Source organism: Poeciliopsis prolifica, unplaced genomic scaffold, assembly GCF_027474105.1.
Source record: "Poeciliopsis prolifica strain line A6 unplaced genomic scaffold, Auburn_PproV2 SCAFFOLD038, whole genome shotgun sequence".
NCBI classification, from domain to species: Eukaryota; Metazoa; Chordata; class Actinopteri; order Cyprinodontiformes; family Poeciliidae; genus Poeciliopsis; species Poeciliopsis prolifica.
In genome coordinates, this window is record NW_026562413.1 from 1,250,459 (window position 1) to 1,394,637 (window position 144,179).

General features: G+C 38.6%; 1 protein-coding gene across 1 annotated transcript; it reads right to left on the reverse strand.

The window, feature by feature from the left end:
* Positions 1-8,675: 8,675 nt before the first annotated feature.
* On the reverse strand, positions 8,676-101,216 carry efna3a (ephrin-A3a). The gene is made up of 5 exons (XM_055053907.1): positions 100,632-101,216; positions 23,941-24,242; positions 23,067-23,132; positions 20,277-20,354; positions 8,676-12,109 (listed from the first exon to the last, which is right to left on the reverse strand). The coding sequence occupies exons 1-5, from the start codon at positions 100,739-100,741 to the stop codon at positions 11,991-11,993; spliced, it is 675 nt and encodes a 224-aa protein (XP_054909882.1). The 5' UTR covers positions 100,742-101,216; the 3' UTR covers positions 8,676-11,990.
* Positions 101,217-144,179: the final 42,963 nt, after the last annotated feature.

Here is a 144,179-nt window from a genome sequence, read left to right on the forward strand (position 1 = left end):
TGAAGGGTTTAAAATCTACAATATGCAGCTTATGCAACCTTTCACCCTACATCTCCATTTTGTTTTGTCTTCCCTTTGAAATGTATTAATTTATTTGACATCAGCAAAGCACAAAAATAAACAGTTCTGCAAATGCATCCAAATTAGCTAAATTTTTCATCTGTTGTTTCTGGTTAATACTAAATCATCAACTGGCCTTTTCAGGTTCAAAGTTCAGTCCTTGGTAAATAGTGCATAAGTGCTTCTGAATGGCCAAATAATTAAAAACTAAATTAGTAAAACTCCCCCGCGTCACGCAGTGAAATTATTCAACATGTTATGGTGAGTGAATATTCACCAGTGCAGATAGAGCGTCCGCATAGCAGGATAACAAATTACATAGATTTCATTGTATTTGTTTCTATGAGCATTCCTCTAACTTTTGACGCTCTTGTCCAAAAATGTTGTGGCACAATTAGAAACCATTATTTCAATAGCAGCATTAAAAAAACAGAGTGACAAAGACCTGAAGATGTGATCTGAGGTCCAACAAAACTAAAAATGAGCTGTTTGGTCTTGGTGAAATGAAAAAGGTGAAACTTGTAAACCTGCAAACGCCAACACAACTGTAAAGTACCGGAGAAGCAGCAGCATCATGCTGTGTAGGAGTTTTCCTGCCGCAGGGAGGACGAAATGACGAAAACCTGATGATGTGGAAATACTGCAGCTGCGTCGCAAAACATCTGCCAGGAAATAAAAAGGTTGGGCATTAGAGGGTTCTCCCAGTGAACACAACAGACCAAGGGCAGCAACATCAAACAAAGACAGCAGAGATATTACAAAAGAGCTAAGTTACAGTAACTCTGTATGGGTGTATTGTATTTTGAGGGTGTGCTCATGCATGTGCTCACCTGTTTCCAAAATTAAAAATGAGTCACTTGGATAGAAGATATAGAAAGTGGTGACAGAGAATTAAAATGCAATTAGTCCATATAGTGACACTGTAAAGCACAATCAAGTAAATGTGTTGCCTGCAGTCGTTAGAAAAGTTTTATATTTATCAAACATGACTCAAAGGAAATTTGACATTATAATTTAGCACCTATTTTTGGACCTCTGTGTCTTTAAAAACTGCCTTCAGAAAGTCATTACAGCATCACTCCTCTATTAAAAATTTAACATTTCTACCAGAGTTACACTCAGAAGAATCAAGGCAACTCTCCAGGTATGTTTTTGATGAGGGAATAACACTATAGCATGATAAAGTTCAAAAAAGCTGATTATACATAATAGTGCCCCTTTAAAAAAAAAAAAAAAAGACATGCAATTATGATAATAAAACTTTTGGTCAAATACTCTTGTCAAAAGTAATTAAGAGCAATACTTGTGGTGGTGAGATAATAAGATTAAACAGAGTAATTACAAAAAAAAAACTGTTAGTAAATAATGGCTTCATTTACTAAAAGGAAAAAGCTATTACAGCCAGACCAAATCAAATTATTCCTTAAAACAAACCTGGTGGCCAGATCCTAGAGCAGCACACCATGTCCCCTATAAGAAGTAATTCAAGAGCAGATGAGAAACCAAGTCATTGACAGCTATTAATGTGGAAAGGGTGACAAAGCTTTGGGACTGGAGTGAACCACAGTTAGAACCATAATCCAGAAATAAAGAGAGCATGGAGCATTGGTGAACTTTCCCAGGAGCGGACGGCCTACCAGCGTTACTCCTAGAGAGGATCAGTGAGACAAACAATGAGAAAGAAACCAAGACCGCAGGTGACTAGAGGGAACACAAAGGCCTGTCGCAACTTTTAGGGAAATATTCTGTGGACTCAGAAGAAAAGGAGAAACATTGAGGAAGATGTTCATCCTGGTAAATCTGGTAAAACAGCTTTATGTGTTCAGGATCTGGAAAATTAGGAACCATTAATTATTATCCAGAAATGATGAAATCTTGAATATTCCATCATTCTTTTCGGACTTAAAGCCAAGACGCCGTTAGATTAAGGATCAGGAAAATGATCCAAATTCTTGCAGAAAGTCTATGTGTAATGAGGCCTTAAAGTTTTAAACCCCCTAAAGTTGCTAAATCAACACAATTCTGCAAAGTAGAGTTGGTCATAATTAAACCACAGTGATGTGACCACAGTGATGTGAAAGTACCTATTTCTAGTTATTATTTTAACCCTATGCTGCATAGTGGTGACTGCATTGCTATCTAGAAGCCATTTGCTTTTGTTTCTTGTAGATTTTTATTATCATATTTTGCAAAGGAAGGGACATTTCTTCTTAAACTTAAGTTGTGGGCAGATGCTCATAGTGTGACAACACAAACATCCACGCAACATAAACACACACACACGATCTATGGCTGTTTGCGTGTGTGTGCCATGTGTGTGTTGGTCCCCAGCTGTTGAGAGCTGAGCAGATGTAATGACCAGAAATGACAGATTACAGCTAAATCCAGAGGGCAAGAGGAAGGGGAAGAAGAAGTGGGAGGGTGGTGATTAGGGAGCAGTGTGGAAATGCAAATGAAAGTGATGTCTAAAATTAAAACAAGGGGGACTGTGACATAGGCAAGAGGAAATACAGCTGGATTACAGAGAGATTGTAAGAAGATCACTGTCAGAATGAAGGAAGGGATTTTGTAAAAGTGATGAATAAACTCATGATTTGGGTCAAAGATGAGATAGATAGAAAGAGAACGCTGGAAAACATTCAATTTAAGCAACTCCTAAGAATTTACCATGCGATAAAATATAATATAACATACTAAATAAATCAAACTATGCAGTCAGAATAATTGCCAAATGTTCATACATATTTTTTAATAGTTTGCATTATTTGTAAATTACATTGACAGTAAAAAGTTTTAATAGTAAAAAAAATTAAAAACTAGACATTTTATTAATCCCAAAGGAAAATTAAATGTTGTAACTCATTAATTTAGATTCTTCAAAGAGTTTCTGAAGATCATGATGGTTTCTACAACAGTCTGTATTGCACTGACCAGAAGACGCCTCTGACTGAAGACGCTCCGTCTTCCCAAGGCAGTCCCATAAAGATGAGGGTCAGAATAATTTTCTTGATCCTGTGAAGAATCCGGTTTTGCATCATCATTTCCATAAAAATTCCAGCTTAGCTATAGTAAGAACTGCTATTGAAGTCGTTCTGACCCGTCACATGTTGGACCTGAGAATATGGGAAATATTTCTCCATCTGGATGGAGAGGGTGAAGAGTTTGCACTTGTGCAAAAAAAAAATCAAAATAAGACAGAAAAATTCAGAAAATGAATCAATTACAGCTTGATAAAAATACGTTCAATTTCATCTTAAAGAGTGAGAACTTATTTTGCATCGTCACGTTTCGTCTAGCCCAGAGTCCCACCCTCAGTATTTAAACCAACTCAAATCACACACAGCCAGTCAACAGACTTGCAGACATCACTGCAGACAGCAATGTGGTCTGTTTGGGCCCATTTTTCTCTTCTTGTCACAGTTATCATCTGGCATGATGAAGATCGGAGAAAGCCCAAATTAATGTGCGCAAAAGCAAAGCTCTTTAGGAAGCAGAACGTTGTTCTAATTAAGATGCATGCTCACATTTTCCTCCCATGTGCGAGGAAAGTCTGTTCCTGAACACTATAAATTAGTGGGGTGTCGCACGAATTAAGAAGCTAACACTTTACGTAAAAGCGTTTCTGATATCTCAATCAGCCTACATGGGTCTTTCTTTAAGATATTTCACATTTTCTTCAGAAAAATCCACTGGAAAAAGTGATCTCCAAACCCTGCATACACGTCTCACCCTGAGAGCTGCTTGAGTCACATCAGCAACTGTTGAATATATTGAAGTGAACACTGACACATCTAGCTGTTAAACTGCCCTGATAGCTTTCTGACGTCAAAGATGGACCGTCACATCATCCTCCCTTATTCTGCCCGTGTCTTTGTTTCCACAGCTGACACCATTTTTCCAAGGGTATTAAATGATGCCATTTTGAATCCCAAAACATCTCATCACCTTTCCTCACATCTACCAGGGTTAGTTTCCGTATGCGGAGGAGGAAAGTTGACACGGGTTGACCTGAAGCTGGAGGAATGTCAGATCAAATCCACAACGTTGAGGAGATTTGATGCGGTTCCAGCTGCATAAAACAGGAGACACAGATCAGTCCTATCAAGTGAACTGAAGCCATATAAGTCAAATTTTGAAAGTTTCATTCAAAGACTCACGAAGGACAATGTCTGTTTTTCTTCAACTGATGTGTGAAAAAAAGTAAGGGCTGGATAAGTATGGAGGAAGAAAACTGAATATTATTTGGACATGCTTTACCATTTGGTTGTACAAATCCCACCTGGAAATAGCCATCGGTGTTTCTCACCCTGAACAGCTGAGTGTGTTCAACAAGGTTTTGTGTACCGAAATGGATGTTAAGCATTAAATAAAATCTACTTAAATTTAACAGTGTCAGAGGACTAACTCATCATATTTATGTTTTTAAATCTTGCAGGGAACTGATTGCACATACCATAGGTTCCTCTAATTCGCCTGGATGAAAAGTAAATTGAAAATACTTTAACAGGATGAAAAACAAAAGTTAGTAAATCATGGCATGGTGATAATTCACATTCAAGAATGACTCTACTTAGCATTTGAATCAAACGACACCACGTTATGAAAAAGCTGAGACTGACGATTAATGTTGATTAACACATTCATTTTTAACTTTCTGTCTTTTGTGTTATGATTTTACTTTCATATTGAAGTTTAAAGCATTTTATAAATCAATAATTAAAAATAAACTGGATATAAGGCTAACATCAAGCTTTTAAAGGCATCAACTAAGCCTAAGCTCATCCTTTTAAGGGTGCATAATGTAACATATTCTGTGATTCACATAGTTCTCTGGGTGGATTTTCAGTGGCCTAGTTAAAGTCTGGTTAATATTTACTACCTTATCTGATTCTGTAGGTTATTGACTCAAGTGTATGTACTTTCTACTGTACTTTAAAAGCATAACGAATGAAAATTTGCTTTAATAAAAACACAAACTCTAATCAAAACAAAGATTACATCATACATAAACCCGAGTTTATCACCATTTGTCTTATAATGTTCTTCTATGGGGACATATTTTAAAGTCTGGTGCCTTTGGTGTGGTAGACTATCTGGATGAAGTGAAGGAAAGGTTTGCTGACACCTATGGGTGGAAAGCTGCTAAGCTGCTTGTTTAACTGGGTGCAGATCTGCACAGATCAAACACGTTTCCAAAAGGAGAAGTCGCGTTTGTCTAAGTCGATTAAATCACCTTTCTGACTTCAACTGGAGGTCTAAAGGAATGACGTTGAGGTTTTATAATTTGCTGATTTGCTATTTGTGTTTATGAATAGTTGAACAAATCTAACTGATTAAAATGCTGAGTGTATATTTCTCATCAGTTGTGTGTTGACTTTGCTTTGAATTGCTTTAAAATGATCCATGAACCAAAAAGTGGACAACGGAGCATGTTGATTTAATCAAAATTACCAAACAATGACTTACGGAAGTTAGATATGATATTTGAAGTGCCATTTCCTGGAATTGATTACCATTAAAATGTTGATGTTGGACCTGAAGGTGACAGCTGATGCAGGACATGTCCTGAGTTTACTCTGCTTATCAGTTAATGGAGTCAGATTAGCCCTTTTATTGGATATTTGACTGATGTACCGGAGGGCTTCAAATAGGGGACTGAGTCATTTGTTTACTTCCATTAACCGAGTGCAGAAAAGACAAAATTCAGAGGGTGAGTGAGTAGGAATAAAACAGTCTTTTGCCAGTGACATCTGTTTCTTGAATGAGCTACTATCCAGTTTTACAGCTCCTATCTTTGAAACGAGAGCTTGCAACCAGTCCTTGAATGTGACGCTATTTTCAGTGATTGTCTCGGTGACGTCCTGAGTTATAACGCGCTCTCTGAGGAGGAGGCATCTGTTTTGCTGCTGGAGCCAGACGGCGAAGCTTGTCGAGGGAATTTCTCCTTAACGGCGCGGACCTGCCTGAGCCGCAGATGGCTTATCTCACAATAAATGATTCAGAAAATGATAATGTGTCTTCAAACAGGAGAGAGGTCATCTTCTCATGCTAATGGAATGTCTTCCTTTGTAAGTCTGGACCGAAGACTCGTTAGATAACCACAGTACCTGGGAACGTCACTTTCAACCCTGGAGCATTTTTTGCTACGTTTTCTGAAGATTTAATGGACTTTATTAGGATTATGTCTGATAGATTAACACAGATATTATATATAGTTATAGACAGAAAAGAAAATATGTGCTATTTATTATTTTTTACTCGTTAAAAAGTTGAAAAGTGTGGAGAGAACTTTTGCTCGGCCTCCCTGATTCAAACATTCCTCTCCAGATTCCGTTTCACTGATTCCAGAGTAAATACTTGTGATAAAAGGCGATTATGTTTCACTTACATTATTTGTAATATGGCTTTTTAAACTCACTCTCTACACCCATTTGTTAGATATGTTCTTCGAAATGATAGCTTTCGTCTTCAGGGCTCTTATTTAGTTCAGGCAAAAGTTAACTGTACGGTTTTCCAGGCTGGAATTAAGGCTGTTTATGACGACCCTATAAGCTCCTTGCAGCCAACAAAAAATAAAGCAAACGCTCTCCTAAATTATTGTATCCACAGTATGCACAGACTTCACCATACAATATGCTGTCAGCTCATGCACAGGAACAGCAGCTAAAACACTTATACTGTTTCATGATGTCGATTTACGCGCAAATCCAGACTTTTTAAAACGTTCAGGGACTGTAAGCTGAACTCACCTATAATTATCATCTTCTCTGTCAGAGAAGATGAACAAACATCAGAGTGAATAGAAAGTTGTAATATAGCTTATTGTAACTGGCATACTATATATATATATATATATATATATGTATATATATATATATATATATATATATATATATATATATATATATATATATATATATATATATATATATATATATATATATATATTAGGAACCCAAAAATTGAAACACTCCTCTGAATCTGTTCCACTTCCTGATTTTGGATCTTGTGTGCAACATCAAAGTAAAAATCTCCTCTGGCCTCCTTAGTCCCTTTTTGACATGGACATTAGTGCATCTGAGACGTGTCCCTCACTTTGTCACCTCCTTTCTGTGGCGTGTAGAAGATCAGAAAGAAGCCGACACGGGTGAGGGGGAGAAAGGAGAGCGATGTGGAGTGGCAAATCTGCAGAGACATGAATGGCTTGCAGGTGTTTTTTTTTTTTTTTTTCTCAGAGTGGAGAAATGTGGAGCGCTGCTTCTGCCTCCACTCCATGCTGTGATTATGTTTCATGGCAGGCTGTTCGTTAAACTGAAGTGAGAGCCTCTAAAGACGGACTAGTAGAAAAAACTGATCATTCGTGCCCAACATAAGTGATTTTACCTTGTGTCTAAAAACAGAGTTTATGAGAAAAAGAAAGAGATCTGAGATCAGAACCATGGGAAAATCTAACTTCTTGTTTTTAAATAGTTGTATTTCAGCTGCACTCTAAAAAGCGTATTTGGGCTTAGTTCATATTGTGGATTATTCACATTAACCTCTCTTTATTCTTTAGGGATATTAATGACAACTTTCTTGTTTGTTTTGGATCAACAAAAAAGTCGCCCATTTTACTTTGACTTCACTTGAAACAATTAAGTTCAGTGCCGCATTCGTAGACCTTATTCCCTGACTCCCGGCCTGATGACCTTTGCTGCACTTGTCTCACTACTCTCAAATAAAGGCCATCTAAAATCTTAAAAAGATTTGAAGTAAATCATTTAGTTTCCTTCTTTATTTGAAGTAAACTAAATGATTCGAGGAGGACTGACTTACTTTTTAATCACACTTGATGAATTCAGTTGGATAAACTTAATTGAAATATTTGTTACCAATTGAAGCAATTCAATTAAGTTGGTTCAACTATTTTCTTTTTTCAGTGTACAGGATCTTTGTAAAATTAAAATAACATGTTAAAACATATTTAAAAGAATTTAAATTCCAGCTGTATTTTAAGTACAATGTGAGTCATAATGTAATTGAATGTTTGGAAAAACTTAAGGTTTGAGTCGACCTTCTGTAGAATTAAGTCAAAGAGATTTTAATTATTTATTATGAAGAAAACAAATGATTTGAGTAAGAGTGACTTAAATTTGTCGTGCTAAACACTCTTGCATTAAGTTATAGAAACTTAGTTGAGTTGGAAGATCACAATATACTGAGTTGGTCAGACAAACGATACGAATGCAGCCTTGACCTTTTCAAAGGTTCCTTCAAGTTAAAGATTTGTAACTTTTAAGTTAATTGAGAACAAAAAAGTAAGTTGTCATCACTAAATCAAAAGTATGAAGTGTGATTAATGTAAATAAATCCATAAAAATAGCTACAACCCAAATGATCTTCCTACAGTCTATTCTATTGTATTCTATTTTATTCTACACTGTTGCTAACTTCAACAGCACAATATAGTTTGATGCAAACAGAAGAATAAAACCTCTAAAACAAGTTTGCAAAAAGATTTTAATTGGCATCATTTTGATCATTCTTGGTTTAATTTACAGTTTATTCATTCTTGTCAAACGTAAACACATCTTGTGGCTGTCTTCAGTGAAAGTAAATGCTTTTTGCCGGCATCTCGACCCGCTTCCCTCCCTCCCGCCCTACAAACATAAACTAACGTGACTGAAAAGCACATTCTCCCTCATACACTCTTGCATATTCAGATCCTACAAATGACTCCGCTAACAGGTACGAAATTTTCTAAATGCCACGTACTTTAAAAGCGCGGACAAACACGTTCCACCAACATACATCCTCTCTTTCGCTCCCACGCACCCAGACATACACACATACAAAAAAAAAAAAAAAAAAAAAAAAAAAACACACTCACACCCGCTAAAACACTCGTACACATTCTGGAACCCTGCATGTATTTATAAATTTACATTACAGTGCAGGCTCAAACGACACCAGTTCTGTCTGTGCATTCCCAGTTGGTTTATGACATGCTCCTCAGCAATATTATCATCTGCATCTTTTTACACAAGACTCAGCTAACCGAGTGAATGCTTGCACTGAATAATTAACCAAGAACTGTCTCTGACCGGCTGAATTACATCTATTTGTCTAAACAAGCAAAATACTGCAGTACAAATCCAATAGTTTTGAGAAAAATGCTAAAAAATGGTACGATAGCTTATTGAGCAAAGGCCTAAGAATGCACATTAATAAATTATGTAGATAAATACACTTTAATGTCAAAATAAGAGCATTTTAAAAGTAAATAAATAAAAACGCACAACATTGTAATTTGATTAAGGTTTGCCTACGCAGTATAAAAGAACTTCTCATAAGTTTCACATTCACACATTTTATTTATTTTTTGATTTTTTTTTTATTTTTATCAAGAGCTTCAGACACCAAAGAGTCGACGCTGCATTGGCCTCGATCTGTTGCCACATCCACCATATTGTGAGTTCTCCTTGGAAAGCAACAAAAGTTTGAGTTCTGAATGAAACTCTAAAGCTTAGAATTAAATCATTTTTGCATTTTTTCTTTTTTATTAGAAATAATGTTAATAAAGTGGAATCTGATAGAGAGTTTGTCTAGGAAAAATTCATGGGAAGGAGGTTTTCCAAACTTAAAGACTTGGAGCTCATAACCCATTTGACAAAATACCATTGGAGGAAAGAAGGTTAACAATTTTAACATTGGTTTGTAGTTGCAGCAGGAGCAGTAGTCGCAGGCTGCATGGTGGCAAAGCTGATTTAACTGTTGCCTTAAAGCAAAAAGGTCCCGGGTTCAAATCCTGGTCTTTCTGCATGGATTTTGCATGTTCTCTTGTTTATGATAGAGATCAAAATCGCAAAATTGTGTTTTCTGTTTTTTGTCATTAGTGAAATACTGACAAAGTTTTGCAGTTTTAGTGCCAACATTAAGACCATTTCCCACCCAGTGGTGGTTACTCCCTCATCACAGGTGACCATATCCATATCCATCCATTTCTGATAGGCAAGCATCAGAAACTAAGCGACCAACTATTTTTCTAGATAACGTTTTCTTTAAAGAGAAAAAGCATGAGACACAGGAGACCATCGTAGATATGCTAGTCACAAGCCTCTTCAAAGCTAACTTAAGTGATAAGTCTCCTTCTCTACTGGCACTAGCCGCTCAGATTCTACCTAGAATCAGATCAGTAGTTGGCTTTGGGATAGAGATAACCTCCTGCAATAAGGATATATCACCACTGGGTGTCTAATAGTCTTAATTATGGCACTACAGTCATGCCATAGTGATGGACTGGTGTACCCTGCCGCTCGCCCAATTCCTCCTGGAGATGGCAGCAGCCGCCCTTCGCCCAACAACTGTATAAAAAGGCGCACTTAAAAACCTTTACATTTATTTTAAAAATTGACAGATCATCTTGTAATCCGGAGGGTCTTGTATATGTTAGTTTTACTTCCAGTCAGAGGAAACATGTTGGTAATAATTATTAGCACTAAATCTGTCAGGGATGTGAATCATTCTGGAGATAACAATACCATCTTTATATAATTTAGGTTAGAATATTTCTTCTTTTAAGAGTTTTGTGATGCTAGCACCATTTTTCGTACAACGTTACCTGAAAAACTTTGCAGCAAAACTTTGTTGTTTCCATAAAAGCGACTCTCACAATACGGCGAATGATCCGGATGCTCATACTGGGTCTATTCCTCCATGACTACAGATTGAGATTCTAAGCATAATTTCTCCTCAGGCACCTGCCGCACTTTGGCGACTGTATGGGGTCGTCTCCGTGGTAACTGGGACTGCTGCAGTGGCTATCAGCCCTGATTGGCTGCGAGCCCCTGAAGTGGAGGGGAAGAAAAACCCAAAAAAAAACAGGTAATCTGGGAGTGAAAGGAGGGCAAGTTGCTGCTGACAGTTTCTGAACAATTGCAAATTAGAGGCGTTTCTGAACAACGGTGCTGATTGCTGCAAGGAGACCCGAATCCCAACCCCCATTTTTTTCTTGTATTTTTATTTTTATTTTATTTTTTTTAAGATTTGACATCTGGAACTTTTCTAAGCCCATTGCTGGAGGTAAATCTGTCAGAACAAAACACACGTCTATGCCACATCTTGTGCGTCTAAGTGCCGTCAAATTACTAGTCCAGGGTCTGTATTTTTCTGGGTTGTTACAGTGGGAAGGCAGGAAATGCAGACAAAAGACTAATACTGAGGGGCACTCGGTACCCTTCGAAGAAAAGCCGGCTTTGAATCCGTGCCTATCACAAAGCCAGAGAATATTTGATGTCTGGAGAAAATGGATTACTGAAAGGCCCTTGGATATTCTTATAAATTCTCACCCTTTTCGCTGGGCTTTTATCACCAGCAGCTACCACACACCAGTATGAAAACATTCTACAATGTCCAGGACAATGACAGTCGTTTTGATTACTCACTAATCATATAAAGAAGGCCTTGTTACAGTTTCCAAAGTCCATCTTGCCTTTTTTTTTTAACCACATCAAAGTTCGTTTTGATGCAGCAAAGCCTTAAAAAAAATCCACTCTAGAATCTAAAGTTGTCATCTTTTTCAAAGCCAACACAAAAACCTTCCTTTCATCATCCGATGAGAGTTACGCTTCAAATTTTCTGTTCTCTATCATGCTACAAAAAAATCTCTCATCTGCATCCATTGAGAGCAGCACAGGAAAAAACTGGATTCTTAATATTGGTAGTAATCTCCATGTGGTCACCACACCTGCATGAAATATTGTAGTTTTCATGTGATACAGGTGTAAATATGACAGCAAAAAGGCCTCGCTTCTTTTTTTTTTTTTTTTTTTGTCTTTGACTTTTCTTTGTTTGCTTCGTTTAGCTATCACATGTTCAAAAAAAGAAAAAAAAAATGTAGGGATACAAAGCCCTTTGGACAAGACGGTCCAGCAAGCTCCCTGTGACGGTCGCTAGGACAGCAGGACGGCCAGCACGAGCATCATTGCCACGGTGAGGAGAAGGCGGTCACGTGACGGGCTGCTGCCGCTCACGCTCTTCTCCAGCTTGGGAACTTCAGGGTTAAATTCATCTGGAAAACAAAAAGCAGAGAGAAAAAATAAACAAGCAAACCCAGAGGGGGAAAAAAAAACCTGGACAAAATATTGCTGTTTTATAAATTAATCAATTTAAAATCGCAGAGCGATGCATGCAAATTGGGCTTTCACATACGTGGAGAAAGAGGCATGAAGCGATTATCAACAAACTACCAATTATCATCAGCTACATATGGTCTTTCCCTGTGGGAGAGAAAATTAAAAAAAACAAAGTCGTATTTGATGTGCTTTTTTATGTGATACTTTTTTCAGGCTAATGATGTTTTTGTCCTCGAGGGATTTCAATCAAATCAAATTACTATGGCCTTAGCATTGATTTGACACAACAGAACATTAGCTCGAGGGGAAAGACGGAGAAAAAGCTCGGGGAACGTGTTTAGGAATATTCAGTAAAAGTGGATTACAGGCTCATCATGTTCATTTCCTAACTAATGCTTTCCATTATCTCTACAATACAAGGCAAACAACAAGACAGAGCTGAATAAACCATCACAGGTCGCTATATAAACCTGAGATAAATGTTGCTCAATTATTGAACACAACACAATGTACAAAAACAAACCACTTATTGAACATAAAATTACTTAAGATGATTACTTATGTTTTTGATTTTTGTCACATTTAACAGTTTCACATTAGGTTGCATTTCACATCAAAAATAATCTGCAATGCTTGAATCAGATTGAGAAGCTGCAGCGTGACCTTGAAAAACAACTTTTTATTGAAAATCATCCAATGTAGCTGAACTGAAACAATTCAGCAAAAATGAGTGGGTCAAAATAAGATACAAAACATTGAGACCGCTGCAAAATAACCAGTTTCTCTGATTTAAATTTTTATAGGTTTATGTTTGAGTAAAATGAACATTGTTATTTTATTCTATGAACGACTGACATCATGTCTCTGAAACACCAAGCAAATACATATTTAGCATCTATTTGCAGAAAATGAGAAATGGTCAAAATAACAAAACAGATGCAGCACTTTCAGACCTCAAATAATGCAAAGAAAACAAGTTTATATTCATTTAGAAACAACAATATTAATGTTGTAACTGAGGAAGAGTTAAGAGATCAATATTTGGTGGAATAACCAGGAGGTTTTCAATGGGGTTCAGTGCAGTGGGCTCTTAATTATTTCCAGAGCTGTACATTACTTGATGGTAGTTGCTGTAACCAAATGTAAAGTTCAGAGGGCAATTACTTATTTACATTGGTCCAGGTTGGTTTGGATAGATTTTAAATGAATAATCAATGCTTGAAGCTGAAAGAAAAATCAAGCGATAGCAAAAAGAGGGCAATATATTTTTTCCTTAGCACTGTTAAAGGAAAGAAAGTATGTTTTAATTTAAAAATCAAACAGATAGATTGATGATGTCAGCTTTAATGGAGCGCGTCAAAACAGATTTAATTTGTTGGGTTTACTTACAAACTAGTATTTATAGGAAACAAAGTTTGCTTATGCAGACCACAACTCGAATTATTAAGGTTATCTTTAACACATTCCTATCTGCGCTCTAATCTAAACCAGTGTAATTGTTATTCTCAGAAATTGTAACCCAGGTAACCATAGATTACAACATAAATTGTTGAACAGCTTCCAAACGCTGTCAGATCAAATGTTGTACATGCAACCTGTGATAAAATTGACGGACCTGTCTCAAAGATAAATCCTGTGTTCAGAGATTAGAACAAGTTGTACAGACAGCTTGCATTATAATCCCATTATCACCTTTAATATAATCCAACTGTTATGAAAAATCACCATTACAGTACGTGAGGTAAGATTATTCAATCAATGTTTATGTAATACTCTGTGATGTAAGAAAATGTTTTAAATTGTAAAAAAAAAAAAAAAAGCATTGTATTTTACCCAGTGTTCTAGTTTTTATTCTTGGGAAAATGCAAGGATAAATCTGCTGATCGGATCAACTCAAAATAACAAAAAAAATCCGACATCTGCTGATCTAAACCAAAACAAAATGATTCATTTCGCCACATTGATGTTATCAAAGCTCAAACAATCAAACAAACAATTTTTCAGCGTCTGTCAGTCTCCAAGTAAAAACATGCAATATAATGAGCGATAAGGAGAACAACAACCAGACTGCCTGGAAAACTGAGATAAATGGGTTTGACGTAGGCTTCTTTTTTGTTCCTAAAGAACAACATACAACTGTCTTTACGTCCAAAGCTGACATTTACTTGGAAGTTACATCAACAAATAGAGGACGTTATGTGAAAGCTGGACATGGAACCGAAAGCAACACAGCCTAGGGTGAAGACTACAGGTCATATCGGGGATGCACCGGAGGCGTGACGTAGATCTGTGGAGCTAGAAGAACATTTGGTCCCTGCAGAAGATGAAGAAGCCTGACATGCAACGCCCTCTGGTCAAAATGTAATCTTCAAAATAAATATATCTGATGATTTTGCTCTTTCTTTATGCTTTACTGTTTGAGTTAATCAGCGTCTAAATGTTTATTCAATACTGTGTTCATGTTTCCTGGGTTTCATTAAATGATGCAGAAGCCAGCTTCTCTTAGCCATTCTTTAAAACAGAAAGATAGTAGTCAACATCACCAAGAAAGGCTTTAGTCTTGCAAATTGAGCCAAAGTTAAGGGAGCTTTCTGCAAAACCTGCAGCAAGAAGTGGCAGCTTGGAGTTTCCCGATTGCCAAGGAACCATTTGATCCTATGTAGATACTTTTCTGTGCTAGCAACATGAAAGGTTTTCTGAACTCTACTCTGTTTAGATGAGATGAAGTCTGAGCTCTTAAACAGAAAATATACCAGAGGGGTTTGTGATAAATAGGATAAGCATTAGGAAAAACATGTCAAATTTACTGTCTGGTGCGGTGAGCCTCTTTCCAAAGATCCTGGAAACCCTGACATGGTATCAGGTACTTTATCTGGAATAATGGGCAGTTTAGATATTTGATTACTACCTCTGTCAGAAAACTAAATATTTCTGCAAGACAATAATCTAAAAACATTTGGCCAAATCAGTCCAACAGAAAACTTCGTCTGCAAGTCCAAAGAAGGCAAAGATTCATTCAAAATAGTTGTTACTGTGTGGCTGCAAAGCGCAAAATATTTAATAAAATGTTGTGTTATTGTAAAAGACAAGTCCCAACATCATGACTTAAAAGTACAAGGCACCACTAAAAACAAGTCTCATTGTGTTCAAAAAACTCAAGTCCTTTGCAGTCCGAATGGGATCTGATTTCAAAATATAATGACCCAAATATGTTATGAATTATTACAGCATGTTCGTACAAAACATCCAAACCAGCTCTTAGAGGCTTGTTCACAGGCTACAGTAACTTGGACGCACTGCAGAGTAAACATCTCATCTAAAACCCTCGTTTTTCAAGAAATCTTGCAACTGAAGACAACTGCGGGGGATGCTAGACGCCTCAGGGCTGCTGCAACTTATCAAAGGTCTCCAGTATGGCACCTGTCTCCACGGTCCAAATTTAGGATCCAGGAATCAATTTCCGGCTGCATTTTCGCCTCCAAGAGGCCCAGCAGCACAACGGGAGGCTGGCAGAACGGCTCCTGTGTCCACAGAAAAAACCCCCGAGGCGTTTCCAGTGAGATGAGAAACATCAACTCTGGACAGTCGATAGGTGGGAAAGGTTGTCTGGGTGGATAAATCTTCCTGCCAACGACGCTGCAGTAATGGTGGATTTACAGCGAGCCATAAACAGCATGAAGAAACGCTCAACTAATCTGGATGGGAATAAAATACACATCATCCCTGAGTGTTAACTACTGTACTTTATTTATTCTGGATTTTTTTCATTTTTTTAAAAAAATAGCACCCACATTCAATACGTTCAGCCAAAAGCTTATTGTCTCATTTCAGAATGACTTTGATTAAGCTGTTGATTTTAAACAGGCTTTCAGAATGACTGAATGCTTGGTCAGTGCATTGCTCAGACCGCACTCTATTTATTTTATTGTTATTGCAACCTGTGACACTTAGACACTTGGTTTATTCAGCTCAGAGACCACATGTCTATTATTTGGCTGTTTCGACACCAGAGGCGGAGAGCCACTGCTACAGCTGCTCTGTTTGCAGGGTTCACCGAGTTTAGAGATAAAGATGGATTCAATCCTTTTTTTACACTTTTTATCAGGGCTAAATTGCAAATTTTCATCAAACCACAAGCCACTTGTTGCTTGTATAAAGTTTGTAGCAGATGAACAGCTATATGAAGAGACAAGGTGCTTTAGGAAAGCAAGAACATGATCTGTGAAAGTGTTACTTCTTTTTTGCTTGTTTTGTCACACTTAAATGATCCTCGAATATAATTTAATATCAAACATAACCCGAGTAGCTACTTCAGTTGTTATACTCCTACTATTTAGGTGATTTAATGATACTAAATGTGATAAATACGGCCTGAGTTTGGGGAATAAAACTGAACTACTTTAAATTATCAATTTCATTGATTTTATTTTTTATAGGTTTATGTTTGAGTAAAATGAACATTGTTATTTTATTCTATGAACTACTGACAACATGTCTCCGAAATTCCAAGCAAAATTTTTGTATTTATTTGCAGAAAATGAGAAATGGTCAAAATTACAAAAAAAAGATGCAGTGCTTCCAGAGCTCAAATAAACAAGACCTCAAAGAAAACAAGTTTGTATTCATTTTGAAACAACAATATTAATGTTTTAACTCAGAAAGAGTTCAGAAATCAATATTTGGTGGAATAACCAGGAGGTTTTCAATGGGGTTCAAATGCAGTTTTTCCAGAGCTGTATGTTTCCTTTCAAAATTTAACACATTTGGTTAAATTGGTTTTCCCTTAATAAACTACATCAAACATTGAAATCATTTTTCACACAGGGTGTCTTTGTCTGATGTAAAAGTAGATAATTAAATCATCAATAAAGAATCACTGCTGCTTTCTCGTCTCTAAGATGGTCAGCAATAACACACTGCTGCTATTCATAAATAGCATCGTAAACAAGCCAAAAGAATTGAGTTGCAGAGAGTAAAATAGCAAATCCAATTATTTCATAGTTCATCAATCATTTCTGCGGGTTGCGTTGTGCACTGGACCAAGCAACATTAATTGCAGAGATGTGGAAATTATTTTTTAATAGGGCAACAGCAAGCAAATTAGACAAGATGACAGACTGCAAACAAATAGTGGCCTTGTTCCTGAAAGTGATTTGTAAGTGCTGCTCTCATGCAGACTGCAAATGGCCCTAGTTTCTGGAGAAATTACTGATTAAGTGTGATGAATGTTTACAGCGGACCGTCTGAGTAGTATTTAATTGTTTCCCCTTACTTTTCCCGCCCAGGTTAGTTGGGCTGACTGTGAAATTTCTCTACAGAGGATACATTTAACCGGTTTGATTTGTTATCCCTAACATAATTTCCTGCATGTAGAAACCTGCAAGCTAAGCTAACTAAAACTTTTTAATCTATTAAATCTACTAAATCATGATACCAGTGTTAAAATGTAACCACCACATACTCCACTACATCCTGAGTCTTCTCCATTTGGAGTGATGTTTGAAACTCATCAAAATAGTTTAGCATAATTTGCTAAAAATAAGTCTTGAATCATCATCATACAAGCAAAACGCAGAAACCGTACCCTGGTAACAGAGCAGTGTTGTCCTTGAAACATCGAGTTAAATAAGAAAAATGTGACGCAGAAGGTTATGTAATAATTTAAGAAAAAAAAAAGATGGCAGAAGGGCAAACATATGCGATGGAGAAACGTTGACGCTGAGCCAGTCTGTGGGCTGGTCTGGACCTGAGGCTGAATCAGAGAGTGGGAGTCCAGCGGTCAGTGGAGCCTCTGGGGGCTGTGTTGTAAAGCGCGTTCCTGTGAGTGAGAGTCTGTGCATGTGCATCAATGTGTATCCTCCTCCAAATGTATTCAACAGAATGCATCACAGCACTGGAGGCTGTCATATTTTATAATTTCCTGCCAGAGAGTGCGTGTGTGTGTGTGTGTGTGTGTGTGTGTGTGTGTGTGTGTGTGTGTGTGTGTGTGTGTGTGTGTGTGTGTGTGTGTGTGTGTGTGTGGGTGTGTGTGTGTGTGTGTGTGTGTGTGTCAAATTCTACGCAAGCTGGAGCCGGAGTTACCACTGAGCAAGTCGTCCACCACTGAATTTCTCTTTCACTACGTTCCTTCCCTCTACACTCTTTTTCTTCACCTCCCTTATCAGTTTTATTTTTTGTTCCTCGTCTGTCCGTTTTACTTTACTGCTGCATTTTTCTCTGTCGTCTTTTATCTCACTGACTTCCTCTTCTCCCTTTAACTGCGAATCCTCATATTCTCTCAGCTCGATTTTTTCTTTCTATTATTTTTTTTTTTCAGTTGGTCTCTGTTGGTCATGGTTTCCATCTCAGGCGGGTCACATTCTCTCAGACCTTGTCACAGACTGCCACAGTGACCAGAAAAAAGCGTAGTAAATGATTCCCAGCAAAAGGCTTTTGTTTGAGGTGGTGATGGGAAAAGACAAAGGAAAATACAGGGTTTACGTAACCGTTCGGCTGAACAACTGACTCTGACATTTGCTCTCCGAAGGTAAACACAAACCTTTAGTTTACTTGTAAGACCTCAATTTTCTTTGCGGATTTTTGTATGCAGGAAGAAAAAGCAGCTGAAACAGTTTTCAGGAATAACCTCAGTTGATCTTAATGCTTTTGGAGCTGTAGGATTCAAACAATGAAATTATCCTGACTTATTTTAATAGCTTTTTGGAGGCATTTGCATCACCGTGCAAAGATTTTCTTCCATAGAGTCCCTAAGTAATTGTTCTGTATGCCTCACTGTGCTGCTCATTAGGCTCATTCTCATGTAAGATGATGTGAGGTCATAAAATTTTGTGTCGCATTCTGACTGGATTAACGCAGCTGATGGAGGAAATAATTAATCTCACGATGACAATGATAAATGAACAATGTAATAAGGTCAAGCTATGAGGCTAATTCTGGTTTCAGAGGTTTGGCTCAGTCCACCCTCATCATTTATTGTAATTATTATGTTAACGTTACCAATATAAATGATTGCTGTCATAACTCCAGCCTTACTGTATGCTGCTATGTGACCTTGATTCAATAAATGGCTATTTACCCCAAATAATGAATGCTAAAACTTTGTCTAAGTTTCTAAAGCCAAAGTTTTCACCTTTCAGAAATTAACAAATACAATTAGACATGTAACAACACTCACAGCTAATGAAAAACAAACTATGACATTAATCTTGCTACTGAAAGATCCTATATGACCCTCTAATTTTTCTGCACCACTATACCTGAACTTGGTCACTAAATCTATATATAGTGCAAAAAAGATGGCTAAACATAGTCTGGTAGAATATTTTAGTTTAGGGTGAACTTAACTTGGCATTCTGATTTATTACATTCAGTAATTCAAAATTCAATTCAAAAACACATTATTGATCCCAAAGGGAAATTAAATGTTGTTGTAGCTTATTTAATTAAAGAGTTATTGTGGATGATGACTGTGGGCCTGAAGGCTCTCCTGCAGCAGTCTGTGATACAAAGAAGCCTCTGACTGAAGACATGGCAGTTTCATAAAGAAGATGCTAATAATTTCCTTCATTTGATGTAAAAATCTTTCATTTCTGTTGGTTTGTCTGTAGACGTCTTCACTGCTGTGTCTCCAGTCTTAAATGAGCTCCACATACCCGACTGACTGGACACGAGCAACGTAAAACTCAGTTAGTGCTCAGGTGCCCCCTGGCAGAATGGCGCCCTGAGAGGAGAGCCAATCTTCCATATCAAAAGCCTCTAATTAAAATGTGTGCAAATCAAAAGGCTTAAATAGCCCAAAAATCAAATTCAGAAATATGTTCTTCCATCTTTATTTGAATTAAAGCGTATTTTAAAGAGCCACCATTAAATAATAGGAGCCTCTTGAAGTATTTTAAATACCTGCAGGAATCTAATTCCAATTATTTTAGAGGCTTGATGGAAGATGAGTAAGGAGTTGCAGTCCAGATCTAAGCTCTGTTTTCATGGATTGTGTTCAGTAAATCACAAGTAGGAAAATAAACAAGAGCTCAATTCACAAATTGAGATGGGTATCGACCTGCCAGTATGGATTTTTTCTTGTTTTTATGTCGACTAGTCACTTACCAATGTTGTGTATTTTGATGTTCGGCCTGACTGTGTAGTCGGGAGAAGTTTGACTGGAGTCGTCATCTGCCTGAGAGGCTGAGGAACGCAACAGAGACAGACAGATGGAGAGAAAAGGGAAAAGAAAAACAGAGGAGAAAACAATTATGGGAGAGACACACACACACACACACACACACAGAAAGAGAAGGAGAAAAGTGAGATTTGCAGCATGATCAATCTGCGTACATTAATCGGTCAGCTTGGTGGAGTTAAAGTGGATTGGAGAAACAGTTAAGAAATTGTGGACAGTAAATCCAGACAGCGCCTGGAGGATTTAAAGAATTTATTTAGGCATTGCAGGACAAAAATCATTACTTTGACTGTTTGTCTAGACTTGGAATTAAATCCAGTTTGCTTTTTGGATGGGTGACATCTGGGTTTACTAATGTAGGCATGAATGGATTAAGAGTGAGCAGCAGTACAAGTATACTGGCGTACAACGGGACAAAAATACTGCTTTGCACAGCAATGTCTATAATTCTGACTAGAAACTAAAAATAAAGGAAGGACGTTTGTGATAATAAAGTTGTGACCAAGGCAGTGGGGTACACTAAGGCAAACTGAGAAGAAGCAGTGGTGACTGGAAATGATGGAAAGCCTTTAAAGCACAAAAATGATGGAAATGTAAGAATACTTCAGCTGGAATCTTTGCAGGTTACCGCAACTTGGCTCAGACCTAACCAAGCTTAAATGTATGCAGAGCTGATTCTCAGCTAAGAAAATCCCTGAAGGTGAAGACCTTCCCCACTGAGCTCCTCCAGACTAGCGGCAGCAGCAATCAGTAAACACTGGTGGATGGTTCATGTAAGTAATTTACTTCAAAGCTCCAGTAGTAAACAGCATCAGTGGCGGCATGGAGAAACATTGTAACTCAGTGTCAGAAGGAATAGGAGGTCCTTAAAGAGACAGAGCCCAATTTCAAGGTGTCAGATTTATTTCAAGATGTTTTTGATATGTACAGCATTTTCTGGAGGTCACATAGTTACTTGATTGTGGGATAAACGTACATCATATGCCTGGAAAATACACAATACCCCCTTTAGTGGGTGTTGATAGTTTAGTGTAGTTGAAGAAAGGCTCTTTTCTCTAAAAAGAAAACGTTGTGAACTCTTTTGAATATGACAGTCAAATGTGAGGACATCTGTCCAGCAGCTGAAGTCATAAAAACACAATGTTCAAAAAACACAGCAGCAAACCTACAACAAACTCTCCAAACACTGGACGTCCTTTCAATGAATTAATTATAACTTTAATCCCTTAATAAATACTGAATAATATTTCACCTGCTAAACATTATAAACAAAGTAAATAAAGCTTTGTCAAATTACGATTATGTTTTAAAACATCGGTAGTGTTTTAAGACCATTTTCTGCTTAGTTGTTAAGCCTCGTAATTTGCTGCTGCTGATGAGGTTTAGTCAACATATCAACATTGTTAAACATTAACTATGCCACAACAAAAGAGCTGAGTGTGACTTATGTACCCAGAACATTTGAGTTTCTTTTCTTGAACACTCAAAACCCAGTTTCAGAAGCTGAGAAAAAGATGAATGAAGCAGTAATTTAGCAAACACACAAATTTAAGACCTAACTAACTCTATTTAAGATGAAATGTAGAAAAGCTGCATACATTTAGGACTCTACAAGACACCGCATCAACTCTGAAAAAAATATGTCAATTAGATTTTATATTTTTTAGCTGTCAAAATCAAACCTAAACATAATTTATAATTATTGTTGTCTTGTTATGCCATTTGCTAAACAACATCAATGATTTTTGGTGTCAGAAAAATGAGCCGAGCCTGTGACTTGTTTCCTGTTGATGATGCACAGACAGAAGCAGTGCTTTGCATTAGCTAAGTCATCATTATTCTCCCCTCTGTCTCATCTTGAAGCCTTGTTCTGTCAGGGTTAAAGCAGGCAACGAAAGAGAACGAAGGGCAGCTGAAGTCAATAACACTTCTGAGCACGAGCTGTAAAAATGACAGGATGTCATGAACCCTTCAACGCATGTGCACACATCAGACAAATTGATGGCAGAAATGTGCAGACAGACATGAAACGCCCTCAAACGCTTTAGCACAACAACACAGATGCAAATGGAGGTGCATCAACAGATTGGCAGCGACACTGGGGTGTGTTAAGGTGATCTGTACATGGGGAATGACACTGGCCTCAGAGTGGGATGTATTAGTGCTGACAAGGTTAGAAGAGAGGGGGAGGGAAGGCTTTCTGTACCACGCTGCCTGATCAAAGGCCTGCAGGGGAGAGCGCAGACTACCAGGGTAAAAATAACACACACACTATACAGAGCAGCAGGGATCAGAGAGAAAGAAAGAGAGACGGCGAGATAGCTGAAGGGGGTGGTCAAGAAGAAAGCTGAGGAAGGGGAGTGACAGATGGAGGGGAGGGCAGAGAGATCAGAATCTCACAGTTGAATGTATTTTTTTCTTCTCTCTACATCTTTTGTAGATCTTCTTGAGAACATGTCAGTCACAGAACGAGATGGAGCATTACTGTAATAGCGCAGAGACGGAGAGTAACATCAGGCTGCCATCAAAACTGCATCATCAAAAACTTGTCAAGGCAGCTTGAGGCAGAGGAGCCTCCCTCTCTCTCTCTTCCTGACACACAACTCTTAGATCTTTATTTCTTTCTCCGTCTGCAGCTTTCTGTCTCTTTGTTTCTCTGTTTGTGGGACGAAAAACAGACATGAGCAGACCGGCGAGTGGAAGCAGAGTCGTCTCACCAGTGGAGCAGCAGACGAAGACCCTCAGTCTCAGGCAGCTGTGGCCGTGGTGGTGGATGGGTGTGGCTAAAACAGAGAACAAGCAAACATAAAATGTCAACATTGTGCCCTCTGCAGGCCACATCATTCTTACTGCCTTGTCATCATTCTTATGCAGAGTTACCGCCATCATATTGACGGGTTCCCTGGTAAATCCTTGTTCCACCTTTCAACTTAGCTGGACGGTCATGCCTTGCTAGATTTGAAGTTGTGCCTTACTCTTCATCTTCAAATGATTCACTGAATATTGCCCTTCAGAGCTTTTCTTTTCTTTCAGAATGTAATCCCGCAATCAACTTCTCCACAACTTTATCCTCGGGATGTCTGGAAAGTTTTTTTTGTTTTCACGATACAGTTTTTTCCCCCACTAATGTTCTTTATCAAATCCCGAAGGCCTTACAAAAGCAACTGTAATTATACTGATATTAAATTACACACAACTGCACTCTATTTACTGACTACAACTTCTAAAGGAAATGTAGACATTGTATAGTCATTCACCCATTCATGCACACACTCACACGCAAGTGGTGGCAAGTTATACTCAACATAAATTCCCACTGACATAAATTACAGTTATGGTTTTAAAGAGACGAAATCTGAAAAAGTTCAAGAGGTGTGATCATTTGTGCAAGTTTCAGTACACAAACGATACAAACTGCAGCACCAGAAAACTCTTTGTCCTCAGCTAAACTTTGACAAACTATTATCAAAACCCACACAGCATCAATACACGTGGGCGAAGAGACGCTCTAAATTACGGCCTCGGATCACAATATTGGATGTGCAGCACCCTCCGGCCTTTTCCATCTATCACAATGAGCTGGTGACTCACAGATGTAGTAGTACTCCTGGCCCACGGTGAACTCGTAGCCCAGCGAGAAGGCGCTGTACCGCTGGAACTTCTCAGAGAACTTGATGGGCGTATGCGGTGCGTGGGGCCGGTTGCACTCCCAGCGTTTGACACCCATCTGAGGGTTGCAGGTGTAGTAGCCCCGGTAGTTCACCATGTAGAGGATGTACTGCTCAGCCACCACGCGCTCCAGAGTCCCACGCTGGCTGGTATTGTAGTGCGGGCAGTAGATGTCCAGGTAGTCGTTGACGCTGACTTGCACGGTGTATCCCTCTCTCCGAAGCCTGAAAATTAAAACACAGATCAGGATGAGAAGCTGCAGCTAATAAAAATTTATTATGCATTTCAGAATGTTTGGCTGTTTAGTCTGCTTTAATCAAACTCCAGTTCGTTTGAGGAGGCGTGAATGTGGAATCGACAAAGGTTTTGCAGCACTGATGGTGCTGCGAGGAGGGTGAATGATAATTTCATCACACTAGCTCCATTTCCAGGACAAATGTGTGCAAAACTTTTATTGATATTCCACTGATGCAATTTCACAACTGTGGTCTTTCCATTAATTAAGATTATGAATCTTATCTCATGATAAGTGATTTAAAACATACAGGCCAATCATGCTCCTACCATTTTTCATTATCTTTTTCATCTTTTGGTAATAACATCTGGTTGCTGATCTCATAACTCATGTGATGCAAAAAGTGTTTCCATTGCAGTTGCTCATCCAAAGCATCAGCTTTCTATTAGAAAACCTGATTTTTATTTTTCAGAATTGGTGTGTTTCCGTCAAGCAAATTTATTCTTGTAATTCTAATTTGCACAATTTTATCATCAATGGACACACAGTTACAGTGCAGTGTGAAAGCAAACGACAGTGGCTGAAAATGCAACAAGTTTGCATTTTTGGTCCCCAATCAAGTGTTAAAACATCCCAACTTAATGATTCCACTTTTAGGAAAAAAAAAACTAGTAAATAGATACAATGATTACACAAAAAGATTTTTTAAAAATATCCCTTTTTCAAATGTATATAGCAGTAAAGCAGGAATACTGTCTTCACATCAGCATCCGTAAACAGGAGAGGCCAATAACATGGTGCACGACTGCAGTTTGGACCCTCCACGTGTGAAAACACGTTTCCTCACTTAATGCATCCTGGCGAGGGCCGAGGATCATGCCGGGAATGATAATCTGCCCTCCTGAGTGTTAACATCTGCCCTGGGAACGTTTGTGTCATTGAGGTAGAAGGAGATCCTGTCAGGGGCGACGTATGTTCTGGATGCAGGGAAACCAGTCTGCACGTTGTACCCATCATGGAGCTCGCTCCTCAGGGAGCCGTTACGAACGGATGAGCTTCTGTTCGCAGGCAGGCGCAGCCTCTCTCTGGTCAAGCAGATGTGATGGTGACATGACCCTCTCAGCTGACTTTAAGCCCCTCACTAAACAGCTGCGAGGGTGATGTGACTGCTGTTACCTACACTGTGTGTAAAACTGAGTACACCTATTATGTATATTACACAGTCTGTAATTAGATAAAGTAGAAATCATTACAAAGACTCCTGCAGGTGAGCTGATGAGATGGGAATTGTCCTCGGCTGCAGTGATGTGTAACCTGCTCTAACTAACTGTAATGACTCCTTTCTACCATGAGGGGGCGATATTGTGCTGAACATGAGGTCCAACGTGTCCATGCTTCCCTCTGCAACAATATTTATCTCTTGGTTGTCTTCTCCTCCTTATGCATCATCTGTTCTGTTCCTATTGCAGCACTTACACAGTCATAACTATCCATCATTCTTACAACGGTGTCAGACTCATTACACGTTTAGGCCTCCACAGTTTTGATTGTTGAATTTAAAAAAAAACAATGGCAGGAATGGCATAAACCTCTCCTTTTCTCTCTTCATGTCTCACTATCGAGCATGCTACAACTGCACCTTTTGTTTCTAGATTTTTATCCTTTTAGTCATTTACCCACATGCTGAGGCAAATGTTTATCTACTTCTTAATGGCTCCTTTTCTGTTTCTCGACCATCAATCTTATCTGTACTTTCTGTCCCTGTTGCTGCAGACGTGAGATGACAGACTTTTGTCTCGCAGCGATGCAGGAAGAGACGACGCAGCCACGCTTTGCCGGGACTATATTTAGTGAGACTGGGCTGGGGGGAATATGGTGGAGGAGATGGGGATGAGCGATGAGACGTGTATAAAAAGTTAGAGCGAGTCAAGTGTTGTGTAAAAAGTAAGGGAGAATTATTATCCTTGAGGATGGTAGTGTGTTCGACTAACGTTGAAACTACCTGAGAAGGGTTTATGGCTGACTACTTCTGAAAGATAGAAATGCTTATTTCTGTGAGACCTATTAGTGCCAGTTAAGTACTAAAAGGCAGTCCACCTTGAGATTTGCAAGTAAAGACACCAGAAAAATGCTAGTTGTACAGGAGAGACTACCAAAGTGGCTAATTTGCACATTTTAATGAGGTTAAAACCACATTAGCTTATATTATCTTTATAAATCAATCAGTCTCACAACTAATTAAAAAGAACTTTGAAGAGAGGATAGTTTTCCCTCCCACAGAGCTCCATAAAAGAATGTATGCAGACATTTCAGCATGTTATGTTTCAGCATGAAATTATGTAAAACCAATTCACAAAAAAATGTAAAGTATCTGAGAACCAATAGATTCAAATGTATAATTAACTGAACAGCTAAGACAAACTATGAGGACTAGAGGACACCACTGTTAACGCCACCCATCACTGTCATTATGACAATACTATGAGTCATTTTTATCAGCTGTATAGAGACAGATAGATACCATAATATAAAAATGACAAAGGGGCAAACTGAGGTTTAGTAAATTTTAGTCCAACTTTTAAAAATAACTTATTGGAAATGTTATCACATGTAGGATACGAATACACTTTGGCATGTAAGACGTATTTTCCTCAAAGATTTTTAAAAGTATTTATTTGCATCATTTCTGGGACACATATCTACAGTTCAGAACATAAAAATACAACTAAATATTTTAGATTTACAGAGTTATCTTTTATTGAACCTTATAATTAACTCTAGAGGGAACAGACCAACTAATAAACAGAACATAAAGGCTGCAAAGCCAAAAGCTTTCTGGTATATTTGTGCAGAAAGTGTCCTTATGTTGAAAATTCATCTCAAGGGAAAAAAGTGTAATAACATTGTCCACCATGTTTTCAACTTACACAGCTGACTGACAGCTTGCAGCAACATGTGGGGGAGGGGCATCGATACTCTGTGCTCATTAAAACTACATAGAAGTTTTCACTGTCTTTGGAATTCGAATAAGAAGAAACTTATTCGAATTTCAAAATTTTTCAAAATTGTGATGCAACTAAAGCCGACCCAAACTTGCTTTAACTCATTGACCAAACCTCACCTGCAGAAGAGACATTTGTCTGAAGCATAATAAACACCAGAGTGAAACGAGTAGACTGAGAAACAGGAGGCGAGCCATACGAGAGAAGAAAGCAAGAGCTAAGGATGGAGAGAAATGATGTAGAGTGTGTGGGTGAGAGGAAGAGAGGAGTCCCCCCTCAGGTGTTTTCCGTTATATAAGCCTACCACTTAGTGGCACAAGACAAAAAGGTTCCCGGGTAGAAAGAAATGAAGAGCAGACAGGAGAAGAAAAGTGGAGAGAGGGAGGGGTGAGCTAGACTTAACAAGTTAAGATAGGATGAAGAGAAAAGAAGGGAACGGTGAGGAGAAAAATGCACTGAATGACAATGACAATAAAGCGCCAAGAAAAGGACAGGAAGGTCCAGAAAGAGACATAATTCTTCCCTGGAATGAACATACATGGTAAAAGAGCCTTAAAGAGACCGATGGCTCTATTTCTTACATTTTTTTTCCCGCAGCTCTTTCACTTTCCTCCACTTTCTGCCCTGCATTGTCTCTGCCGAGATATTGCTGTCTCATCAGCATTTCTCTACAAGTGGGAGTGCACAGCTAGTTAGTAAAGGCTGCACAAGCAGGTGAAGACTGCCAGGGGAGGCAGCTTGCAGGGGGTGGAGTGAAAGAGCAGGGGGAGAGGCGGAGTAAGTGAAGAGGACAAGAGGATGAGACAAAGATAGCACCACTATACCTTACACATCTGCACAGAAGGGAGTCTTTGGAGAATTCAGACAGCAATAAATAACAGCGGTGAGGTCGGGATACAGTCGGAGACATTTGTACTGCTAACAGAATATTTGGAGCGACTGCATTAAAGAAATGTAACAAATAAAATCATCATTCTGAAGACGCAACAAAGTCTAAACACAATTGATTGTTGGAGCGATAAATGTCTCTCCTGTTCCACACTTTTGTGCTAAAAGACTGCCATAGAAATATTATATCTGTCTGTGTAAATAATTAAGAGCCCACTGCACTGAACCCCATTGAAAGCCTCCTGGTTATTCCACTAAATATTGATCTCTGAACTCTTCCTGAGTTCAAACATTAACATTGTTGTTTCTAAATGAATATAAACGTGTTTTATTTGCATTATTTTAGGTCTGAAAGGAATGCATTGACCATTTCTCCTCATCTGCAAATAAATTCAAAATTTTTGCTTGGAATTTCAGAGACATGTTGTCAGTAGTTCATAGAATAAAAGAACAATGTTAATTTTGCTCAAACATACTTCTATACAAAGTAAAATCAGAGAAACTGATCATTTTAAATAGAATATTAAGTTTTTCCAGGGATGTATACATGTATATATATTCACCTTCTTATGGATGCCAATAGTAAGCAGTACTGGAAGTGTAAATAAATTGCAAGTGGCACTGATCGTGATAATTTCTTATTTTTAAAAGAAATATTTTTCCCCACTTTGTTCATTTCTAGATTATAATAGAGATATTAAAAGTAACATATCATGCAAAATCTGCTATTTTGCATGATATGTCTTAGTTTCATTTAAAATGACCAAATCAAAACAAGTTGCTCTCAGATGCACCTCAGAACAAGAGTAAAAGAGAGGCCTGTGCAGCTACAATAACATGAATCTGAAAGCAAAGCTTTGCAGTTCCACTTTATATAGACCAAGGCTGAATTATTTAAATGTGAAAAGGAAGAATTTAAAAGCATATGTTCATGTTAAACATCAATTATGTTATCAAAAGCATAATCAAATAGAAATAGATCTCAAAAAGCAAAAAATGATATGCTGATTAAAAGAAATTTAGACACATGAGTAAAAAAGCTGTTAATATCATTTGTAAAGGTTTGGGAATCCAGCAAACCACAATGGAGAAAACATAAAACAATGCTGAAGTTTCCAGAGAGTGAATGGAAGACCAGAAGTATCAAAGATTCACCCAGCAGGTTACAAAAGAACCCAGAACAATATCTAACAACAGGGCAACAATAAGGTCAGAATGCAATAGTGGAAAACCTGGAGCATCTTGATCATCCCCAAGACTTTTGGAAAAATATTCTGTTGACTGATGAGACAATAGATGCATGTCCTGTTATATCTGATGTAAAATTGACGTCATGCCAGAACATAGCGCTGGCAGTGTGTCACTTTGAGCCATTTGTTTTGCAGCTTCATTACCAGGTTGGCTTCATGCAGTTGATAAAATCATTATTTCTGCTCTCTACCATAAAAAAGCCTAAAGGACAGTTTGCAACCATCAGTTTGTGACCATAAAACAATGTCTAAAAACATCACAAAGTTTAGACTTAAATTTATTTAAAAAAAAAAAAAGAAGATTAAGTATAAAAGTATAGAAAAATTCTGCAAAGAAGTCTGGGCTATGGAGTTGTTGCAGAAATGGATTTTTCTTAATGAGACATGCATTACTTGGTTCCCCTGCTGCTTTTCATGCTTCCACGTCTTCAAAGCAAATATGAAAACGTATTTTCTAAACAACAAATGACATAACACAAATAGGACTTCATTGGCAAAGGAATCTATAATTAATTATCAGGGTAATTTGTGTTGATCTATTTCCATTATGCTTGCCATAATAAATTAGGAGAGTCTGTTAACTGTAAAAATCCTGCAGGTATGTTTCTGCAGCATTCCCATAAGATGCAGGGCTGCGAGATGCTCTCTCAGTAGTGATGAGGTCAGCTGGACAACATCAACGATGACCTTAAAAGGCCCTCCCCAGGGTAATCAACATCAACCTCACCAGGAGGATAAACCAAGGCTTTTCAAGCCACTGCAGCTCAAATGCCACTCACCAGGCCTCTGCTTACCCCCTCTAAGACGCTTACAATCAAATTGGACAAGCAACACTCTGCTGTTTTTCTCTTTACGTCAGCAACTCATTACTCGGGCACTACGCATCCAAAAAGACACAGACAAAACCTGCACGTGCACACAAGCTCCATCTCCACTGAGTCATCCCTGATTGAGTTAACGCTGCAATTAACGGGCCAGTTTACGACGCTTCGATCCAAAATGGAGGACTGAGAAAGAAACGAGTGCTGAGCAAGTTAGTGGGAAGAGGCCAACGCTGCATGCCTTGCTATTAAACCGCAGGGAGACGTTCATCGTTCTCTTTCATAACCTTTCAGCCACTCTAGCCTCACGAAAACCGATGAACCGATTTTATATATATTTATCCTTACTTTTGGACATGTATTTTTATTTTTATTTTTTTACATGTTGAGGTTCAGTTTTATTATAAGAGCACTTTGCAGTAAATGTTTAACATTACCAATAACTGCAACGAGGATCTGAGCAATGAACTATCTCTTTGACCCCCATGTGAGCAGGGATTTCTGCTTAAGTAATTGTGAGTCAAGGACACCTTGACAGAGTTGTCCTTTTTCAAACCAATTACTTTGACAGTAATTTATTGATTTTTGTTCTCTTTACCTGAGACAGACAGTTTTTCTGCTGATCCTTGACGCTTTAAGTCAGAATTACAATCTGAGGCAGAATGTAAAGATCTAGGGAGAAGTATTGACACCGCAATGAGCTCATCATCCCCATGATGAGACACGGGGGTGGCAGCAGCATGCTGTGGGGATGCTTTCTTCAGAAGAGACAGGGAGGATTATTGGAGTTGATTGGAAGATGCATGGAGCTTAATACAGGGCAATCCTGGCAGAAAACAGAGAATGAGACCGGAGCTCATTCTCCAAATTCAATATGAAGCAAGAAAACTGAGGCTTGGAGAGAGATACTCTCTAACTAATCTTATTAAACTTGAGCCTTTTTTAACAGAATAACAAGCATAAAAGTGTCTCTAAATGCTGGAAGAGACTTAAAGGACTTGGTTTTACAAAGAACCAACGTGGTGAGAATCAATACATAAACAAGCCACAGATGTCAGATTGGTATTTTTAAAAACATTTGAAAACTGTCCATAATTTCTTTCCACTTCTTAGTGAAAGAAGTGATGTCCTGATAAATTAAATCCCAATACATTGAATATTGTGCTTCTTAAGTGATAAATATGTAAAACAGTCTAGTATGAAGTTTGAATACTTGTCCGAGCCTCTGAAATAATCGTGAACTTATTGTTTAATCGCTGGGATTTTAGATTAAACTCCAAAAATTGCTTGCAGACATTTGCAGAGCTGAGACAAATTGAAATGCCAAAGCTTTCAGATGAAGAATCAGTCTGATAATTGATACATTTGTGAGAAGTTGTGTGGTCATGACATTTACTCAGCATGCCAACAAAGATAAACTGAAGCAGCTTCATAAATAAAACAATAACCAGTCAGAGCTGCAGTCCCACCCTGACAATTGCTAGATGTTATCAGTCCAGTGTCTTATCTGTTGATTCCCCTCTTATGGGAGCAAGGTGGGAGAGTCACAGATGGTTCATGCCACCCCGATAGCTGAAAGTGGACGTTTTAGTAAAATTAAAGCAATGTCTTCCACTCTGTGGTTCAGCTGCTTTGTGACTGTGTCCTTCACTCCAAACATGTCTGAGTTTAACCCTAACCCATCCGTCAGTACTACACATAAAAATGAAGATTTTTTTTTTCATAAATGACTCAGCTTTATGTAACTACTAATCTTTAAATCTATTTAAACTCAAGATATTTTTGAGCCACTAGCTGGAAACCAATTTTTTCTAAAGCGGTGGCTAAAATTATTGTTGTTATAGATTATCCTGGCAATTAATTGAGTAACCAGATTTCTTTTTAAAAAAATAAATACATCTACACTCTTCAGGATCAAGATACAGAAACTGTTTCATGTCTGCCAAATAAATAATAGCTGAGGTGAAATTCAGCCATCGGTTTTTGCTTCTTGTCACACAAAAACTGAAAATTGAACATACGTTTAGTTCGGCAACGGAGCGTCGACTAAACAGACGCAAACAGACAACGTCAGATGTTTGTTTGAGTTGTGGTTGTGAAAATAACAAAACATGATCAACGTAATAATGAGACTTCAGCATCTTCATCCTCTGATTTAATCACTTGAAAAGCAATATGAGTTACAGTCACCTTTCCTCTAAGGGGATATGAACTGGCATCTCTTTTTTAATAATACATGCACTTTATGATGTTTACTTACGAGGCTCGCACAGAGTAAGTTTAAATATCAGACAAAAATACTGCTTAAAATGAAACATTGGCTCTCCTCCAGCTTGACTTCCTGGATACAATAAATCCACCAGAGGACAGACGGCGTTTTATATTTGCTTTTATCACAGCAGGGATGTTTGCAAAGAGAATCTGTGTTTGATCCTGATCCCACTGTGGGTTTATAGGTTGAATAACAGTTTTCACCAGCAAACTGTACAGTAATGAGACGTGTGGCGGTTCGCACCATCAAAATGTTAAAAACACTTTAATTTGTACAAAATACATGAAATGTAATCTAAACAGATAAAAGGTTAACTTTTATTAATCATTTAGTTATCAGTTTTTATCTAACATCCAGTAGTTATGATGTATAACACTAATTTGAGGGGGGAAGTTTTGGAGAAAACAAAAAAAATCAAATAAGATTAAGACATGTTAATTTTTCCAACACAAATTCCCTACAAGAAAACATGATTTCTCACTGTTTTGAACTGTGACTTAATTTAAAAAATAAATTTAGGAGAATTACAGTCTGTCCACTAATCTAGTGGGTTAGTGGTCACTTCACTGTTTGATGTACACTTTCTATGCAAATCATTTTATTTCTCAAAACTAAAGCTAATTATGGGACAAAGAAATATATGTCACTAATAAATATTAACAATAATTTTAAAAAAACTAAGGAGGAAGCAAAAACGGTAAATTTGAAAAACAAAACGTGAATCCAGGCCGCATGGTGGGCACCATGAACACCTCAAAGCAAGAAGGTCATAGGTCAGATTAGAGCTGCAAAATGTTAGATGATTGCTAGAAAAAATGACAATTTGTAACTTTTAATAAATATCTACAAGGACATTTTGTCATTTTTAAAGAATCATCATTTTATTTCTATTTTTAAAATAGAAGATGGATCCATTTTCTTCTATAAGCTTTTAATATTTTTGGGAAATGTTGTAAGTTTTAAAAAAAAGCGCCTAACTTCTAAATTAATGACAGAAAAAAAAAACAGAACTAAGAAATATTGCCAGTATTTTAGTGTCATTCTAATGTGAAAATTCAATGCAACATCAGTTGCTTTTTTATCCTTTTCAGTCAAAGTTATTAGGAGCCACTGCAGAAACTCCAAAGAGCAACAGGTTGCAGACCGCTGTCCCAGACGACCTGTCCAGGGTGTCTCCCGCCTCCTGTCCAATAATCACCGGAGATCAGCTCCGCTGTCTTTTGAGGATAAGCCAGTATAGCCACTGAAGGGATGTAAAGTGGGAATGCTTTCTCTCTTAATAACTGCAGACAGAAATCCTTCGTAGTAGGATCGCATTACAGGCTGGTCCATACTCATGGACAGTCCTTATTGGTGATGTTACCTGCTGAGTTATTGCTGTGATCATGCTCTGTGGCATGCAGATAAAAGAAGCATCCCTCTCTTTGACGGTGTGTCTCTAATTGCATCTTCCAATAAAAGGCTTTATCCAGATCAGCAGGATCATAAAAAGCACGTATCGTTCACTGTTTTCCTGTAAAGATCCGAAATCAGCCTGAACTGAACCAACAGTTTAAATGACACTGTATCGTGGGATTGTGAAATAATGAGCTTAAAGGATTTTCATGAGAATCGTTTAAGTTATGAGGAGTAAATTAAAGGCAATGTGGAGGCAGCTGGCAAATAAGACAAAGACAACACTGTCAGTGGCTGTGATTAATTTTCAGCGGGGATGAATACAGGAGGGACATGCAACTGGTTTTTGAAATGATATATGAAACAGAAGGTGGCTTGTTGCCGAAATCCAACAGGATGGACAGATGATTCTTTTCTTGCCAAACACGAGGGGGGAGGAGGATTTGATTACCTGCATGAATGCTTGAATGTACTCTGATTTCATGATTGATATTCCCTTCTCAGTCTTTCATAATGAGACCCTTATATAAAAAAAAAAACATATTTTCACTACCAAGTGAAAAAGAAGCTATTTAAGCAATATTTACATATAAAGTGATGATTTAGAAACTGTATGCTCAAACATTTACATCTATGAATAATTTATGCTCCTGACCAGTCAATAAAGCCAATGTGCACTCAGCAAAATTTACAATTTAAGATTATGTTTTCTAACATTTTACCCCAGAAGCCCCATTTTTGCATCACTATAAAAGCTCACTGTATCAGCACACAAGAATTACAGATTTACAAGAATTATTTGCAGTCAATTTAAAAGCATTAAACATCTGAACCACAGCGAACGCAGAAAGAAGAGAGTCTAACATCTACTGATTTATAACCTGTTGGAGAATACTGTCACCATCCAGTGGTCTGAGTTTTGCCTAATTAAGCATATTTGCATAATAAATTTCAAAATTTTGACATATGTTTCATTTTTTAAATCAGCAATCTCTACTTAATTTAGAATTTGATTGGAAGCAGATGCATACATAATGCATTTAATTGTAAATTAATTCAAGCAGGAGGAAGTTTCACAGATTTTCTGTCCTGGTCATTTACAAAATGTTAATCCAAAATATATGTCAAAATTAGGACCAAAATGGTTCACCTGATACAAAATCAAGCTTTTTCAAAGCCTATGTCAGACCTTAGAAGTAACTATTTCCAATAACCTGTCGGACAAGTTAAAGAAATTGAACCTACAACTCTGGATAATGAAGAGAGAAATGGTTAAAGATTCCTCTCTCTATAAGCTGTGACCTTGTAACAAAAGACTAAGTGCTGACAATTGGCAAAAAAGGTCAAAGTATTGAAAACAAGGATGTCAGAGATCTAGTCCTTTAGAATGTATATTTGATCATATTTTCACCAACATGATCAATAGTTTGACTTTGAGATTGTAGGATAGGATATTACATTTTAAAAAATAACATTAAGATGTTGTACTGTATGTACATAATGCATTATGCAGGAACATCTTTTCAATCTCAACAAAAGACAAAAGAGAGTTTAAATAATGAACAATCTTAAAGGAAACATTCGTGCTCATCAAGTGACCGAATGTAAAATTCTCTTTTGAGTCGTGACAGACATTTCAGCACTTTTTATTCCACGTTATTCCAGGGAAGAGGTTCGTTTTCTGTTTCATTCATTTTTCAGTACAAGATTCTGACTTTGGAGAGAAAGAGAACCAAAATAGAGACGGCAAAGTAAACAAAAAGCAACGCAGCAAGAGGAGCTGTGACAGACAATAGACAGGGCCTTCACAAAACACACCGTCTGCAACGGTGCCAGGCAGCTCACGCTGGTCCACCGGGCAACATCCAAAAGCAAACTACTTATCCTGCCAATCTCCAGCTGTCTCGCTAAAGAAGAGACTACAAAACCCGAGAAAAGGTCTGGAAAGGTTGCAGTCAGTAAAACGCAGCTGAACATTCATATAAAAAGAAAAAAAACAAATGAAGACAACAATAGGAGATGAGAAAATATACATAAAAATGTGTCCATGGAGGCTACAGAGAGCAACAGTGGCACTTAATGTTATCTGTATAGAGCTTAGTATGCAAGCTTTGAAGTTCAGAGTGCGAGGGGCCGCGTCTGCTCTCTCAGGAAGCCGGGAGTTCATTTTTTATTTTTTTTTTAAGCTCCTTCTTATGGCTGGCACACACACCGCCGTCTGAGCAAGTACAAAAAATAAAAAATAAAAGCACAGAGAACAATGGAGGGAGTGAGGGAGAAGGAGAAAAGTGGAAAGAAAGATGAAGGAAAATACTTCTGGGTCAGATTTAGACTGGACCACTTTCAGGCAGCGCCAGCCTAATGGAAGTAGAATAAATCGGGTATTTTATCTCCTGCACCCAGCAGTGGCAGGACTTCATGTAGATACAAAACTCCTCCTGCAAGGACTCAAACATGGACCTGCTCAGTCATCACGACTGTATACTGTAAACAGTATAGTAATGATGTATTACAATATTGACTCGGTTTGCATTTCTAACAGCCGCACAGAAAGTTTTTGGTCACTGCTAGAAATGTGTAAAAAAATAAAAATAAAAATAAATAAATAGCATTTTATTGCATATTTATAATGTAACAATTAACTGTTACATAAATATAAAAATAATCCAACTTCTAACTTGAGACCATTCATCTGGTGAAGAAATGATCCTATGCCAAGAAATTGTCATTACAAAATCACCAAACTTTTGAAGTTAGCTATTCTGTCTAGCAAGCTAGTAATAGTTATTTTTTATTTACTTATTTTGAACATGATAGCAATATAAAGTAACAGACATCAATAAGGAATGGAAAAGATACATACTTTTGTACCACAACAATCGTAACACAATCGAAAAGCAGCAGGAAGAAGTAAAAAACGTATAAACTCCAACCCCATAAGTTCATACCATGTTTTCAGATGGACCCTTATTATTAAATCAAAAAGGGAAAATCTAGTAATAGTATAGTAGTGTAGTAATACAGCGTTTTATTTTTCCCTGAAGTATAAATTCGCCTTAACACAGAAAACTATTTCTCTAAGGCGCTTTCCAAATGGGAAAGGCCAGAGAAAGTGCTTTTATTGCATTGATCTCTTTAAATGAGAACATTTGTAAGACATTTTTGCCTAGACCTTCCTAACATTGCTGTTAGAGACGAGAAACGGTTTCTCTTTCCTTCCTTCCTTTTTTTCTTGTTTGTTTGCATGGGAACAAATGTTAAGCATGAATAAATACTGAACACTATGACATTTATAGCCTTAGCTAGTTTGCAGTCCATGTCCTGAGACATAAGACAATTTCAAAGGAAATAAAACAACATAGCCAGATAAAACAACATAGCCAGATAACATGTCACATATCACGTAAACTCAAAATTAACTTAAAACAGGCCAGAATGAGGCAAGAGACATCATGGACTGACTGTCAACCATCACTAAAAGCCTTTTGTTGCAGTTCAAGCTGTACTAAAAAAAGCTTGTCACTATATCTCCACAGCAACAATAAGATATTGTCCACATGTTCAGGATTTCTGTTCCAACCTTAAATATCATAAATATGTTTCCTGAAATGTACCAGGACTTTAACAGGAATTGTGAGATTTTTGTCAAATGAGCAGAAGTTGAGATTGTTGGTAACAGTCCAGGAAGGTTTGATGTGAAACAAGGGATCAATAAAAACAAACTCATCATGGCTTCATGTGTTTTCTCTAGTTTATGTGAAATTTGGTTCATTTCTGTTTTATGTATTCCCTAGAGTTATTTTGGCACATTTTAGGAGCTTAAACACCGAAACAATGTGCATCAGTACACAACTGTCTCAACAGATGTCTCCTTTTTCTCCACTCTGGGGGCTGCAGCCAATCAACACAAAGTGAAATGAATGGCACTTCTTGACTCTTTGCAAATACCAGCCAGTAGTGTGTCAAGAAGCACTGCACCTTGGGCTTTCTGCTTCCCAGCAAGCTGCATTTTGTTTAGAATATTTTAGAAAAAAAATCAACAAATTCACCAAGTTTGTGGGAGTAATTTGCAGTTACAAATACTGAGCTGCAAACAGGCAAGGGTAGTTTGTCGTCCAAACAATAAGTCTGTTGCTGTTTGATATCAATTCAATGCTGCATGTTTCATCTGGGACTCAAAAGTCTTAAATTCTAATAGAGTTATGTTTAGACATACCTCCAAACACATTGTGAAAACTTGTTTTCAAGAAATGTCCTAGTATTTTCATCTCACACTTTACTTGTAAATGTTTAACATTTGATGTTTTTGGATTTTACATTTTCTACAGTTTGTTAGTTTATAAAGTAACTTATTGTATTTTAATTAATGTATTTGGGCTGTTTTGGATTATGCTTTGCTTATTTTGTTAACCAGTTTCCTGGCCAAAGTAAAACCTAAAATGATGTTTAGCTAGTCATTAAGCTTGCGATTATTTTTGTCAATAATTGTTCACTTTGTCTCTATGTAAAAAGATGTTTAATGATGTCTAAATCAATCAATCAATCAATCAAATTTTATTTGTATAGCACATTTCAGCTACAAGGCATTTCAAAGTGCTTTACATCATAAACACAAAACACAAAGGCATGCAACATAGAATAAAATACCAAGGTTTTTTTTTTTTTTTTTTTCTTTTCCTTCTTTTTTCTTTTCTTTCCTTTTCCCTCTTTTTCCCCTTTCTTCCCCCTTCCCTTTGACACGGAATTTAAGCGCCTGTTACCGCCGGACTCCGCCGTCCGTTTAACCACGGGTATTCGCCGGGCCCCGTTGCCCACAACAGGAAAAAAAAAAAAAAAAAATTACATACATATCCACAAAATCAAATCCATACATATTACATTTCAAATGCAACTCTAAACAGGTGCGTTTTTACTTGAGATTTGAAGGAAGTCAGGGTTTCCCCTGTTTTACAGTTTTCTGGAAGTTTGTTCCAAAGTTTTGGTGCATAGATGCTGAAAGCTGCTTCTCCTCTCTTGGTTCTGGTTCTGGGGATGCAGAGCAGACCAGAACCAGAAGACCTGAGAGGTCTGGAAGGTTGATACAACAACAGCAGATCTTTGATGTATTGTGGTGCTAAACCGTTCAGTGATTTGTAAATTAACAACAGTATTTTAAAAACTATTCTTTGAGCTACAGGGAGCCAGTGGAGGGACTTTAAAACTGGTGTTATGTGATCTATCTTCCTGGTTCTAGTGAGAACGCGAGCAGCAGCATTCTGGATCAGTTGCAGCTGTTTGATTGATTTGTTGGACAGGCCTGTGAAGATGCTGTTGCAATAATCAATGCGACTAAAGACAAACGCATGAATGAGTTTCTCTAGATCTGGCTGAGACATTAGTCCTCTAATCCTGGAGATGTTCTTCAGGTGATAGAAGGCCGATTTTGTTACTGTCTTTATGTGGCTCTGGAGGTTCAAGTCCGAGTCCATCACTACTCCCAGGTTTCGGGCCTGATCGCTAGGTTTTAGTTGTAATAACTGAAGCTGTGCATTGACTCTAGATCGTTCCTCTTTAGGTCCAAAAATAATGACTTCAGTTTTATTTTTGTTCAGTTGGAGAAAGTTTTGGCACATCCACACATTTATCTGTTCTAAGCATTTATTCAGTGATTGGATGGGTTCAGAGTCACCTGGTGACATCGTAATGTAGAGCTGTGTGTCATCCGCATAGTTGTGGTAGCTAATATTATTTCCTGTTATGACCTGAGCTAGTGGGAGAATATAAATATTAAATAAGAGGGGTCCTAGGATTGAACCTTGGGGTACCCCACATGTGACCTTTGACCTCTTTGATGAGAAGTTTCCAATTGAAACAAAGAAATCCCTGTTCTTTATGTAGGATTCAAACCAGGGCTAGGTTGAGCAAATGGACGTGGCTCAGAAAGACAGCTCACTCTTTCACATTATTTCTTTTATCTAGCGCCACTTCTTTGTGCAAACAGCCCTCCAGCTTGCACACCTTGATGGTCATGGAGTAATTATTTACAGGAGCCACCAGAGAGGACTGATAAGAGCCTGTCCAGATGAGGAGAGAGGCTTTGAGGGAGGCGAAGGTGAGGAGAGTATGCTCAGGTAGCATGTCAACCTGTGGCCCATTAGCAGGTGATGCCAAGTGGACAAGCTGAAAGCTGCTCCCAGGATGCAACAGACCTTTTCTCTTCTGAATAATTGACTGGCTGTTGAACACGTTTTCTCACTCTCCTTCACGGCCCTTTATCCGTTCACCTGCACGGTTTCTCTCCTTTGATTGTTCCATGTTCCCGTCTCTCTAAGTTGTGTGTGACTCTGCTCAGGCTAAAATCACTCTAAATCCCCCAAGGCTACGAATGGTGAATGATGCTAGTACACATATACAGGAGGCACTTATGTGACTGAGGACAGAAAGGAAGCGGCATTCTGCAGCTGTTTGATATGAGGCATCTGGCAGCATGTTTATTGCTTCTGGATGGTTTCTAAAAAGAAAGCTCATGGGGCATGAACATGGTGTCAGGGAGGGAAACTGGGATCAGTGGGTGCAGTGGAAATGGAACATGAAGGAAAAAAAAGTAAATATTTGTAGAAATGGAGCGTAAATTTGTCTGGTGAGCAGAATAACATGAGTTCCATCTTGACCACCCCGGTCTGGTCAGAAATTATTTGAAAAAAAAATTTAAAGCACTGCAATAAAAATAATTCATCACCAGGTCACAGGAACAATAATACTCTTTTAGTTTCTCTCTCACACACACACTCACCACGTGACATATTCTTTGCATAAACAGTTCTTCAGTCTCAAACATAAATTTTTAAATATCTCAATTAATTTTCAGCCCATCTCTGTCATCAAACTGGAAGCAGCAGTTTGAAATCTCAATCTCTTAATACTAAAAGCTGCAAAATTGCACAAAATCCACTTTGGCTTTTTGATACTATTTAGACATTTGTTCATCTATTTATCCTCAACAAATTAAATATTGACCCTTTGTTGCATTACATTTAAATTGATCCATGTGTCAAGTGTTTGTTTTAATCAAAGAGATAATAAAACTCACAAGAGATTACAAAACTGTCAAACTCGTTTTATTTTACAGTTTTCAATATTTTACTATAATGATGTTTTGTACCAACAACAGAATTAATTTCTTAGGATAAGATTTAAAATTTGTTTTTCATTATATAATGTAATGCCTAGATACCATCTCAATCTTGTTTTATTGTCTCGTTATATAAAAGAAGAGATTATGAATTTCTTTTTGTATACATTTACGACGACTACATTATTTTCACTTTATTTTGAAATAAGAAATTGCCCTTCACAATTTTGTTTTGATTTGACAGCCATTTGACATTTTGGGGTTTTATAGCAATGATTGAAATATCTTATTAGTGTGAGAAAAACGTTTATTAAGAAATGAAGGATTGGAAGCCTTCAGGTTGAAGCCGTTCAAACAGAAACATCACTGATCAAATAAAATCAATCGATAAAACACAAAATAATAGCGATTGACCAAAATGCTGTATGTAAAAAGGCAAAGTAAAGCTGGAGCAAGCGATGCAATGAGCCACAAAGATGACAAAATATCCAGAAAAAATAAGAAAAACAACAAAACGTACAATTTTAATAACGATATCCACTTTCAAACTAATTGAAAAGCAACGATGTTGAAGGATTATTCTGGCCAGCTCAAAAGATTATTTTTCCTAGTGATATAAGATCGCAAACTGATGACCTTATTTATGTTCTTCCAAATGTAACATAGAGTTTGAAAATGCATACATAACTGCTTTCTATATTTATCCAGACTTGGAAAATTCTAGTTTCTTAGTTTTTAAGGCTGTGAACCTTAAAAACAAAAACAAAAAAATCATGACTAATTTTCATCTCATCATTCGTACAATCTTATGAAAGAAATTATTATTTTTTGGAAATTACACCACCTGCTTCCTCAACTTGCCAGAGTCCCTGATTTCTGAAAACCGGAACCTCGTCTCTGTAACAACTTTGTGATGCGGTGCGATGCATTATCCCGAGGAATCAAATAAAATCCAAATATCCCCACGCTTTCATTTCATGTGAAGCGCAGCGTCTGGCGGGGGCCATTAATGAATGCTGCCTCATGCCATCTCCTAATGGAATTGCCTCGTCTTGGACCTCACTGCTGTGACACCGGCTCAGCAGTGGCAAAAAGATTACTGGACAGATTAAAAGACAGAATAGACCGCAGTCTGAGCATGACAGGCAGCCAGGCGAACAGATCACACATTAGATAATTGGTGCAAAAAGAAAGAGCGACAGAGAAAAAAAATCCCTCATCTCTGCCTCTTATTAATATTATTTTTTTTACTTGGGTTTAGAGATGGTGGGCAGAAGATCCCCCGCCTGGCGCGCTGTCACACCTCCACAGTGAAAACTGTTTGAAGAAGCTGGAACAAAGCCTGCGTGCGGTGAGTTATGATGTCTGTGTGAAAATGTTGCCTCTTTTCGACGAGCGATGGGTCTGATGCCAACAGCTTACTTGGCCATTCTTCATGCAGCTGGTTAGATTTGGTGAAAACACACTGTGGGTTTTACAGAGAAAAGTACAAGCACACACACTTCCTGTATCTCTCCCTAAATCCCTCCATCCAAACCAAACCCCCTCTTACTCCAGCGCACGTACAATCCTTATCGCCCCCTCTTCCTGCACCAGCGCCTCTTTTTCTTCCACCGCCCCGCTTGCCCCTACACCATCTTTCTATCTACATCGTGTCATTATCTCCACCGCCATCTCTTTCCAGCAATGGACTTGTGTGCTTTCATAATTCATGGAGTTGTTCTTATGGCTCAGGCAGCCATGTCCAATGTGAATCTATGCGCCTCAAAGGCTCGCTCAGCCTGAACTCCCTCAGTTGGGAGGGTTGCTGCTCCTGGGGCTCCTGGGCTCGTCGTACAAGGCTGAGCCAGCCCGCTCGATCACACCTGGATCTACCTGCTGCACAAGCAGATTGATTGCTTACACTTTCACACACACATTTTTTTTTTTCAAGGAGACCTTGGTTTTATGTAGTAAACAACAAGCCTGGGGGAAAGTAGTGTAGTATTTCTGTAAGCTGGACACATTTTTAAGGTGGCAGAGCTCCTCTTTCAGGTATCAGAACAGAACACACTCTCCATGGGATAAGTAACATCTCACCAAAAAGCAGAAATGCACTCAGTCACAGTTTATTTCTCAGAAATCCTTTTCTTCCCATGAAAACAGCCCGGGTGTTGCTTAGACATTGCTTAATATCCAAATGACAGTCCAATCCTTAACCACTCAGAAAACCTTTCTGCCAGTTTTCAAAAGTTGCCACTATGAAGTTATATGCTGGATGAGTATTACAAATTGGCATCAATCGGTTTTAATAGAGTCGAGGTAATCTGTGTACCTTCATGTTTGATAAATTATATGTTTGAAAGGTTGATTTATTTTAGTAGCTCAATTCACAAAATGAGACATAAATCAATAATTAACCCTCAGATTGACGTTTTCAGATCTTTATTTCTGATACCTGTGATAATTGTTTGCGTACAGCTCATGAAAATATTACATTTAAAAGAAAAATGTTACATCAAATCAATAAAAAAGCTTTTTTTAATACAGAAATGTGGGATTAATGAAAATTATGTTTGATACCCGCTTAAGGCTTTTATAAACAGTATGTTTTTTTTACATATATTTGTTAAAACAGCCACGCTGTCATGAATATAACCACAACACAAATGCTGGTTGAGACATATGTGCCCCATGAAAATGATCCTATTTAGCCTATTTGCCACCACCTAGTAGTTGTAGTATGAACAACAGGGATGGTATCCTCTCACTTTTTCTATTTTAAATAAAATCAATTATATAACTGCATTATTTGACACTGCAAAGCCCCTGTCTTACATTTTATGTTCAAAATGTAAATGATGTAACTCCAAGAAACAGCCAAAGTGTTTGGATGATAATTTATACTTTGGCCATTTGAGTCACAATAAATCTGCTTGTGTTCAAAATGCAGCATGTGACACAAAAAGCATTAGAGTCCTGATTCATTTTATATCTTCAAATGCACTGTAACGCAGATATTTGGGTTTATACAATCCCATTACACCACTACACCTCCAGCTCCCACAGCTGGACTTTTCTTCTCCAACGCTCTGCAGAAATGAGTGACAGCTTTATGGACACATGTTGAACACAAACACACGACGCCTTACAGCTAAGCCCGAGTGTTGAACACACATGCACCTTCAAATCAGCAGAACGAAAAGGAGACTCGTTAACCACTTTAATCAGTGTTAATCACTGCAGACTCTCCTCACTGTCAAGGCTGTGACAGTGTCTGCCTGAGGAGGAGACGGAGAGAGAAGAAGCAGGAGAAAACGGGCGAGGGGAGGAGAGCGCAGACAGGATGGGAGGAGCAGGGCGTAGGGGGGGATGTCAAAATACACACACTGCCCACAAAGGGGTGAGCTACAGCAGATTTGATAAAGTTTATCTCCTTTTTCAAGGTCTGTTTTCTTTAGGTCTGCGCTGTTGAACCAACTCACGTTGACTGGGTTTAATTTCACCCGAAAGAGACGGAGGCCAGGGCAGGAGAACGTACGGAGGGCGTACGGAGCAGGAATATGTGAGAGGTAGCCAGGCAAAGATAGTAAATGGGGGGAAAAAAAGAAAAAGAATGAGATGAAGGAATATAGAGGGCAAGATAAGAATTGTGTTGAACGGTGGGGTAGTGTACCCCGGCATGGAGATAGCGGAGAGGTGAACCGCTTTAAGCGAGGCAGAAGAAAGGGATGTAGAGACAGACCGCAGCAAAGGAGAGAAAATTGAAAGATGAGAAGACAGATTATTAGGAGATGTGTAATGCATAAATAACTGGTGACAAAAGGAACAGTTTCAGGGAATTCACAGTGAATGCACGGCACACCAGTGGTAAAGGCAGAGGGGAGGACGGAGAAAGTCACCGACAGATTGGCTTTATCAATATGCAACAGAAATATGGGTGCTATGAAATGGACTTCGGCCTGCACGCTTTCACTGAAACTTTAGTCCAAAGCTTAGGAGGTTACGCAGGCAGCCAGTAGGAGACATGAATAATAATGTCTGTGTGGTGATTAGAATTTCAGATACAGACAGGCAGAGCGCCTAATGCAGCCGTCCTGTGTAGCGAGGCATGCAGCAGCTCTGAATGTGACCTTATGAGTGTAAAGATAGGAAACTCAAACAACTCTCATACACTCAGCCATGTGGGCATATATATATTTATATATATATATATATATTGATCTGCGAGCAAATTGAACCAAATCAAAGTACAGAATTTTAATGTCTAACTTTTTATGTTTTACAGTGGCCATATCCCAAGATGCTTCATGTCAAAACCTCAATCTGCAAAGTATTTAAACAGAAATTTAATGCAGCAGAGCAATCCAAGGTAATTTCCACTTGTGAAGTGAAAATAAAACTTTTTTTTTTTGCAAACTAAAGTCAGAAAAGTGTGGCGACAACATGTCATGTTTTAATTACAGCTGCAGGGTGTTTTTTTTTCCAGACCTGAAAATCTAGTAATTACAAATTATTTCCAATCTTCTCTGCAAATAGATGCAGATGCAAAATACATGTAGTCATTGGTGGATGGAGCAAGTGTGAAAATCAATTTAGTTTCTCAATCTAATTTATGCCTGGGCTTTGATTGGATTATTTTAATATGTGAATATTGCCGTTCTAGTTTTATGTCCAACCAAGACACAATTATTTTTAAGTCTGACACATTTTCTTCCAGAAATGCTCCAAATTTAATTCCATCCATCTTGTCCCTGGTAAGAACAAAACCAGTTTTCCCACAGCATGATAGTGCCGCCACCATGTTTCACCAAGAGGTGAATTTCACAACTATTTATTCTAAATTACTATTGTTATTTCTCTACCTAATGGTGTTTTAGATATACTGTTTAGGAAAGCTCAAATCCGTTTACCTGTGTAAACGGATTTATTCATTTTCTAAAACACAATAAAAAATGCAAATAAACAAATAATTAAATATTTTTTTTACATAAGTAAAATAAACTATTACCGAAAAATGGAATACCAAAGTTTACTTGACGCAAAGGAAGCGTCTGCAGGTAAAAAGAAACAAAACATGTTCTAACTTCAACATGTGAAAAGTGCAACCCTTTCTGCTTGACTTAGCATCGATACAGTACTGGATTGATCGCTTGACAATATTTTTTTTGATTAACCGATCAATATTTGTAACGAGGTATCTTCACCTCGTTATATAATTTGAACGAGTTGAAGATACAACTGTTCCAGTTCATGAGTTATGGATGGAACATATTTACAGACAAAGAAGTTTAAAAAAAAAAAAAGATTGAATTAATTAAATTAAAAGAGCAAATTGCCTTTTTTGGAGTCTCCAGTTAACTATTAATTAATTACTAACTTAGTTGATGCTTCTTTTAATAACTAATTCATTGCTATCAATATGATTAATTGCTCCAAAATACTGACTGAGGAGGGAGATGAACACAAGTTCAAGACGCATATTTGGATTTTTTAGTGAGAAGCATAATTTTTCTACACTTTAGCAGCTACGACCTACTTTGTTTGACACAAAACACCCCAATAAATACGACTGAAGTTTATGTTTGAGTTTGTAAAGTTACAAAATGTGTAAGATGAACAGATGTCCTTTCTTTGTCGGTGGGAAGAGGCAGACTGGGAGCCAGTCAGAGATGAGCCATGTCATCAGGAGGAACCAGACAGAAGGGCAGAGATCAGGAGGTGAGCGGAAATATAAAGAGATGGAGGCAAAGAATACGAAACAAAGGCAGAAATAAGAAGTAAGAAAAGAGAATAGAGGTTAAAATCCCTCGTTGCATCCTTGTCAGTCTTTATGATCATCTACTCCTCGTCTCCTTTCTATCAGCAACTTGGTAACCTTCAGCGCAGGACCCAAGTAAGGGATGATGAATTGAGACGGAGAGCGGCGAGAGGATGGAGATTAGCTAACACACAAAGATGATGAAAAATGACAAACACAGAGAGAGAGGGGAGGCAGTAAGGGGTGGAGAAGGAGGAGAAGGCAGCAGAGGAAGAGAGGAGGTAGAAAGTGAGGGGAGGAAAGGTGACATTGAGGGAGGAGGAGAGAAAGCCGCTGGCTTTTAGCTGGAGGATGGCCACAGGATGACATTAGAGGAACGCTCTTTGGCTGCTCCTGCTGGGAGGTTCTGCACATGAGCGCACACAAACAACGCAGGGAGAGCGACTGGTAAACAGACGCACGAACCGCCGGTAAAAATAAGCACCTGGTGCTGCATACTCATGCCTCATAATCTGCAGGGAGCCTCCTCAACACCCCTGGTCTGGTTTGTGTGCTGGCCTGATAACCTTCATGGTAACTGGGCTGAACACACGCACACGCAGACAGGCCTGCACAACTGGAAAAACAATGATAACTTCTTCTGGCTTCTGCAAAATAATCTCACTGTTGATCAAATTATAAGCAATACAAATTTCACCTTTGATATTTCAGATAAAGTTAGTGCTTTACATTTTAGTCGAGCTTCAGCACTTGACATTAAGAGCTGTATGTGTCAGTGTATCTACAGAGTGTTAACACATTCGATTAATCTAAAACGTTTAACATAAAGCAAATTAATCGCATCACTTATGAGTTACCTTAATTCAAAGCAATACGCTATGTGGTCTTGTTCTGATTCAACACTGGACAGTTACAAACGTAAGTGAAAGAACGAACAAGGTGAAGGAGACCAGTGATCTCAGTGGCATGTTACACTTTAAAAAGTACTGTAGTTAGAGCGGCCCACCCGCTGGGATTTATATGTAAATAAATCCCAGCCTCACTTTCTTTGCCCCCCTTCTCCGCCGACTACAGATTACTGTCAAATTAAGTCCACTTAAAATAAACACCAGCAACAACACAATCTTTATAAAACCAAGGCAGAACGTATCCTGCTTACTGTAAAGATGAATTATCCTTCCACTGAAGAACAGTCAATTTATAGAAACTTGTTTTATAACTTCCACAATATGAAAACCTGCAAAACTTAGATGAGGTAATAGAACATCTTCTTATTTTTTTTTAAATCTACAGTTTAAGCTTATAAAGTTAAGCACATTGATTAATCACAATTAATCACTGAGTTCAATTTGATGAAAAGTTTATCAGTTGAAAAAAATTATAAAAATGTTTTCAATTTTACATTAAATTTTTTTTAATAAAAAATATTTTCTTCAAAATGAAAAATGTTGATGAAAATCAAGATTTTTGAAAAAAAAATTTTGATAACTTTTTGGAAAGCCCAAAATTTTTTATTTTTTATTATTATCTTTGTAGTGCTGTTGAGACATGCTTACCTTCTCACTCTTTGCAATTTTGTCACTCCAAAATGTTTGAGATCATAAATCTGATTTTATACCATAATTAATGAAGAAAAATAATTTGAGGTTTTCTGCTACATAGCATAAATAAATAAATACATAGTTCCATCAATCACAGGAAGTCGCCCTGATCCCAGTGAAACACAGAAAATCACAGTGCTGCCATAATGAACATAACTTTGATGTTGTCTTTTCTTTAAACCACGTCTTAGTTTCACAGCGAGATGCACAGCTGAACAGCTTACATTCTTGGGTGTTTGGGATTTATTTGTGTGAAAGTAATTTTCTCTTGTGGGTTGATTACGTTTGTAGCTGTGGCTTTTTTCTCTTTGTTTCTTTGTACCCATTATTCCTTTTAATGTGTTGCTGGATAAGTCTGTTCCTTTGCTGTTACAATTGTGTCCTGCTTCTTGTTTATATGTAAATATTTCCTTAGATTATTGCCAGATTTTATACTTTGGTTTCCATATGGTTTTAGTCTCAGTTCAGCTCCTGTGTTAATTACGCTATTCCCTCAGTTTCCCTGCTCTCCTTTTCTCTTGGCTGAACCACATTTTCCCTGATTAGTCTATCTGCTTCTTTATGCCTTTGCTTTGAAGATCTCATTTTTTCTTTGTTTCTCATTGAATCTTTCTGTCTGTGATGTATGATTTGTGTTGCCTGTTATTCTGTCAATGCTCCACAAACAGTTCAAGACCTGCAAGTTTCATGTTTTTATTATTATTATTATTATTATTATTATTATTATTATTATTATTATTATTATTTGTGTCGGGGAACAAACTGTTGGGTTGTTTTTGTTTGTGTAGTTTTTGCCTTGAAACTCATCTTGGCCAGTCTTGAATCATGAAAACTGACCATAACTGAGAGAACTGCATTACTTTAGATGTTGTGACCTCGGTGATGAGTCGGTGATGCGCTCTTGGAATTATTGACTCCATGTTTTCTCCAGTTCTGTATAATGGTTCTCATTGCAGATCACTGGAGACCCAAAAAACTTTGAAAGTCCAGACTCCAACAGCTATTTCTCCTGTCTGTTTTTGAATTTCTTTAAAATTAAGTCATGCATCATGAACTACTACTTCATGCTGTCAGACATTAAAGTGATTTGCTGATTCTATATTTTCTGGAAGTGAAGCCCTATAAAACAAGCTACACTTTAAGTCATTTAACAAGGGAAGCAAAAAAAATTTAAATATTCTTTGTCTGAATTGAAATTAGATTAATGATCAGAAACAATTAGCTTGAAACAAATAAAAAGTTCACCTTCATCTTTCCATCCAATTAAAAGCAGAACATTTGACATGTTGAAACCTCAGTTAATGTAGCTGAATTATATTATGGAGCTAAGGCGTAAATTCAAGCTGGGAGACAGAACACAGCTGATCTACAAACACAGCTGATCCTCTCCAATGATGTCACACCCTGCTGCGGCCAATCAGGATCGGTGCCCTGGCGCGTCCCAGCCAATCAACGTCAAGCCGGTCCATCAAGAGTCGAGCCTCCGGGGATCGGCCCGCTCGTCAGCTGTGCTTCGTCTTTGGTCTGCAGAGCACCGTAGATGTCCTTCCCTTCTTTCACCGCTCAGGTCCAGGAATCATCCCTTGGCCGCCGGCTGCACTTCGTTAATCTTCCAGTGGCTCCTCACAGATCCTACTGCCGCACCTAGCCTTCCTTCGGCCTCCATCGGCGGCGTCGAAGCGGGACATCTTCCCTTTTCATGTCGTGGTCACATTCCGTCATCCGCCTGGTTCCCTGCTCCGGTTCACGATCGTTCAATTGCTGCGGCTCTCCGACGCTGCCCCGCAGTCGTGCGCAGGTTCTCCCCAAGACCTGCTTTGGTTCCTTCTGCTGTTTCTGCTGTCTCATCATGAACTGGCTCCATTACCTGGACGGTCTCCTCCTGTTCGTCGCCGGGCGTACGCTGCCTCCGGACCACTGCGCTCACTTCCGTGTCTTGGCTCCCAGCCGGCTCTTCAGTCTCATCATACCATAACCTCTCCCGCCCATCGAGGGCGTTGCCAGGTAAGACGTACCCGCTCCTGTCCAGTTCATCAGCCGTTCGCTCAGCTCTCACAGTGCACCAGCACTTCAATGCATGTTCATGTCGCCCCTGGGCGGGTCAATCTGTACGTCTCAGGGACAACCGAACGCTTAGTGCAGTCAGCGAGCTGGGTTCACCTCATCTCAGCCTAATCGGCTCTCAATTCAGCATTTCGTTCCGGCATTCCCCGCCCGTGCCCCGAAGCCCTCGCCTCAGTTGCTGGCTTAGATCGCTCCATTCCGCCAGGGCACACCCTGCCCCCTAATCCCAGAGGCCCGCAGGCTGTCTGCCACAGCTTCAGCTTATTTAAACAGGATGATTCTTTAAAGTCACGGACGAGTCCGGGTGTTAAGTCTGGTTCTATAAGGGTTTGTTTCTTTGTTGTTTCTTTTATATTTAGGGGTCGTGCTGTCTGAGTATCTCGTTTTGCTCCCGTAATTCTGCCTATTTTTCATTTAAATACGCGTAGTTGGTCGATCTCTTGTGCGGCTCTAGCTGGCCACCAGAGAGCGGCGCTTAAGGCAATACATGTTTTCTAAGGCGTCGGGTACGCATCTGCTATTCTACTTCCCGAATTCAGCGCGAACCGGTTTGTCTTAAACTCAAGTTGCCAACAACCTCTGGCGTTAAGAGCCCACGCTCATCGCTAAACAAGCATTTAGCATAATCGCCTAGTCCGAAAATTAATATAAGTCTCACCAGTATTTCAGTAGTTTTTGTATATTCGTGCAATTCGAATGTATTATGGGAATTTGAGTCTCAAGCTCATGATAACGCAGTTCATGGCTTTCTCATGGTCTCCTGCTACCATCTGCTGGACAAATTTAGAAGTGACGATCATGTCAATCAAGATTTATACCTTTCATTCATTTCCTCTTCTGCGTTCCCCGTAGAACTCGCTCAGCCTATGAAAGAAGCCAGGTCTTTGCTGCCTGTCACTACTCACGGCCATTACTCTCCCTGAGCTGATCCATCCTTCTTAGAACCAACGCTCGACTAAATGACACTATATCCCTTCCTGTGTTCAGCACGTAATGGCACAAAATCGGGTTTTGCCCTTCTACTACTTCCTCGTTTACGTCGTCCGGCAATCAGTCACCAAGTCCTGCTCAGTTATGAATCCGTCTCCCTTACTCCTCCAGTTCTCTCAGATACTTTAAGACGTCCAGTTCTCACCTTCATCACTCACCGTCTCGATGATTGTTGATCCAAACTTGTCACGTCCAGTTCTGCCTGTCGGAATTATTTTCTGTGTAGCGCTTCAGCGACCTAGCACATCATCTAGTCTCTCCTCGATCCTTAGTCAAGGTATCTCCGTTACAAAGGGTCTTCTTTCACCAAGCGCCCCCATCATCCGCTTCCTTCCTAGCATCGTTCGAATTTCTTAGTCCGTTCCCAATCCTTCCCTGACCACTTCAACCTCCTCATAAGCTTCCCAAACGAAAGGCACTACTATCTTTCTGCACCCACAGCCGGTTCAGCATAACCATTGTCCAAGTGTTCCTACAGCTTCTATCTATCGCTCGGCCATCGGCCATCCTCAGCCTTCCATTTCATGTCGGACTGAACTTCAGCTGTGCGTGAAGCTCAACGTTCTTATCCGCTACGTGAGTATCTTTCAAATGCCTGGCGATGGTGCACCGACAGTCTTTAACACATTCTTACCTAGTAATCCGGCAGACCAGCGGCCTTCGGCCTTAGTTAGCGCTGACACATCATTCACAGCTCAAAACGCGGCTCGTGCCCCTCGGAGGGCCCCGCCAACGACGCGGCTCGCACCCCTCGGAGGGCCCCCTCCAACCCTTCCAGCCCCTCGGAGGGCCCCCTCCAGCCCCTCGGAGGGCCCCCTCCAGCCCCTCCAGCCCCTCGGAGGGCCCCCTCCAACAACGCGGCTCGCGCCCCTCGGAGGGCCCCCTCCAACAATGCGGCTCGCGCCCCTCGGAGGGCCCCCGCAACAGCAGCGTGGTATTAAAAAAAAAAAAAAAAAAAAAGTATTTATATACTTTACTACTTAAGTATTTCGAAGTACAGGGCATTTCAGATACTTTAAGACTTTTAACCAAGTAACATTTCAGTCAGTGACTCCGACTCTACAAAAGTCACATTTTGGAGAGGTTCCTATTCTTTCACCAGAGTGTAGTACTTGTACAACATCGCCCCGCAATATCGCTGCGCCTCAATAGTGCAGACAACAGGTCAGCTAGGTCGACCAAGCCCTCTTGCCTAAGCTTCGCCGTACCAACCACCTGCTCGGCGATCCTCAGCCAGGAGCTGTTAATTCTACCTCATACTCTGTCATCATGTCCAACGTCCTCGCCTTCATCACCCACTGTCAACCTTCGTCAGTCAAATCCCTATATTCTCAGTCGTTCGCAGGAATCAATCTTCACGCAAAACTTTCGCAACCAAGCACAGCACCCAGTCTCCTTTCGAACCCAGCCGCGAAACTTCTACTCTTTGACCTCTAAGCATTCCACCAGGTATCCCAACCGCTGAAGCCTATCACTCTCCCTCTACCCATAAAGCTCATCACCGTGCTCCGAGCTTGTACTTTCTCCAACTACGTTAAAGCGCTCCTCTCCTGCGCTCTTCTCCAAGCATCCTATGGTTTCCTCAGGTCGGGCGAGTTCGCCTCAGCTTCTCCAGTCTTCAACCCTCCAATAGATTTATCAATCTCCGATATCAAGTTTTTCCCCGACCATTACACCCTCCTAATCACGCACTCCAAAATTAAAGGTCTTCGTACTTTTTCTATCGCACGCATAGACGGCCATCTTGCCCCTTCCGTGCCACACTCAAATTCGTGTGCAAAAGGCATCAAATCTATCAGGAAGCTAAACCCCAGTTTATAGCTCCCGTAGGCTTCCCCACGACTGCAGAGTCGTTTATCCGCCACCTCCGCCCTATTTTACGAGAAGGCGGCCTTCTCCCGGATCATTATTCAGGACATCCATTTAGAATAGGCGCTGCTACGTCCGCCCCAGCACTAGGCGTCCCCATCGCTTCCCTCCTCCAGCTCGGCCGCTGGTCATCTTCGGCTTTCACTTCCTACATCAGACCCAATCTCGCAACAGTGCTCGAAGCCCAACGCTCCATGTCATCAGGTGAGCAGTCAGCACGACTGGCGTTGTAGTTTTGTTTTTGTTTTTTTTGGGCCATTTTAACAATTAAATCTTTAGGGGAACCGGCCAGACCAGAGACCCTCAGCCTGCAGCCCGGCAGCAACCGATCCCCTCTCGGCTCCACTTAGCGCATCGTGCTCATCAGGCCCCGTACACGTCTGTAAGTCCCCGCCAACGACGCGGCTCGCGCCTAGCAAGTCTATCAGACTGCAGGCCCCCGCCAACGACGCGGCTCGCGCCTAACAAGTCCATCAGACTGCAGGCCCCCGCCAACGACGCGGCTCGCGCCTAACAAGTCTATCAGACTGCAGGCCCCCGCCAACGACGCGGCTCGCGCCTATCAAGTCTATCAGACTGTAGGCCCCCGCTTCAGAGCCCGCATACAGTCCGTCGGACTGCAGGCAGGTAAGCCTCGGCCGGCACCCTCTCTTTTGGGGGGTAAGACTAGTGAGCTTCGCCGGACTCAGCATCTTCCCCCGGCGATCTACGCTCGCTAGTCTTCCGCCGGTTCGAGCGCCAAAGATTTGTTCATTAAAAATCCTCTAACTGTTTATTTTCTCTGTGTGAGTTGATCCAGATTGAAATGGAGCTAAGGCGTAAATTCAAGCTGGGAGACAGAACACAGCTGATCCTCAAACACAGCTGATCTACAACACAGCTGATCCTCTTCAATCACGTCACACCCTGCTGCGGCCAATCAGGATCGGCGCCCTTGCGCGTCCCAGCCAATCAACGTCAAGCCGGTCCATTCAAGAGTCGAGCCTCCGGGGATCGGCCTGCTCGTCAGCTGTGCTTCGCCCACCTCCTCCCCATCTCCACCTTCAGCCCGACGCCCATTCTCCAGGCGCTTTACGCGCTCCTCCATCCGAGGCTCTGCTCCATCACCAGTATTCGGACCGGGGGGTAAGACTAGTGAGCTTCGCCGGACTCAGCATCTTCCCCCGGCGATCTACGCTCGCTAGTCTTCCGCCGGTTCGAGCGCCAGAGATTTGTTCATTAAAAATCCTCTAACTGCTTATTTTCTCTGTGTGAGTTGATCCAGATTGAATTAGTTTTCTGTTTGTTATGGGGATGATATAATTTATTACTTGCATCAGATTACTAAACTTTCTGTACATTGAGCAAGTAATGGCCTTTAATGATGATGATCAGTATTGGAAGTGAATAATCCAGTGATAAAAACCACATTTATGAAAAAATAGAATAATGGTATATTGACGGTATTCATGGTGATATAAAATGACTTCCATATATGATTGTAATTCATCGAAAGCTTTAAATCCGCCTGTAGTTTCCAGACTGGTGTTTGACTAAACGATCCCAACAGAGAGCAAAAGGGACTTATTCTGATTACCATTTATGCTGCAACAAAGTGACTTTTTTTTGTTTTCTAACATTTCTGTACTTTTAACAACCAATAAAGTGCATTTTGTAACACTGCAAGACTTGAACTGTTACATTAAAAAGTTTAGAAAATATAACTAAGAACAGAACTTTAAAGAGCAACTTATGATACATTTAGACAGCTTAATATTTTGATATGTAAATAATTGCTTTAGCATGTGCAAAAATAAGAGTTGTTTGCCATTTAAATGTCAGTGGAAAAAAATGAAAATGTTGATCAGAAATTTTGAACAGATTTCTGATCAAACTTTGCTTTAAAAAATGTATTATCCTTGTGATGAAAATTTGTGGACAGTAAAAGGTGATGTGGCACGTCTGCCGGTCACACCGATCCTGTAAAATCACAAATAATCGCAAAGAGAACGCAGGAGGAAAAAAAATTAAACCATCTCTTTGAATAAAAGCAAAGCAAAAACGTTTCTGTAAATCTTAAATTTCCATCGTGTGCAAATCTGAAAACAAAAGGTATAAATATGGTTTCTGCCTTTATAGCTCAAGCTGATCTGTTTGATCTGTTTTGTCTGAGATGTCTGAGGGAAAAAGTTTTGTTTTGTTTTTTTCTTTGAGGTTTACAACTGAAAATTACCTCAAAAAAGAATAATTTTAGACCAAAAAGTAAGGAACGTGCACCGTGCATTTCCAACTGCAAATCTCTGATTTGAGATGATTACTGTATTTTCTTTCAGCATCATAGCTGCTGTGTTGCAAATGTGCAACCATATTTTGTGCTCCATCTCTAACCGAACCAACTATTGTTTTACAGAATGTGAAAGCAATTATTTCAATCAAACTTTAGTACTCGTCGAGATCGAACAGAACACAATCATGAGAATAACCTTTCCACAAATAGGCAGAGAACGAGCAAGAGTGAAAAGATTATCTGAAAGGGGAAAAATGAATCTGAGGGAAGAAAAGCAGCATAATGAAAGGAAGGGTGACTCATTTGGTGATGAAAAGAGCACTACACTTATTTTCCAAATTGCCCCCATTTCCACACAAGCCAATTGAAGCCCACAGCACACACACCAACAACTCTGCACCCTTTCCCTCTCCCTCAGAGAGAGGCATAAACGAGTGGAGTGACAGACAAGTCGAGCCGATGGGCTTCCTCCCCAGAGAGGTGGGACAGGGGGGATGCACTCATCCGTACTGATCTTAAAACAACAACCTCCCTCCTTTTAGCCGGCTCCCTTTTCCCTCCCTTCCTGCTCTTCTCACCCCAGCCTCCACTTCTTCTCTCTCCTCCTTGACTTCATCTCTCGCTGTCCATTTGCTCTCATTTGCAGCTCCATATTCATCACCCTGTTCTGTTTGTCTTCTTGATTGCCGAGGTTCGGCACGATGTTTGCTCTCGTTCATTCTTACTCTGCAGCTCCACGTCAATTATTGCTTCTCATCCCCTCACCGGTTATTGTTGCTCTTTCAGGCATTCATTTTTCACACGGTCTCCTCAATGCGATCACTTTTTCATGACATACTTTATGTCTCATTAATGTCAAATGAAGAATCCCCGGCTCTACTCTAGTTTCAAGCAGCATTTCCTCTTTTTTTTCTTCCTTATGTTAATACATTTGGTGCAACTTCATAAAAATAAATGGCCTCATTCATTCATTGCATTTTTACCTTTTCTTGTCTCTGTATGAGTGAGGCAGTGACAAAGAGCAGAGCAATAAAACCAAGACTTTAGTTGCAAATTGCGCCCTAGCATAGCTTTACATATCACATGCAACCAGGTCAAAACTCTGACGAATGTTTCTGACACACTGTTGAATCTATTCAATTATAAACAAAGGAGGTACAGAAGACAACAGGTCCAATCCAGCAAGATGTACATAGTAAGGCAGACAGATTAAAAAGAAATCTTCAACCTTAATAACCTTCTTAATAACCTTGCAGTTCAAACACCAAATATATCTTAATATAAATCAATATGCACATGGAAACCCTCTTTATACTTGGACAGTTTCTATGACTTTATGTTGGAAATGTTTGTCTTAAAGAGGATTGAAATTCTTAAGCCCCAGATTTACTTTTTTTTTTACATAAATAAAAGCCGAGATGAGCTTCAGGTTGGACCGACGAACACAGCAATAACGACATGTATGCTGTAATAAACGTGATCAATATCAATGCAAAATATGTCCGACTGAATGTTCAATAATTTTGTGTAATTTCTTAATCTCTCACAGCGAGTTGAGCAAGGTTTATTACCTAGCAACAACCTGTTGAGTAACCAGTTTCAGGTTTGGCCATCAAGCATCGTGGACGCTTAAAAATGAAAGAAGTGAAAGGAGAAAATGAGTGAAACAGTTTGAGAAAAAACTTAGAATAAAACAGAAAATGTTATGTTACCAGTATGGAAGTATTTCAGATATTTAAGATAATTATTGATAATAATAATAATAATAATTATTATTGATACTTTTATGTTGTGATACTTTTTGTTTACTGTGTCATACAGTCTTTCTTCTAACATTTTGGGATCTGATAGATTGAGTTTGAGGATCTGTTGTTGTTAATAGAGAAGTCCAGGTTACCTTGCCGACCTGATCTGGGATAGACAGAAGATAATGCATGAATGGACAGCGATGAAAGCACCGTTTCTTCGGATCAACGAGTTTTTTGTCTGTAATTTTCGGCATCTGGTAACGGCAAAAAGGAACAGCTGCCGTCACACTGGTCAGAAAGTCACCATTCCGCTTTCGATCTCAATTTAAATGCCGTAATTATTTATTTTTTCCCATCTGCTGACCTTTTAAAGAGGCTTTTACATAGCAAGCACTGGTCTCCTTCAAACTACAGCATCAATAAAAAAAATCTTCTAGCCCTGCAAGATACCATCTGCAGCCCTCTTTTCCTCCATTTTTCCTCTTTATCTCCCTCCCACCTCCTCTCATGCTGCCCTGTGCCGTTTAAGAATCAATCTGGTGCCAAAGTGATGTACCAGTGCCCTTAGTTTTTATTGTTTTCCAGTCCACATTTAAGACGGTACACAGGCAATCTGTGGCAGCCTCTTTTCCATCTACACTCCAGCTGATACAGAAAGCCACTCTCCTCTCCACGGCGCCGCAGAGATGTCACCGACGCACTCCAGCATTTGACAAATGAGCCAGCAAATTGACTTCTCCCCGATATTCCACACAACAAAAGGCAAAAAGAAAACAAATCTCGTTTAACTAAATGCTGGATGAAATGGAGCAATAGAGCGCACAAGCGACTACAAATTATTCCACATCTCATAGCTGCTCTCGTTCTCTTAATCTCCTCTTCTCCCTTCTCCATGCCACACTGAGCTTTTTCCTCGTTTCCTGTGGCTCGGGCCCCAGACGTACATTGACCCACGTGCTCTGAACCCAGCAGGGGGCCTTGTTCCTATGTTTCGCTCCACTGCACATGACTGACACTCTCCTTATGGAGGGAGGAGGAGGAGGTGGCCTAGACAGCGAGGAAGAGAGTCAGCGAGCGGAAAACAGAAGAGCCCCAAGTTCAGCAGGGAGGGAGCCAGAGTGGATGTGGTTCATGATCAATGGTGCTGCTCCAATTACCTTCCAATTAAAGGAAAGTCTCAGACATGCTTGTGATACAGCACACGGGGGCTTTCGATAGGCTTCCCACCAAGCATGATACCCCCACTGCAATGTCAGTTTATGTAGGAACAAAGCAGAGTATGAAGTAGGGACACATGACATTATCGGCATGATAAACCAGTGACGATGATGCCTGCAGCACAGCACAATATCACATTTCCACAGTTTGATTCTTGTCATTGTCTTGGAGAGAGCAGATGTTATGAATAAATCTGATATTAAACATAATGCAAGTTGAAAGTGTTTCAGCCTCCTTTTAGCATTTGGATTCGCTAACATGCTATATTGACAAAGATAATGCAGTATTTTAATTCCAGTAGAGAAAGCCACATAGTTTCAGTAAGTAGGGATGGGGGAAAAAAAAATATCGGTATTGGTATATGTTATCGGCCAAATGAGTTTTAGTATCGGCGTATCGGATGTGGACCAGAAATTCAGTGTTTTGCATCCCTCTGATCAAGGAAAGCTGAGGATTCAAAGTGGTGCCGCAACAAAAGTGGAACGGTTTAACTTATGTGGGTTAGTATGTGATTTTTATTTTCATCTTGGCTCTTATTTTCTGATTGCATTTTTCCTTCTTTTTCCTTAATATTCATTGTTTTCATTGTTCTCGAGCCACAAATGTTTTGGGTAGAAGAGGGAAAGGGAGAGAAGAAATAAATTAATAAATTAAGGATAATCAAAGAAAATGTTTTGTGATATTATTAGTAGACAATCTACTCTCCTAGCTCCTGTTTCAGCAGTGGCATTAACTCACCGACATTTAAATATTCAAATAGATTATTTGTCTATTGCTGATGGTTCTATTGATATCCATTATGTGATGTTTTCCTGTTTATCCAAATAGTATTGCTTCTACTTAAATAAAAAAAGCACCTAATATATATATATATATATATATATATATATATATATATATATATATATATATATATATATATATATATATATATAATATATATATATATATATATATATATATATAATTTTTTTTTGTAACTTGAATATCTGAGACATGAGGAGCCATGAGGACTGACTAAATTGTGAAAACTGTAGTAAACAACCAATGTCACTGCAAAGAAATTGCTCCTTTTTTTTCAGTGCAGCACAACTCAGGGAGTTTTCAGTTCAATATGTTTGAACCGGTGATGCATAATGCACAACCCCATGATGGATGCTGAACTTGAGAAGGAAATTGTGTTGAGGATTACAATCGTCTCCAAAACTCAAACGTCTGATTATATTCAGCAAACATTTCTGTATTTTTACTGTTGTTTACTGAGAAAATGGTCATAGAATGAACTGAAGTGACAGATGAATGCATAGTTGGTTTTAGTCTATTTGGCAATTATTTTGGGGGTTGTGAAAGATGACATGACATATTATTGGAACTTAAAGAAATTAATGACCCGTCCAGCCTGTCATGGCTCTATTTATCAATTTTTCATGCATCTTTTTGATAGAAAGAAAAAAAAATATGGCAAAATGATTGCTTTGTTTCAGTGGCGTAAGAAGAAATATCAGGACAAAATATCTGTTTTTGAAGAACAAAATCACACTTATAACGTCCCGAGTGACAAACATGAAAATAAGTTGGTTTGTTTTTCTAAGTGTAAATTACATTTCTTCATATTCTTGGCAGATTGAGGATTTAACTAATCTTTTAATTTGACCATTAATTTGAGCTAAATATTAGTGGAAAAATGCAAAAAGTTGCACTTTTACTGCAATAAATGTTTTCATTACTGTAACAGCAATAAAGATTTTCTTTTAAAGCAACAATTTTTGACAGGTCAAATTTTTGGGAGGGTGAATTTGATTCTCCTTTCTCAACCTGCATTCATTTTTTGAGAAATGAATGCAGAACATCCAGAACTTCTTGCACGATTACAACATTTACCAGCCTAATGAATAATTATTGATATAAGAGTCCAATCAAATATCCAATTAACAACTAAATTGCAAAACAAATTTAAAAAAACCTGACTGTGGTATTTTGTTTGTAGTTTTTGAAGAATTTATAAACAAAGTGTGTCCAGTATTCTTACGTCTGTGTCAAACTCAAATTCAGAAAATACATGATAACTTTAATTTAACTATGGCAAGCTGTGTCACATGGATAGCTGTGAAAATTATTGTTGCGTTTCTGGTTTCAGTAAAAGCTTCTATGTACTTTAGAAAACTTTTGCATTGAATTTGTGTGTAAATATATAATAACCTGGCATTTTTACCAAGGTTATCACACGTTTGAAATCTCGAGCCTCCCCATTCCTCCGTCTCTTTCTGCTCACCGACACAACATAAATTCATTCACATGCTGGATGTTTGCAAGTCAGCAAAATAAATGTGAGTTTATTACAGGCAGATTAAGGGCAGTTCAAAGGGCTAATGCCTGCTATTACATCGATGCTGGTTTAACACCGCCTTGCGCTCAACAGTCAATAAAGAGCCCGGGGAAATGGAGGGAGAGCAGTGGACCAGAACCGCCGGGGATAGATGGAGAGCAAAGGGAACAAGAGTGGAAAGAGGGGTGGAAAAAGAAAAGCTGTGTTAGAGGGGACTCGAGCATGGCTAACGTAAATTAGAGCGCAAACCTCTGAATGACTCGGGCTGCATGTAAGTGATCAATTAGGTTATTACACTGGTTAGATTAGAGCCGGCACAATGCAGATCGCAGTCGGAATCAGTCTATTTGTAATGTGCAACAAACGTAACACGGATTATTTGCCTTGCAGAGACACTGAGGGAGACAACATTTCCTTTCTAGCTGCAGAAAATGAGCTGAGAAGCACAAAGTGACTAAAGGACACGAACAACTGAGTCATGCCATGAATGGTAGATTCTACCAAGGCCAAATAGTTTCTTCTTCTACGTTTCAGTCAAATACGAAAACAAAACAGCAATATAAAAGCTGAAAAGGACACTTTTTTTCATGAGTAAGGAGATTTTGTTTATTTTGCACAATGTTAGCGAAACTAGCACTTTTCAAAGGTTTTGCAAGCAGATTCATAAGAGGTTGTGTATTCTTGTGATGTTGTAGCACTGTTAGCCCATTCAAAATCTGATTTTACACAAGTATTTATTTTCATTTGACGTATTTAAGAATTAGCTAATGTTCTGATTAATTATTTCCGCCCAGGCATGGCCTGATCTGAATACCGTCAAGGATTTTTTGGATTATCTGTGTCAGCCATCATTAGCAACCCCTGCAAGCATATTTTGCACACTCAGTTTTACAAATTAAATATTTGAGTATGTGCGGCTCATCCCCATTGAACTAGGAAGTTTGTTTCAAAGAGGAAACAAAACAAATGATAAAACAATCAAACAAAAACACTGTTTTTTGGAATTTTGAAATTATTATACCCTTTTACGTAACAGAGTAAACAGTATTTAGTTTCCTAGACCTTCTGACCAGCTTTTTGCATGTTTTCACTGACATTTTGAGATTTATTTTTGAATTAGCAACCTGTTGCCACACAAAATTTCTAAACTGTGTTTTAGTACAAAGTCTTGACCTTGAATCAGTTTGAATAGCCAGGTCTTTTTCTAAAATGCTAAAAGTAGCTTCTGATTTTTAGACGGTGGAATAAGGTCACTCCTTTTGCGGAAAGCAGATCAATTTAGATCAGCTGTATTTCAAGAGTCTGGCACTCTAATAAGGAATATTAAAGTAAGTTATAATATTTTATTTTGTAATTTAGATTAAGTACCATCGGCCACATTCAGCCTGAGTTTGAAGTTTTTTTAGATGGCAAACAGGCAACAATATGGCACTTTATTTAATCTGAATATTGATGTGGAACTTGATCAGATAAAGCTAGTTTAACATAAAGCAATGTAAAGCACCATTACTTCACTTTTGTTGTAGAAAGTGGACAAATAAAACAATTCTAATCTATTTTTGCTGTATCCAAGTCTTCCAAATTAACAACCAAACTGCATTTTATTTTTACTTTTCAAAACAATTATCAGTGTTGATTTACCTGCCATCATCCAGACTTTGCTAAATTTTTCTAAAATAATGGCTTCAAAATGGTTTGCAAACCAACTTTGTGCATAATTTATTGTCTCAGTGCACATTTCCGTAATCACTGACCTCAAAGGAATAAATGAGATGCAGCTCGCACCATTTTAAAACATGAAAGGAATATTTTGATGTAAAATATTATGAAAATTGTTTGATTGTTGAACAGAAGTGAGTTCAAGCAATTTAATCAATGCAAAAGGCTGTCAGTGATTAATGGAAAAACTGTGCAAATCAAAATAAATGTTTTAATGTGACAAAGCAGACATTATGATTCTGCAACAAACATTTCAAAATTTAGAGAATAAAGTTCTCTCTGGATAATTACAGCACAGCTGATTAATATCCATCTAATTGTAGCGCCACTTGCTGACATAATGATGAAACAAATTGCAAATCAAACGAAAAGTGTGAAGCCTATAATCATTCACAACAAAGATGGATGGCTTACTGATCACTGGCTGATTTCTCACTTTCGGCAACAACATCCTGGCACTTTGGACTCAGCTTGTGTTAAACAGCAGAGTTAATTATCTCATGTAACATGCTATAATTTATTATTAATGTGTGTGAGCAACACGAGTCAGTGTTCTCTGGCCTCTTAGGGGCGTTTGGCACAAATAGAAGTGTTTGGTCATTAATGATGTAAAATCTGGACAAAGCCTTGGATGGGGGGCATAATTGCAGAGAGTTTCAGCCAGTTGGCAGCAGTTTAAGACACATATTGATCTGGGAGGAAGTTAGAAGACCTCAGAGTAAAATCTGTTCGATGCGTCTCCTTCCTCGCTGCCCAGCAACACAAAATTAGCCCCGCTGAAAGAGAGCCGGACAAAGTTTATTTTGTGGAGGTTACGTTTCACAAAACAAGCACATTTCTTCAGTGGAAATGCATTTTCTGGTCAGTGCGGCAGAGGAACTTAAACTGAAAGTGTCCACTGTAGAAAAATTAAAAGTGCTGTTGCGGTGAGTGAATAAATGCTTTAAAATGAAAGACTTCTGTGACAATGTTATACAGGGTAGTAGACCTGGATGTCTGCTGTGTGCACAATGTGAGTTATTACGCTAATTTTTATTTTATTTTTTTACCAAAGTGGGCCGAACCAGCAGACACTAAGAGGCACGGCCAAGCGTGGGGATGAGTGAGGTGAAGTGGGGCTCTGGTGTGGAGAAGGGAAATATGAATTCAAGAAAAGAGCAGAATATATGCTAAGATCTGATATGTTAAAGGCTTAAAGATTTCATTAGTTAAAACTAGGATTTAGGAGTTTACCTGACTGCTTTAAATGAATAGTGTAAATGGGCAAGTGAAATTTCATCCATTTTTAGTGTCACTAAAAAAGAAACATTATGTTTTATTAGCGCTGCAGGCCTTCTTCCACTGTCAAACTCCTGTTATATCACACAAGATGGAGCAGCTCTGATGATCAGAGAATTATAGAGCCCAGAATCTTAATCTTAGCAGATAAATACAAAGCTTCAACCTGGGATTATCAAAATCATCTCAGACAGTAGAAGCAGGGCATCTGAAAGTGATAGGGATGCTTAATCCTGAGATGAATAGGTGCCATATTTAGCAGCCAGACCCATAAATTAAAACATGCCTACTTAACATGGTAATTTGTCCTTTTGTGAGTAATCCATCATTTCATATGAGGTGCGCAGGTTAAAACTGCCCATAAAGCCTGAAACTAAAACACTCTTAATTTTGCATTCCTTAATTTGTTTTATTGTTTCTCGTGTCTGCAGGTGCCTCTTCATTCTTCCACGTCGGTTTTTCTTCCACTTCGTGCTCCTTAAATTCAATTTAACTCGGCTTCCTTGAACAGAAATTGCGCGGCTGGCATGACAAAGGAAACATTTTGTGTTGCGAAAGTGTGAAGACAAACAAACAAATTGAGCAAAGAAACAATGAGCGGCAACAATGAGCAGTGATTATGAAGCAAAATGAAATCAATAATCCAGCGAAAGCGTTTAGAACAATTAGAGGAGAATGCCGACAGGTAGATGTTTTGTTTGTGGGCTTCTTATTGGCGCTCTACCTGCTGTTTGCAGGTTAGGACAGGCGGCGATGTTCTCAAGAGTTCAAAATTAACACCGAACCTGTGTTTCCATTCACAGAGAGGTCATGTTCGCCACTGAGGGGCTAAATCATCCTCACTGACGGTCAAACACACAAGTCCACTGACACTCTGCGCGCAGAACAATGGCTGAGGCACAGAGAGAACAGCAGCCTCTCCAGCTGACATCTTCCTGCCCCAGGCAACCCTCCCACAATGCAATTTGGACCCCAAATTCACATAATTACCTGTTGCACTGAGGCTGCCTCCCTATTCGTTTTTTAAGTGCCTTCTCCTTCATGTTTATGTGGAGCAACATAAAGAGAGAGATTTGAGATTCTGTTTTAAACAAAGCTAAACGCAGCAAAAAGAAATAAAAACGCACTGTTGTTCACATAATGGGGGGCAGATGGACATTTTGAGTCATGTGAAATGCAGCAGTCTGCTCCACTAGACAGCAGGCTGCAAGCATTTGCTCCCCACAGACAACGTTCCTGAGTGCATTGTTGGTTGAGAGCCACTTTTATAACAACTCCTTGTAAAAAAGAAAAAGAGCAAACCTTTTCTTTTCCAAGTTTTCACCTGTTTTCCCTCGCAGATTATGAGTTAAAACTGTTTTTAATTTAGCCAAAAACTATCTTCCTAAAACAGAAATAAGACATTTCTCAAAAAAAAAAAAAAAGTAGAAATTGCATCCGTTTTATTAAGTGTTAATTTTAAAAACGGCTTTTCGACCATCGATTTTTATCTTGCTTGAAAATCATTGGAAAAATCTGCAATCAAACACCTATGACTGCTGCTCTTCCTGCAGCTCCCGTCGGTATTTTGATGATTTATTTTCGCAATCTTTATAAGCCTGCCAACATAATCTTTAAGGCGCTCCATAGGCTCCATATCAGATCCAAGCTGGGACTCTGGCTTGAATCTGGGCCATTTCAAAGCATTAACAGTGGATTTACTACACACACATGGTGTTCCACAATAGCTTTTAAATGGGAGCGAATTTAAATCATATTCAATGTGGATTTTATCCTTCATCATCAAAATATCAAGATCTAAAACTGAATTAAGATCAAGAATGAGTAGGGATGCCTGAAATACCATGAACTGATTTCAAAGTCTCTGTTTTCTTCCTATATTACCATCAAAATAACAAATTAAATATGTCAATTAAATCTCATCCCAGTTGGTTGCATTTTAGTGTTTTAAAAATAGCAATTTGATTATGTTGATGTAATTTTATAACTTTAAAATATCATACAGTGGCATTATTTTTGCTCATGTTGTGATACAATCAGAAGCTTAATATGGGGTATTTGTCATAAAAACAGAACAAACTAGTCATAAAAATAAGCCCATTTCTCTCTGCTCATCATTTCCACACAGCTCTATAATCCAGTGATCCATTCTGCAGCTATACAATGAGCGCACAAGTTTGCTATTGACAGAGACACACTGCTGTAGCCGTTTCATCTTGTTTCCAGTCTTTGTGCAAAGCTAAGCAAACTGGCAGCTGGCCAGTTACCAGTCAGACAGGTGGTATTGATCTTCTCAGCCAAATGTTCACAAGAAAAAGAAGTCTGCAGCCTAAGATGTGAAAACTAAATCCAGAACTTAAAACATTGCTATACTTGCAATATTTAGAAGCTTTCTAGGCTTTAAAGACAGAGGTGCCGCTCTAATCAAGCAGTTTTATGTGCTTATGGAGAAATAAGATTCCTTGTTTTTAGTTTAGCTTGTGATAAAAGGAAAAAGAAAATCTGCTTGGTTTAATATGGATTAGCCAGGCTAAATCACTGGATTGGAATTTAAATATTAACAATCTCTTGCAGAATGCAACATTGCCGGTCAAGCTGAAATGGAAAATTAAATAAAAAAAATAACAATAAAAAACTATTTGTTCATGCCTGTAATTTGCTGACATCTTTTTACAGCACCCAGCATAATTTTGGCAGCTCTGTTAAACATTTGCATTTGCACAGAAGCCGGTCAAGAAGCATCAAGCATTTTCTGTGGCACTTGATTGGCTGCACCCCCCTGAAAGTGAAAATAAACTATGGATTTCAGCTTCTGCTGTAGCTGTTTCCACTGAGCCGATTAGAGGGAGAGTTTTATGTGTTTTCCTGGCACATGGTGCCATTTTATAGAACAATGAAGTGACTATGTTAGCTTCAGTTTTTATTTTTTAAAATGCTGTATATATCACATACAATTTGAAAGAAATTTGTCTTTGTAATTTGAAATTGGGTCTGTCTCCTTAAAAACACCAGTTCGTTCTTCATCTCCAGCTTAAGCAAATTATCATGACCTCACATTTTATCAGTGTTTACTGAGAAGTAGCTTGCATAATGAGCTCAGCTGTTTGCTAATTGCTGCTGGCTAGTCTGAAGGAACAGAGTGTGGGAGTCACAGCAGAGCGCTGCTCTGTGAGGTGGAAGCTCAGAAGCTTGGACACTGCAGCTCAGAGGAGGCGATGCGCCTCGAAGGCGGGGCTAGGTCCACCCAGGCATTTACCACAGCTCAATGGTTGGTATGGAGATTTCTCAAACATCCATGAAAGACTCAAGGCAACACTCCAGGTATGTTTTTTTATGAGGGAATAACATTACAACATGATTAAAAGCTCAAAATGTCGGTTTTGCAAAAATACTGCCCCTTTCATGCATCTACATTTGAAATATTAAAACTGGCATTTACAAGCATTTCTTTAGGGACTCTGTATGTATTTCTAACATTCAGGTATTTGTGGCGATGCTATAGACACCATTTTTAAATCATCACCGAATGATGAATCTGCACATTTTAGTTAAAATCATAGACTTGCTTTTTTTTGCAGTTCTTCATCGTCAAACTCACAGCTGAAGGGTTTCTGTATTTTATGTTTTCTCCTACATATTATGTTGTTTTTAAGTTATTTAAATGATCAAAGGTCTGTATTATCATTATCATTGTTTTTTTTAAGTTGTTTATATCAACAGAATCTGAACAACTTGATTTAACCTGAAGGAGAATATCCAGCCATCAATGTGTGAGCTTAAAGTCAAACCCACTTTAGCAAAGCAACATGAGAATATTCCAGAGCACACCGGAGTCCAGTTTGAATGGCTCAAACAAAACCTAAAATGAAGGTTGCTGTGGCCTAGTTAAAGTCAGCACTTCTGTAATAGGCCTTAAACAGTCATGCTTGAAAACATTCCATTAATGTCATTCTCCACCTTATTTTTTTTTTATGTCTTTGGGTGTTTATTATTATAAACAGGGTACATATTTTCTCCTTAATAAATAAATTAGCATTCAAAATTACTTATTTTCCTGAGCTAAAAGAAAAAAGCACAAACAGAAGAAATCTGTAAGGGGCAAAAACTTTTTCACAGCATCTGTGACAGTGAGTAATGGGTCTTTTAAGTGATTGTGTGTAGACCCGACAGACATGAACTGGTTAAATATATTCTGTTTTGGATGAACAGGCTTTCAGGAAGTGCAGATGATACAGCATGTTTGTCTGACAGGTTATGTACTGCACACAGCTTGCATCCATGCGTGGTACAGATTGGCCCTATAAGCTGTCAACCGGTGGCAGAGCACCGTGTGAGGCCGACAACACGTTCTGCCGCTCTCTCCCAAGCCACCTTCGGCTTCCTGAGGCACAGAACATTTTTGAAGTTTGGGCTAAAAGAGGGCAGAGAAATGCAATTACTAGTAAATAGAGACTCCCTGGTACTGCAAATTTATCCAGGGTCTGGAAATTTTTTTCCCCACAAGGCTGCTCGAGGTCTGGAGGGGCGTGTGTGTGTGTGTGTGTGTGTGTGTGTGTCATGGCGTGAATCATTGTGGCAGTGCCATTAAAGCTTATCAGACTCCAGTGGAGCTGCCAAGCTGTGCTCATCTCTCTCCTCTCCCCACCTCCACTGTTTCTCTGAGTGGCTGTGACTGAGGGCTGTTGCCGTCTCAGGCGGTCCGGCTGACCCTCGCTGGCTCTCCGACAGAAAACCTTTGGCAGCTAGATTGTAGAAACCTTTAAAGACAAGTCAGTCTAATTCAATTCCCCCAATTCAAAGCTCAACGCCGGTGGATATAGTGCCCTTAGTGGGGGTTGTGATAATGCTGCTGGTTCTTTTTATGCCACATTCTTCTCCCTCTTCTTTTTATGCCTCTTTCTGGCGACCTCGGAACCGATGTGGGTTCCCTTCAGACCAAATTTGGGTTTCAGTTCATCGTTTTCCTGCAAATGCTCTAAAGAAAACGAATTGTGGCAATTGTGATAACAGAAGTCGAACACCAAAGGCGACCTTGTGATCGGTGATGGGTGAAAACAATGAAGTCCGGAGTGGGGCTGTAAAGACGGGACCAGGGAGCCAACACGTTTTACGAGCATCAATAGATCCCAAGTTCTGCTTAGTTTCTGACCAATGTTTTCTCTCCGAGTGAAAATTAAACACAATTTTAGAAATATTTGTTCAAAAAATTGAATCAAATCCACTCATCTTAAAAGAGGCCTTTGAAAATGTTTTTCAAACAAGTTTTGACAAAAGTTACTTCTGTGGGCGACTGAGTTGCAAACCGAATAATTGTAGGTTAAGTTGCAGCTTCCTCATGTCGCATGTCAATGTTCCCCTGGGCAAGTTGTCTACAGATATGCAACATGTCACATATTAATATGTGTGCAGGACTCTAGTATGAAGTAGTTTGAATAATCCATAGGACTAGAAAAGTGCAGCACAAATGCAGTCCAGCTACATTTTTCTTCTAACACAGATAAACACGTTGAGCAAAGGCAACAAAGTTAACACTTGGCAATATTTTTATTAAAAGTACTATTGCATACTACATTTTCTTAAAGGTTTTAGAATGATTTTCCACCTCATCCAATTTATACGTTGACATTTTTCCCAAACCTTTATTCTAATCCCTTGAAAAACTATTTCCTACATGTATTTATTTATTTTTTTTTCATTTCTCTCTTGAATATTATGTACATAAAATTTAACATACAACTTGCACTAAAACATGGACTAAACCAAGATCATTTTGAGTGACATGTTGATAGAGTATTAGTTACTGGAGAACAGCCACGTTTCTGTTTGACTTCCTTTATTTTTTTGCGTTTAAGAAGTAAGGAGTAACCGATTTATGTCCAGTTATAATTGCTCTTTCTCTCTGTGACCACATTCCAAATCTAAAAATACAAAATTACCACATAAGAGTAGTCAAATACACAAGTAATGGACTATTTTTTTGGAAGCAAAAAACAAAACAAAACACAAAATCAACATCAAATTAAATTATGTTTTTCTCTTGTTGCAATATGTTCCTCTAATTGGATCTACCTGATCAGGAAAAAACAACTGGGAACTGAATTACTAAAATTGCATTGGAATCAGGTCTGCAATAATTTGTTTAAATTCTGTGAAATTTGATTTAATTTACTTGCATATTGGATTCATTTGTCCTGCATGGAGCCTGGCGATGATGGTTTTGTGATTTGGTGCTGTAAAAAAATGAACTAAGCAAAGCTACATCACAACAGGAAAAATACGAAGACATAACAAAAGCAAGTATATAGGTGTACCACTGTAAACTGGTATAATTGTGGCTCATCTCCATTAGAGGGATAAAACTTAATTTCTTTACATATTTAAATTAGTGGAGACTTTTTTTTTTGTCTGATTACATATGAGAGGGAGATTATGTTGCAGTATTTGAAATTAGCAAGTCAGGGTCAGAGGTGACAGGCTAATATAATGCATGTGTGCTGCAGGATATTTTGTTTTGTGCACCAAGTAATTTTGTTTTGAATCTTGGAAATAAGAGAACGTTTTTTTCTCATTAATAATAAATGACATGGAGAAAAATATAGAATACGGAGCTCTCAAATAAGTAAAGAATGAGTCATTCTGCTGTTCTCGTTTTATGCGCTCAGTATGAGATTCAAGTTTCATAATTCATAACCTTCCTACACGTCAACATAACAGCACATTTTTCAGGTTTTTCTCTGCTTTCTAAGAAAAAAAAACCCTGATGCATATTGTATATCATCCAACTTGTATAAAGTATTTTTAAAGGCAGCAATCTAATGTTTTCAGTAAAACTGAAATGCTAATGAGAGCAACAAACAAAGAGTGTTTTGAATAAAAATTTAAATGTCAGAAAGTGTGACTCTGAGGTCTGCTAATGGAGACAGAACAATTGTTCTCTGGGTGTTAAAAAGTGGGGTTTGTTTAGGTGCAAAACAATTTCACCTTCATCTGTTTTTGACATTAATTTTGGCACATCTTTGTGAAATGTGCCAGAAAATTAATTTAAGTGGTTTTTTTGAACATTGTTTTGTTACAAAGATAAAGCATGCCAATTAGAACATTTTGTTTTTTCACCACTTAATCAGTTTTTTCAGATGTTTCGAAAAATTGTTTTTTTTTCAATGGCTTGTTTTTTTTCTCTCTCTTTTTACTAATTTACTTTTGCTTTAGAGAACAGGGGACCAGAAAAAAACTAATCATGTGTTTTCTAAAAAACAGAAAAGGGAGCAAAACCTATTCTTCAAATGTGTTAATATATAACATATAACATATTTTGTCTAATCCACTGGTAGAAAATCAGTAAGAATGTTAAAACCCAAGACCTAATTGTAAACAATAATAATAATTTATTGATTATTTTAACTATAGAAGACTAATTAAGGTTAGTAAATTGAAACCAGTTTCCAAGAAACTCCAAGATTTATTTTTTAACTAATTTGACTTTCACTTGAGTCAAATTACAGTTTTGCTAAGTTTCAGGCTGCATGCTGGGAAAGTCGGCCCAGCAGCAAGACGGTCCTGGGTTTTTCTGCATGTCGTTTACATGTTTCTCCTGCTACATCTCACAGAAACACGACAACTTATTTTGTCTTTGTTGCACCAGCTTAGTCCAAGACAACTTGGTTTGAAGTCGTTTGAACCTGGAATGCACTTTTGAAAATGGACAAACCGAATTACGACAGCTTCTTTTTGGGAGAGCTATCACAACAAGATGCTCGCCAGTATGAGCAGAAGCAAATATGTTGCTCTATTGAAATGAGACAAATCCTGCAGCACATAAGAGGACAGCCACCAGTGAGAGAGAGTATGACGTGCTGCTGGTGTTAAACAGATGCAAAGAGAAGATTTGTGGCTTTTTGGATCAGTCTGATTGCATTTCTACTAAAAGTAAACAGAGACCTATGTTTTAGGGTGGACCACAGCTGAGTTGTTTGGTCAGTACCAGAGTTCAGATGAGATTGCAAACCTGCCAAAATGAAGTGGACAAACTATCTGTGGAAGCAGAAAGTTTGGGGTTAGACCGCCAGCAACTACAATTAGCAAGTTCCAAACTGGCTCTGAAGGTGCTTTAATTATAAATAATTTGATTATTTTACACATTTTTGTTTTTGTGCCAATAGAGTGAAATTAGTTTCATTCAGAGTAGTAATAAATGGGAACTTTGAATCCAATCCATGCATTGACATGATTGGAAAGTGTGTCTTTCAGTTGCAAGTCTTGTCAAAAATATCCTTTTGTGTTGCGTAAGTTTAGTCTGTAACCAGTCAGTGAAAGATCTGTGAGTGACTGAGATCAAGGGATGAGAGTTCAACTTTGACTGGAGCTGTAAAAAAAAACAATGAATGAAAATAACCTGCTTAAAGTCTATGAAAAGACATGAAAACTATATCCTCTTTTGATTAGCAAAACAAGTGTCTGAGCACTTTAACACTTTCACTCGAGTCAAATATGATGTGTCTTTCGTGGCTCATCACACACACACACACACACACACACACACACACACACACACCCGCACACAGACGCGTGCGTCAGATGGCTGCCAAAAGTCTGCATGGTGACAAGACGTGTCCAATCCATAATTCATCGTGAACAGCATTGTTGGGCGGTGCGTTTTTACTGACCTAATCCTTTTTATACATTCATTTTAGGAGCCGTTTATTCACCAACGCCCAACACATAAAGGTTACTGGGTCTTTTAAAATTTGCATTGAATATTTTTTCCTAAGTATTTTCATTTTATTAGTTTCTAAAGTGAAACAAAAGAGAAGTTTTTTAACATCCAAATAATTAACGGGATAAGCAATGACAAATGGATGATAGGTGAATACTTCCTGTGAAGAAACTTTTTCAAATTTATTAGTTTTCTAGACTAGTTCCAATTACTGTAAAATCTTTTTCTACTGTGAAAATCTCTGACAAATCATTCTACCAAGCAGCCCCAGCTTTCTGACAGTCAATTTCTAGAGGTTAGGCAACTTAGTGGCTTTAGCAACAATTATTTGGCACTGGTGAAGAGCAGAGACTCTCGCTGTTCTCAAATTACTACCAACAAAACACAACTTAAAAGTGAGCGTGATCAGTTCGTAGTTAAAAGTGAGCGTGATCAGTTCGTAGTTAAAAGTGAGCGTGATCAGTTCGTAGTTAAAAGTGAGCGTGATCAGTTCGTAGTGACAGACGTGAGTTTTCTTTGCATGGTTCATTTTGGTCAGATGCAAACGACGGGATGCTTGGTGCAGCATCTCCTAGCAACGTGAAAAGTAATTAGTTTTGAAGTGGGTAACAGTGGCTAAAGCATCCTATTTGAAACCAATTTAATGAGTGACATGCCAAAAAAGTTTATAAATTTAATCCAATTTATCTGAACTAATGTGCTAAATATTAGTTCCTCTAACTATTATTAATCAATTCATCAATCGACTGAATTCATATCATCCTCCTGCTCTGTCTGCAGTATTATGAAGAGAAAAGGCCATTTTTAAGAGATGTGCGCATGCTAATTTTTCACATTACCTTGACTGTCAGCATCAGGCCATACATGCCACACGTCACTGATAGGGCCATGCATTTTTTATGAGGCGCCACCTAATGAGCTGGGCTGATGAGGTGTGGTGCATCGGCATGGAGGAAGGCCTTCAGCAACCTTTATTTCACCGTGCATCCCACAACTTCGTCAGTCAGCCACTTCAAGGCCTCCTCACGTCTGTCTCTAGTAGTACTTTCAAATATCAATCACGCAGAAATCTTTGCATATTTTCCAGAGATAATTAAAGAAGAGATTGCAACATTGTGCAGACGATCAATCTGCAAATCAGTGGACCAGATTAAATCCAAATTCCGACTCAGTTCTCGCAGATGGCAAACTAAACAGCCCAAGCCGACTGAGATGCGTTTGGACGGCATGTTGAACACCCCCATGTCGCGTGGAGAAGGCGATGTCAGTGCGGGAGTGTAATTTGGAATTAATGGGACGGTAAAACTTTTAATTCAAAATCCCAGCCTTAGGGACAAACACATTTGCATACAAATGAACACAATTTGCTGTTTGTTCGGTATGCAAATAAAAAAGAAGCAACTTGCCGGGGTACAAGGGGTGGGGGGGACTCCAGGAACTGAACAAGCATAGCGACTGTCACCTCGGTGCAGACAGCGCAGGCACCCAGCCGAGCACTTCAAACACGACTCTGTTTGAGATGTCAAACTACAGCAGCGTCTGGCGGAGGCCGTCCTGAAGGAGCGCGCCATCTGACGAGGCGTCTCTCTTCACCTCATTCACACATGGAAGTAATAAATGAGAGACTTCCCTGAACACGAGAAGTAATTAAAGACTACTGACCTGAAATCCAGGTGTCAACTGCTGAAAGTATCTCCCAAAGCAATTAACACATTACACTTCTTTAGGTCTGGTTAACAGGGAACACATCTTCCACTGGAGTATTTCAGACTTCTCCAGACTTAAATTTAGACCGTTTTCAATTTTTTTAAAACGAACATATTATGAAAACGTTTAATTTTGCATATTTTTATGGTTCTATTTAGGATTCTACTGCTTCTAAGTAAAGTTAAAATGAAAACCCAACCAGCTGATTTTGGAAATAAGTTCATGTTTTTTTGGTGTCCAAAATGTAATGTAACAAATCAGCTGTCCCGGCTCCTCACCTAGCAACCCCAGTGAAGCCAAGCTCATTGCCTAGCAACCCCAGCGGAGTTCCGCCCATCACCTAGCAACCCAAGCCGAGTTCCAGCAAGTTTGGTCACCTGGTTTTAGAACTGTATTTGCTGGGAAATGGCGAATGCAGACTCACCATCCAGAAACCACTTGCTGCAGTCTTGTTGGTTACGCACAAGGCTCTACTTCTGCTTTTCAAAGATGCACGATTGTATAATTGTGCATCTGTTAGCAGCCATTTTCACATGCAAGTGTAAACATTCAGTCGGGCAGGGGGCTTTATTTGGATTTAAAGTGACAAGAGGCTCTAAAACAGCTCATTCTGAAAGGAGCTCAAAATAGGCAGAGCTGAGCAAACTAAAATCCCATTAATAATTCTGCACAAAAAAATACATGTTTTGCATAGCCCATAGACCCATAGCAATTCACCTTTAAAAATATAAATATGTCTGTATTGGTATGGAATCTGGAGTTCTTTAGTCTTAAAAAAATATTTTGTGCTAATTCACCTTTTTTCCAGAACAATTTAAGAAATGGATTTTATTAAAAGTCATTGAATTTATATCCCAGAGATCCATCAACTGTTAGCCCAAAGCTCCCCAGTCTAAACCTAACAGACAGAAAACAGAAAATCTTGTTTGCATTGTGTGGCTGGCATCCTGGAGGAGGCAAACCTCCCTTCCCCCTCCTCACCACTCCTTGTTAAATTTGCCAGCCAGGGCAAACTGCTTGCCAGGTTGGATTTGGCTCAGACAATAAACAGTCGTGTTTGCATTGTGTGGGTCGCAGCTAGTTGAGGCGGCCATTATTTCTTTATGTTACACATTTTGAGTGACAGCCAGACAGGACATTTTTCCCCTCCAAACATTCAAACACTTACACACATGAAATAGTGGGATCTGTAATTAGGACTCATGTCAGGAGGAAACGACCCCCAGAAGTGGAGCCATGCTAAAAAGCAACCCTCTTCCCCAATAACTTCTCATTAGCAGGCGCTGCAGCAGCTCGTGTGTAAAATCCTCCCCTGGATTTCTGAAGGTGACACAGCAGTTACAGTGGACTTTGATGGGGCACTCGGGAGCTTTACTTCATATCACAGGACTGCTTCCCACACACAGTAAAATCTTTACTCAATCAATTCCTCCCTGCTTTTCATAGAGCAACTGGTAAACACCCCAGAAAAGAGATTGTCTCCCTCAGACACAGATATAATCCAGCTCATAAATCAGTAATTAACTGAGTGTTTTTGCAAATCTCATAAATCTCCCGCAACCACCTTTGCATCTTATCGCAGCGAATCAGCAGGTTAGAGGTCGTCAGAATAGGGGGAACTGCGGAGAATTAAGGACCCGGCTCCAAGAAGTTATTAAAAACCTGGGTCCAGAACCCATCTGGAGATAGTAGGATGTGCTCAGCTGACAGGTCAGATAGGATCAAGGTGCCTCCTCACCCACTAAGCCAATCTCCCAGCCTGGGGATGGAAGCAGGACGGCAAACCCACGCCATCACCACCGGGCCTCCGGTCACCGTCGGCCCGATCGCATTGCGTATTCACTCACCGACTGCTGGGCTGATTAAATCTGTATTTAATTGGATCAGATCTAGTCGTGATGAAGCGCTCCCCCCGGCGTTTAACCTACGGTCCTCTGTCAAGTAAGAAGGGGGAAAAAAATACTGTGGGGGAATCAGGAGCGGGAAATGAATACCAATGATAGGCTGTGCTAATAGCCGGCGCAGGAGGAGCGGACCACACCTGCGGAGCTTTGCAGGGAGGAATCAAAGTCAGCGGCTTTTGTGAATGTGTGTTTGTCTGCGCACCTCACAGGAACTCTTCTTCTCTGATTAGTTAGACATTATGTTATTCTGATTGTGCCACAATTTCTTTTTTTTTTTTTTCAAATTCTGATTAGATGTTTTATAAAAGCACATTACTGATATCTTAACAGCATTCAAAAGCTTCCCTCCAATCAAAACTTTAATCAAATTGCCATGATTACCCAACATGTATTGGAGGACATTTGCATAATAAAAGTAAATACAGTTTAACACTCATTTCCAATTTGAGAGCATGTCAGTTTCTTGTTTAAACATGTGGGGCCTAAAAGTTTGGAACTTTAAAATAGATCACATTTTCTGCATATAAAACACCAAAAGCTTTCAAATTTTCTTCACAGAATCAAAAATACAAATCTTGGTCCTTTATCACAAATCTACATGAAGCAGTTAACCTGAATGAGTCGCTGCTTAAAAGTTTTGCTTAATTTAAATTATTTCAATCAAGCAAAGTCACAACAAAACTCATCTACACTCGAGGGGGAAGCATATCCAATTTGAAATTTATCACAAGAGTGAAAAAATAATTTTCCCAAAGGGCCACATGAGTAACTAAGATTGTTGTTGAAATTGACTGAACTCAAATGTGACTTTTTTTTTTAATTATAGAAGTTATTGCAGATGAACTTCAAAATGATCTTACAGTAACTAATTAACTTTCAGAAAAAGAGTTTCCAAAAATTAGAGACCTCTATGTTTAGTTTAACTCTGATTGCGTTAATTCAGGTTGTAATACCTGAGAAAAGTGAGTTTTTTTCTAACTCCAGAGCCACGAAACCTGATTGCATTGGAGTTGCATTACATTAGAAAAATATCACATTGATTCCAACACTACCAGCATTGCAACACAACATCGTCTCTATATGGGATGGTGGCAGTTTCCACATTAATGACCCCTGAGTGAGGAGCCCCTTCTTCTGCAGTCCCATTGCCAGTCAAAGTGTAGAAAACCATCTGTAAATTGTGCAGAATATAAGACTGTCCTCCTACTATCCGCAACAAGTGCGGACAACAGCTACTCATAAATAAAAGCAACAGAAAACATGTTTAAGGCACATCTGACAGATATTTTACAGTTTTTTTATTAAGTGCTTTCTTGCACCCCCTCATTCTGCTGTAGCCCTGGGTCGCCACCCACATTATTAAAAGGTGACACTGGTCAGGTGTTTGCTGCACAAAGACTCCACCCAAACACTGTGGTTCGAGCAGTCTTAAAATATTAACAAGTAAACTAATCTAACAACGACAATACATTGCGAAGCTCTAACTTTGTGTTGTTAGAAAGTTCACATTTTTAGAAAAAGTTTGTTGCTTTTTAGAATGAGCCAGCATAGGTGCATAAACAAGGGTGCTAAAGCTATCCAAATATTAAAAAGACAGCAATAACTTTTGTTGAAAGTTTTATTTTGTTTCTTTTTTTTTTTTTTTTTTTTTGCTGACTAATACAGGACACCTAAAAAGAGACAGATATAGCTGCAGAGCCATAAGGGGAAAAGGGGGAGCTGCTCCTTTAAGAGCAAAGAGGAATGCTGAGGAACGATATGTTTAATTGTAGGCATTCAATTTGAAATGTTAGCAAACACAGAAATAGCATGTTTGTTCCATGTCGTTTACTAACCAGAAGAGAGGATAATTTATATTGAGAATGAGTTTTTAACAATTGCTTTCATCCTATATTATCTGTGAAATTCCCTATTTCAGCAGTTAGAAATCTTTATTGTTGCTGAGTTCACCATCAGGATAACTATTTTTTTTTCTGCACATCCTTAAAGACGTTTGAAGATATGCTGAACATTTTGAGGACAAATGAGACTATACCTGCGCATGTTACAAGAACTTCTTGAGAATTTGTCATTTCTTATGTCTGCTCCAAAAAGTGACTCTGACAGCATTTTTTTAATTTTTTTATGGCCAGCCATCTTCATTTTAAGCACCGTTCTAGGAGATATCATCTTTGCTCCTTCACTTTGGTGGTCATTATCTTTTTGACAGTCTTAACATTTCTACCATGAGCACCAACGAGAAGGTGCATGCCCTCATATTGCCACCTGATGAGCTTGTCACGACTCAATCTGACAGCCACAGAGCAACGAGGTAGGGAAACGGAGAGGGGTATATAAAAATTTTAATCTGCAAGGTGACTTGTGTGCGTACCGCTGTCAAGAAATGAGGGCACAGACTGCGGGTCGATTTCATTTTAAACTGTTTCGGTCTCATCGCCGTCATGTTATTATCACCAGCACGTATAAATGGGTGACCAATCGGCTCGCACAACGAGATCTCCCCGCTGTTACAGCCTTCTGATGAGTCTCACAGCTAAGGGTCCAAAATGTTTGTTTCCCATCTTAGAGGCAATTTCTGTTAAATAAAAATGAACAGCATGGTTTTAGAAATGATCTAAAAAAAATTGCATTGTGACGTCACAGGATTCAGTTTTGATGAACAAAGAAGGGAGAGGGAAGTATGTCAACTATGCTAGCTTGACTTTGGCGACCTTGGCATGAAGTGCTTCGCCGTGTTTCGGTTCAGTTAACGAAAAGGCGACCCGCACACCAACTCTGACAGATTACCAGTGGAGCAGGTGTTTAAATGAGCTAATCGAGCGCTGATGTGTTCAATCGATCACTTCCACCAATAATGGCAAAATAAACATCAAACATGAAAACAAAATACTGTAACGGACTGAATGTTCTCGGGGTTTTTTTGTGGGGAAAATGATTTTGTCTATTTTTTTATATTGACCCCTGACACAGCAGTGGAGCTGTTGTCAGCCAGGTGCTACGGAAACGGGGCCTGGGTGTAGCTTAGCTGCCACACAGAGTGAGAAATGACAAGAATATGAGTGGTTTTGAGTTGTTCTTCGCTGATTTTTATGGGTTATTTTTTTTCCCCTTGCTGTGGCGCACTGCACTAAATAAAAAATACCTACATCTCCAGGTTTCATTTTGTTAACAGAGTTATTCTACTGCAGCAGTGCGGCTGTGGTTGGTATGTTGCCCTCGTTGTGCACATGCGGGAAATGTCTAAAAGGACCGAGAGGTTTACTTCCAAAGAAATATAAACTGAACACAAAAAAACTCAACTATATTTTGGGATAGCTTTAGAAAGAACATGTTCTTTCTTTAATGAAAAACAGTGAAACACTTTAGCAAAGTGTAGAGGAACAAGCTGTAGGTAAGCACTGGCATTTCATTTGGAGAATGATAAACACTGTTTTTCAACAGAAACTTCTATAATTTATGAAACATGGAAGCAGAATAGCAGTAAAGGCAATTTATTTTCTCTTTTTTTTTGTATTTCTCACTGAATCACAATAAGACAATGTTTCATATCTGCGTTTTTCAGAGAAGACAGGATTAATTTCTACCTGCTGTGAGAGTCTTGTTTTTTTTTTTGTTTTGTTTTTTTTTATTTTTCAAGCAATTTCAAAAGCATTCAGCCGTCCCTGCTGCAGGAGAAGCGTAGAGGAGGAAGACTGGACACACATCCGGCTGGACAGATAATCGACTACCTCACCAACAAGCCTCTGTACGTGACGCTGCATGTCTGAGGCAGTCGTCTACAGCACAGGAGCTCCTCAGGGAACAATGCTCTAACCTTTCCTCTTCACCCTTCACACACATATAGTACATGTACAACACCAGCAGCTGTCATCTCCTGATGTTCCTGGACAATTCAGCCATTGCTAGCTGTGAGTCTGAGGAGAACAACCTGCAGTGTAAGTCAGTCGTCAGGGATTTTGTGGACTAATGCGAGGGAACTATCTAAGCTTAAACTCTAAATGTTTGGAGAAACATTCAGGGCTCAAACACTGACTTGTGGATGCTTTTAAGATTTTGGGAAGACATTAAAAGTTCCCTGATTGTCACTGCAGATCATTTAATACCATTATTTAAGACTGTAGAACCCCGCTGTTTATTATTTTTCTCACATTAACCTGTCATATAAATTCACTTTTTGTATTTGTATTTATTTTTCACTTTGTACTCTTGTTTATGCTATTCGACTGTGCGCCTTTATTTTGTCTCTGCTGGAGTAACAAGTGAATTTTCCCACCATTGGATCAATAAAGTCTAAGTTTGCCTCTGGGACTTTTGTACCTGCAACAGGAGATTTTATGTCATTTTGAATAATCTACTTATAAAATACTATAAATATGATCTGCCAGGGTTTCTAAAGACTCATACTAGAAGAATTGTGATTGTGTATTTTTATTTTTTACTTTGTATTTTTTGCTGCCTCTTGGCCAAGATTCCCTTAAAAGAGGTTTTTAATGTGTAAAGTATCAATCTCAAAACTAAAGAGAAAGCTCCTATAAATAAACCAAAGTAAAAAAAAGACATTTTTATAACTCCAGATTTTATATTTTAGAAAATAAAATTGACTCAAACTTCATTTCATCACAAACTTAAATGTTTCCATAAAATTCCTGACTTTTCCAGACTGTAGGAACTTTGCTAAATGAAAGTCTTCTTGAGATGTTTCACATGAAGATGCAAAAAAACAGTAAATGCATAAAGCTTTGGACGCACTAAATCAAATCTAATAAAGAAAAAAAAATGGTTGAACCAAAGACGAGGAGCAGTAAGAAAAAAACAACTTCATTACATTAATCAGCTGGAGTATGTAGACTGATTTCAAATATGGAGAAGGAGGAATTACACACTTATGCAGCATTATTTACTTAATATTGTATAGTTTTATTCAATAAATAAAACAAAAACTCCCAAACAAGTTTTGTTCTTTTTCTTTTTTTATCAACTAATGACAATTTAATGACGTATTCAATCAGATCTGAGAAGTAATCAGACGATGCAGATTTTTTTCCAGTTGCTTTTACTTTTTCAAAAAGGACATACATTTTGATGTTTATTCAGGCCAAATAAATAATCTAATATGTGTTGACTTTGTTTGTTTAGGATAATAATCACCCAGAGACAGATGCTTCTTCTGAGTTAAACTGCTGAAGTCGACTGCTGAGCAGGAAAAGCATTTCTCAGAATGACTGTACAGCGTTATAATGCAATTCCTCCCTACAGTTTCACACCTAAGGCACAGGCTGCCAGGTGAGACTCTGTTTCATTTAAACTCTTCACTGCATCTGTTAGAACAGCAACCAGTAATCACTGGAAATACAAGTAGAAAATCTGCTAAACTGAGTCACTTGAGAAATCACCCAACTACACTCTGCTCACAGCTACTGTGGGAGTAAATGTTGACAATATATATATATATATATAATATATATATATATATATATATATATATATATATATATATATATATATATATAAAGCGATTTCTACTTTATCAAAGGGCTCGTGACCCGTTAGCTGGACTCTTCTGCTCTGCTAATTACAGATTTGTTTCAGGAGTCAAACTGTGGTTTCACACATCAAAGCCAGGCGAGCTTTTGTGCCATCTGCCTCCACATCAAAAACCAAGCAACGCATGGGGGAAAATAGGAGAGCATAATATAAAATAAACACTGAAATATGCCCATATAATGGCAGAACATGACCTGAAATGCATTTTTATGAGGCAGCTAGATTGAGGCACAGAGAAAAAATAAGTCAGAAAACAAGATTTGCAAGTTTTTGTCCTCATTATTACAACAAGAAGGTTTTATCATTAATCAAACACAAAAGAAAAATCATCACTAATAAATGTTGTGTTGAACAAGCTGGAGGCATTCGCTGGTATGAGATTTAAAGTTAAAAAAAAAAAACTTTAAATAAAAATGGAGATAATTTGAAATAGAAAAGTAACTATGAATTAGTTGAGCCAATGAGACAATATTGCTTCATTGACTCAAGTTTTCCTACCGTTCCTCTCTGGAGGAATTTTCCTGCCATACATTTTCAGCACAAATTTTCAGTCTGAAAATACATTTCATTTTGAATGCAGGACTTCATGTCTTTCTTCTCAAAACTTGTAACGTTTGTACTCAAAACTTCTCCTCATGCTCAGACTTAATCTCTGCTCAGACTCTCTGCTCTTGGATTATGGCAGAAAAAAATCCTCCATATACCACTGTTAAAATATTATTCCATATTTACAATTAAATCTATAACAACGTGGCGAATAAAATTTATTTACTCTTGATTTACCAGAGTATAACAAGGCAACAAAAAAGACATTCAGGACAGACAAGAATGCACACATACACACTCATACCAAAGTGCAAGGAATAGATGATCAATTTGTCTCACTTTTGGCCTGCCAGAGTACCAGGGGAAAACCCATGCATGCATGTGGAGAACAAGCAAACTCCACACAAAAAGACAATGTAATTTGAATTACCTAGACATTTGGGAGCAAAAATTAGCTCACTGTAATAAGAAGCTGATTGAAGAACCAAAAATGCAAAAAAGACGAATAAATGTAATTTAAGCTGTAGTATGAGAAACCTATTAAGAGCTAAAATTATAATTATTAAGTTCAAAACTTTGTAAAGCCATAAGAAATTTGTCCAGTTTGTAAGCCTGGACAAGGTCTAAGGGTTGTTCAAAATCAGTCCTAGATGTTGTAATTCTCTCCAAAGTTCAACTCCCTGGCAGCAACAATCTAGAGAACAAGAAGATGATGCAAACCTCAGAACACCACAGCCTCGAAGGCTATGTTTCCTCTACACCTTACTACTGTTGACACCAGTTCAGGAAGCCAATAGCTCATTACAGTAACAATGTATTTCTGCACGTCTTTGCACTAAAATGCTGCCTGACCAGATATTGTATCATTTGCTCAAGTTTTCCAACCAATTAAAAAAAAAACAGCAAGTTAACAGAAATCGGCAATCATTGGCCACCATTGTGATTTACTGTACCTGCGGTGCTAACAGCATCCAGTAACTGGTATTACAGCAGAACAGTGGCTCATTAAACAAGAATCCAGAGCTATTTTACTGCCTGTCTCCTCTGGTCACATTTTCATTAAAAGTGGTCAGAAAGTGTGGATAAATTACCGAGCAGAGGGCTAGACCTGTATCGAACACCTTAGAGTGAACAGATAGACGGAATGATAACAACTGAAGGTAAGTTACATGACACGACTCCAGAAATCTGACCATCTGCTTGGAAAATACATAATAGCAACAGTCTAGTCAAACCCCTTTGAGTTTGAACATATAGGAATAGCCTGGCAACATTTAACACTGAAGAATGGGATCAAGTCTACTACAATACATAATCTGATTTAAATTTCACAACTTCAGTAACATTGACATTTTTACACATTTCAAGTCTTAAAAATGTGTGATTTGGTACCACAAATAGCCAAGATTCACAGTCTTGAGAGCTTTGGACTCCCACTAGAAACACAACTGCTGATTTGAAGCAAAAAACACAGAGACCAAACATAAGCATTAATGCGCTAAGCGAAAACTGTTTTTGCATAAGAGAAGAACTTAACATCCACAGTATTCTTTATTTTGACTCTTGGACGTACAACCATTCAGCAGAAAAGAAAGTAAGCTAAGCTCTTAGCATTGCTCCTACTGTGCATTAGTACTTTTGCTTCCTATGCTGCAATTTTTTACAATTATTTGGGATGCGCTCTATTAAAAAAGTTAGCGACTAGGCAAAATATCAACTAATAACTTGGAGACAAATAAAAAAAGTACTGAACTGCGAATAGGTGGGGGTCCAAAGAAGTTAGAGAAATTACAACCCACAAAGAAAAGACAGATGAATTTGTGTACCATGTCTTTAATGATAGCAATGAAGAATAACGCTTTTGTTAAAACAGCTCCACCGTAATAACACAAAGCACAATGGAGTAATATCACCAAATTATAGCATAACAGTGCAATGGCATGCGTACAGTAATACCAATGAACTGAGGTTGACAAGTTTTGATTGAAACATCCATCCAATTAGAAAAATGAAAGTTTTCTAGCAACATAATGTCTTGTAATTTATAAATGCCAAATTACAAGTTGCTTCACATTTTAGCTCATGAACACAGAGTATGTTCCACAGTGGTGCAGTACCTCATATTATATTGGTAAAACCGCCACAGTGTCATTATCACCAAGGCAATCTGAGGTAAAGATAACAAATCTTACACACCACATAAATGTTACACATCAGCTCGGCACTCTAGGCACCAATTTACCTCACTAACAATGAATTATGGTTAAAATCAAGACTGGTGGAACCTTTAATATGAGAAAGTTCAGACCAATTAGGACAATTTAAACAATTATGAAGTGCTTTGTAATTTGCAAATGCCAATTTAGAAGTTGCTACAATTGTTCTGATGATAATTTCCAAAAAAAAGAGAAAAGAATTTTGTCTCAAACTTTCAAATGAATGTTCCTATTTTGTAAATCCAAATAAAGAAAAAAGAAAAAAAAATGCAGCTATCCGCCGTCCCTCCAATCAGAACCGCAGTATTTCTACCAGCGTTTGGAGCTTCAAGGGAATAAAACTCCCAGCGTTGGCCCTCTTTCCACAGGGGGAATCCATCTTCTGCAGCTGCCGTGTGCGTGTCACCCCTGCTATTCCAATAATACACAACAACCCCGGGCTGTGTGTGCTATTCCCCTGGCTACATCATTTAACTCTTAACAATGTGCTTCTCTGGCTGTTCTCCCTCCTCCTACTGTTCTCTGAGTCTCGTATTCGTTAACCCCACCTCCTCGTTCTTTTGGGTCATTTGTGTCTCACATTAGTTATGTTACGTACAGTTTATTATCAGCTCTACTCCTTCCCTCTCTGCTCCATCCAATTCAAACACACAGACATCTGTAATTCCCTCTCGGCTCCTTTTTGCTGTAGATCCCAACAAAGATGACAAACACTCAGAGGGATTTCGGGGTCCTGTCACCGAGGCAAAAAAAATGTGGAGTGGGATTGCATTTAGATAGATTAGATTAGATAGATTAGACAGATATTCTTCTTCCTGCACACAATTAATATTCTCCATCCACACTCTTCCTCTCCTCTACATACGAATATCCCGTCCCCCCTTTTGCAAATGCTCACTTCCACACACTCTCTTTCACTGCCTTCACATCTCAGCGCTGCTTTATCATCCTCCCACATCTCTTCTTTTCCTGAGTATTTCCCTCCAACCCCTCTTTATTCCTCTCTCCTTTCGGTTATTTTTTTGTCGCAGTTTTTCCCTTTTATTACCTCTTCCTCCTGGGAAGTGGCACAGAATCTCTTTAAGTGCAGCAAAAGCAAATCTATTCATCGCAACCAACCTATCTCCTTACCTTATAATGAAAGACATACAAACAGGCTGCAAGGAAGATCACGGATTCTTTCATGTGTGTTAAACTGCCATAGAAAGCAATCTGCATGTGCAATTGGTCTGAGGTTGCACCCAGGATGAAGGTGTGCCAGTGTTTAAACAGTTACCGTTTCAAAACTGCCTTCATCCTGTTTCCATGGATTAGAGGCTTTCAACAAGAAAAATGCCAATGTAACCAGAATTTCCTCCACCTTATTTACAGCTTAAGTGAATTAGATTTAAGTCCATTATGCATCCAAGTTTAAGGCGTAGATGAATCTTGAAAAACAGCACAGAAATATTAAATTTAACCCGTCAACTTACTCCTGTTTCTCTGGCATGAACCGCTAAAACTTCAAATTACGCTTCCAATGCGATACATTTTTTTAAACTGCTGTGTTTTTAACTCCCAGTTTTCAAGCCAACTCTTTCTAAATACAGACGTCTTTTAATCACTAAGAAGACAGTCATGGATAACAACAGGGGAACAGTTTCATTTCAGTTTATCTTCAAATTTAAGTTTGTTTTCGGAGAGCAATTTTGTGGGTCAAACCAAGAATCTGCGGACAAGTTTCTTTCAATTTTGTTTATTGCGTCCCTGAATCATCACCAGGAACAGTGAGGCTACACTACAAGTTTAGCTATGACCTGTTAATTCTGGTTTTTCTGATGTTATAACCCTGACAAAATAAAACAAAAATCGAAGTAGGCTCATCATTAGAGAGAAGAAAAGGTTTTGAATCTACCGTCGAAGAATTTCAATTTTACCTCCAATTTGGGCATTACTATATTTTTCCCCAACCTTCAAGTTTCTATTAAACTAAAAAAGGAGCACAAAAATTCAGATTGGGGATTCATGTGTGTGTAGCCTGTAAATAGTGGGAAATCTTAGTTTAGATTCTCTAATGAATCTATCGAAACTAGACCTGCTGATGAATAATTAGAAACAATCGATAGAAAACTGGCCAATTCTGATATCCAGCCAATTGCTCTGTGCATTTTGAATAATGGAGTTTGTTACTGATCACAATTAGGGGATGCACCAGCATGGAAATTTGGACCAGTATCAATAATGTCTCAGTCTCACAAATCAGGAAACAAACAAACCTAATTTGTAAATTTACCACTGGCAAAGCAAAACAAAAGAATATAAAAAAAAGTATTTAAGCAAGAATGTATTCTACTCCGATTGCTTTAAAATAAAAAACAAAAATTTAATGAACACAAAAAGGGGACTGATGACGGGCTCAACTGGAGAGCAAATAATTATGAGGAATGCAACTGTGCGCGATAGGCAAAGGGATTTCCAAGCCATGAGACGATGTGTGTGATCCCCTCTTTCAGTTGCTGTGCTAATGAACGATGAACCAAATGGAGGTAAATGGGCGGCAGGGCCCATCCTCCGCCAACGCACAGCACTGCGGTTGAGCAAAGCAGTCTTCTGGGACTTCCCATTGACTCCACGCAAGGTGAGAACGGAGCAGGAACAGAAGGCTGAGCGAAAAACTCTTCAAACAACACGGCAGGAAGTCACGGAGGACTGCTGCTGCTGCTGCTGCTGCTGCTGCTGCTGCTGCGGAAGCCGTGCAAGCGCTGACCGAAAGAGACAGAAAGTTCCCAGATGCCCAGACAGAATTGTTACTCCGCCTTCACAGACAATCAATCAAGCAACCGTGCACGCACAAACGCTCTGAACGAGTCTGACAATAAGACATGAAAATACCTGAAATGCCAACTAACAGCAGCCAGACAAACGCAGGAGTGAAAGCACAGCAGGACATTGATATTCTATACACCCACACACAGCATGGCAAGGAGCCGGGCTCCTCTCTTTGCTTCTCCCACTTTTACGCACGAGTCTCGATGCAGGCTTGTGCTGCATTGAAGACGTCCTTTTAAATGATGCAGATAATCAATTTTCTGACATGTGCTGCACTCACAAATCTTGCTTTTGCACCGCTTGGAGTCAAAAAGTGGGTTTTACGTTGCATGCAAACATAAGGACATGTCTGAAATAACTTGCCACATTTAAATAAACACTCATTGATGCAGGCTGTGGAAATATGCCGCTTTCAATCTCTGTGTCGATACCGTTCAAAATCAACCCTCTACAAGCCCCACATATAAAAAACTGACTGCACTATAAAGCTATTTCTACTGAACCACCACCCACAGGGGGAAGAAAAGAAGGGGGAAGGATTCTCCTCCTACACCTCCACTGACGGAGGATGCCGTCACGTAACGCCCATATAAATCAATGACTGATAACACCAGGAAGAGAGGGGGGAAAATCCATGTGTGAGCATAGAGACATGATTATGCATGGGCCGTAGCTCATGTATTAACCATAGCTGAATTTACACATCAAGGCGGTGAGCGAATTCCCGGACAGATTTTTGATGCGGTCCAAAACGAGACTTGTTTAAATGATGAGGTGGAAGATGTGGAGCAGAGGATGAAAAGGAAGGAATGTGATATCACAGCGTTACTTCTGATCTGCTGACTGCAGATTATACAGTGGATTATGTAAGTGCAGAGATGTGGGGAGGGAGGAGGGTTGCATGCAAGCATGACTTTGCAAAAACATTGCTGCAACTTTTCCTCCCCCAGTTGATTCCATTAAAATGCTGATGAACACAAACCTGCGAAATAGTATTTGCGCCATTACAGATCTCCAGTTTTGTGCTTCTCGTAAACCTTAATGGAGGGAGTGAACAGCTGCTGCTTCTCTCTGTGTATAGATGATTCAGTTCCCAAGTTAAAAGGGAGTCTTTTCTGTGCACAGTCACCATATGCTTGTTTAGTAGGAACAACTGGTGCAGAGTTTCCATTTGCACAAATGACTGAAACATAAAACGTTGTAAGCATTTCCAGCACAAACTGACTTTTACTGCTGTGAATTATAACAAAGATTGAACTGGGATGTTTGTGGCAGAAAGCTAATCTGTCTGGATGACCGATTTGACTGTATATTTTTGTTATTCTTTAAACCGAAAAAATTAAAAGACCACTTCGAGTGATCAGTTTTCTTTTTAAAGGCATATGTTTGAGTTAAATGAACATTGTTCTTTTATTCTATCAACATGACGTCATGTCTCCAAAAAGAATCACACACTGTTGTGGGACGTTGCCAGGTTGTGGGGCTGATTAATAAACTCAAAGAGGAACTCGTATGGTTTGAAATATTTGTGAACGGTATTTTTAGGGCAAAGTAATTAAATATGCAATGATGATGACTCATTTTTAGATTAACTTGACTTATTTGTTACAGTCACGGCTTATGGATTTTACTCTCATTCCACTCCAAACTTGTTGGAGACAAAAGCAGTTATTAAGATTTGGAGGCAAATGAGCTCTAACCGGTCTTACTGGGAAACATCCCAGTAAAGCCATTGGATTGGGGCATTTCAATGAGTCCACTTTGCCAAATTGAGAGGTTTGTCCAAAAGTTTGACATGAAATAGCAGCTCTGGTATAAAAAAAAGCTCTGGTTTTCTGTAAAACTGATACTTTAACCCAACATCTGAAACTGAAAAAGATGTTTAATTCTGGCAGAAACCTGCCGTGGTAATTGGATGGGATAGGGGAAAAAAAGAAAAAGGGAAGTCGACTCCTGCGGAAATCGAAGCGAGCTGAGTCAATGACAGACTGGAGCTGGAAACCGACTTTAATAAGTTGACAGTACCGTCTGACATGAGACAAGATGAGATTACTTTTTTCACACAATCTTCCATCCGCACGATTTTAAACCCTCCTCATTTCTCCAGTTTAATGGGAAAGGAAATTAGAAAAAGCAGTTAGATGTCTGATACAATACGTCAAATATTAATTCTAGTTTCATTTTTAATATTGTGCTGTAACCCCAACTTGGGCCAGCGTTTAACTCACACATTTGGATCAGACCTTCAACCTAGAGACGCTCTCTTTGTACAGATAACTTCAGACTTTATTCTAGTCGAAACAAAACTATTATTTCCCTCACCTCAGGGTGACAATTCCTAAAAAATAAAATAAAATAAGGATGTTTATCTGTCTGCTTATTGTCTGTTAGTACGAAAGCTGCCATCAGTTTCCTGAAAACCGATTGCAAACTCAAAACTTTTACAGAAGTTTGCGTTTAACATCCCCAGTGAACACGGTTAATTTGACTTTTCTTTAAGATTGCTTTCTTGCTGAGTATGCAAGAATGGGAAACAATTTTTTTTCTAATTTGTCAAGATTGAAAAATTGCATTTTGACTTTTTATTTTTTAGAGTTAAGACCCAAATTATCTTTAAATTAATTTTTTTTATGTATACCAGCATGTTTCCTCTGACTGAAGGAAATTTTAAGCATTTGGAGCCGCCCAGCCAGGACCCCACTTGAATCTGCAAGGGAATTGGTAAAAAATTTTTGTTTTGTTTTTAGTTCTTGTCGTTTTAAGTCACACGGTTACATTTTGTTTGTTTCCTTTTGGCTTATTTGTGATCTTGTGGCACTTTAATAGAGCAAAAATAGAATACAATAAATTTTTGCATTGATCATAAATACATTTCACTCCTCAGAGAGACCAATCACTCTTCAGAAAAACTTTGATGGGTTAATGAATTCCTGGACAAGCTCAACAGTTTGATATATCAGATGTTAGAGGAATAATCACAAAGACAGTTCAAGAATTGCCTGCTCAATTCATCTCATCTTATGATACTTTAGCAATATATTCTTCAGGGATTAGCTTTTAATATCTTGAAATGTTTTACACAAAAAAATATACTTCTGTTGCTGCCAGCAGAAAAAGTTCTCCAAGTCTCAAATGCATCAAACTTTCAAGCTTTAAAGACTTTGGTGTTTCAGTTGAAGGTGATTGAAATGTTTCCATAAAAGGAAAAACTTAGAATCAGATACATTAACTCATTAAAGGGAGCTCCTGCTGTTGCTGAAGGGTCAAATTAGAGACATTTCCATTTTCTTCAAATAGTCTTATTACAGGACCGACGGCTGCCAGAGGCTCTCAGAGTCTTCACGTAATTACATCTTCAAAAGGAAAGATGTCAATTGTAACACAATATCTAATTATTAGGACTGCTCATATCAAAAACTGCCCTCCCATAAAAGAAAAAAGTGGAGCCTTATAATCCACTAAGCTGTGCGGACAGTTCCCACTATTCCTTGCGCCGCTGCATTAGAGGGAAGACCCGTCACGCCTCAACACATGAAGGGGACGAACAGAGAACAAGATATGACAGCGCACTAACTTCCATCCTCTTCCACAGCTTTTTTTTTTTTTTTTTTAAACGGGGGGACGCCGATGACTCTGAGCGAACCAGTCGGTGTGAAACGCCACCTCTGCAGCCGCAGCTCAGAGGCGGCCTTCTGCTTTAATAAAAAAACAGATATATTTATTTTCGCCGGGCGCTGAGCTTGCCAGATCGTTTTTCCAGCCAATGTACCATAAGAAAAGACCCATTTCCCAAATAATCAAACTCCAGCCAGTGACCGTACCCCTATCAACACCTTTGATCTTTTTCCAACATGGCAGCCATTTTCATCATTGCAGCAATGTAATTTCCCAGTGGGTAGCCAGGCCACTGTGGTGCAGGCTCCCAGAATAATGTACTATGGAGCCACCATTTAGAAGTTGGAAGGCCCTCTTTTTGTAGGAAGCATTTGCATTCAAATCATTGAGTCTAAAATTGGGTCTACCTGTCTGGGATCAGTACCATCTCCTGTGGGTTCCCACCGCCTGTTAGCCGCAGTTTTCATAACCTTTGAGAGAGGAAATGCTAATGTCTTTTGATGGGCAGACTACGTTTTTCTTTCATCTGGGTTAGCTGTGGGATGAGTGCCTGTGCAGCTTCCCATCAGAGCTTATGGTCAGTTTATAATGACATACCGAACCAGTCAGGTCCTTATATTAATGTAAACTTGGAGCAAGATGGACGGGAGCCAGAGAGGAGCAAGAGACAGAAACATTAAAACAGAAGACTGACTCATAGCAGATTAATAACCAAAGTTTATATCGTTTATTTAGGTTCCATTCAGCTTGAAGAACTTTATCAGCTGAAATATAATTTATATATACAGCTCTGGAAAAATGAAGAGAGCTGTATAATCCACTAAACCCACTAAAAACCTTCTGGTTATTCCACCAAATATTGATGTCTGAGCTCATCCTGAGTTAAAACATTAGTGTTATTGTTTCTAAATCAATATTTCTTGTTTTCTTTGCATTATTTGAGTTCTGGAAGCACTGCATCTTTTTCATTATTTTGACCATTTTTTTATTTTCTGCAAATACATTGGTTTGGATTTTCAGAGACACATTATCAGTAGTTCATAGAATAAAAGAAGGTTCATTTTACTCAAACATAGACCTATAAATAGTAAAATCAGAGAAAATGATCATTTTAAGTGGTCTAATTTTTGTCCTGTGTGTATATATGCATTTCGACCATTAGCAGATTTTAATTTCACAACCTAAAATTTGCAGCTGCAATTTAAGACTAACAAAAAGAGGCAGTAGCGTTACTTTTTGCTGTGGATGTTAGTGACGTGATAAAGTATTTACTCCATTACAGATTTCTTCATTTAATGCCGTATTTTTTTGTTGGCACCCCTACATGTTAAATAAAAGTAAATAATAGACAAACTGATAGAAAATACAGATTTTAAATTATGATTTTATTACCTGAGGGAAAAAAAACTTTCCAAACAAACTTAACCCTATGTGAAAAATTTTAATGAATTAAATGTGATCTTTGGGATTTAGTTATAACTATACCTGATTATAGCCAAACATGCAGAACTAAGAAATAGTTCAAGCAAAACCTAAAGGTCTTTAAAAACAAGTTTCAGTCTGGAGAAAACTGTAAATCCATTTTATTAAAGGTTTTTGTATCTCAACTGGATTTCATTATGGACAGGAAGACATGCAGTAAATGGACCAGGAATCGAACCGAAGACAAAGGTGTTGAGGACAGTAGCCTCTGCACCTGGTGCGCCTGCTCCACCACTGAGCCACAAAACCGTTCTAAAGCCTCAGGATTCCAGCAAACCACAAATGGAGAAAACATGAAGCAGTGCTGAACCTTCCCAGGAGTGGAAGGAGAACGCCGAGCAGCAGCTACAGCTACAGGCCTCCCTTGCTTCCGTTAAGGTCAGTGGTCATGATTCAACGATAATAAGGAGGAGGGTAAAAATAGCACCCATGTGAGAGGTCCAAGGTGAAAAGTGCTGCTGACCAAAAAGAACAAAAAGATCAATCTTAAATCCCACTGAGATGCTTTGGGATGACCTTACAGTAGCTGTAAAAAAAATTCCTCTAATGTCCCTGAACAAAAAATAAATACATCTGCATTAAAAATGGGTCAAAATGTCTCTGCAGTAAGTTAGTCATTGGCTTCCTTTGCAACTCAGCTTGATTCTCATCTCCCTTCAGGGTTCAGGTGCTCTGGGATTTATTTCTCTCATTGAATTTATTTTTTCCTCTTGAATTTCATCTGATTAGTGAACAGAATGAGGAGCTGTGAATACAGGTGCAGCAATTTATAGGCCTATCGTTGCCGGTTTTCTTAATTTTGGGAGATCGGCTGATTTTTCATGTGAAGTTGATCTTATCCACCTGTCTTATCTACATTAGCAAAGGTCTAAAAATCGACCACCGTCCTCTTCTGAGAAAGGTTTGACTGACAAAGTAAAAATTTGCTTTATTCAGGGTAGCATATTTAGTGAATACCGTTTTCATGACTCATTTTTATATAAATGAAAGTTAAACTGTATATATTTATGTTCACCTAAACATAAGGCAGCGTTACACCTCAGCTAGATGTGTGGCCCCAGTGGGACGAAAGAGTGAGAAGGAGCATCTTGTATAAATGTGTTTGACTTGAAGAATAAAGTTCAGTTTGGAAAAATGCTGTCTAAGGTGAAAAAAGATCTGCAGCTGAGCTTCTGCTCACCATAAAATATACATGATGAGCTCGACTAGAGTAGGAGGAAAGAGGGGAATCCCTCCCGGTTATGAAAACTGAATTTTAATCCACAATGTTCAGGATTAAATGCACTATTTTACTACTGTTTAGAAGTCACTTTTTTATTGTTTAGGCGCCTCTTTTCCATCTAAGCTTATCTCGACATTTTTTAAACGTCTGAAGCAGATGCTGCAGCCATACTCAGAACCAGTTTGGTGCAAAAACACTTGTGGCCTCCAAGAAGCTCCAAGCCCACAGCAGTGACTGACAAGCCCTTAATAATCAATTCACAAGCATGTCGATCCAAGGCAACACTTGATCTGAGCTTCCCGACCCGAGCTCCAAATGCTTCATGGCAATTTACTGACACCGCAAAATCAAATTAAAAATGCATTTAGAAATTGATTACTTGACGCGCCCAGATTGATTGTTGCTCAGAAAGCAACGTGGTTGTGTTTTTGTTCTGCTCAGGGTCCATTCACCTTCCCATACCATAGAAATGCATTGATCTGCTCACCCACCTTTAGGCCCATATGAACTATTAAACATACTCTCAGAGTTTCTCCATCAGGTTGTCACTTATAGCAAATACGAAGAGCAGCAGACTGAAAAACTCAGGTAATTCTGGTCAGATGTAGTTAATTTGGGTGTTGGCATTAGCTTTAGCAGTTAGCATCCAAAGGTTTTTGTTAAAACACCAACTCTTTCCTTTCCATTTGTCTGAATAGTTTAGATCTCGTTTTAGTTTTGTTCCTTTAGAAAGTTGGAAAACCAGGGGAAATCTCTTATACTCAAAAACAAACAACTATGAGCATAACAAGCTAATGTAATGTATTCCTGTAATTGATATATATATTGAAGAATAAAGGGACAGAGTCACATAAATTAGGAATAGTATTACGTTTGTTATTTAATGGGTCTCAGATAAGGCTTCTGCATGTTGGTGTGTAAGCTAAAATCTCGTTCATATGACACAATTTTACCTTTTCTGCCCTGGTTTCCCTGACTGGGAGCGAGAACGCAACCTATTGAGTGTGACAGGTAGCCAATGAGAAAACGGCAACCGAGAGTCCGGTGGATGTCGGAGATGATATGTGGAAACCATCATGTGCTCAATACGCATGGATGATTATTCAGTTAAGAATATTAACTACGAAAAAAGCTAAGTTTCTTGAAATAAGACAAAACTAACTTACAAGAAACTTTTTAGAAAATACTGGACCTTGTTTAAAGTCAATAATTTCTTAATATTCATGAAAAAGCACTAGCTACACTGGCAGATTATTTTATTTACAACATAAAACTTAAATAACCTACCAGTGCAAGTAATACTTTAGTAGCAGTGATGTGTTAGATGTAAATTATTTTGAAAAAACTAAATATTTGAGGTGTCCTGCTTTTTTCAGAAATGTTCTTTGGCCTAAGTGCTCGGTTACAAGACTTTCTTTAAGGTTGTTTTTTGTTTTTCTTTTACATTAAACTGAAAATAAAACCACAATTAAGATTTGACTGTTAAAACTAAAAAATGTGATAAATCTATCAAAACTGAAAAACAGAAGTCAGCTGTGTAAAACAGCTAGGTTCTGTTTGGCTGTTTGAGACGCCGCCGTTGTGCAATGACGAAGGAAAACATCAAATGCCAATAAATAGGATGCATTTGTATGCAAAATTGCAGAGAGCCTAGAGCCAGAGCTGCAGACGGACAAACGTCCATGTAATCAGGTTGCAAATCTGCTTGTACCGTCTGTGCCAAGGCGTGCGGGGCATGAGGGGCAAGCGGATGGCTGAAGCTATTGTCTCCAAGCACCGGTCCACATGATTGACCCAGCCGGTGTCCACATTAACACGGATCAACTCCGGTGGGTATCACCTCCTCAGAAAACAGCTGCTCCAGCACATTTGGCCAAATAACTCAACTTCTGTATGTGGGAAAAATAAATAAATACAAATGCTCTTTGTTCTGCCTTTCTGATTTTTATCCAACTCAATCAATGCTCTGCTAAAGAAAAAAAAAAAAAGCTTGCCAACTCTTCCATTATGCGCTGTAAAACATTTCCTCATCTCTTAAATTTTCATTTTACAACCCCTACAGTATCACTTAACGTACTTCCTGTTGTATCTTGATAATAGTTTCCTTCACTGCAGCTCAGATTTTCTCTGTAAGCCATCAGCTTTTCACTCACCCAAGGGAAACCACCTCCAGCTACCGCTTGGTCAAACCTCCGAGATATACCCGCCTGCCAGTTAATGAGCCTGTTTAGAAAGACAGCACCTCCAATAAACATTGATCACGAAGCCTAAATTCCAAGCACTCCGGGGGAAGCCATTTGTCAAGGTGATAATTTATTTTCCAGCACCAGATATGGGGTGTTGGGGCTTGGGTTGTTTTCATCAGGCGAGCTGGAGCTCTGACAGACACCATTTCAGGTCCAAATCAGGGTTATAATGTGCAGAATGAAACACACAGAGCTGTAAATCACTCAGGACCAGCCGCAAATAGCTGAAAAGATCGCCTTCCAGTTGCTGAGTGGGCAAGGGAATAGTAATTTAGCAAGGAGATGTGTGGCACATTTCCTTTGTGCTTCGGTGTTTGGCTGAACATTAGTAGGCACACTGCGTGACTTATGGAAGGAGTAGTAGATTAAATGAAGGCCGGTCTCCTGTTTCCATCACGCTGACACGGGGTGCCCAATTACAGAGACGTGCCCCCGTGTATCCAGAGAGGCCAAGCACCTGATGGGAGGAAGTGGAAGGAGCAGGGGACACTGCGAGCGAGTAGGCGAGGCTACCGCAGTGCACCGCTGCTCCCGCGCTCTCTCAAGATGTTCCGCATCTCCCCCTCTAATTGGCAGATTGCCTCAGAAGCGAGATGATTTAATGGCCCTGTGTGTGTGTTTTTTCCTGCCTTAGTCAGCCATTAGCAGGGACATCTGTAACGAGTTGGCCAGGCGCACTGCTGAGAGCAGAAGCTGAGACCAACACTTTCTAGTCAGAGGGGGTGGTAGGGGGGGGGGAGGAGGCAGCGTGGTAGTGACAGACTTGGGCGATGATCAAAGAGCTCCGAGGCATTTCTCTGGGTTACAATAATCGAGATGTCTTGTTTGGAAATGTCCAAGGCAGCAGAAAAACCTGTAATCAGTTGTTTGATGTTGTTTACTTCCTAAAAGTGGTGTAAATTCAAACAGCGTGCTGGTTATCAATGGCGAAAGGGAAGGTTTTTATTTTTTATTTTTTTCAAAGAAGGCTAGCAAGATATTTGCTCAAATTTGGCACTAGCAGAACATATTAGGCGTGTGTGTGTAGTGTGCATTTGAAAAACATTTGTATTCTTTGAACCTTTTGCACATTTTGTCACAATATAACCAGAAAACATTGTATTATGTTTTTTATTTGTTTGTTGTTTTTTAAGATAATAGTGCATCATATTTTGTGTGTGGTGGGCATTTAGATTCAGTTCCTACATGTCAATGCTTGGTAGAACCACATTATGTTCCAGTTATCTCCGTACAAACTTTTCACACCTAGAGTCTGACATTTTAATTATTACAAACTTCTATTTCATGTCTTGCCAAAGATTCTGGAAGGAAATATCTGCTGGAAGATTAACTTTAACCCCAATCTCAAATTGTCTACACCCTCGAGTTTCCTTCCAGGTTTGTTCTGGATTTAGTGCCATTCATTGTCCCACCAAATCTGAGCTGCTCCCATATGACTTGTTGGAGAAAAGCGTCCCCACAGCATGATGCTGCCAACACAATGCTATGTGACTGGAAACTTTTCTGTCCTTTTTAAAAACCTTTCAGTGTCTCAATGTTAGCAGAAACACAAAATCTTACTAATTATTTTGACCCAGTTTCTAGTCCAAATATCTTGGTATATTTGAAATAAGTCAAAGCTAACTTACAAATAACTTTTTAAGTTGATATTTCTCAAATATTAAAAATAAGTACTAGTTCATTGGCAGATTTTTAAGTGAAATAATCTACCGGTGGGACGAGTACGTTTTATTTATCAGAACTATTTACCTAAACCAAGCTCGCATTTGTTACTGGCAAGTAAGTTTTGTCTTGTTTCAGGAGTTTGAAGATAGAAACTAGACAAAAGTTATTGGTAATATTTTGTGTTTTTGCAGAATGACAGGACCCATGGTCAATGATTAGAATTAAAAATGGTGGAAACTCAAAATTCCAGACGAATGGTGACAGAAATGGCTATAAAGCTTAATTGAAACAGACAACAGTGGATGCTGCAGGACTTCCATGAGCTAATTTATGCTAAAATATGTATTTAAAATGTATGACTGCAGCAAATCCCATCTGTCTGACAGGAATGGTAATAAACCTCAACAAAGTTGCATGTAAAAGTGTAATTTTTGATTGCTGTAATCAGTATCAGTGCTTCTTATCAAAGTGAAGGCTATCACAAGGTTGACAGCAAATGTTTACCTGCAAAAGCCACACAAAAAAGTCATCCTATAACTAAAATATCAGAAAATGAAATTTTCACGGCTTATGAGCAAACAGCTTGCCGTTACAGCGATCCCATTTCTCGCAGTTGTGCTGTAACCGTCTGCACCGAACGATGCGCTCAAGGGTAAAACATTATAGCTTCAACCAAAGTTTGGCCCTAAAGGCTTCTGCTTCCTGGCTGTATATCACCACTTTCATTTCTTGCTTTCCCTCTCCTGGGCTTGTCTAAGTAACGAGGTCTGGATGACAAAGGGAGCCCCCTTTCCTGAGCGAGTGAGGCCTCAGATGGAGCTGTGGAGAAAGCTTTAAGGCCTTTTTGAAGCCTGACGGCCATCGGTATTCTTACCATAGCCTCGGCGGATTTCTTCGCTACCTGCAAACTGGGTCAGGTTTTGCATTATTTTAGAGATTTGTATCTCAGTGGGAGGAAAGGAGGAGCTTGTGCACATGCAGGCGTGCAGACGAACACCTGCATTTTGTCTCCCTCCGTTTTCCTTCCACTCCCTTCCACTCTTCCCTTCCACTCTTCCTGTCTCTCTCTCACACACATGCAATATTGAGTATAGTAATATACGCGCATATTTGTCACCCCAACACATAGATGTCAACTGAAAGCTGAAAAATGAGCAAGCTTCATGTTGAGAAAATCATTTCAGACAGAGCATTTGCCAAAAGCCTTCGCTGAGGTTTATAAGGAGTACTGATATTGATTACAGCGCTCAAAAACTATGCGCTTTTACAGCATTTACATGCAACTTTGTCAGGGTTTATTACCATTCCTGTCATACAGATGGGATTTACTGCACTCATAAATCTTAAATTCATATTTTAGCATAAATTAGCTCATGAAAGTCCTGCAGCATCCGCCGTTGACTGTTTCGATTAAGTTTTATAGCCATTTCTGTCTCTACTCGTCTCGAATTTTGAGTCACCGTCTCAAGTTTTCCACCGTTTCCAATTCCAATCATTGACCGTGCGTCCTGTCAGGAGATGAACGAGGGACCAGGAGCAGATGCTGAGGGGCGACAATAATGAGACACTGAAGAAAGGTAATTGAAGAGGACAGAAAAGCTGGTGAGACACCTCAGAAAAATAAGTGAGGGAAGAAAATAACCAAGTAGGAGACAGAGAGAGGAGATGTAGGAGAGGCCAGCATCTGAGGGGAATACAAATGGACAGACGTGGAGCATGGATGGAGGAGCGTGTGTGTGTGTGTGTTGGGGGGGTAAAAAAAGATGGATTCACAGTTGGCTAATGAGAAGACAAAGAAACAGAAATACACATCGATCCCTGACCCAGAGGAAGACGGCTTTCATCCTGGTGTAAGCAGCCCAGACCGTCTGCAGGGGCTTACCTGAGGAAAGCAACCAGACTTCTGCTGGAGTCCAACAATGGGCAGGAATTATGTCTGCATGCTGAAAGCGTGGCAGGGATTAGTTCCTGGAAGTTTGAGCAGCCTTCAGTAGTTAACAATAAGTCCAACTAAAGGAACATGCATGTCATGCTGAATGAGTCAACGCTGCAGACAGAAAGCTTTTGAAGGGACGGCCACTCCAACAATGAAAAGTCTGGATACCTCATCAGACTTCCTCAATAGTGTCACTGTGTGTACATGTCAGGCATTACATTATGACCTAATAGAACATCAAAGCATGGTTTGATTGGAGCAAGATGTGGAGCTAACTCAAGTTTGTAATTTTCCTTCTCAAATCCATTCCCAAACCTTGATGACATTGGTTCATTTGTAACCCACAAGTAACCCCTGAAGGAACCATTTCAGTTTTTAGTAAAGCTCTTAATGATGTTCCAGAAGTGTGTCCTGATATTTGTCTGCTTTGTCTGTCAAAGATGAAATATTAGCAAATGTATCACCTACTGTTGTTTGCAGATCTATTCGGACTTGGTTTGTTCTGCAACATGTGGCCTCATGTCTAGTTTTAAGTCCAACTCAATGATGTTCCTGTTGAAGGTGTCAATCAAATCAATAGTATCATTGTATAAGCAGCTATAAATATTACTGTTATTAATTTTCTACTTTGTGTTTCCCAGAGAAATGTACAGAAATAACCAGAAATAAAGACTTTGACTAGATCGCTCTGTATGATAAATCTATTTATTTCCTATTTAGAACTGTATGAAGTGAGGTGAATCTGTGTGTTTGGAAACTACATGTCTACCACAGCTCAAATGTGTTAGTGATAACAGTAAAACTTTTCATTGGAAGATTAAAACAGAGAAGAGCAACTATTAGTTTTCAGATGTGTCCTGATTCAAGCCTTCAGACACCCAAGAAGGAACTACGTGTAACATCACCATGCCCATTAATATTGATTTATACATTGTTATGAAATCTATTAAGACTTGGCAACAATTGTGCATCCATGTCAAGAGCTTTTCTTTTGTTTGTTTTTTTGTCAGAGAAGTAGAATTAAAATTATTTTCCATGTTTTGTTTTTTTCATCTCGTCACTAACAGATTTTGTGTGTTTTTTTTTTTCTCTTTTGCTTAGCTTTATTTTATTGCCATAAAGCGCATCAACCACAACCTTGCACGCAGTTCGCAGCACAGGTGCGCACCAGCAAACAAAGCCGCGTTCAGAGCCGCATAGAGAGAGAGCCACTTACTGCAGGTTCGAGCTGTTCCAATACACCGCATGACGGCTGCTGGCTCTCGAAAGGTGCAAGTTTGTAAGCACCAGGGTGACGAGGCTGAGAGAAAACGTTACGAGAGCCATAATCCCTCCTGGTGCTGGTCCAACCCTGAATGCTTCCCCCTTTTGCCTTGTTTTTTTCTTTTCTTTTCCTTTTTTTTTTTTTTTTTTTTTTGGCTCCTTCTGTCCCAAACGACGCGTCGTTCACAACATCCCAGCGGTCATCCGGAGCGGAGGAGCGCGTCTTCAACTTCAGCGACTTCTTTCGGGATACGCGTTCCTCAATTCAAGCCCCATCGCGACGAGAGAACCCGCTCAGGCGTCTTTAATTGAGCCAATTCTGCGCACTTTTAAGTCCGTCCTATTGTTTCCAAGCTCAGCTTTCATTTGAAACAGCTTGGCGAAACAAGCCGCCAAACTCACGTATATCGCAGTTTGCTGCAGGTTAGTCAGTTGTTAAAGTCACATCCGAGCCACTTGGAGGTATTTTGGGGTACCTGCCACTTCTCTCGCCAGAAGCCGCAGCAGCAGCGGCACGCTGCGCACACAACGACACAAACCCGCCCTCTGATGGCAGAGAGGCGCGCACATGTCAGTCCACTCATCCGCCACGCCCCCTCATCTCATGCACGGTCTGTAAAAATAATAATGGTAATTTCTCTACAGGGAAAAGCATATGTTTTTGCACAAATTCAGTTTCTCCACCTAAATGATTTACAGCACTCTCTGTAAAGTCTTTCCAGTCTGAACAGAGGTAATAATTACAGCCAGTGCTTAAATTAAAAATGAAAAGGAGATTTTATTTTATTATTATTTTATTTTATTTATTTGTTTCTTTGCTGATTCGTTTCGCAAACAAGAGTGATAAACTGCATCGCTAATCAATTAGTATTGAGGTTTGAGCCGTTCTGTCTTTGCTGTACCCAGTGGCCATGTTCAGGAATTGTCACACTCAGGATTTTCACATTTAAATATATATTAACAATATGGTAATCATTAACATAATTTGATAGAAATACAATACAATGAAATTTGTATTTATTGAAGCATTTATTTATGAGGGGCAGTGAGGTTTTTCTCTAGTTTGTGGCACCTTAAGTTTATATTTTGTTTTTATTGTCTGTCTGTTTTTGTTTATTATAGACCAGATTTGTATCTGAATAAAAAGGATTGATTGATTTATTGACTGATTGATATGGAACAACACTGCTGGCCAGAATGCAGTACACCAAACTAAATAAAACAGACATAAAAACAAAACAACAATTGAAACACCTGAAGCTTTCTTCTTATTTCCCATTGAAAGTACTCCTGTCACTTTCTCAGACAAAGACATTTAGCTTCTGCTAACTTCCTCTACTCTGCTTTATTTTACTTTCTCACTCCAGATGCAGTGCTTCTCTGTTTGGACAAAGCCAATAGTTGAGCTATCAGTGTCATAAACTCTCCATATTGTTGATGTTTTACTGTGTTTTTTTTAAAGAAGCCATTGCTGCCAATTGCTCTGATTACTCTTTAGCATAGAAAGTACCCCAGGCTTGATGCTTCCCTTCTGTTTCTCTGGTTTTTCACAGATGAATTTGATCACGTTATTATTAACGAGACATTTGCTCTTTTAAATCCAACCATTTTTAGTCTTCACTCAGGACTGCAACACTTTTACAGGAGACTTTTGCTTCGTAACAGAAAAACTAAAAAAGGTAGATTAGGTTTAACAGAGGAGAGATTTATGTTAAGGGAAAGTTATTTTGTCAAAGTATTTTTGAGAAAGTTCTGCCTTTCTGAATGTCAAGCCCGAACTGTACGGACTCTCTTTGCCAGAATTTCACACTTACTGGGTACAGATCAGCTGCAATATCTATGTTTATGTGTAAGTCTTGGCTGAATGTGCACACAACACATACCTCACATAAATCTGATGCACATAACGGAACCGAGTCCAACTATAGAAGCAAACACAAATTAAGCAATTAATTCAGGTAAAATGAAGCAAACATCATTTGACTTGCATCAAATTGAAGAATGTGCAGGAAAAACAGGCCATGCTGAATATTTCACATTTGAAAATACGCCAGCAGGGAGTTCAGTAACATTTTAATAAACTCGTTATTTTATTGATTACAATCCATTTGTTGAAAATACACCCAGTAAGAATGTGACCTGCAACCAGAACAGGATTAACTCCAAATTACTCAAATGTGAACAACGTGGTTTTAAGACTTTTAGAACAGTGCACATTTTGTGCCTGTGTTGCTGTAACTTTTTTACATTCTGTGAATGTATGCACTTCTCTTCTCTTATTATCACTTCAGTGCAGCCATACACAAAAATACAAAGCAAAATACGCTTCCCTAATAACTTCTGGTAATTTTGAGGCTCGACCAGATTCAGCACATGTAGACAAACATGCTAATTACAGCCTCTCTCCTTTTGATACATCAGCAGGGGGAAATCCTTTTATGGCAACAAGAAAATATCTTTAAAGTGCAGAACAGGCCTCATCCGCTGCTGTTTACTTTGGGATTAAACTGAAAGAAGAGAATTTAAGACTAAAATCCTCTCTGGCTCATTATCCAAGGTTTAATCATTACGCTGTATTTACATGTTGGCATGCTGTTCAAATGCTTGTCAACTGTCAAAAGAAAAAAGAACATAATTGATACAGAAGCTGGTGGCAAATTAAGTGGATAAAAAGCAACATGATGCTGGTTAAAAGTGAAGCTTTTTAGTGGATTCAAATGGAAACCAAAGAATGCCGCGATGCTTATCGTATTCACGTTGCTTCCAAAGAAGTGTTTTCGTGCTGAAGTCAGTCAGCGCACTCAGAAAGTCTTTTTCAAAGATATTGTTTGTCACATCAATCGTCCCCATGCTGCTAAAACGGTGGCTTTAGGACGCCGCTTTAAAGAGCAAATATCACATTTTAGAGGGAGAAAAAAGATTTCTTGATATTTTTCATGCAGCTCTTTGCTTCACCCCTCCTGCCTGTTGATACTGGTCACCTTCCTCTGTAAAATTATAACTTTTTGTTGTTTTGCATCAAACAATACACGTAGGAATGAGTTCTGCGTTGCACTTCCAATCATCAGATTTCATTTGTTGTGCTGTATTTGTTTCCTCGTTGTGATCCAACTGAACATTTTCTCCATTAACACAATTGAAGGTTTGTGCATAACAGTGCTTTTGGCAATAGTGGTCGCTTTATAAGAGTTTTCTGTTCTTGCTAATATTCGTCATGTTTGGGGTGGATAATAACTTGTCCTCCCCAATTCAGTTGAGGTGCATCAAGTACGTTTTAAAAAAAAATCTGCAATTAATTGTGATTCACTCGGGGCAATTGTGCAATTAATTGGGATTGTTATTAGTTCAGAAGTAGAGCAGATCTGTTTGAATGTGCAGAAACATAAACATACATTTGCTTTTAAGATTTTGAGGTAGAGAAGACCCATTTGTTTGGGTAAATGCAAATAAATAAATATATAGGTGTATATATATCTATTTAAAGGTTTGCAGTTGCGATGAAACTCTCCGGATGTCCTCAGTGATTCCCCAAACCTGTTGGGTTTGAATCCGCCTGTAGATTCTTCCTGTCACTGCAGAAAACACTATTGGACGCACCTGAAAGGATTTGCTGAAAACATTTGGAGCTTCAGCATAAATTTCTTCTCTTTAATGACTTTCATAATGTGTTGAGAAATATAAACAACCAAATTAGAAGGAAATAAAATCAAAATTGATGTTTGAGATTAGTTGGGATGAACTTCAGATTAGTATTTGGGGAAATTAATGCTGTTTGCAGGAAGCCATTGGACATGTAGTGATACCAAATGTGTTGGCATGATTACATGTGTGTACCGGCGTATCTGTGTGCGTTTAATAGCAGAATTTGCACTGGGAGAAGGGTTTGAACATTTGGAGCCTTTAATTAACCTGCTTCATTTTGCCGCTCGTAGTTTAACCACTATCGATCCTAATGGCGACCCGCCATATTAACAGCTCTGCTAATTTCAAATGTGAAACATTAGTCTTGGTTTGATTAACTCTGCTAATTCTGTATCTTGTACCATTTTTCAAGGGCATGCGAGCGACATTCACACCCATAAATCTGGTTAAACTGTAGAGGACTGAGTCAGAACAATATTCTTTATTAGGCACGATTTGTCTTGAAAACATACTTTTTATATTTATGTTGCCAGAAAACTTATTTTAACTGATAGTGACAGTAATACGAAAATATTTAGATTACTTTAGACGTCACCTAATTACAGAGAAGTTGGAAAAAGAGGCTCTGGACAAAGGAGAACATAGGTAAATATTTTTGAGCCATCAAAAAAACAGATTGTGTGCCTGAAAAATTACCACGAATACACTATTTACACTGTGAAGCACGGTGGTGGTAGCATCATGCCGTGGGTGTCTTCGGGAGGAAAGCTGATCAGAGTTCATGGAAGACCTGTTAGAGGCTGAAAAACAACGGGGAGTTCCAGATATTGTTACAATGGAAATGTTTTGCACAAACCATTTATGTGTTAGACTGGCCAAGTCAAAGTACAGACCTAAAACCAGACGAGAATCTGAAGAAAGAACTCAAATGGCCTCCGTTGCTTTGTAAAGAATCAGCAACATTATCATTCACAAAAGCTGTTAGACATAAATGTAAAACTCACAGCTGTAAGTTTTACATCTGTTCTACAAAATTTGATCAAGAGGAACTCAATATAAAACGTACGCCTCACTTTCACATTGCAGTTGGTAAAATATTGTGAAATCGTCCCGTCCTTCCCTTCTTGTTCGTCTCTCACATAAAAGCCAGACAAAGTTCTTTGATTGTGGTGGTCGTGTCAGGATTACATGGCTCCCACTTTTTGCAGCTCCCGTTTATTTTAGTGTGACTACTTTGCCTCCCGTTTGCTCGCGCTCAGTCTGCGCCTCTGTTGTTTTTGTCGGCGAAGATGCCTCTCTCGAGTGCCCTTAAGGCATGTTGCTGTGGCGACTGGAGTTAAAGCAGCGGATGAAATAAGAAAGTGCCACCGCTTCCCCCCCCGCCCGCCATCTCTCACTGTCCCAACACCTATCTGTGCAGCTCCACTGCATCACTTCCCTCCATCTTCGCCACTATTTGTCATCCTTTTGTCGCCTCTCGCTCAGGAGGAAAGCATTGCATATATGGAGCATCAATCCCACACTCCTTCATAAACCGATTATCGCGGTCTTCCTGTTGCGTATGCCGACCACACAGTTGCCAATAAAAGTGAGATGAAAATATAGGAAATGACATTTAATATGTTTCCTGAACTCGTCGCAAGCAGCAGAGGTCCAAATGCATATTTATGATGTGCTTTCTCAGTGTCATAAGTTATTGAGCACATTTGTTCTTAGGGGTTTGCACCACGTGATGCAATGCCTGCACATGCTTATTGCCTCTGCAGAGCCGCGCTTTGTATTTTGCTACAGGCGTTGGTTAGAGCTGTTCCAACCTCTCGTTACCTTGACCATGGATCTGTTTGTGATTAATTCATGAACACCAGCTATGGGCATATTGATTATTCAGATAATTTGTTCTCATCAATCAGCCTCGACACCTTCATATATCCTTGTTGACTACATATTGATCTCCTCCTTCATCCTACTTCATTACCGCTGTAAGCAATATTCCTGTAAGAGAAAAAATGGGCCGGTTTCTTCCTCTGTGGGATTTCCTTATTCTTCCTCGAGGCTTCTGTCGGCTTCCTCGCTGATTTCTCCAACCCCCCATCTGTTCGCCGACTCCCTTCGTCTCATTGTGGAGTTTTCTCAGGTTTTGGTGCTAATGGGTTTAAATGAGGATGGTCTCATTGAGTTTAGCGTCCGGTGGCGATGTCAGCAAACAGCGATTTCACTGATTAATTGGTTAATCAAGCGAAATGTCAAACTTTGAATATAAAATACGCTGTTCAAAAAAATGACAGTAGAAGCAGATGATGTTAAAATTTTGAAAGCATAACATTTATTTAAATAATGTAAAGCTTCTTTTAACAATAGCCATACCTCATTTTGTCCTTTTTATATAGCCAAACGTTACTGGGGTTTTTTGTATACATATGTATACAGAGAGAGAAAGAGAGAGACTACGAAAGGTCCAAGAACCAAATTTGCCCATCTTAAGTTTTTATGTGGCCCCCGTAGACCAACGACCCTCACACGGAGGCCTGTGGTCCACATCCGGCCCATGAGCCGTCTATTTCCGGACACCCGGTCGCCTGCTTTCTGTCTGCAGCTCACAATCAGTCCAGGTCCTGTGAAATCCCATTAACATTTATAGCCTTGATTCCTTTGTAATTATGTAAAAAATATATATATTCAAGGTTTTGTTTTAATTCAGCTTCAGCATTAAGTAAAAATTTATTTGAAAATAATCAAACCAGAAAAATTATAAAAGCAAACAAGATGCAAATTAGGCACAAATGGGCTTGTTTAGAGCTCTTCCAAAATGATCCCTGGTATTTGCAGAATATGCATCAAGCATGTCTGTTTGACGTTTTGAGTCAAATTCAGGAGAAAAATGTACAAGTTGTAATGAACAGTGAAGTTTGTGGTTTTAAAGTGAAAATGTGGCTCTGCCTCTTTTCCTTCCTTCACTGCATTCATGCAAGCATGAAAAAATAAAGGAAATCGTAGAAGAATAAGATAAAATAACCTTAGAGAGAAACTAAAATGTAGCAACCAAAAAAGAACGAGTTCCTAAAGCATTAAGGGAATGATGTTGTTTTGGTTATAAAAGGCAGAAATACGGGTGTTTAGTGGAAAAGAGGGGAATAAAGTGCAAGTGAACAGGGATGGATCATTACATCGGTACACACAAAGGTTCGAAAAAGCAAACAGAATGCCTTAGTTCAACATATGAAGTGAAAAAATCACTGCCCAACCTGAACTGGCCCTTTGACAAAAGGTTTTCACACTTTGTTCTCAATATATGTGATTAACTGCAGTTTTTGGCTCAAGTTTCCGAGCATGTCCCCATTCTCTTTCTTCATGCTCTCTTGTCTCAGCACTTTGAATAAAGTCCACTAGCACCACAAAATCTTTAAGAAATCTTCATCATCCTCAAGACTTTTGAGAAGCAAAAAAACATCCTGTGGATTGATGGGATAAAAGTTTGACTTTTTTATAGTAATTAGATTTAGAGTAAATCTGCCCACGTTTCAGCAAATTGGCAGACAAGCAGAAGAACATGGCGGTGGCAGTGTGATGGTCTGGCTGCTTTTCTCAGGGACAAAGCAACTTGCCATAATTGATGCAACCATAAAATTTTGAAAATCCTGAAGGAAAATGTTGGTCCATCAGATTGTGACCTTCAACATTCACTCCAAAACAAAGTCAAGATCCAGATGAATCTGACCGAGATGCCGTGGCATTACCTTTAACATAATGTTCTCTGGAACCAGCATGACTAGATTTTAAAATAAATTTCTGTAAAGGAGAGTAAGAAACTTTCTGTCAGTTATTGCAAAGGCTTAATGGTGGTTGTGGCAGCCAGGGGTGGCACAAGAAGCCATTAGGTTTCAGGGGCAATTGCTTTTTCATAATCGGTTATTGTAGCTTTTTTTCACTTGATAAAAGGAATTTGAACATTTACTTAGGTTATTTTTTATACTAACATTTGCTCAAACTCAGACATTTAAAGGTACAAAACAAGCTGAAAAGCTACAGCTGTCCAAAAGGCATGCTTCCTGAGACTTGATGTAATTGTCCTCAAACAGCAAAATTACTTCTTCTGGTGCAGAAAACATTAAACTTTCTTTGATCATTGCTAAATCCAGGAATTGTTGTCTCTGATGTAGCAGCTCTGAAGATACAACTTGCTTTAGTAGTGAATTATCTTATGAGTTTATGGGCTCGAATATTGTGTATTCGCTCTGAAACAGAGATGAGCACCTCAAGATTTAATGTTTCCACACAAAATCAGTTCCCATCTCTTTGGTGCAAAAATCTGATAAATAGCTTTATCCCATTTGAATCATTGTCCAAATCTTTGAGTTATTTGCATTCCATAAGTCATTTCACGATGAGCGATAATATAGTTTGGAAGTCCAAAGAGGCACACGCAGGGTTTGGATGGTGGATGGGGATGATGGGAAATTATGTTTTGACAGCCAGGAGGTGGTAGGGCAAGAGGAACGATGAGAATAGATGCACTTACAGTGACATGAAATATTGAGCAGGACGGAAAGAGGGGGGAAAACAGGAGCCGAGCAGCATGTGTCTGATGAGCAAACAAAAGAGAAGAAGCAGATTTATTAACATGAATACAACAAGATGGGGTGGGGGAGCTTGGTTCCTTTGGATCACAAATCAAAACAAAACCATTTTTGTAAACAGATTTGTTGAAATGGGGAAGAATTTGAGGATCATTTCATCACACATGAAAGAATAACTGCGACTAACTGAAAAGTATCGTATTTCATTTTACACTGCAATCCCATCTGTTTGCAGATTCGCCTATTCATCATGTTTCTCTGGGAAACATAACTCTGAAGTATTAGAGGAAAATTCACCTATTCATGGATTTTTTTTGGAAAAGCATATCTAAAATATTCAAATGAAAATGCAGCTTTGGAAGCTGAGATACCTTGAAACAATACGACTTGACAGACTATCGATTGGTGTCTGCAAAGCAACCAATCCTTGGCGACGATTGGCTGAACTTCGACTCCTTCCACTGTATGTTTTAATGCATATTAATTAATTTTTCATGGTTGAAGTTATTAGTTATAAGTTGGCCATTATAGCATTTCAAATGTTTGCAGATTTTTAGTTATTTACTGGAAGCTGTGGTCCCCAATCCATGTCGATACCAGGCTCCACCGTACTAATTAATATCACCTTAAGTAATGCAGCTCTCAGAAACATGGCTGCTAAATAAAATACTTAAATATAATCATAAGATGATAAACTCACAGATGCTATTTTGCTGTTCCTGAATATCCTTAGACAGTTTGATTGTGAGATAAACTGTGTTTTAATAAAAGCAAAACAGTCGCTTGTTTCCAAACTGAAGCTGCACACAGAGAGAAAGAGCAAAAATAAACACGCTTTAAATGAAAGATTCATGTAAACTTAAATATAATATAAAGATAAATAACTGTTTTTTTTCCACTTTAGAACATTTTTCGGCTATGTTTTCCAAATGCTGAAATAATAAGAGATTTTTATTACAATTCTCTTCAAAGTCATTGTTTCACTTACAATTAATCCCCAAGTTAATCATGAGCCTCACAGATCTTTCACTTAATCTTTTAAGTTAATTCAATTCAGCTTTTTTATTATTTATTTATTTATTTGTAGGGACAAAATTAGATTAAAAACCATATATGGATAGTTTCCCCAAGAACTTTTCTGTTTTCAACTTCAATTTTAACCGTCATATTTACATTTGATGTGGTGAAATCAACTTCTGAGAAAGTTGCATTAGCTTAAAAAAAACATTTTGACATTATTACTAATTTATAGTGATATTTTATTTAACAAAGATGTTTGGAGAAATATCACCTCATTTAGATGAAAATTGGACATAAATAAATTATGGTTGGAAAGCATGACTTTGACCAAAAGGTTTGCAAATTGTGGATGAAATATTGGTTAAAAATTCAGAGAGATTAGATCATAATCTTTCAGGAATACCAAAGTTTGGTGAACCTTGAACAGTTCAGAACTGAGTGCTTTGAAGAGTCCTTTATGTTTTGAAGTTATATTTTTAATAATTAGAACTTCACGGTTCTTGTGGCTCCATCAGTAATTTTCAGGTCATCTTGGGTTTTCTTCTTGGCCTTAATTTTTTTTAATGGAACTCCATATTGATTTTGAGGTTTTGTGTTAAGTTACTTGTTCTGTTCTGTTCAGAATTTATATCAAAGTTAGTTTTTTTCCTTTTTCCAACTTTTTTACTTTATGTATAGTTATTGTATTTTGTATCATTAAATACTTACATTTTACAGCAGATAGGTACAAAATGTTAAGTTTAAATACTTACACAGCAGGTAAAAGTTTGTCCTGGAAGCTGACATTCTGACATATGGAGTTCCCAAAGGCTCAATATTTAGCCCCATGTTTATTTATTTTTTATTATTATTATTATTTACACATGCAGCCATTCAGTGCAACATTATTGGAAGAGAAAACATCAACTTTTATTTGATGGACAAATGGATGGATGGCATTATATTTGTATGTTTTTTTTAATTGAACATAAGGTTATTTAGCTGCTATTATAATTATTATTATTCCTAGTTTCTCATGTTCTTGTAAATTATGTAAGTTGTACTATCCATAGGGATCACTGAGGTCTTTTGTAAAAGGTATTTTGGTCATGCCCAAAGTAAGAATTAAAAAAATGACTTAACATTTTTTTAATTACTTTCTTAATACTTCCTTTCATATAATGTGAATTTTCTACCCAGCAGTAGAAATTCATGTCACTCCTTTTCCTACTTCAGCAAAAGTTTTAAAATATGTGCACTTCTTGCATCCAAATCAGGCACGCTGGATGGGAGGGCAATTACTCAGGCTGCTAATTAGGTCAGTCAGCTCATGCAGCTCTGGAGGCGGCCGTTTGTGCAAGATGGTCAGAGCTGACATACTGACCTGATGACAGCCAGCCTGAGCATCACAAGCTGGGACTGATCCAGAGCCAAGGGCTGACTGACCTGAGCATCAGTTGGACCCATGACTGCAATCCTGAGTACAGACCTTCTGGGCTTCCAGCCATTCATTGCACAGAGTGGCTGCAGTCTGTGAATGCAGCAGGATCGAGGAGGAGAACCCTTTTTTTAAGCAATGCAACAATTTTATTCTGTTCTGATACATGATCTCATGAATTCAAGAATTTGCTGAATTACATAAAATAAAGAAGACTTGGATATGCTAAGGTGGTTCAGGAATTTGATTAGGATGTCTTATAAGTGGCTCCTTTTGGAGGTACTCCAGGGATGGCCAGAACCCGAGTCAGACCCAGAACACCCCAGAAGGAAGGACTACATATCCCTTCTGGCCTGGGAACAGAATCAGGATCACACAGAAAGAGCAGGAGAGTGTTTCTGGGTTAAGACTGGGCTTCCCTCCTGGATCTGTTACACATCTACATCAAAGAAGAAGAAGATAATGGATGCCTAGAGGTCAATTATCCAGAAACTCTGTTCAGATTAAGTAGTTTTTGAAAAAGCGTTTTTTTTTTTAATGTGCAGATTATATTCTACTATCTTTCAGACCATAAACTTCCAAATTATTACTCTATTGATATACAGCTAACTGGAACTTGATCTTCTTAAAACATCACTCCCCACATGTTCTTTTCTGTCTCTTCATCTTTCACTAAATGTCTCTTTTTTAGATTCCCTAATTTGATTCCTCAACCGCGAGGATGTGTTTTGCTTTTTTCCCATCTGAAGCACACACACACACACACACGCATGCACGCACACACGCACACACACACGCAAACAGAGGCAGCGAAAGGTTGATGCCCGTGCCAGGCTGCGCTCTGGTAGTGATTGTGACATTTCTCCTGCTCCCTCAGGGACTTGCTCCTCCTCTGTGCCTCCCTCTCATCAAAAATGCTCCAATTTCTCAGGAGCAATATCTTCTGCTCGCCGAGAGAAAAAGGTCACATGCTCCATTATTTCAAAATGAACTTTTGACCTAACATTTACAGAGGAGGCAGAAAATAGCTGTCAATGTGAGGACGCAGCAAGTTTGGTAAGCTGTTTGTTTTTGGGTGAAGGATGGACAGGTGAGTGAAGAGGCGTTGTGGTATTATCTTTCTGACAATACAATGTTCTTCCTTTGTACAGAGGCGATGGATAACAAGGATAACTCATCATACATTGATCTCTGTGTTTGAGAAGCATGTTCTGTTCAAGCCATCACCACGAAGTAGTTCCTCTGCTAATAATAACTGCTCTCTGAATGTATTATGGGGCCTGTATGTATAGCCAGCCCCTAGGGTGAGAGATGGCAGTGACTAACGCTGCATTTTGACTCTGATTCACTCTGCCAAGATCACTTCTCTCTGCCAGTGCAGTTCCACCTCTGCGGCTCCTCGTTAGAGGCGTGTGCAGGCACTGTGATGAGATGCAAAGTGAAATCTTCTGCCATTTGGGGAGTGTCATTAAGTCAGCAAAGTGACAATAACAGGGAATTTGTGCTCACCCATGTTCCCTGTCTGCAAGCCAATTACTGATCAATAAGGAATTTCTGACTTGCTACCTGTAAATAGCAGCAGCCATTGACGGGCGTGGCTAGGAAGCGTGCTGAGCAGAGCGATCAACCTGAATACGCTGAGAGGATTACCTAATGTTCTCCTCAACTAATGTTTGTCTTGCGGTCAGTCGCAGCCGCAGACTTCCAGTTGGTTACTGACTCATGCTGTTATTGTCTTTGCATTAAAAAACCAGGCCTCTGAGCTTTAAAAAGAGCAGGAAAAAGAGAGAGAACGCTATAAAGCGTTTCTGCAAACAAACATTTTAGATCTTCTGATCTTCTTCTTGGTGCTGCAGTTCCTGCAGATGAGTGAAGAGGCGCCAGAAGAGGCGTAAGTAGCTTTACATCCATCCAACCATCCATCCAACTTCTATTCAAAACAGGATCAATGTGTGATGAGTTATCCATGTTATCCCTCGTCTCAGTGCAGGGACAATAATACTGTTCTCACCAAAACCAGAAAGACCCAGAACATCACTCTGTTTCTACACTGGCTCCCTGGAGCTCAGAGGAAAAACTTCAAAACACTTTTGTTAATTTGTAAATCACTGAACAGCTTAACACCAAAACACATTTTTAAAAATCTGCTGGTGTTGTATCAACCTTTGAGACCTCTCTTGGTCTTCTGGTTCTGGTTCTGCTCTGCATCCCCACAACCAAACATGGAGAAGCAGCATTCAGCTTCTGCACCATAAATCTGGAAAGAAACTTGCAGAAAACTGCAAAACAGCCAAAACACTGACTTGGTAGTAAGTGGAACATTGACCAGCATATTTATTGTTTACTTCCTGGATCGTTTTGATGATGGCATTTGACAGAATGTAATGTTTATTGCTTTCAATATTTGTTACTGTATGATGTTTTTATGATGTGAAGCACTTTGAATTACAGAGTTGCTAACATGTCAAATGAACTTGACTGTATTCAATTCAGCAGGTTCCGATCTGCAGCTGTATTCACTCAGTAAGAAATTTGATTTTTTTTTTTTCTTGTATGTATTTATTTATTTCAAACAAATTTTAAAAGACTAGAGAACAAGCAATCAGTGGGATAGAGAAAAATATGGGCATATATAGCCAACAACAAAATCATTTGCTTGCTACTACTTTTTTGAAAAGCAGTAGGTACGCCATGGACATGTCACCCGTAGACCAGAGTTTGATCCCGGTTAACTTCTGCACTCGAGGCAGTTCACACCAAAAGTCAATAGTACATCAAGTTTAAATGTGTATATTTCTTTAAATCGGGCAATACTGAACATTGATTTGTAAATACATGAGATTATAACCAGGAGGAGACAGAGTAGATTCACAAAAAGAAACTGATGTAGGGATGTTTTCTATGTTAGAGAAAAGAAAACAGATTGTTTGGGTGTTGGCAGCATTATCTCAGCTGATGACCCCCTCCAGGAAAATTTAACAGCCAAACAGAAGGTCAGACCAGGTGTAGCTTATATAGTGAGGGGGAAAAAAAACAACAACTAAACATTAAAAACACAGTGTGAGTAAAAACAGCTGAACTGGAGACCAAAACAAAAGTGAAACTTGTGCTTCCAGCATCTTCAAGATCTATTTGGGGAATCTTAGAGCAATGCGCTCTCAGTTTTCCCCTTTTTCCTTTTTGTATAGGAGGCAAAGAATATCTGCAACAGCTTTCAAAGCAACGCATAGTGTTTTGTTTTTATAAATACATGAGTTTTGCAAAACTGACAATGCTCTCTTTCTAAATTACAATTTATGAGGTACTGAAAGCAGCTTGTGACTCTTGATAAGTAATAAAATGTAGTAACAACAGACAACAATACCAAGGCTGAATGAGGTCGGGGGTCAAAATCACATGGTTTTTACATGATTCATATGCAGGAGGAGAAGATGTGCTCCATCACCGGGGGAAGCAGTTTCTGTGAGGACTTCTGTTGTTTCCCTTTGTACGGATGGTTTCAAACTTATATGTAAGTTTTGTTATTACTCTGCAAATTATTGAACCGAGTCTACCACACTATCAGATGTAAAAAAAAAAAACAACAACAAAACAAAACATGAATGCTCTCTTTGTCAGCCTGTCAGTTGAGTTGGATGTTAATGTGATACTCTGTCTGCAGTAGCATCAGACTCTTTCACTTTCCAGATGAGGAATTGGAAAATGAAAGATGTGTTAAAAGCCTGGAAAATTGTCTCGTAAAAAAAGCCCCGTTTTCCACTTTCATACTTGGTCTGCTTGTTTACTCTTGTTTTCTAACAAATCATCTGATTTAATAACTTATTTAATGGAAACAATGCAAAGTTTCTTTGACATTAGCTCAGACAAAGATTTGCACACATTTGTAGTTTTTTTTTTTTTTTGTCGACATGCAGAAAACATTGAAAGGTTGAACAGTTTAACACAGTGGAAAAGAAAATGACTTGTAAGAGCAGAGATCTTTAGACTGCAATCGGTTTGAGTTTACAGGATTTAACAATGGCTGACATGCTGCTGGAACTGATAGGAGTCGGATCCATATGACCTGATGAGGTTCGGTGGTGTGTGTAAAGGTTTGAGCTGGTCAACAATCCTCTTCACAAAGGGCGGACACGTGAATCTCTGGGAAAACATGGTGCGAGTAACTCGAAGTGACCCAAAATATGGGAGAAGAGAGCAGATGTACCACATCTTCTGGACCAAAAATCCCTCCCAGATCCTTTGTGCTGGCTGCCTGATGATCTGACGAGTAACACGTGTAGAAACAATGTCCAAATAAACGCCTTATAATTAACTTCTAATTAATTGTTTGGTGATGAATGCTTTGAGGACAAAATGCTTTTATGCCATCGCCCTAATATTTAAATCACGAGAAACACGTTGGTTAAGTTAAATCTTACAACCTGAACAGAGATTTTACCTTTGTTATTAACTAACAAATGAACGGTTTCTGTAGGGTGACAACAGTTTTGATGGGGTCTTCCTTGTGAAGCAGAGCCAGTGTTCAAGACAGAAAAAGAATATGAGAGCAGGAATTGACTGCACAAGGCAATAAATCAGACAAATAAAACTTAATTTACCGATCGTTCCAAACGTAATTACAACCACACCTCAACGGGAGGCTGCTGTATCGACAGATTTTTATGTGAAAGTCCATCTTCTGCTGACAAAGCATGAATTCGTAAGTAACAGCAATTTGAAGGGACAGCTTTGTTTATGGTCCCCTTGCACACAATCTGTGATTGGCTGCCGTTTATTATAAGACCCCTGTGCTAAGGCTGACGCTTAGAAACAACCCAAATGGGGCAAAACAGGGACAAACAAGGGAGCAATAAGCAGAGAACGGTGTCTGCACACACAAAAAATACAGAAGAAGCATTTATGGAGATATATTAAGCAAATAATTCATGATATTAATTGGAAATTATGAAAGCTATCGCCTGAAAAATGACGCTCAAAGTGTGGGACATATTTCAAACTACCTGCACCTGACCGTGACCAATCAAAATGCCTCTTCACTCTCGCTCTAAGTGCTTTCACTTCAATTACACGTCTGCTGTAATGGCTGCTGTGCCTGAAAGGAGAAAAGAAAAACATTCAACGAACAGATTGTCCATATATCAGGGGGTCCTGCAGCGTTGGTTCTGACACTGATCACATGTCAGGATGAATCTCCCAGATTGATCTGAATGACAGCATTCAGATCCGTCTGTCTATCAACATTCATAAATTTGCTCCATAAATCACCCCCTCCTCCTACCGCCTCCTAAAATGCTTTTCCTTTTTATGTGAGGGTTATGAGCCAAAGGGGAATCAACTGATGCTTGGAGAGTCATTTTAGCTGGCTGTGCAGACTGCGTCTGGTACGGAGGTGTGGTGCCTCCTAGGAGGATTCTTACTCAGGGAGGAGTAATGCTCCAATGAAATCAGCGTTTCTGCTTAATGGCCCGCTGACACCTGGAGTAACAATACGTCTTACCCCTTAAGCTTTAAACTTTTTCGCTTTTTGTCACTCTACAAAAACAAACTTCTTTGTGTTCTTTTGGAGTTTTATTATGCACTGCCAGCAGAAAGTCTGTAACTGTGTGGAGAGTCACCTTTAGATGTAATTACAGCTGCAGGTGATTTTAGGTGTTTAGAGAATTCCTGTTTTCTTTTTGCATGGAAATATCTCAAATTGAGTCAGATTTGATAGAGTGGACTTGCCAAATTTCATGTCTTGCAATAGATTCTCGATGGTACTTAGAGCTGGACTTTAATATGAATATTATTTTTTGATCAAATAATTAATTTCAGTCTTTGTTGCATGTTTAGGGTTGTTCTCCTGCTGGATGGAGAACAGAAAATTTTATTCTGGCTCCAGTTTTTAACATGTTTGAAGTTTTCCTTACTTTTCCTTTTGCTTAACTGAATAACGACAAAATCAGAATGACTCACTGTTGACCGTTAGTTTTATTTCCCAGTGACAGCTAATATCTTTACAGTTATTCTTATATAATCTAAATCTGATTAAAAATTCTTTCACCTCTAATCTGTCTGATGACTTTAACCTTTGACTGCAGCTGATTGCACTGGAGTTCATTTAGCTAACTGGGTCATTAAGAGTGACTTTTTGAAAAAAAAATGAATTTTTAGGCATAGTTTTCATATTTTTAACTTTTACATGAGTAACATTATTATGAACTATTGCTGCTCTTACTTGAGTAAAAATGCTGGATACTCTTTGCAATCCAAATCTCTTCGATGAAGAAAGAAGAAACATACTTTAACTAAAAATATATGTGACACATACACACCTCTTGTTCCTACACCAGCTTTGTTGTTCTAATGTTATTTCAATATGCTGACCCTGTTGTCCTATTTGGAAATTAATAAAATACAGTATATACTATATGCTGTTCCTGGAAGTACATTAAATAAAATTAATAAAGTAGGGGATGTGTATCTTAGGTCAAGGTAAACTCTATACATAACTTTATGTTTTGTCTATTTGATGACAGAATTGTGAAATATTGAATCACATTTTCTGATTACTAACTCTGCAAAAGTAAAAACATGTTGAAGTACTGCTACTCTTACTAAAGTAGAAGTTTATAATATTCTTCCTCTCTCTGATCCTGAACACAAATTCAACCATGTATCATTTGCACCACTTGTTGGTGTTTGTCTGCAACATAAAATCCCAACACAATACATTGAATGTTGCTGTAATGTGACAAGATGTAAAAATGTTTATGAGGTCTGAATATTTTTGCATGGTAATGTGTGTAGCCTCGCCAGAGGCAGAGCCGCCATGTTAAATATTGCTGTCTTTCCCCCTGCAACACAGCCATCAGATTTTGTTCTATTTCTGCTCCCATCATGCTGCCAAACTGAGTTCTTCATAAAGTGATGATTATTAATTAATCTTCTGAAAAATGCCACTCAACATGCAAAGGAAGCAAAGAGAAAGGGAGGAAGTAAATGAGTGGGATTCGACGCCCTGGAGAGGCTTGAAGAAAAACTTGTTAAGCTGCATTTACGTTGAACTTTGCTGAGAGAGAGAGAAGCAGAAAGCTAATATAGTGTTCTCCAGGATGAGGATGCCTCATTATTTGTGGTGATGTGAATCGCATCAAAGCTGCTTATTATGATCATCAGTGCTCAATAGTGGAGATGGGGGTGATCCACTCCTGTGCTCAGGGCACAGCCATAGTGTGCTATTGATTTGGCTGTTAAGAGGTGCTTGTGTTACAAAGGGCATGCATCTCAGTCTTCCATTAAGATAATTATGCTTTCCATTCCTTTTTGCACACCTCTGCAGCCCATTGAATGAAGAAAATCACAAATAATTAAGCTGCTCTTCACATGCGCTTGTAGAGCTCAAGAAACAGCAGTTTTGTGCTGTTTTGCAGGATTGGACATGTTCCTTCCTAAAATGTAGGTTTTGAGTGCCTTGAAAAAGTATGCACACCACTTAAACATTTTTTTAAAATTATTTTACAACTTCGACATCTATCATTTACATTTCCAAAGATGCGCATTTGTGTAATCGCGCATCTGTTTGCAGCGTTTTCCACGTGTGAGTGTAAACGTTGCATCTGGGGGTTGTAGCCAGCAGCAGATTACTTGGATTTAAAGTGACAAGACCCTAAAACAGCTCATTCTGAAAGAAGCAGAACTGAACAGACTAAAATGTCCTTATCTAAGAATAATTTTTTGCAAAAAAAAAAATGTAATGAACATGCTTTGTATCGCCCACAGACTGATTACAACTTGTTCAAAGAATCACAGTAGGTCACCTTTTATGCTCTTTGAGATGATGAGCTTCATGTAATTATAAAATTAGCCTTTAAAATATTGGGAAGGATTTCACGTTTCTTGATCAGTCTTTGAAGTAGTTGGCTAAAAGATGCTCAGATATTAGTTCCGCCTGCATCACATTATACAGGCTGCTAAAATTGCAACTGTACCCTCGCAACACGCCCAGCTTGTGGTCTTCTTTTAGCCTTTTATTTGGCACACCAAGGGCCTTTTTGGTGGACCGTCTGGAATTAGCATTTTCAAAAGGGCAATCGAGTCGAGGCGTCAGAAAACAGAAAGGTCACCAGGTTTCCTGCCGGTTAAAATCTCCCCTCTCCATCAAGTTTTCTCCTTCTTGCCAAATTGAGAGATTTCCCATTTTTCTCCATGGTGACATTAAGAGGGCCCATTTAGCACTCCAGCTCTAAAATCCCTGATTGTGTTGGACAAGTTTCCCCTCCCTAAATCGAAGGAGTTAGCGGGTTGTAGAAGAATGGCCGTGGATCGTCATGGTCTCGCGGAATAAATGGCACCGAACCTCTGGGCTGAAACCAACACGTTGAGGTGGGAAAGGTCCCCCAGAGCACAGGAGGGTGGGTGTGTGGGGGGAACTCTCCATGTATGTCTGTCTGGCTTCTAGCGGAAACTGGCGGTGCGTGCCCTAAGCATGCTGTGTGGCGAAGCAAGCAGGGGCCCTGACGGAGGCTGATTCCAGCGGTAGGGGAGATGTGCTTACACGGTTGACTTAGTTAAGCCTGCAGATCCAGAGGGGACAGAGAGACGGGGTGGCAGAGCAAGGAGAGGCAGAGCTTGAGGGAGCAGCGTGAGTCTTGGCTGTGGATAAAAGTGCTGCCTCACAGGCATTGATATCTCCGAGCACCTCAGGGCTGACCTTGGCAAACCTGCGTTTGCTTCCAAGCGTCTGCCTCCTATAGATTCGTAACAGTTCTGGTGGTTAAGTGACATCTGTCGCATTTCCGTTGTGCGTCTAGCTAAAGGAAGTTTGCTTCAAATTTGACTGAGTTTAAAGCTGCAGTACTTAACTTTTAATGAAAATTTTATTTTTTTACATTTGTGCTTAAACTGTGTTGTGATGGTCTGGCATGAGACAATATGTTAGAAGATAGAGCTCGCTATTTTCAGCGAGAGGATCTCGACTTTAATTTTCACCAATAATCTAAAACAAGAATGTAACAATTTTAGCAAATATGCTAAGAACATATTTTTATAAAAGTTACATGCTGTAACTTTAAGGTTATTATTTCATAAAAATAGAGTAATGAAATTGCGCCGCTCATGGTGGCAGCACGTCAGAGAGGCTTTGCAGCATTAGTTCTGATTTGTCCTTTTTGTGGACTTTTGTCGATGTTTGGACATTTATTCCCTCTGGTTCTAGATGAACCAGAGGGAGGATTTTTGCTCTTAATTTTTCATTTTCTGACAGTTTTTATAGCAGCAAGGTATCGTTGGAGAGAGAGAAGTTCAAACCACCTCTTCAATCGATCAAAATAGACAAGGGTCACGTCTCTGGCTAAAACAGAGAGATGGTAATGAGCTCCAATTCTTCAGTGTCAAAAGCAAATGTGGTGGATTAGCAGTTCTTGTCAACAACTGATGGTGTCATCCAGGTCATATCATTTCTGCTACCCACATGTTGAGCTGTCATACAGTAACAGTGACTCCAGTCAGAGGCCTCTTCACATTCACTGCAAGACTGACTGCTACAGCTTTAGCATCCACAACAAGTCCTTTAAAACATTTGGATAATATGACTTACGACAGCATTTACTTTCCCTTCGGAATATGTAAAATATTTTTGAATCGCTTGTAATCAAAATTAAAAGCCTGTAAAACAAAGGACAGTTAATGTAGTAATAGCTGTATTTTGCGAATAAAAACTTCAATGTTGACTCATTTACTCAATGTTGTAAGAAATATTGTATCTTAAAAAAAACAACTGAGTTTTACAAAGTCATCATGATGGGAACTCTCCCTCTGAATATTTCCCACAATCCCTTTCATCAAGTAGAAAACACTTGGTCTTCTCCTGCAACATATTTCCTCTTTTATTCTCTTTTCCAGACACAAATTGCAATAAAATACAATTTGTGTCCCGTGAATTATTTCTGTGCTGATATTAGGAAAACAGTAAATGCCAGAAAAATATTATGTACAACATATAATAAAACATTGTTCTTCCTGCTTTGGGTTGAGAGCAGACATAGACCTTTGATAATGAGTTGTGTGTCCATCCTTGAACATCATAATGCTTATTATTTCCATCTAAACAACAAGGTTTCAATGAGACAGTTACTTTGTGCTGACAACTGCTCTTTTGCATTATTAATGACTTGATCACCTTTTTACCTTCCAAAACTTTTCATGTTAAATTAAACAACTTGAGTCACCAAGTAAAGAAAGTTTGAAAATAATTAGCCAACATTTATTGCAGGATAGGCAGTTCTTTTACAATATGCATATTACTACAATCGTTATATTAAGCATTCAGCCTTGACATTTTCTGTTCTAAAGTCTTTAGAGTCTTTTGACTTTGTCCTGTCAATATAACACACATTTCAAAGTTCTTGACCTGAATTTACTCATATTTTTCGAGCAAAATGTGAACAATTACAAAGAAAAAGGATGTGACTGCGATCCTGAACATGTCCCTGTTACCAACTGAGTGTTTGGCCTTGGGCACGCTCCATGAAGCAAATACATGAAGGCATCAAAGAGGTTTTTGAGTTGAATACTGAACTTTTATTTATTTTTTTTTTATCAAATGATTTTTATGTTTATTAGTTTGTTGTCCCCCAAGGATGTCTGCTTTTCATGTTACAAAGACTAAACTGAAGAGCTCTTGGCAATGTGCCACTTTTTAGCCATTTGTTTTTATGACTGAATGCACTTTTTGGTCACACTGAATGACGAATTGAAAAGTCCTGTAATCAGAACCGCTCATCTACGATTGCCTGGCGACCTGTGGAGGTTTTCAAAATGAGCAGTATGAGTATACAGCTACATTTGCTGTACTATTTGCCTTTATTTCAACTTCAGCTTTTTCCACTGATTTGTTGCTCTTCATAGAAGCTACTTCTGGTCATGTGATGTGTCAGGCAGTGACACCTTGCTGGACGTTTTTAAGAGTAAAAATTGTGTTTGGAGGACATTAATAAAAATAGATCTTCAAGCACAATGCTAATGCTAACATCCATCACTTTTGGTGGACTGCATGTCTTTGCTGTTATAACTGTTGCAGCTCATTTACTTTTTGCCCTAGATTGAAGTTTTTTAGTTATTTGTGAGAGGATTTTGCAGTTGTAATCCTTACTTTCGAGTTTAAGCTAAACTTTTGCGTGTTTTACCATTGATAGTTGATATTTAGCAGCCTTTCATGGGTAATAATTGTACTGAAAGCTGTAATGCAGTTAAAACTAATGTCTATGCTTGTGTTAATGCCTAAAGAACTGCTAAAAGTATAGGTGAGTTCTTTTATTTTGTTTTTTGTTCAGTCCCCATAAAAAAACAAGCAATATTTAAAAGTATCTTCACCTAGGAAAAAAAAAATAGGCCTTTTTACTGATTCTAAGTGAACTCGAGGCTTATCTATTGCAGAATATTTTAAAATACCATTTTTACGTGACTCAGATTTTTTGCATGTTGTTTGGATGAAGTATTGAATTGTTCCCGTCTGCTCTTGATGCTCGGTGAAACCTGTTTGAAACCAAGGTTTTTTTATGAACCCAATTGAAGCATCCCCCCTCCATTTATTAAATTAGTCCCATGGAAATGTAACTGGCTGCATGTGCTCAAACACAAGCCACAACACAGGACATCCACTTCCAGTCAAGTAATACCCTTCGTCTCCCGCCACCTGATGTCCCTCAGCTGCTGATGTCTTCTTATTGATGACAGGCTCAAAATGAATGAGAAGTGGCATTCTCGCGTGGTTTGCATGGATTTTATTTTAGCCAAATAAAATCCCCTGATTGAGGGTGACGCACAAGGCACGACAGCTTTATGGAGTCTCAGTCATGTCGTTTTCATTTTCCGCTCCCCGCTGCCACCCGACCCTTCATCGGCTGTGTCAGTCTCTAAATGACGCCTGAACACGTCTTTCCACCTGCTCCCTCTCATCGTCCGGCTGTTATCATCGTCTCAGCGCTCGTTTGCTCATTGCCTCCTCCTATCTTCTCTTTCTCATCACCTTTACTCTTGCTGATGCCCACCCTCTCCCTCAGTTTCTACCTCTTTCAACGCATTTTCACTCCCTTAACGGCCCTCATCCTTTTGCCAGAGCGACGTGTGGCGAGCAGGTAAATAAATCACTTAGTAGCTCTGGAGAAGATAACGAGGCAACGGGGGTTGTTTTTGCATGCTGCAGATGCCTCGCCTGGGGCCACACTGAAGAGAACGACGACACTTTAAATATATTGGTGGTATCTACATCCCCCCCCCAGACAACACAAGCAGTCTAATCAGATACCGCAAATAGGCTCTGCTTTGAATGCATGAGGTGTGATGTTTTGCTTGGCCGCATCAGACTGAGTAATATTTGGGGGGACATTGAGGGCTACGGAGAGCGAGGATTGATAGAAACATGCCCATGTTCAACATTTTCTTTCATGCTCTCTGAATTCACCAAATGGGACGCCGAGAGACAGCTGAAATACGCCCAGGGTGCAAATTCACTCGCTCTTGATTTTACATGCAGCAAATACCGAGACAATCGCTGACAAGCAAAGGCCCAATTACATTTTCTCAAAAGAAAATTATGACATTAGGGTAATGAAGGGAAAACTCCACTAATGAGAAAGAGAGACACAGAAGAGTGGAGAGAGAGAGTTTACTTCAACGCTGGTTTCACGACAGACGACGGAGCAGAGTTCAAGAACGGCGAAAGACACAGAAGAAGTAGACTTTTAAGATGTAATTAAACTGCTGCTTCAAAAAAATTATTATTCTTGCTTCGCAAAATAAAGAATATCTTTTCATCACAGTCTGCAAAAAGGAAACAGTAAAATAGGAAGACAAAGTAAGGATAAAAAGAGAAGTATTATTGAAGTTTGTTGGCTAAAATTACAGAATATTGTCTAAGTAATATCATACAGGTTGCAGGGTTACAAGCTGGAATAAAATGAAGAAATAGAATTGACTGGAAACATCACAGCACTTCATTGAACATCATTTTCTGTTAATGCAAAATGTTGATAATGCAGCAAAATAACAAAAGTTGTATTAGATTAACTGTACCTCAAAGGAAATGTATTGTGCAAAATTCACATTTTGCACATTTGTATATCTGTATTTTGGTCTCTATTGCCACTCAGCCAGTTTATGGCAATAAGTTAATATTTTTGTTGTCTGGAAAATGACCCATTTGAAAAACCTCTGAAATGCAACGTCACAAATCGGCAAAGCCCAGCTCATCACCCCAGCAACCCCAGCTGAGCTCTGGCTTGTTTGTTTGCTCAGCTGGTTATGCTGCTGACTGTGCAGTACAATGGCTGCTGGAGAAGAAGAGACAAGTTTTATCATCAACTTGCAATCCAGAAACCACTCGTGGCATTCTTGTTGGTTGTGTAGGAGGCTCCACTTCTGCTTTTCAAAGATGCCTGGTTGTATAATTAACTCATGATAAACAATTCTAAGGAAATACTTTCCCTAAGTAGCGGTTTCTTATTTTTTGGCTCTTTTGTTCCACTTAAGAATGTTTCAAACTAATTTTAATATTAAAGAAAAGGATGTTAAAATTAAGATTTAATTTTGAAGGTGTAGCTTATCAGAGATCTGCAATGTGACAAACCTCATCAAATAGGGGTGCTGTTTGTGAGCATAAAGTTTCTTCCTCTTATGGAAGAGGTGAAACATCATCCACAAACAACAAAATAATTCCAGTTGGCATCTATTTAGGGACTTTATAATATAATTTGTTTATTTTATTAAGGTAAAAAAAGGAATATGGATCAATTTCTTCCTGAATCAATAAAACAGGCAGTGCCACCCTTAGCAGCAACAGCAGTCAAGGGTTTGATCGTTGCTAACGAGACTTTTACATCTCTGCAGATGAAACTTTCACCTCTTATTTACAGAATAGTGTCAATTCAGACACATTAGAATGATTTGAAGAGGTTTTTTAATTCATGATAAAGCATTTCAGTCAGATTTAACTCAGAACTTTAACTAGGCCACTATAAAAGAACTTAAACGGGTTACTAGACTAAAGGGAACACAATGCTTTCCCATTTGATCCTTGACAATAACTGCATTATGAGCATTAAGTATGTTTTTCCCTAGGAAAAAATTCAGCCAGGAAAAAATCAGATCAATGCATTTCTAAATCGAATTGATTTTCCTTCTTTATTCATGTTTGAGGTATATTTGTGAAGAACAATCCTTACTAACAATTAAGTGTGTTTGTTTTAATAAATCTTTCGCTAAATTCATTCACTTCATGGACTGAGGAGCCTCATTGTGTCATTCTGAAGTTTCACATTGTTGTGGATCAACCTTTCGTCAGGTATTAACCATTGTTGTGTCGGTGTGTGTGTGTGTGTGTCTGTGCATGTGTGTGTGTGTGTGACTGCTGCATTCTTTAAGTTGATGACCCTAAGGAGGTTTTCCCCCTCCTGCTGATTAGTTAGGTGAAGGGCTTCCTTCCGTATATTAAATTTTGCTCTGCTAAATGCTTCACCGCATACAGACAATGGCATATTTATTAACACTTCTGCCAACCATTGGCAACGCAAATGGAAGCTCAATTAAAGCGAATAAATTAGGATTAACACAGAAATGCGGCGCATTTTCGTTTTAATTAAATGTGTTTATTATTTATTTCCAAAGTCACTGCAGGAGAGAGACGGCGGGGAGACAGGCGCCTCATTTCCTCTCTGCAGACTGAAGGCAACATTGTGAGGTAGAGTGGTGTTCAAAGTGGCTGAGACACACTCTTGCACGAACACATTTTATGAGAAAATGATGGGGATGTCATTAGCTCTGATAGAAATTCCCAGATAATCCCAGAACCGGATTTTAAACACATTTACGACGCCTGCAATGCGGTGGAGGCGGCTGAATCTGCACGGCCCTCCAATTCCATTCTTTTAAAGTTACGCCTGGCCAGGTTTTATGAGCTTCTACACAAATCATATTAGATGAGTTGCCACCAAGTCATTTCTTATACATTACTGCACCTCATCAAATCCTAGCAGGAGAGAAGGCAGTGGGGAAAAAAAAAAAAAAAGAACAACCAGGAGGCCCACATGGAGCAGCAGAGAGGTAGCGGATTGGTGACACACATTGTGTCATCAATGTCACGGCAGCTCGTCCCACTGTCGTGTGTGGTATAATATCACCAGTGCTGGTGTTCGACAGGCTCTCCCCGCCGTGCCAATGTGTCTTCTTGGATAGGAGGCACGATGACAAGCGGCAGAAAATCGGAGACATGATGCAGGCAGATGCACAAACAGGCAGATATAATCACACAAATGCGCTTTATCCCTCCAAACACGCTTTACGTTTGGCTTCTGATTGGTTGCCTTCTGGTTATTCCAGACGATTGTGTGTTTTGTTGGTACATCTCAGCTCCATTTAGAGCAGATTTGTTCATTATATATGAAAATTATTCCCTTTTTAACAATTCAGACCTTATTTTGAAGCTTAAAGTTGTTTTGATAATCTGTTTTTTTAAATCTGTAGCTTACAGAACTGAACAACAGTGCCATTTTTGTGAAGGACATGATGGGAAGCTTAAATAGGGACGTTGTTTGTGAGCATAAAGTTTCTATGGTTAAAAATATATGACTGCCAGTCCCGTCAATATCAGACTTATTTCCATGTTACTCAAGAATATATGTGTCTGACTGCTGTTTATAAACTTACATTATTGCTGTCCTTCTGCTTTTCTGTGAGTTTTTGCTAAGAAGTTTTACATTTTACTCCTTTTAATGTTCAGGTCGTGGATAGAAGTAGGGTAGAAATCATAACTCAAGCTAAATGCCACCAGATTACTAGTTTGTGTCATTACTATGGAGAACTACAGGCTGCCTCGGCTTACACTGAGTGCTTTTAAATCTCTCCTGGAGTGTTGGCTCTCCATTCTACCGCCTCTTTAACAGTATTTGTCTTTATTTGCTTCTCATCTGGAGAAATTCTTGCATAAATCTTGATTTTATGAATTCAAATTCTACCCAGAGACTTTGCTATTGCTGCTTTTATTTTGAATGCTCATTGTTTTATGTACTGTACTAATGTTGGAGTTCAAAGGTCCAAAGGTAACGCCATCTTGATATTCAAGCGTCTTTACAAATTTCTCTACTCTTGTAAAAATGAGAGGGTATGATTTTCAGATATTTTGTCAGTAGAAATCTTCCTTCTATTTCTTTTGTGTGACATTTTTATGAAAAATAGAAACAGTTTTACATACATAAAACAGTATTTTTACCTCAGCCAGAGGATTGCAAAAGAGCTCTGACAGGTGCTTAGCTAAATAATTGCAAATCAGAGGTGCAGTGTCAAGTGTTTCATTGATTTTCTTTTTGTTTTTCTTTTTTATTAAGGATATAATTCTCAGTTACTATTTGTCTGCAGTAAATAGTCTTTTTCTCAGACCAAGAGCTTCATCTTTTGCCCTCCACTTGTCCACATTTCTCATTTTTTAAACACAAACTGTGCAATATGTTGTGTACAGACAGAGAACTAAGCAAAAAAAAATACATTTGTCATAGTCTAAAAAAATGCATCGGATCTCACTCCAGCTTGGAAAACAGTGCATTTATTGACTATTAACATTCGACATGAATATTTGATATGCATACCCCTATGTGAATGTGCCAGCTGCTTAACTTGGAAAAAATTGATATATACACTGTAAAAAAAAGTAACTTCCTGGCATCAGGGTTGCCAGCCAGTAACTGTATTTTTTACAGTAAAGAAATTACAGTAACTTTACAGTAGCCTTACTGTAATTTTATTACAGTAAAACTTTATAGTTATATGCTTTCAGTAAAACGAAAATTGTTCTTTTATTCTATAAACTTCTGATAAAATGTCTCTGAAATTCTGAGCAAAAAATTGTGTATTTAATTGCAGAAAATGAGAAATGGTAAAAATAACAAAAAAGATGCAGCGCTTTCACACCTCATATAATGCAAATAAGTAATATTCATTAATGAACAACAACACTAATGTTTTAACTAAGGAAGAGTTCAGAAATCAATATTTGGTGGAATAACCAGGAGGTTTTCAATGGGGTTCAGTGCAGTGGGCCCTTCATTTTTTCAGTCTGTGTTGGCCACGTTCCCACACATTGAACTAGCATTAATTCATTCAGCTTGCTTCTTCTCTCTTCACAGAGGAAAATGGTTCTTTACAATGCAAGAAATTTCTGGTAAGCTTCATAGCGTCGAACTGGCGCATTACATACATCATGTGTACAAATGTTGGCAATTGCGCCGAGTTTGAGACATCAGACTCTGAGCCTCCAGGAAGCAAACGTTTCGCAATAGTTGAGGTTCCAAAGCCTCTGGAAATGTAGAGCAAGAGTCTGGTTTTTACTGGCCGATTGTTTTATTATTACAAATTCTACATCAAAGATGAACAAAATTGCCCTTCTGCTTTGCAGCTCATCTCTCCTGCACACTGACAGATATTTTGAAAAAGGCAGAAGCAGTTTAGGCAAAAGTCTAACGAGAATAAAACCAATTGTTCCAGCCTGCAGTTTTATTGTGTATTGCATCTACACTAACACCTGAGGCACAGCCGAAACATTGTACCAAATCTTCACAACAGCCAAACTGAGCCACATGTAGCTATGAAAATCAACAATCTCCTCAGAGTGCATCTTATCAAATTGAAGTTCATTTATTTCAGCTGTTCAATTCAAAATGTGAAACTCATATTTTACAGAGTAATAATTTTCAAGTCTATTTTGCTAATTTGGAAGATTTAAAGGCTTACAGTTGAAAAAAGAAAAACTAATCCAGTCTCTTAAAAAAATAATGTTGCATTAAACCAAGAAAAATTTATTTCAATATAGAAATGTTTTGTCATGTTCATATTATGAGTTACAACCATAGAGAAGACAGCAGACAGTCATGGACTCCCTCCAGAGTTAGCCACACAAGGTCAGTGCAAAAGATAACAAACATTTCATTGAGTATTTTTCCTCCATAAAAGGAATAATAACTGCAGTGGAAAAAGATCCACAACGAGGTTAAAGACGTTTTATGATATTGCGATAAAGAAACCATCAACATCTTGTGACCAAGATGTGACGAATAGGAGACAATAAAGCTTTGTAGACGTAAAATAGAAATGAACAGATGGCTCAATATTTCTATACGATAGTTTCTGACTGCAGTTTTAATGCTTTTACAACTTTGTGGGAGAATCAAACCAGACCTAAGTGCTTCGCTCACAGCTTGAGTTGAGGTAGGCTGGTCTTTGCGTGAGCACAGAAACCTTTTGTTGTGCATTAGCTCTCCCCTCCACACCTGAACCCAGTAGGAGGAAAACTGTAGCCTCAGCAGCACTCTTCTCTGAGTGCCACAGAAACGCCTAAACGCCCATCGTCTTCTCGAGTAGATACATGCATGAATCAGCTCTCCATTAGACTTTCAGGAGGGAGCAGAAAGACAACACACAGCTTTTTTTTTTTTTTACATTACCTCTGCGGCCGCAAAAAGGCATGAGAGAGCTTTGCGAACAATGATACATGGCATGTCTTGCACAAGTGCATTATCATTAAGAAAGGCTCTATAGTAACTTATTACGAGAGAGAAAGAAACGTAGAAAATGATGAAACCCCAGTGCAAACACGAACAGAATGGAAAAACGTCTGAGGAAAGCCGCTTTGACACGAGTTAATGTCTAAATGAACAAAATATTAATATTTTAGCAAAAAGAGAAGCACCAGAGTTGGTTGGGAGAGGGCAGATGAAGGAGACGTCAGAAAAAAGGGAAGGCTGTTCATTCAGTGGTGAAGGCAGGAGGGGTGTGTGTGTGTGGGTGTGGGTGTGTGTGTCCCCGCTTGTGTGTGGAAAATTAGGAGGTAAATGTGGCAAGAAAAGAAGCAAAAAGGGAGTCATAAACTGCATTTATAAACACGTCTCTATAGTAACCAACTGGTAATTTCACCAGGGAGAGAGCAGGAGGAAAAGGGGAGACAGATTGGGCCACAATTCACCAGAGCACAGCTGGTTATTTCAGAAAAGAGAGAGATGAAGGTGGAGAACGCTTTTAAAAAAATGTAGTAACAAGCAAACTGACAGAAAGAGACTCAAACTTTGTAAATGAAGAGAATCAAATAAGGGAAGTCTCAAACTAATTCCTTTTCTTCAAACATAAGCAGACAGCAGGTTCTCCTCCTCAGGGTTCTATAATTATGTGATTGGTCTGTGGTTTTACCAAGCCGAGGGAGTGATTCACTGCTGTTTTTTTTTTTTTTTTTTATGAGCAGCTTTCCTGGCGCTTTGAGCCTGCCTGTGTGAAATCAGTCATAACATACCTTCACTGCAGCAGGTAGGTGATAATATCGCTCTGGTTAAGACAAAAGGTAAAAGTGTGACCATGTAATGCAGAGGTCATTTTTTTTCAGTAGCGGAACGTGCTTCACATACTGTCCAGAGAGCTGCAGCACGCTATACAATCGCCCTCTGGCTGTGGGGCGCTGCTTTGTCTGGTTAGTAAGTCTGCAGACAGTTCCCAGTAAAAATGTCACGTTATAACTGCACACTTAAAATGATCTTATAGGGATTTTTATGCGATTGGACAGAACAAAGTGGTGTATAACTGAAGAAAAAGGAAATGATTCATGGCTTTTAATTACAAAAAATCTGCAAAGTGCAGCCTGCGTTTGTATTTAGCCCCGTTTAACACGCCTCTGAGAGACGGTTTCATTTCAAACAAGCCCTTAAAATTAATACCATCCAGACTTCATGTGTATTTATCTCCATTCATCTTCTCATCAACTTTTGACTAGCTTTTATGAAATAAAAAATCATCTCTATATTATAATGCTAGCGCCATAGTTCAAAGTCTGGGCCAGACTTCAAGAGTGGCTTACAAGCCACTCAATTCTTTTACAGTTTCCCTATCTTTTCCTTCGGTGGTCCTTGGTGCAGCGCCACCCCAGGCGAGGAGGGAAACAGGTTGCTCAAACGATTTGGTTGGTTTGGTGCGGTGTACTGTGAATGCGAACCGCACCAATTTTGGTGTAGAAATACTATTTATTTCTATTTGAGGGGAAAAACTGAACAATTCGAGGCACTTTTTCATATATATTAGTCTCTGTCATTTGCTGTTGTGGCTTTCCAACTATCAAGACTTTTTACTGGAGCGTAATGATTTCTAATGTACTGTGCTGACAGTTTTTCACTGTCCCTGCATGTCTCCTTTCTGCCAATCTCCCCATCACAGTCACATGGATCATTTTTACTCTTTGTAAGCATTGGTGGGATTAGAAGAAGCCCAGGCACTTACTTCAGACTGTAAATCTCCAAAACACGTCTGTCTACATATAGCATATCTGACGTGCATACTGCAAGGTTTGATATCGGCACAGCGTGTTTCATCGAGGTGTCATTTCAGACTTTCACAGAGAGGAAAAACATCTAATCCATAGTCAAGTACATGACAGTTTGCATTAACCTGGACTGTCTAAGCTGAAAGATGATGTACTCTGCTACTTTTAATCTTTCTTCAGAAAGCAAGAGGAAGATATTTCCCTTCTCCTTTTTCGAGTTTCTCTATAACTTTCCTGACAAGATTGCAGATAAGGTACCAGCAGTAAACATGTCAAGACACCAAATGGGGGAGCTCTATTAGGGGTCTCAATGGCTTGCAGATGAATGACAGTGCATGCTTGACCCTTTGGCAACCAGGTAGACAGGAGAAGAAATTATAACCAAAGCAACTGCGGCTAAATCAGATGAGCACTACACACAAGTTTGGCTTAAATAGGAAACAGATTAAAGAACCAATCAATCGGCAATAACTGATTATCTGCATCATAAGACTTTAATTTGGATGATCCCACATGATGTCAACTTTCACAAATCTATAATATAACTAGTTTGGCCCGTCCATGTTGTTCAAATCAGATAACCTGTTCAGCCATTAAGTAAATAATATAACTTTCAGACTGCAAGCCCATTAGACCCACCGTACTAGAAAAGGGCACACAAATAACTCTTACCTTGATAATATGCTTTGTCCGGTTTTATTCCAACTTATTGTGAGTCCAAACTGAGAATGTCTTGTTTTAAACTCTTTACTTTCAAACAGTGATCTCAACCTGCATCCCTCATGGAGCAGAGTCCTGAAACTCTAGCATGTCTCTCTGCTTCAGAAACACCTGAACTCATTAGCAGAGCTCTGTGGAGCCTGACTGCATGCCTGTGACGCAGCTTCACCATTCACTTCAAGTGTGTTGGAAAAGGGACGTATCTAAAAGTCTAAAAAAACAAGGACAAATACTGTTTGTTGTCATAGCAGCGTGCCAATGCTAACATGTTTAATAATGCCAACATTTAGCAGTCTTACTAATAGCTTAGAAGCTCAAATCAGATGCGTTTTGAGCAAAATTCAGCTACAAATCCTTAAATCACGTCTAAATGTACACACAGAGATGCAGTTTTTATAAAATGTCATTGGAAATATCTACTGATTGTGGATCTGATTCCTGTTTCAATTGGTCAACTGCTAATAATTATTCAACCGTGATGAAAACAAACTAACTCTGAGTGACAGCTCAGAGTTAGTGAGGCAGGAACCACTTGTTGGACTCCTGTAGAAAAATACCCGTACTAGCAAATAAGTTGAGTCAGAATGAATAAGCTTACTTTAAACTACGGGAAGTCAAAGTGAGTTGGGAACATCTCCAAAGTGAGCACAAATTGGCCCTTATTCGGTATGAAACATCCTGTGCTGCAAAGAACTATTTCCTAAACAAAATTGTCTCAGTCTGCTCATACATGCGGATTTACAAGGGTTATTTTGATTATTTGATTCAAATGTCTGAAATTAATGTCTTAAATCAGTGAATTTTTTCATGATGTTTCATAAAAAAGGGCTTTTTACATCATATGAGAGAAAAAAAACTGCATCGTTGTCCTTTTTGCAGTAATGAACAAACCCACTGTGTTCATCATGTCGACTTGGTCCGGTACTAAATTCAATGGGTATTTATTACATATGTTTGCTTACGCCTACAATCAAAGTCCAAAGAAGAATAAATAAATATGCAAAAAATCATAGCTGCTACACCCATCATTTTAGCAACACAAACATATAATTTATACAGTTTTTAAATAAAAAGCACAGATTTATTTTTTTATATCTAGATTTTGAATCTAAACTCTAACAAATAGTCTTTGTTGTTTAGTATGTTAGACACAGAACTACTTTATTTACAAAAGGAAATATTTGCGTTTTGCAGAAAAAGAAAAAAAATCTTGTGTCTTCAATGGTGGAACATGGAGCGACAGTATTTTGGTAAACAGTTGTGTGGATACATGTTTACATCCTCCCTTGTCAACTCACCTCACAGCAGTATGCAAACCCACGCTAAAGCACATAAACAAATCCATGCTCTGTGGAAAGAACATTTGCTTTGTCCTATGTTTGTCCTTGTGAGTGACGGGTCTGACACATGGCCTCCAGTAAACCTTATCCAGCCACTTTAGCGACTTAGCGGTGCTGTTGCATCATGGTAACCTCTTTTCCTCTCCTCTTTCTCACGTTCGTCCAGCTTAATTGCTCCTTGCTCATTTTTCCCTTATATATTTCCTCTGTTTCTGCTTACTGATTCGTTCTTTGTTTTCCCCAGTTCTGCTCTGATTTCTTTAACAGATATAGTTCTAGAAATCTACTCTCTCGGGAGCCCTCCAGGCAACATGCAGGGAAATTAATGTTGAGACCACCTCAGCCACTATGTTTATACATGCGCTCTGCTGAAATAGAGCAGTGCAGCCACTGAGGACTTATGCATATTAAACCTGCAACAAAGGACCTAGGCTGTAAATTCTACTTTAAACGTATAAAAAAAAATTCCACAGAGAGGCAAACCTAAAGGTTTACACCGTCTCGCAAGAGTGCTGAAGCAAATAAATTACTGGTTAATGTTAGGGCTGCATGCCAAATTTATCCATTTATTTGGTGATTGTTCCCACACATGTTTAATAAATCAGTTTTAAGCAGTGCTTGTATTAATATGTGTGCCCCCTGTTGTGATTCGGACTATAAAAATTAAGATTTATAATATTTCATCTGCAGTAAAAAGGCACAGTAGACAGATTAAAAGAGCTCTCCAAAGAAGAGAAAGCAAAAAGACCTCCTTGTGGAGCCAAGCTGGAATTTATTGCGCCTGACAGGAAAAGCGTGTCCCTTTTATTATTGATAAACAAAGATGTGAGAGGAAAAGACTAAATGAAGCCCTCTCTCTATGTTGAAGCCGGTCCAGAGTAATTTTGCCTTAAGAAAACGCCGGGCTCCATTCATCTGTCCCAGCTGCCGCCATTTACACGTCCAATACAGCCCAGTCCTGTCAGAGGCGCATTGAGGAAAATTGAGCAGTGCCCCTTTCCTTTCCCGTATAGTTTCTTAGCACCTCTCATTTGATCAAAAGTTGCAGGGCAAAAAAAATAAATAAATAAAAATCTTCCCCAAGTTTCTGTTTTGCAACTCTTGTCCAGTCCGGTGGGAAGACGAGGAGGAGGAGGAAAGTTGGCAGTTCAGCTCCTCTCTTTTCCAAAAATATCCTGTTCCCTAAAAGAAGCAGCCGAGATGTGGGAAATAAGGTAGGTTGTCGTTCAAGGTGAAACATTGGATTCAGCTTGTTATCTGCTTCCTGGCTGTGGGGAGAAAGTCTGCATGAGGAAAAGCAAAATTCAAGGGATTGTTCACAGGTTTATAAGACATATAGGCGCAAAGACCCGACTGGCAATGCCAGTGTCCACCAGTCTAATTATTTAAAAGCCAACATTTGGCTCCATGTCCACATGTCTTATAGGGGAATCATAACTGAAGTTTTATCATTGAAATCAATTTAAAGAGTCTGATAAGAACCTACAGGATGTCTATGTACAACCCAGAATTAATGCACAATGTGTGAGTTGTAAAAATGGTCCCAACAGAACCATAAATATTTAACATGAGCAAAAGCATTAAATTTGATGGACCCAAATGGAGGTGCAGCGTTTTGCCTCTTGTTTTATGTGGTTCTTTCTGACTGCCTTCTAATTTTAAACATTTCTTATCAATCATTTGGATGTTTTTTTTACTTTCCTCTTATTTCAGTTAGTTAATCTGCTTCATAAGTAAACTTGGATTGGATCACCACTTCTTCTGGTTTGGCTTTTTTTTTTTTTTTTAGCTAAATATATCCAAGAGTATGTCCTGACTATTGCGCCTTTTTGCAGGTACTGTTGCGTGTGACTGGACAGAATGAAAAAAATGTAACATAAAAGCTCAGGTAAAGGGAAAATCCCAGTTAGGGAAGCTGGTGACCCTTTTTGTTTGAGACTGCACAGACCAGTACAATCCTGCAGCCTCACTTTCACTGTAAAATAAACAACTTATCAATTTGGCAATGTATCAAGTTTTAGACTTGAAACTATTTCCTGCTTTATGGAACGACAATGCATCAATATTTGCTGCAATCTGAGCAAATTTTAGCCCATTTTCCCAGCTTGCTTGGTGGTCTTACAAACCTCTCAATGTTCCTAATCACCTAAAAGGCTTAATTGTTTGACAACAATTAAATGCATTCTAATACTGTCTGTTTTGCATCTGCATTAACAGACATGTCTCAAACTCTGAAAGATGTTTTTTTTTTGTCTTCTCTGCACAAAAAATTACAGTGAGGCCTGAAGCTTCTGCTGATGACAAACAAGGCACAAAGAAAATAATGTTTTTTTGTTTTTTTTTCTTAATAAACCAACAGCGCAGAAATGTCACGCCTGCCACTGAAGTAATTGCTTGTTTGTGTTACACCGTAAGTATTTGGCTCACCTTTTTCTCCAGATCAATGCTTACAAATATAGATCAGGCGAGCTTGCGTTTGACGTCCGTCTTATCAGATGATTTTAATGAGGTGAACTCTGTCATCGTTCCAGCATAAAAGTAGACTAAATTTACAAAACCAGTCAATTATGTGATTGTTTTTCAGGAGATAGCGTGCGCTTGTTTTTAAATTTAACCTTTAAAGCTTCCTTATGTGGGTTTTTGTTCGTCCCTGTATGCTTTTATTACCGTCTCCACGCCTTGTGTGTATTTGTGTGTGGCGTCGTGAGTGGGACTGTGTGTGTTCTGTCTGTCATTCAAAGAACAAACTGTGAGAGCTGCAAGCCTGAGATAAGCGTAAAGATCTGATTTCACTTCTCAGTTTGCCTACTGCTTGGGCTAATTTTCATAATTAATTAAAAAGCCGGTAAACATTACATCATGCAGCTGATAAGCGCCCCTGTTGTTCCACTTGCCTCCTATTAACTGGGAATTATCACTTTGTGATACGTTTTCCCGCTGTACCACATTATTGAATGCCAGTGGATTGATGGTGGGAACCTAACATTAAGCTTTCTAGTGAAGTGACAAAATGTAGCCCCCGTCAATCTGTCAATCACCGTGATGAGACTGAACCCAACAACTCAGACAAAAGAAAATGCCTGGGGCAAATGTTCAATGGCCTCATGATGCAAATGAATCTTTTTGTTTCGTCTCCGTTGGTTCACGTTCATTCAAATTAATGAAGAAAAAGTGAATATTTCCACATATTGTCAACATGCTTTTCATTAAGTTCACATTGTTGTATGAAACATGTTAGTGGGTCTAATCTTATAGGTTGTGTTTTCATTAGCTGTAAGAGGGAAAATCATTATAATTAACAGAATGAAAGGCTTGAAAACATCCTCTGTGTGTAATTAATCTGTATGTGTTTCACTTCATGAATTGAGCCATTGAAATAAATATACATTTATATTTATTCCTCAACCCCTGCTGTTTCCTCATCTCTGGTTTTAGCACAGCCTATAGTTTCCTCAATACTTTACTTTAATAACAGCATTTAACAGGAACAAGTCGTCCCTCCATGAGTTATGTAATTTATGTTATGTAATTATAATATCCAGCATTTGTGGTCATATAGCCGTCTTCCTCTGTACCTGCTGCCAGTCCTCATATTCACAAACTCAGAAAAGAATAAATGTGTAATATGAGAGCAACATGGACGACAAAGAGAAGAGGACTGCAGAAGAGGCTTCAAGATGACGTGCTTGCAGCTGCCTGTTGTGAACAAGCCCTCTCAGCGTCGCAGCCCTCAACGGTTTGGATGAATTAGAGTGAAACCACGGGGCCTTCACTTTATCCCATCACCCTCCAGTTCCATCTTCTCTCCATTAATTTTTCACTCTTATTCCTTCCACTTCCTCCCACTTTTCATTTGGCTCGTCTCTTCGCCCTCCTCTTCTTTTTGCGTAGCTTTTTTCTTTTTCTTCAGCAGTGAAGGACCCTCCACTCGTCCATTTTGCACCGCGGCCGTGTCTGTTTGTCATTACAGTGAAAACTAATTTATTCATGTTGCTGCTTGCTACTTTTTCATATATCAAATTACATTAAGAGCTTAGCTGTCTAAATTGGCAATAGCTGTCTGAATTTACACTTCTAATTAATTTTGGTGTTTTTTTCCCTATGCATAGTACTTTCCTCCTACTTTTAAAGACCTTTTCATTGACAAACGTCTTCGGTTTTTGCGTTTTTCCATTACGTTTACTGTAAACATTTCAAACTAAACTAAATTAAATCTCAAATTGAATAAGTACCACGGCACATTTCATTTAATAAGGGAACCAAACCAGATATTTTCGGTGTTTTAAGTCAGTTTTGTTCTTGTCAAAGTGTTGCTGATAGAAATGATGGTGAAACAATTTTGAAAATATTCAGATATTCTGCTAAATAATATTAATTATTATTGCTAATTATCTTTAGGCTAATCATAGAGCATAATTTACACTACTGACTGTTGTATCTTATAAGTTTTTTAAATATTTAAAAAACTTAAAAACATCAAAGACTAAGGACTTTAGCTAAAGATATCCAAGACTATAATGTGGCTTGCTATTGAAATTGTTGGAAATCTACCAAATGATCCACAAACCAAACCAATGGATGAAACTTTGTTGCAACCTAAAAACAATGAAAGGTTGAAATGATTCCCCGTTTTGCTGCAATCTGAGCATATTTTATCTGACTTATTTCAGTCACTTATGCTAATTATTGCTACTGTTTTACCCTTTCTTCAGGCTCCACACACTCCCCTAGCTGTCAGTAATGCCCACTCACGACATTTCCAGCATTTGCTTTGAGCTTTTCATAAATAAGTAGATCTCCAGTTGCTTGTGTGTCTCCCTGCTGCTCCTTTGCGGGGAGTTTCCTGTCAGGATTAAGGTCTTGTAATGAAGAGCGGAGGGAGTCGGACAGTTGAAGGTTTTGGCTGGGACGGTTTTCCGTTGGATTAATGCAGGACACCAGTTTTTGGATAAATCCCATGTAAATACCCTCTTTGGGTTGCTGCAGATGCAGAAATGAAAACAGAATTAGAGACGGACTGGGACGTTGGGAAAACAGATCAATGCATTTACAGAAAACAAAAGATTTGAAAATATGTATTTTATTTCAACAACAAATTAAGCTTCTCAACACCAGCAACTCAGAAAGAGGGTATCTAATTTGAAAATTTGCCATCCACAATCTCTGGGTACTTTTTCATTCATTAACCTGAATCCTGACAGAAGAGGTAAAAATGTGTTAATTCCCTGGCCGTCATTCTAACACACCTAGAGGTGACAGAAAGATGGCACGGCACCTCGCGAACCCCCCCAAGCTCCTGAAATCAGGCGTAAGCCTAATAAATACTGAGCCACACAGCACAAAATAACTGTCCGCTTTAATTGCACATTTTCCCCTTAGTAATTGATGGAATAATTAAGACTCAGAGGAATCGCTGAAACCATCTGGTCAGGTACAGAGAAAGGGTGTACGCAGAGGTGGCGATTGAGACACTGGCATAGAAAATAAGAGGAGAGTGTGAAAGACAAAGCAACTGAGACAGAGGAAATAGACATATAATAAAGGAGAGTTCACAGTTTAGATTTAGCTCTTAGTTTTCAGGCAAACTAAAAAAAATTTGTGCAGATGATCACACCAAGCCTGACCTTCTTTACACACACAGGTATAAACTTTCAGTAAAACCCTTCAAAATGCTCATTATGGACTCAGAGATTATTCCCAACATCATTTCACCTCGAGCAAATTAGAATCCCGAGTCTTCAAAACATGAATCTTTTTTTGACACAGATGTGCTGTTCAAAATATCTCATATTATTTATCTCATTTGGATCGTTTAAAATATTTCAAAATCTTTTAAAAGATAAATAACTTAAAGTAGTGGTTATTTAGTTACTCTTAAAGTAGCTTTTATTTCAATATAATGCTTACATGCCTTTACGACAGTTTTATCTTGTTTTGTTTTGTGGGGGGATTTTTGCCTATTTTTAAATCTTTCATAAATAGGCATGAGTGTGATTATTAGTAGCTATAGTCCCAGATCATATGTAATTAATCTGTTTAGGGGTAAATAAATAAACATCCTCTCTCCTATAAATGCCTGAGAAAGATCATAAACTAATAAGAAATAATTCATGCTTGCGACAGAATTTTGCTAAATTATAAAACAGATTATGACATGTATGTTTGTTAGTAAAGATTAGCATAGTTTCTAATTGCTTCGGTATTTTTTTTAAGCCATTGGTTTGGTTTGTGGATCATATGGTAGATTTCTGCCATGTCTCTGAAACAAAAACAATACTGTGGGGTTACTTTTTTGATGCCAGCCCCTCTATGGAGACATTTATCCTTCGGTGAAAAAGCAGACATCCACAGGACACCTGGATAAAACTCAAATGGATAAAATCTTCCCTGGTGTAAGGCAGGATTACAAACTGTTGGCAGAGGCATCTGATTGTGTCACAACAGACATCCCTAACATTCTGACAGCACAAAGAAATGCATCTTCCCTTCTGCAATGCATGTTTTCTGCTTTGTTTTTCTTCCCAGGCCCTCCCTACTGTGCTTTTGAAGCTACATTCATATTGCCAGTGTCTCAAATTGCAGCGCTAATGAGAGATTTCATTTTTTTATTTTATTTTTTTTCGTAGGGCTGAATAAAATGAACACTGCATGTGTGTAAACAGGTAAACATAGTCAGTTCCCAATTAATGATGCATTACTAGCATTTGTAACCATGGTAACGTCTAGTGCAGGCCGACCACGGCGATGTTTTTACTAAAGTATTTAATGAACCTGGAACAACCGGGAGCTTTCATCAGTTTAGATGAACATCTATCTTCTCCATTGTTCATGTTTATAAAGTCAATGCATAATTTTCTGCCTTTCTTTCATCCATCTGAAATGTGACCAATAATTCAAATTTCAGACACACTTGCAAGAATTTTTATCATTTTGATGTGATTTTTTTTTCCAATTCAGATTATGTGTTGACCAGTGTAAATTTGTCATCATCTATTGAGACATTATCTTTCTGTGTTGTGGTAATACCGTTTTGTCTTTTTTAGAAAAGCTTTATTTTTTTTGTTCAGTAGTGATGTCTTAACAGTTGAAGATATTTTATGACAGTAAATGAGACAATACTTGTGTTTCTGTCAAGTTTTTTGAAATTAACTGTGTTCACTAACTTACATAGAACAGAAGTAACAGAAAAGAACAACAAGGAAAACTAAAACATCTCTGTGCTTAAAATATCTGCATTTACCTAGCTAGCTGTTACATTGTTGGTGGTAGCTTGATTTAAAAAAAAAAGTAATAGCTTTTACATAGCAAACAGATAAAATATTACTTATATTTGTTAGCAAGAAAAAATTGTCCACTTTCACCTAGCTTATTAGCATTTAGCAGATACATTATCAGCTTGATAGCTTGATCAATGTAACAGTTAGCTTGGTTACTTTTAGCAATTTCTTTGCTAGGTATATTTCTAAAAATAATGGCAATGCTTATACCTCACTAACTTGCACTTAGCTAATTTTAGCTACAATTGTCTTGTTAAAAGTAATAGCTATCTAATTAGTTAAAGCTAATCAACTAAAATGTGCTATCTGGGACTTTAGGTTCAATAAACAGCTTTCCTGGAAAAGTAAGTTGTGTCTCCGCCATTAGCACATTGACAGCCCTAAAACCTTTCTCTTGGCTATGATTGGTTGTTTCTGTCCGGTAGCGTCGCATTTCTTTAAACATAAAGAGTAGAACTGGGAACATGCAGAGGAGCATCACGTCATGGTGACAGATTATAAAAAGCATGTAAAAAGAGATCCATCCATCCATCCATTTATCCATCCATTATCTGGTGCCTATCTCCAGCGGTCAAAGTTCAAGAGGCGAGGTAAAGTCTGGACAGATCGCAAGTCCATCAAAAGGCGATGTAAAAATAATATTGCTTAGAAAAGTTAGATAATACAATTGTGTATAATCCATTGATTGATTGTTCATTGTTGTTTTTTTATATTTTACTTAACATTTCTTATATTATTACTGATTTAAAATGTCTGTCTTAAATACAGACATAAATACAATTAAGTATTTATGTTCTGAATTTAAGTTTCATAGTTCTTACTTCTTATACAAGTCCTAGCTCTCAACTTTCATTTTTTGTTTTGTAGTTTTCAGTTCTAATGGGTCAAAAAGTACACATTAACCCAAAGTAAAGACAAAACGACAGAACCAGCAAGGCAGGTAACGTAACATAAAAGGAAGCAGTCAACAAAGCTCAGCTCACAGAACATCAAGATGGTCCCAGGAGGAAAACCGAGGAAAGGAGCCTGGCCCGCTCAGGCCTGGGGAAAAGAGCACAATTTATTACTGCCATTGATGGAATAACTGGCCAGATGAAGAGAAAGCATTGTAGAAAGAAAGAGACATGCAAAGTACATTTTCTCCAAAACTACAAAGTGTTTTAGCTGTCAGTAAGTGATGGTAGTGGAGGTGTGATAATGCATAAATGTGTTTCTGTTGGTGGGTGGTGAAAGCAGGCGATGTCTGAATACCTCTCAGAGAGTCTCTTTATTAGGAACACCTATAAAGTGGAGATTGGAGTACTATCAAACATCAGAGTGACATTGGGAATCGGTTGTTAAACAAAATTACCTCAGTTCTGCTGGAGAACGACTGAGCACCATTCTGAGCCTCAGCATATTTGTACATTAGTGGCAGCTTTAAAGTGCTCTCTGGTGAGCCGGCCAGAGCTGACCTTACAATAAAAATGTACTTCATAAACAATTATTTACTAACAATTTATCAATCTAGTTATTAGGTTTGAGTAACTAAAGCCCAAATCAACTTTATTTGCAGATAACTGATTAAATTGGCCCTTAGGGTGCTAAATTCTGACATTTTCAAGTAAATTTCAAGTGATTTGTTCAAATTTTTTTAGGCTAAAACAAAATATTGTTGTCCTGTTTGGATCGAGCTGCCATCTCCGCCTGGTGACTCCATCCCCCCCTCTGTAACTGGATTTACTTCACAATAATTTCAATGTAGCAGATATTCCTGTTTGTGCTTTTTTCCAATAAACTTTCCAATATTATGCTTGGATACAGCAATGACGTTTTGTTGCTTATCCTTCTTGTTACGGGAGCCAGCGTACCGACATCTGTCAAGTCAGCAGTCGACGTCACTATCATCTACATCTTGACATAAAATTGATATACTTTAAAATATTTTGTTTTTGGTAATGTTAGCATTTTCAAAGAAGGGGAATTAGAGCTTTACATACCTGATGAAAGGATAACCACCTGAATTACATAAATGTAAATGTAAAATATGAGTTTCTCCTTTTTAGCTGAATTTCTGATAACATATTGTTTTATCTCTGATGTTCTTTTTGTTGAGATGCACCTGCATGTGTATGATTTGAATTCATTGTTGATTTGCTGATCTAAACATGGAGGATCGCCACATCAAAGTATTCAGTACATTGTTCATTTTCCCACCTATAGGAGTTATAAGTGTAGCTTCCAAGCTAATTTATTTAAATTAGAATGACACTGATGCACCAAGCAGTTATGTGAAATAGTTTAATTTCTTTAAAGTTTCTTTTTAACGCTAAAAATATAAATTCTAGAAGCTCCCTGAGGGAGCTAATATTAAAATGAGCATAAAGGATAAAACTAATGGTATTCACATCTTGAACCTGCTCTTTTCAAACTTAAATTGGTCTTTGCCCTCTGTTACATTTACAGATGAGAGCATCCATCTAAAAACACTTAACAACTTTGTGTCTTTGTAACAATGTATGAGACTTTTTTTATTTTCCTCCTGCTTTCCTTTTTCTTTGTGTCTCAGTTTTCAGTCAATGCCTCCTCTCACATACAAAAGGCTCTAATGACAGAATGTAGACTAAAATCTTTAAATCTGAGAAGGTCCATACAAGCAGTGAACACAAAGAGAAAGAGTGACAAAGAAAAATCAATAGTATTGCAGAAATGAACATGAACGTAGTGGCAAAAAAGCTTGTCCATGAAAGACGAAGAAGGAAGGAGGTTGTTAGTTTGAAAATCAGATCAGGGTGCAGCAGCAATAAAACTACAAGACAAACGCTGGGACTAGAGACACAAAACAGGAACAATTTTAGGAATTTTTGCCATTTTCTGGACAGAAAATCTGCTCTAAATGTCCTTCTCCATCTATAAACAATAGCGTACACTGTAAAAAAAATTCACAGGAGAATTTACAGTAAGTTACTGTAATTTTCACACTAAAGAAATTACAGTAATTTTACAGTAACTTTACCATATTTCTATTACAGTTTTACTGTGATTTTAATGCAGCGTTACTGTAATTTTATTAGTTTTACTGTTATTATATTGCAGTTTTACTATAATTTTTTATTACTATCTTACTTTAATTTGATTAGTGTTACTGTAATTTCTTTAAAATAGCACAGTAAGTATATAACATGCTGTGATTTCATCACATTTTCATC

Excerpts from the sequence above, each read along its gene's own strand:
- efna3a (XM_055053907.1), bottom strand. The coding sequence starts at position 100,741 with ATGGCTCTCGTAACGTTTTCTCTCAGCCTCGTCACCCTGGTGCTTACA. Across the intron at positions 23,133-23,940 it reads CCAGGAGTACTACTACATCT|CCACACCCATCCACCACCAC; the intron begins GTGAGTCACCAG and ends TCTCTGTTTTAG. Across the intron at positions 12,110-20,276 it reads CATCAAAATACACAACATTG|ATGAATTTAACCCTGAAGTT; the intron begins GTAAGTGACTAG and ends TTTGTTTTCCAG.